Raw genomic sequence first — 144179 nt, 5'->3', positions numbered from 1 at the left:
TTGACTAGCTCTTGCAATGGCCAGTAAAAAAGGCAAAGGGAAGAAGTTTAAGCATGAACCGTGTCTTTGTCCAGTTTCCAGCACTCCAAGGTTTAAAGATTTCCTGATCCAGAAATTATGTTGATATCTTCGTGTAAAGAATTACCTTATTGTCGTAAGCAAAACAATTTTACTATGCTTTTTAAGAGGGGAAAAAAAAAAAAAAAAAGTTACTATCTTTTGTTTTACATTTGCTGCCTAGTAATTCCACTTAGTTGTCTTTTTTGTATTAATCAAGACAAACTGCCTGTATATAACCATATGCATGACTCATGTTTCAGACACAGAACATGGAGTGCTGAGAATGGCTTTCTCCTGTTATGAAAGAATAAAGAAATGATTTAAAACAACCCTATGGGTGTCTAAAAACCCACATCAGACAACTCAGATGCACATACTAGATACACACATATCAGATACACATACACACAGATACTTTGAGAGAGGAGGAAAACACTGCCAGACATATACCTGACCCCTCTGCTGCAAATATTAAAACAAAAATAAGCAGTAGAGGCCGGACAGTGGTTGGAAATAGATATCACAGCCCTGGGGCATGAAGGATGGTGTGCAGTTGTGCTGTGGCAAAGTGACAGAACATCTGCCCATCCCAGCTGGGACCTCATCTAGCCTCCATTTCAGCTGTCTTGAGGTCATAAAGGGGATCTGGTGGCATTGCTTGCTAGGTGTTACACCAGCTTCAGGTAGCTCTTGCTTTTGAGCACCTGAGCCCCCAGTCATACACTGCAGCTTCACCTACAGAAATAAGATCTCATCCACTTTACAATTATGTGTTTGTTTGTTTGTTTGTTTGTTTTTTCTCACTCCTTTGCCATCCAGATCTGCTTTCCTCTTCTTGAATCCAAAACTCTGCTTGGCACCATGAATTTTGCCCCTGAACTACTCTCCTCAAGCCCCAAGCCCTCCCATGAACCTTGCCACCATGGAAAGTGTCTGGATTTCAGGAAAAATTTCAAAGTTAACTCACTGGGACAAAATGATAGCAAAATCATGAATTAATATATGATTACAGGCTGCAGCCAGTAGGGCTGCAGGCTGGACCAGGAACCTTTAATCACTATGGATTTTAACACTGCTCTGAAAAATACTGGTTTTGATTGATTTTTTTTTTTTTTCCAAAAGAAAACATTTATCTCATAACCAACTAGCAGCATCACAAGTCTGCGGCTGTGAAGTAACACATAAATGGCTACACTGGAGTGACCAGCAACTTACTAGCCACCAGGAAACATGTAGTTCATCAATGATCAATGGGAAGTGAAGGAGGAGAGCAAGAATCGCCAGCTATCGTGAGAGGCCTCTCTAGTCCCAAACTCCAGGAAACATTAAATTGGGTTCTCATGTAAAAATATTCAGACTTGGCTCAAATAGGATGGACCCCTGACAGTTTATGCCTCTGTTATGCATGGACATTCAGGCTATCAGGGTTTCGGAGCAAGCAAATTAAGTCTTTGTATGCCTATGTCATCAGCTGAAACAACTCTCTAAAAGCATTGCTAAACTGACAGTGCAGGTACACTGTAGGATATTCAGAGTGAGGGATATGATTTCCTACTTCTAAGGCCTGTATCTCCAGCCAGCAATTCATAAACCTACAACAGCTGGAGCAGTCCAAGGCCTTTCGAGCTCCTGAGGAGAATGAAAGGATTAGTCTCCAAGGCAGTCACAATCCCTTCATGGTTTTACTTAACTGCTGTTTATATTTTAAAGCAAATAATAAAAGCTCTTTTATACAACCTAGTCAACACGGATAAACTCTGACGCAGAACAATGAACAAGCACTCCCTGACACACCACTGTTTTTCGTAATGAAGATGCCATTTACCATTTCCTGAATTGGAGACCTCCAGATCAACAAGGTGATTGCAACTGCTCAATACCATATTTAAAAACTATGGAAATAAAGGTCATGCAACAGTTTTATAACTGGTTTTCCTGTAACTGGTGATCTGTAGTCATCTAACACTATGTTGATAATATAATGTGTGACTTTATTTATAGTGTTTATCAGATGTTGGGAAGCTAGGGGGCAAATCTTCCTTACAAAATTGCGAACAGTTATAGGAGAAGGAAAGAGTATGAACATTTATTTCTGTATTACACTTTATAATAGTTTCTTCTCAGAAACACGAGTGTTTCATCCATGATGGGGGCCTATAAACTTTCCTGCTTGCTTTGTCCCTCTCAGCACCACAAGTGTCCTTTCTCTGAGTTCTTCTTGCTGCGTTTGTCAATGATGAAATAGAAATTGCCTCACACTTTCTGTTCTACTCAAGACCATTTGTTGCTCATAACCCCAATTAAAGAGAATGCTCTTATTCTGCCTTAGAAGTTTCTATAAATTTACTGATTTTCAGTGTACTGTTTAACATGTTCCTCTTGACATACACAGTCCTGAATGTCAGTGCCAAAGAGACATAGCCAAACATAGGAAGTCTCAAAGAAACACTGAGGATAATCAAGCTTGAAAATAAAACTTGATCATATGAATTGAGACTGCAAAAAATAGCCTTAAAAGGAGGTGAACAGTTGGTGTTGTGATGAAAACATACAACCTAACTGTTACGGAAATAACCAGTGCTCAAGAAATTGTAGACACGAAATGTCTGTGCTCCTTCCCTGTTAACATAGGAACAAAGTACACTTCAATAGCTGTTTCAGTCCATGTATGATTAACACATAGATAACATATTGCTGCAAAAAGCTGCCAGAAAATCTGCAAAGTTTGCTGAAAGAACAGTCATTTCTGTGGAGACGAGAACATCCACAGAATCATAATTGAATACAACTAATTCACTCAAGAGACATTAAATCCCAGTCCTTGGGAGTTAAGGCAATTTCAAATGAGTACAACTCAGCATAAGCCTATGAATGTATGTGGAGGAACAAAGGCCATGTAATCCCATTTTCTTCTGAAGTATATAACACTAATTGTTACTGAAGAATGTGAAAATGGTATGGGATTAGGTAGGTTTGGGATGTAAACCAGCATGGCATTGCCTATAGTCCTGCTCAGTGCTACTTTTAGCTTTTCTGTTAATCCAATTCCAGGTGGCCAGAAGAAAAGAAGAAAAAGCAACTTTTGCACACTGCCTGCATTTGAGTTCATAAGATGTTCATTAAAAACCTCCCAAAGTTCCAGTACCTCAGATAAGGGTCAGGAAATAAATCCTTCTCCCTGAGGAAGAACATGCTATTAAAACACCCCCAAATTTCCATAATTTTGAACAATGAAAAGGGAGAAGCCAACATTCAGGGAAAACTGTTGTTTCTATGCTGTCTAAACTATACTTTTTTCTCTAATCACTGTTTCTCAGCCCCATCTATTTCATGCTGGACTTGCAGGGGAAAGGCACAGAACCCTAGCCAACTCTGGCAGAGTCAGGAAGCTTAGCCCTGAAATACATCAGGATTTGAGAAACCTAGGGAGAACCACAACTGGCTACTCCTAGCATTTCAGTACTATGGGACAGATCTCAAAGCATCATATGATAGGCTTATATAAGAATAAATAAAAATAAAAATAAAAATAAATAATAATAATAAAATTAACTTTCTATCTATTTCTCTTCTTAAATTCAAAGATTTAGTCAAGCTGCTTTTTCAAATTTCTGCATACACATAAAGCTTTAAGTTCCATCATTCAAGGCTTAGGAAAAAAAAAAAAAGAAAATCACAAGATTAAAAAGGCCGGGAGTTCTCAGTTCTAAAGCCACTACAAAACATCCAGCATAGCAGGTTTTTGTTTTGTTTTGTTTTCCCCTTTTTTTCTCTGCTCTGATCAAGCTGTGAAAAAAATAATGAAAAACCAGGGTAAAGTCCTTATATCAAATAAAAAATTCCTATTTGATCTCCTGGAGACAGACTTTCATCTCATGAACTGCTATAATTCAGCCAAGAATTATACCCAGATATTGTCCAACTAATCCAACATCCACTTGATAGGAAACCTAAGAGATCCAGTATAAATCGGCATCTAGAGCTATGAAAAGATTCTTGGAACGCCCTTAAGTCATCAACTCCGTCAACTCTGTTATAAATAAAGAATGTGATTAAAGAGAACAAAAACATGAACACAGTATCGTACTTTTCTTCCTGGAGCTTTTTCTTTATTGTTCCAAATTAAACAATTCACATGATGTCTTTTTTTATTTTATTTTTTTTTTTCTTCTGTTCTGCACTCTCTGCAAGCACATATTGCATCTGTTGTCTCTTCCAATTTCTTTGCTGCCTCTGGAGCTGCTGAAGACTCATCTTTGATATTTCTTGACTACTAGTATACTTCACACATGATTTTTTTCAATAACAGATGCCACTGCTTGAGGAAAACAACGGTCTGCATGCTTAGGCTAGTAAGTGCAGGAAAAGTAGTTAGAGCTAGTTTTTGCTTTTTCTCAGTAGGTGCTTCAACAATATCAATTCCGTAAATAAAATATATTTTCAGTGCATATGTTCAAGGTTTACAAAGCATACAGAACTACAGTGGGTCTAGATCACTTTTGCTGCTCAAAAAGGCAAAAGGCAGCATCTTCATATATATATATATATGTGTATATATATATATATATATACACACACATATACAAAAGGCTTTAGCCCTCAAGTTGTTGTTAATTGCATTCAAATAACTTCACTATGACTACTTGATTTTGAACAAGATATTAATATGTGAAACATCAAATAATATCAAAAGAAGATATTAATATATGATGCAGTGTTTTTTGGGCTACAGACCCTGCATCAAAACAAGCGTGTCCAGCAGTATGAAGGAGGTGATACTCCCTCTCTACACTGCTCTTGCGAGACCCCATCTGTAGTGCTGTGTTCAGCTCTGGGGTCCCCAGCACAAGAAGGACATGTACTCAGAATGAATCCAGAGGAGGGCCATGAGGATGAATAGAGCAGTGGAGCACCCCTCCTGTGAAGACAGGCTGAGAGAGCTGGGGTTGTTCAGTCTGGAGAAGAGAAAGCTCCAGGGACACCTTTTAGTGGCCTTCCAGTACCTAAAGGGGGACATGACCAGGCTGGAAGCTGGCACACCCATTTCAGTCCAGTCAGGAAGTGAGAGTTCTGAGAGGGCCTGCAGTCTCCCTCACAAATTTAAAAACATGCATCTGATACATAACATGCCTGCAGACATGTCTGTCTTGAACCAGGGGACCCAGAAGAGGGCATGCTACACCAACTTCAGCTGTGCCAAGTAGGCAAAATACAAACTTTTTGCCATAAAAGTTCTCCTAAAGTAACTCAGGATAGGGTTTACCTTACTAGTGATGAGACCGCTGTTGTGTATTAAGTTTGGATTCTGCTGTAATGTCTGCTCTTTTTTAGCTGAGTTGCTTGAGTGTGTGCTCTGCCTCAGTACATAGGTCCATCACTTTCCCAGGAAAGGAGGTGAAGCAGCCTGTAATTCCCCTAATTCTCCTTTTACCCTTCCCATCCATGTTTCCTGGTGCATCACTGGATGGTTCTCAAACCTGTAAAATGTTTTCCTTATGCCCCTTACTACTCTTAGCTCCAGTGGGGGCTTTGGTCTTCCCAATTTCACACCTATGTGTCCAAGCAATGTTTTTATGCAACACCTCTGTAGCCTATTGTTGTTTCTCCTTTTTATTTCCTCTCCTTTTCCATTCTAGTTGATCAAAAAGCTCATTGCTTAGCCAAACAGACCTTTCACCAGAATTATCAGTCATCTTTTATAACTGGACAATGTACTCCCAAGCTTTCAGAGCATTTTCTTTGAAAATCAGCTGCTTGCCTTGGCTCTATAGCAGCTTCTCATTATTTTTGTCTGGCCATCCCCTACACAAGCCAAAGGTTGCTGAGGCTCATCTGGCTGTCATTCTAGCATCCCTTTAAGAGAGCAGAGAACTGCCCCTGCCTTTGCGGTATCACAAAGTATATTATGTGCCTTTTCATAACATTAGATTTCCTGAGTTTTATGTTGACACAAGAGAAGTTCCTCACATACCACTGTGCTCCATTTGCTGCTTTATGTTTGTATCTTTCCCTTTACATATCTTCTTTCCAAAATAGACATCCCATTATTCTTCTCCATTCTTGTTGTCCCTCCCCCCCCTCAAAAACACTAATACCTTCTCCTCCTGTAGCCTTGATCATTCCCACAATGCTACGTGGAACTGCCCTCAAATTCTACAGAAAAGTACAGTAAACTGCTCTTTATCCAACTATTTCCCCACTGACACCTTATATAGTGATTGTTGGCAAAATGCTAAGAAGTGTATTGCTGGGAGAGATGTGGCATTTCTTGTAGTGACCACCATGCAGCATTTCCTGATGTTCAGCCAGTGTGGATCAGAGGCAGAGCTGCCCATGCTACAATGCACTGCCCAGTGCAGTCGTACCATACCTGCTACCAAGGGTTCGCTCTGCAATGCAGCATGGGGAAGCACTGAATCCTTGCTCTCCCCAGGTATGCTTTTGGCTGTTGGAAGACATTGTTCAGTCTCCTGCTCCAGATACACTCTGGCTGCTTCTTGGACAGCTCTGCACATTAAACAGAAGATTTTATTACATGGCCCACAGACAAAGGCCAGCTGTCTCTTAAGTAGGGATGTTAAAATAATATAAACAATAGAAATGTAGTAAAATACTCTTTAAGACTTCCTTAGAAGTAAATGTCTGTAATCCTTTGGCTTTATTATCTCATTTTCTTAGAACTTTGCTGTTTGCCACTAGAGCTTGGGTGCACTTGGAAAAAAATAACTGTTTGCCCACTTGGGTTTATTCAACAGCTATAATAAGAACTTCCTGAATTTCTGTACTCCTTATGTGGAAAAGGTGTCACAGCACTCAGCTGAAAATAAAAATATTTTTAGATGCTTGTGATTTTTTTTTCCCTTTATAGAATCTTGCTGATTTTCTAATCTATCACATTTTGAAGACTGCAAGTTATTTCCCATAATACATTTTGCAAGATATTCCCCCATCCATGATTTCTCTAACTCATTGTGCTAACTATGCATTTTTAAGAACTTTGTTCCAACTTTATCCTCACTGTTCTCCTCCGTTTACTATTAAGCCTACTTTCTCCTGTGTTAATTCTTGCAGTTGTGCTGCAGCACTGTTTTTTTTATTATTACTTTTATTATTTTATTTTATTTTTTAATATTACCCACACTTGTGTAACAATACTTCCAATGCCATTTGCTTATCCCTTCAAATTTCAGGAAAAAATGATAAAAAATTTGGGAAAAATAGAAGAGAATGACTAAAGTCGTGCACACATTTCTTCTTGGCAGAAGGTAATTTATCTCCAAATTCTTGATACTACTATTTTAAAACTGCTCAGTGCATAATACATTTACACAATGCCTCAAAGTCAGATTATATTTATCTTGTATTCACTCCTAAGGTCTTTATTCTAGGAGAGAATTGTTTTTGAGTTCTTAAACAAGGCCAATAATTTTCATGATGAACATATTCAAAATGTATAATAAATATATATATATATCTTGCATCCACTTACTAATTACTCATTTGTAATTCAGCCTACTACATTTTTTGAACAATCCTGAATGTCAGACAGTGAATCCATAAAAATGCATTATGCCATCCTCTGAAAACACATCTCACTCTTGTAGTACTGGAAAAGATGCATCTTTCACCTGAAAATGGTAACACAATAGAAACACAAGACTGCTCTCAGTCACCAAACTCATTGCTCTCGGCAGAGCTCAGACCTGTTCTCTGTTACAATACTGCACAGATTTCTAATACAACAGAATCCTATATTAGTCAAATATTTTTATAAATACAGGTCACATCTGTGTTATGATGCACTTGTTTCTAATGCGATAAAACTATCAAAGCTGAAAGTTTCTTGCAGACAGTTTACATTTTGTGATGACGTTCTTTTGAATCTTAAGTGTGGCAGCCTCTCTTGTTTGTGGGCTTACAGCTCTCCTCTGGGAATGGAAACATTAGCTACTGATGAAAATATTCATGAACTCTTTGTCATGCTATTTTTATGGAAGGAAATTCCATCTATATCATGATCATGAACTGACAAGTAAACTAATCTTTGCTCTTACGTATTAGTCATATTTTCCCTTGTGTTCTTTGCAGAACAAGTGGCACGTGCGTATTTAATTTAATTGTGCATAAATATTCAGCAGGGCCTTTATCATATCACCTTGATAGCTCCTTTGGGCTAGTAGATTTTTAGCCTTGGAGTCAGAAAAAGAATCCATTTCTTACAATTAATACAAAAGCATGTGACACTTAACAGCATTCAGCCTCACAGAGGCGGGTGCTGAATTAAGAATAATAAATCCTAAATATGTCTTATTAAGGAACTGATCAGTAACAATTAAAAGCTCTACTTTATTGTTAACTTTCTGCTACGGTATTCGTTGATTTATTTGCAGATTTTCATCATTATTGAGTGAAAGCATTATTCAAAGAAGCTTTCAAGAGATGATACACAAATACATTGAATTCTCCACTTAGCATGGCAGTTGGTTTTCCTTACATTGTTGAATGGTTGACAGGGGAGAGTATACAGTATGGATATATCCTGCATATGATGGTGATAATTATTTAATATTCAGAACAACTTTTTTGTCACATGAGGCAAACTGAAGAAAACCTTTTAGGTACACGACCATATTGCCTTCAGACCAGTCTCTGCAACCTTCTTAAGAGAAAGCTCAGCAGGGACCTGTGGGAAATTTTCATAGTTGTTTTGCCTTTTATATATTGCAGAAGAAACTCCCCATACTTTTCATCAATGGAACATATTTATGCACCACCATGAACATAACATTTGCTGTTAACAGTGCAGGGCAAGCACCTTCGCTGCCTTCCTAGGAAGAGATGTGGGGGAAGCTTCCTACCTAGCTTGGCTCTTCTTTACAAGATATCTCATCTAATGCTCTGGCCCCGCAAAATGCAATAGCTAACAGGCCTGGGAGGGGATGTAGTCGTGACCATGCAGCTACACTAATTGTATGTTGGATGGGGCACAGAGAAACAGTCTAGGAGTGCATGAAGCTGAAATCCCTGGCTCTGCTCCTGCTTACCATTGCCAATATTACATCATCACACAAGGAAAGCCAAACCAGTATTCAGACTGCCATTGAACTGGAAGAAAATGGGATTTATCTTTCCCACCTGTGCTATTTATATTCAAGATTTTTAGTAAGAAGTATATTACACACCAAACTATTTCTGACCCGAGTATATACTGAAAGGAAGTCTACAGTTATGTGCAGATTAGATATACAGTGGGATGTAGGAAGAAAAATATTCTTACATAAGCTCCAGCATCACTTATGCTGTAATACCAACTGAATTTGCCCTACAAGCCAATGCTGGGGAGTTCAGAGTTATCAAAAGTGAGTTCAGCCATCTGAGGAATGCGCCTGGGCAGTTGATTTCTGTGATTCTGCTCTCTGATGCCTTTCTTACGTGGGAAGATGCTCTAGCTGTTTAACTTCATCTCACTGGAATGTGTTTTGCAAATGTTTTAATAAGTTATGACCCTACTTGTCTATGTAATGCAGTTCCTCAAATACTTCAGCTGTGCTCTTCTCCTCTCAGCTGTTTAAGCTGCAAATTCCTTAACGCCTGGGATGTTTAGGAAAAAGGGAAGTTTATACCTTGCTAAATAGGGTTGTTGTTGCCCCGATGATAAATTCTCTGGCAAGATGAATATCTAAGCCAACTTAAAAAAAAAATAAAAAATTAAATCCATATGTTTATTATCCTTTATGACTCCTGGGAACCCTTCAGGCTGTGTTGGATGTTTCCCACCTCCCACAGTGTGAATGTCTCAGGAGACATAACCTGCCTGTAGATCTCTCCACGTCTAGCAGCTAGCGCAGCTGCATAGATGCAGATGGAGAAGAGCACAGGATCTCCCCCTTAGCTGCTCCTTCCCAGCACTGGCTTTACACCCTGCTTAGGAACAAAATCCAAGGAAAAGGAAGCCCTGCCCTTTGTCAGCAATCAAGGTGCCTCTCCTTCTGCAGTAGCTGTCAGATGGGTACCAATTATGTTTGAGACCAGATGTTGACATATGTGGTAATTTTACTCGGGTGGGCAGCTGAGTTCCACCACGGCGGCCCTCTCACTCAAAGGGAAAGGGGGAGAAAATACAATGCAAAGGGCTCAACGGCTGAGATAAGGACAGGGAGATCGCTCAACAATTATCATGATGGGCAAAACAGACTCAGAGTAGGGAGACAGTAAGATTTATTGCCTATTACTAACAAGATAGAGAAGTGAGAAACAAAGGAGAGAAACCAAAATCAACTTCCCCTCATTCACCCTCTTCCACCTCCTCCGCCCAAGTGGAGCAGGGGAACAGGGAAAGGGGGTTGTGATCAGTCCCTGATGCTTCATCTCTGCTGCTCCCTCATGGTCACTCTTGTAGTGGGTTTACGTGGCAAGGTTTTGGTAGCAGGGGGCCATAGGGGTGGTTTCTGGTAGTTTCACAGGCAGCAGCTCTTCAAGAACTGCTCCCACATGGCTTCATATCACTGGCTCCATCCCCCAGGAGCAAACTGCTCCAGCACAGGCGGCAGCTCCCCCCAGACCCCCTGCTCCTGCGTGGGCTCCTCTCCACGGGCTGCAGCTCCGGCCCGGGGCCTGCTCCTGCGGGGGCTCTCCATGGGCCGCAGCCTCCTCCAGGCCACATCCACCTGCTCCACCGGGGGCTCCTCCACCCATGGGGGGCTGCAGCGTGGAGATCTGCTCCATGTGGGACCCATGGGCTGCAGGGGGACAGCCTGCTCCACCGGGGGCCTCTCCACAGGCCGCAGGGGGCGTCTGCTCTGGCACCTGGAGCACTTCTTCCCCTCCTTCTTCACCGACCTTGGTGCCTGCAAGGCCGTTTCTCACTCCTCTCTCCCAGCTGCTGTGTGGCCGCAGTTTTTTTCTTCTTCCTCTTTCTTAAATCTGCTCTCACAGAGGTGCAAACAACATCACTTATTGGCTGGGCTCTTCCCAGCGGCAGGGCCCATATCTAACATGGGGCAGCTTCTGGATTCTTCTTGCGGAGGCCACCGCTGCTACGAAAACCGTGCCATGTAAATCCACTACACCATACTATCAAAATGCTTGGGTAATTATTTTGTTTTAACAAATGCAGAGCAGATAAAGATCAAAAGGTAAAAGGGGCTTCATACCAACTTAAGGAAATACAAAATAATAATAATAAAAAAATAACACTTATGCTCATCTCATCTTGAGAAGACCGGCCTGAAGACAATACCAAATACTGTTTTGAAGGAGCCTGCAAAGAGGAAATCAAATCAGATTTTGGTTGCTGAGCCAACAATAACAAATGGCTTTGAAGACCTATTATGCTGACTTGAATACTAAGAGTATAAGTTGAGAAGTGATACTTTTCACTACCTATTACTGCTTTGATTGCTTTGATCCTGCAGTGTTTTACCCCTTGTTAAGGCAATGAGTATCTTCATGAACTGCTTTTTATATGATTTTAAAATTTATGTTGCTTTTTTCAACCAGAGTAAGCCAGAACCTCATGACCATAAAGAAAGGCCGAACTTTGGTCTTTGCAGGTTGAGGATAGCAGCAGTCGGTCCACCCAGTTGGTGGAGACCTGATCCTCACAGTGCTTCACTGCAATATAAACAATGGCACGGGACATGGAAGCAAGATTTGTCAGTAGGAGCTAGATTCTCAAAATTGTTTTGCTCATGCCAAGCATCTAGCAGTCTGAATAATACTAAGGACAGCCAAGGAAACAGGTATAAGATAAAAATAAATTAACTGAAGCCAGCTCATGGGGTTACAGTCCAAACTTATCCAGAAGGAGAAGTGGAGGAAAAGTATGAGTAGTCTCAGGGAACATGGTTTTCTTTAGGCAACACACAGCTGGGCAAACCTGGGGTCCCTCCTAATGACTCACATCAACCAACTAGTCATCCTGACACCCACAGAAATGGGACTAAAACGAACAACTATTCATAAAACAGCTGTGAAAGGAAATGCTAGTGACCCTTCTCTTTTATAGAGGTTTAAATCACAGGTCTGGGTAACAGGAGATGTGAAGTCAGCTCCTTCTGGGCCTGAGGAGACCTGAGCAACATTTTTGATAAAACACTGATTTACTGAAAATAATCTAGCATTTCTTTGAGAAGGAAGGCCATCACAGGCCAGCAGCTGACTGAATATAAAGGAGATTGTGGCCGTGAACAAGCCTGGAGGCAAATCAAACTGTTGGCCAATTTTGGTTATGAAAAACACAAATTAATATAAAAATCCAGATCCAAAATCCTGTTTTATAACAATTAGACTTCAAAAAAAAAAATGGGAAAAACTGAATTCCTATCCCTGCTTGAGGGACATGCACCTCTTCCACCATCTAGAGCATGTTTTACTATCACGTCTAACTGATGTTGAGGGAAATGTCTCCTGGGAGGTTTTTCAACCACCTTTGTATATCCCTGTATACTGACAACCACAGCACTTCATTTTGATGTAAAATATTACCTTTCTCATGGAAAGTATGAGGCAACAGCTCTCTGTGAAGTCTTGTCCCTCATACCAGGACCACAGATTACTGCAAAAAGACAAAGTCTACCTATTGCCTCTTATAAAGTACAGGTTTTTATGGAGAAGAGGAAACAGATTAAGTGTCAATTCAAACTTCAAGCTTACAGTCCTTGAGAGGAAATTTGTTCCATGGAGCAATAAAAGAGCTCTAATCTTGTTAGTTTGCAGTTGGCTGTTCTGCAGCTGTTTTCATAGCAATTTCTATAGTAACAAAGAGGACTCTGCAGAGATCGTAAGTGCCTAATAGCAGATATCAGGTTTAGGAAAGCAAGGCTTCCTCGCTCCCCCCCCACCCCCAAAAAAAAAACAAAACAAAACACAAAACAAACCAAACAAAACAAAACTGTCAAAGAGATGGGACTTTTATTTGGGACTATATTCTATATGAGCAATTCAAGTAAGATATATGACATACAATGTCTAGTTTATTGTCAAAACTTAGCTCAATGTATAACACATACAAAACAGCAAGGATACGTACTAAGAAAAGTGCAATTTAATTGTGAAATATGGGTGGGGAATATAATAAACAGAAGAAAACAAACTACTAAAAACAACAGCAAAAAAACTGAAAATGCATAGCTGATCTGAATATAGGTATAGGCAGTGGGTTTTTTTTGTTTTTTTTTTTTTTTTTTTTTTTTTAAGAGATCACAAGTGTCATTTCAGATCTAATAGTGCCATATTGAATAAGCTGCTGTACAACCTATATTAGTAAAGCTAGGAGAAAATAATTTATATAGGACAGGTGTTGTCACAGCCAGCAGAGCTGTCTTTCAGTCTTCTGAAATGTGTCCTCAAGCATTAATCTCAAATAGTTACTTTCTTATTTTTTCCAATAAGAGCATCAAATACGAGATGCAGACACTAACACACAGGGTGAGAATATCACCCATTCAAATTTTTTCAAAATGTCTCAAAAGCACCCCTAACAGCAGTTCACAGTTGATTTTACTGCTATTTAACTTGCACAACACACTGGCTTTGGTGGACACTTTTGTATGTATTAGTCCCTAATCCTAAACATTTGTTATACATGTATTTCTAAATACATACATGTATTGCAGTGTGTCACGTACACATCCAACACAAGAGAGCACCTTCAGCTATTTTCTCTCCTGGCACTTAGCCAATGCAAAGATATCCTACAGACAATGTGATACCCACCCTTGGGTTGGCAGTCTGCTCTGGGATTTCGAGTCACTGGGATTTCATCATCTAATGAGTTATGTAAAATAAATCCATACTTGTCCATGAACAAGATACTTTATCACCATGAGATTACCCTAAGAACATACATTGTAGCTAAAGTTTACAAGTTAAAAGAGCATCAAGCTATTTAGCTTGGAGTGGATGACCACTCTAAAGGAGTAACTTCCCAGAATACTTACCTAGGTGGATAAGCTTATTATAATTAACACACATTTCTTTAGTCTCATAGTACAATGCCAAGAGACTTACAACCCGTTCATTTGAGTTTTCCCAAGATAAAGTAAAAACAAACGAACAACAACAAACATGCTTTGTTCAAGAATACTTGTACTTTCCTCAGTCATCAGAGGTGTAGAGGAAACATTTGGCTTAAAACTGTGAAAAAAATGTTTCAGGTGAGATTTTTTTTAATTGCTGAAAAAAAAAAACAAAAAACATAAATTAGATAGAACAGATACTGACAGCTCTATCTCATACATGATTAAAAATATTCCTTTAAACTGGTATACCTCTAATAGAATCCCAGAAGGCAGCCTTTCTCATGAACTGTTTTTATTTTGGCACATGCATTTCCTTGCAGGTGGTTGTTGGCTACTTTATTATTTTTAAAGAAAAATGCTAGAGAGAGGCAACAACTATATTTTTCTGACCAAGCTAGCCAGTGCATGATCCTGCAACATCTTCCACAGCGTGCTTTCTATCGAGGACTCTCTGAATTCTTGCAGAACACTCTGTATCAGTTAACAGAATACCTTGTTCATGGTATTGCATGTGTTAGAGAAGTCAAATGTTCCTCTCAGCAAGATGCTAATAAAAAACATTCTTACTAAAGATAAGGCTTCTAATGAATAATGAAAAAAAAAAAAAATCAAAGGAGAATTCATCAGTTGTCTTTTGGTTCATATTTCCTGTCACAGATGACTTTTTCCTAGTATGGGAAAGAAAAAAAAAAAGAATACTTCAAAGTAACAGTAGGTTTTTGATTAGTTTGATAACTTCATAGGAATTTCCTACTCTTATAGCTGTGATATTCAAAGATTCGAAGCATTGAAAGATATCTGCTTTGCTCACTGAGACCCATCCAATTACCACTGTTTCCACCAGCAGAAAAATCTCTATCCCTTTCTTCTGCCAATGGAGAAGCTCAGTTACAAATTCCATTATGGCTTTCTGTTACAGGAAAAACAAACAAAACAAACCCTGCCTCCTAAAATTTGGCAAAAATAGTTTGAAATTCCAAATGGTTAGTGCCAGTCCAATGAATTAATTTTATAAGTGATTTGTTGTCTGGACTTGTGGCTCTTTCTTTAAGTAGCAGTTCTCTGCTATCAGGAGGCATTACATTCATTTGATCCAGCACCACATGGCCTCAGAGAGAAGAAAAAAAAAATATATATATATATAGTTGCTTTCCTCCACTAGGATAAAAGATCTGGCATTTTTAATTCACGGCTTTGTGTGTCTTGAAGTCACATAATCCTCCTACTTGCCTATCTCTGAAGGTAACTTTATTTTCTTAAAAGGTTATCTTGTTTGTAAATGCAGTTATCAGAAAGCACCACCTTTCTCCCTGCACTCACAAAGCATCATTCTTCTGCCACAGCATCAGATGCTGGCATCCTAAAGAACCATGGATTTTTTCCTGTTGATGTTTTTAATCATTGTCTGTTTTGATATTTGTACCTGTCTGTATTCCTTTAACATTGGTTTCTAACGTGGTTATTCTGGGTTGTCTATTAAACAAAAGTTAAAAAAAAAAAAAAAAAAAAAAAAAGTTAGCCTGTAACATTACAGCAAAGCCTTAACAAGAATGGTTTAACATATCAAGGCTAAAGGTGTAAGGCAAGTGCCTGTTTTTCCCCCGTGCAACACCAACTAGTCAGGCTAATTTTGATCTGCCTTTAGCCACCAGCTTGGGCTCTTTTACTTGTCTGTATTTTTAGCATATACAACAAAGCCTCGAGTGTTTCTTGATAGGAGTAGATCTAACCAAGTCAGTATGAAAACACCTTCTCAAATTTTTGAACTGGTCAGACACTTATGTATTTTTCATGAATATTTTAATGTAACATGAGGGATCATCATTCTGGTCTAAAATGAAATACACATGAAGGATGTGTCTTTCATTAAATACTTTATATATCTTCATATTTAACTGTGAGTATTATGAGAATGTTTTTTCATGCTTGAAAACTAGAGGTATTTGGAAAATCAGGATCCATAGACATATTTAGTGAAGCACACAGTAGCCTTCAGAAAAGATCCAGAAGCCAAGAAGCACAACAGAACCTGGAACTCAAGAGGCTCCATCTCAACATCAAGAAGCACTTCTTTACTCTGTAGGTGGCAGAGCACTGTCACAGGCTGCCCAGAGAGGCTGTAGATCTCTCCTTGGAGATCTTCAAAACTACCTGGACATGGTCCTGGGCATCCTGCTCTGGATGGCCCTGCCTGAGCAGGGGCTTGGACCAGATGACCTCCAGAGGTCCCTTCCCACCTCTGATAGTTATTCGTCGAACTTGCACTGAGCCATAATAAGGCTGTGTATATGGCTGATGGTACCAGCACATAATTCTCTCGCCAGGTTGGAACGACAAGTTAGCAGATCTCTCTGGCAATGTCTCACCAGCAGGACCTTGAGCTCAATGGCTTCCCTCAGGGTTGCAGTCCCTGTTCCACCGCTAAGCTTGCTCCTGCCAGAGGTCTGCAGCCAGCAGTCCTGTGTCCTTTTGGCTGAGGCAATAGCTAGAAATTTCCTTCCCCCATTCAAAGCCAACAGCTGTTTCTTTTATGAGACAGTGAACTTTTGGTATTATTCTAGGAACTATGTCGCATTGCTAGTTTCCACCTCAGAAATGAATTGCATCATTTCCACTCAGTTATTACTTACAGGCATTGAAGCTTTTTCAAGCAGCTAATACCACGAATAATCAGTTTTCACACTTACCCTGAGGACATCAGAATTTTACTCACCTCTTCATAGCTTTAATATCTTCCTGAAATGGAGCAGCCATTTCCTCCTTAAAATTGCCGTCAAAGAGACACTCAGAAGGTGTGAAATCTTCAGGTCAGAATCAAGCTATTGAGAGCTCAAATGAGAGTAGTCAGATGAGTTTCAGCTGTCTGGCACCACCCTGTTCTTCCATAGTTCAAGACATTTGGGAAGTAAATGATAAAATCTCAAGGGGAAAAAAAACCAACAACCTGTATATTCTCCCACAGTACCTAATAATGGAGATGAGAAATCAGGAGACAAGGAAATGAAGGAGGGATAGATGTACAATGGAAAGTGGAAAACCTCACAGATGGGACGAAAAGAATAAGATGTAGGACAACTAGAGGTTGTAAGGCTTAGTCTATGTGAAACATGGACCGGGAGAAGCAGCTCAGCCAAGATGCTTATTTCCATCTACTGAAGTGTTATACAGAGAAGTGGGTAGAATTAGGAGTAACCACTAATGCTAAGAATCAGTGGCACTACTATATGGTAACATTATTTATATTACTTATTTATTATTATTTATAAAATTACTTATTCTTAAGAAAATACCCCCCACCAAGTTACTTTTTAGTCCAATAGTCAGGAGGTTACTTTATCCATTAGCTCTAGCCCTTTTCTTTATGATTTTTCTAGATCTAAATTATTTATTTTTTTTTGTCTTCCAAAGCATAAGTGTAGTCTGTATAGTCCCATGCTTCTTTGATACAGATATAATTTTTTATTTTTTTTTTTAATGGGAGATACATTCATTCACAAATCAAAAGTGGAAGTTGGTGGAAAGACAGGAAACACAGGCTGTTTAGAATAATGATTTACAGGATTTTATTTTTTGATGTCTTTCTTCAAAATATGCGATTTTTTAAAAGCAGTCCTAGAGGACATTCTTCTAATAAAAAGTCTAATCTTGAATGAGGCAGAAACAGCCAGCAGGAACTTTACGTTACACCCATTCAGAAATGTCACACACATGCAGAGCTATGCACAAAGCAATGCTGCTTTCATGCTACCTCTACACAAACATAGGCTAGAAGCAGGGCATGAACACATCTCAGGTTTACTGCCTTAGTCACAACCATTTCCTAAAGGATGAAACACGGCAGGAAGAAAGCAATTTCATTGTAGCTGTTAGCATATTGCTTATTGCCTGCTTTTATTGTTCATGAAATAAACACACATGAAAGGGGTCAAAAACCAGAAAAGACCTGTTTAAATATCCTGCATACATAATGCCATGTGGTTCAATAAGAAAATCAGAATTTAACTCTGGTTTTAAAATATGAAAGCATCTAATTCTTTCTTTAAAAATAGATTTAAACATTACTTACATGTATGTCAAAAAATTGTACAAGACTAATAGTTTGCTTTCTTTCTCTTCATTGAAGTAACCCACGGATTTTGTGTTATAAAAAGGCTCCTGAATTACAGGGACATACTTGAAATAGTAACTTATTGAGAGCCATTTCATGACTTCAAAAACCTAATAATAGTCCTCTTCTGCACTGGAATTTCAGCAGGTATCGTTCTTTTATTTTTTTTTTTCCATTTTAAATCAATTCTTTATGTGAAAATGTGTATCAAATCAAGTAGTTTGCCTTTCATATTATAATCATACGCTTGTTTCAACAGAAACAACTATGCATGTAGAAATGGAAGTGCTACTATTGCTCTGTCATTTACCTAAATAACTGTGTTCATAGACTTAAAAATATTCCTTAAGAACCCAAAGGTTATGCAACAGAGACAACATCTCCCTGTAGAAAATATTCATTCATTTGTAAGAAGCTAAAAGTGTGGAGAGCAGTTTCTGAAGATGTATTAAGGATACATAAATGCCATAGCTACAAGTGTGAGTAGTAACAGATGAATTAAAATAAATAAATAAATACATTTCAGGTTAATGAATCACTACCTCTTGCAGCACTACACTGTGTAGGAAAGGACATAAGCTTCAAACACTGTCCTGTTTTTTTGGTGGTGGTGGTTTTGGTTGGTTGGTTTGTTTGGAGAACAACAGTACAAGATCTGCTTCACCACTGATTCTATAGACTGCAACCCAGGGCACAGATCTACCTGGAGCACTCAGTTGAAGGATGAAATTTAACTTCACAATAAGTTCCAGAAATTGTCTGCCATTCCTTGCACCTATGTTCAGAGGTCAACGCAACCACAGCAACCTGCCTCACAGCATCCTAAAGCCCTGGCCTGTTGATCATGCATCACGTGCATGGTCAGAGACCAATGACAGAGCTCTGGTCTCAGCACAGCCTGCTGCTCTGCAGCATATACTGAAATACCTGCTCCCTACTTTGCTCCTTTCAACTGGATCAGTCATCCGAAAGAGCTTATAATGACATGGATGGGACTCATAGTATAGAAACACAAAAAATTCCGGAAGCAACAAAGCAGGATTTGGTAAGCAGGTCAGAGGGCCAAAGAATCACATGGGAAGGAGCATTTCATTAGAAATAAATATTTAATTCATCACAATGCTAACAAAAGTGATAGGATAATTGCAGCATGAAGCAGGCAACCTTAACAATAAAACTTACAACCTTCTGTGAGAACACATCAAACAAGTTACTTGGGAAGCAGAACTGGCCATGAAAGGCACATGCATTGCTCCTGGGGATGTGTACAAGGTGCCTTTGATGAGGAAAAATAAAGCACTATAAAAGCAGTGCAGAGCAGCAAGAGATCTGAGAACATTCTGCTGGGGCTTTTCATTACAGCCCAGCCCAAAGCCACTGCACTTGGTCTGCAGCAAAACAGTGCTGCCATTAGCTTGCCATCTGTAAATTCAGCAAGAGGATTACAGTACATGTGAAGAGGCTGACACAATACTTACTGAAGATGAAAAGGTATGAGCATAAAAGAAAATAGCATACAACCTGTAGCAAAATGATTTCAGTTTCTTCAGCAGAAAACCTCTATGGTAAATGCAAAATCCCACCAACCCACAGAAATAATGAAAATAAGTTAATATAGCTAATATGGAGCAACTGAAAACATGGAGAATATTTATGGAGCCTGGTGGAAAGTCTGCAACAGGTAGAAAGGAAAAGGATTGCCATTTCCCCCCCAGTTTCCCTTTTGTTGTTGTTGTTGTAGTAGCACTGCATACACATGGATACAGAACAAAGTCATTTTAACTTCCTTCTCGTCGTTTCTTAATATAGCTATTGAAACAGTTGGTTGTAAAAATGCTTTCTAGGTAGGAGAGGAACTGGGGGCACTGATGAGGCTGGCTACAAAATAGCTATTCCATTTCCTTGATGGTTTTGCAGTTTTTGTGTTTAACTCTTGTAACCAGCTTAGGAAAAAAAAAGAAGTGTGGGCCCCCTGCAGAGGTCTATTTAACCAATGGCCTAGTAGATACACAATGAGGTGCTTCCCTTAACAGCAAACCCCTCCCACCATGCCACTGTGGCATATCTGCTTCAATGTTAATAAGTAAAGTTTCCTAAATGTTAGATGTACTTTTATGGGACATTTCACATTTGGAGAAGTTGGCATTTGACAAAAAAAAAAAAAAAAAGATTTCTGCTAAAAACTTACAACCAGCATCAGGGTACAAAAAGCTTATGCACTATTCTTTGTCACCATGGGATAGGTAAACTACATACATACAATGGAAATTATGATTCATCTACACGATGAGGCAAAAACATTTGCTTCATCCTGCCATGCAGGGATAAAGAGAACAAACTATGGAAAGAGAAACTTAATTGCCGGTAACCAATCTCATTGTAGAAGAAGAAAGAGTAAAGAGAGACTAAAGACAAAAAGAAAAATAATCATAAATACTCAAAAGGCACTATATAAAAATTCTGGCTTATCCTAAGTTTCCTGTGAAGTATGGGTTCAGAATTTCAACAAATTTTTGCAAGATTATTGCTAAAGAACTATATCCATAGAAAGACTAAAGGTTCAAAATTACTCTTGTAGATTAGGAAAGAAAGAACTAATTTGGCAGATGGAGAAGTACTGAAAAAGATGAAGGAAAAAACAAAAAGAAAAATGAACAAGATCCCAGTGGACAGAAATTGAAACCTATAAAACTCATCTGAAAATAAATTACAGGTCTTTAATCAATCATTCTAAAAGTGAATTTCCTCCTGTGTGCATAATCTCAGAGAAATTCTAAGAGCGAGAACTGGCTCGCAACATGCAGGCTTTCAACACAGCAGCTTGCAGGGGTTCCTGACAAACATCAGAGGGCACAGATTCACAGCTGGAGTTTTTTGTCCTGGTACTTTGTGCCTTCACACACATTGTTTTACTTTCTAATAGCATTCTCTCTCTTACAGAACAGAGCACAGACAGCAAGAACACAGTTTTTTGAAGCTATAAACTGCACTGAAACAGTCTAAAACAGTTCAAGTACCTCAATTTGGTCACCTTGGTTTTCAGGTACCAGAAATAAGTGGAAACTAAGAAATCTGGAAAATCTTATTTCTTACCTAAGAGGCACATAGCAAGTATTCTACTTGAAAACTGTCAACATAAAAAGGACAGGAATGTAATCATATATTTAATACAAGGTTTTAATGTAGAACTGTAAGAAAAGATGTGGAAGAGAAGAGCAGGAAAATAAGAACTAATTAAAATGTGCATCCTCATGCATACATGTATAAAAGAAGTTTAAAAGTTTGTCAAGCAGTCAAACTGAAATTTCCTAACTTTTCAGTGCTTTAAAACTAACATTGCAAAAATCTAAATGCATTCTATCAGACTACATACACACAAGGCAAACATACAGAGGTCTGAAGAGATCTGGCATTCTGGACTACAATCACAAATCAAGCATGCAACTATATGCACTTACATTTTAATGTCATTTAACAATTTTTACAAACTCTATAGTATGTTGTCAGAAGGTCAACAGAAGCATATTTAACTGCATGCATCATGTTTGGATAAGTATTTGTGCTTACAGAAGTTCACTTATATCCAAGAGCTACAAACAAAAATTAGAAATACAATGAGCATCACACGGTCTAAAATTAAAAAAAGGGCATTTTACTTCTTAGCCATTTTGTTAAATACTTTTACAGGTACAATCTCTGAAAAAGTTACTTTAGCTTATTCAAGAAAGTTTAGTATTAAACCAAGAAAGGTTATTGCCTCTTAGGCATGCTCAATTAAAACAATACTTTTTTTTTCCCCTATGTGTAGAATAATTACATAAAAAAGCTCTATCACAAAGTTTAAAACAAAACAGTCTTCTATAGCAACATCAGGAACTTTTTCTTGCCAAGTTTAGTATTCATCATAAGCTTTTTCTACAATTTCAATCTGAAAATACTCCTCCTCACAAGAGTCATGGCAGTCCATTTATGCTGACCAGTCCCTTGAGAGAGGCACCGCTCAGCAGTCTCCTGATTACCATTGTGATTACATTTGATGTTTTATATGCTTAAATTAATACAGGCTCAGATATGAAATGGTTATTCAAATACTTCAAATCAACTGCTTCTCCTTAAGTGTCCAGGATCTTTAGGTCAGCTTTGTTCTTCCTCCATATTTTCCCTGCAGCAACTGTTGAAAGGATGAGCTGCTAAGCAGCAAACTCCAACAGAACAGAAATCCCTTAGCAATAGAAACAAGTAGGTCCTACTTCTGTAGTTAATCTTTGCATAAAAATTGAGAGGATACTTTTCTAATTTTTTCTAGACCTCTGATACTCCCCACACAGGTAAACAGGACCAAAATATAGCAGGTTTGGCTGCAAGTAGGTCAGTATCACTCAATCATTTGTTGCACACATGTTTAGGTTAGGTAGATCTCATGCAGAGATGTGGGGCAGAAACAGGTTTTCTTACTTTATATGAATTTGTCAACATAGCTTCTAACACCCCCTTGGTGAACTTTACAAGTTCTTGATTATAAGGCACCTTCCTTCAAAGCTGCTCCCATTGTAGAAAGATCAGCTTCTTACCCAATATTTTTTCTAATTTCTCTTTTCAGTACAAAACTCAGTGAAAGTGGTGCCTTAACAACAGGACGGGTGCCTTAAGAAAAGGAAATTCAGCACATCAGTAGTAAGCCATATGTTTATGGCTTGAAATATTCTACAACTATACAATAGAATCAACATATAGGGCAAAAAAAATATTGCATTTGCTGGGAGCAGCCATAGAAATATTAATTTGGCAGCTAGGTTTCTTTTATTTAAAAACTTTTAAAAACTGTTGTAAAATAAAAACATACTGAAAGCCAGTATTTACCAATATATATATATTTTTTTGAGGGGAAAAGTAGAAAAAAATAAAATTACCCAAATTATACCACCAGTTTCAACCCAGCTTTCAAAACAAAGGAAATAAATTGAACATTTTGAGTTTGTTGAATTGAACAAATTAGTTTTAATCTCAAATCCTCTAGTGAAAATGTCCCTGCAATTCTGCCTGAGCAGGGGCTTGAACAGACTGACCTTGAGAGATCCCTTCCAACCTTAACTATCCTGTGATTCTGACACCACTTGAGCATGTTAACATTGAACCGAATTCTTTGCCAGTAGCTACTTGGAATCCAGGACTAGACACTCCTTTACTCCTCAGTATTATATATGGATGTTGTTAATACAAGTGATTTAATTACAGTGACTGCTAAAGGAAGTAACTGTTTAACATTTCTAATTTATCATCATTGCTTTAGGACCGTGGAATGGCTTGTAAAGTGATATTAAGACACTGTGACCTTAAAATGCAGCACCGAGATAGCTTACTGAAGTTTAATAGCCAAATGTAACTTGAAAAGGGAAGTGTTCTTGTGTGGTGAATGCTCCATTTCTAAAATTACTAAAATTAACCTTTTTACGCTATGAAAAAGTAGCTCCCTGTATTACAGCTTGTTGATGAAAAATCTACCGGAATGAGTAAGCGCTACAAGCTACTACTCAATTTTTGCTGTTTAAAGCCAATGCGGTTTCTAGCTGAAGCTCCACAGAAAAAGAAAGGCTGCAATATTGGGTACGGAGGAAATCTTGGACTACAAAACAGCACAATAATTTTGCAGCGTGAAAGGCATACTTTCCAGTCCTGCTATACAACATATGTAACGGCAGCTATATTTAGGGAAACACGTATACTTCTGTGTATGCTTAATCAGTCTTACTCATGCTTAATCAGTCTTACTCATTGGCCATCTTAAGATTCAAATGAACCACAACTGAATTCTTAACAGCACAAGCTCCTGACTGGAGACGTACGGCAGCAGAGGTGCAAAAGCCACGTAACGCTCAGAGCACTCAGATAGAGACTTCCAAGATTATTATTATTTTAAAGCCCTTTTAAATTATCACCTCCTTTCTGTTTAGGTCTGCAGGATAAGGTTTGCTCTGAATCAACTTTATCTGCTCTTCATGTTTCTTTTTGCACTTCAAAATATAGTTGCTCTTGTTAAAAGCCAGACTTACAGACTAAATATATATTAGCAGTAGCACAAGAGGGTTTGTTTTTAAATAAGTCAAATACATTTCCAACACACAGCCACACACAAAACAATGAAAGAAATCTCTCATGACCTAACTAATTCCCAGCCTTCCCCGACCTCTTCTGAATATGCTGTTGCTCCAAATTATATAGCCATATACAAAATTTTATTATGGAGCAAGACGAAACACATAGGTGGTGCATAACAAGCATAGTTTCAAGAACCAGTAAGGCTGTGACATACAAAAAATATGTAAACTAAATTTTTTTCAATGACTGTTCAGAATCATTACTGAATATGTTAGGAGTTTGTTTGACAGAATTTCCATTTCAAATATACATAAAGATTATAAAATGAAACACATGACAAATATTCCTAAAAACCAAAGCCATTGCTGGTTATTTATATTTTAGAAGTATGATGTCATATAAAAATAACAGCTATATCCTGGTATTCTTTTAAGTGGCAGATATCAGCTGGGAAGGACTTTCTGCATTCATGGTTTGCATTACAGTACTTTTTTTTAACCAAAGTATTTAGGCTTTTTCATGCTCAAATTGCTTGTGTGTTTCTTGGTTCTATAAGCATCAGTCATGTCTCTGTCTATGATAAGATAGAAATCAGAAGGAAATCAAACCAACTTTCATAGCACCATGCATCAATACTGCTATTGTCCACATAAAAGTTACATATAATTTCAATCTGCACAGCAAACAACTTTGACTAATTTAAAATGAAAGCACAGACTTTTCTTAAGACAAAGCTAAAGCTATTTTATATTGTTAAAAAATTCTCAGCATGGAGTTGTACGCTCAGGAAGATAATCTGAGAAGCTGCAACAACCTAATGTCATCTAAAGAGTAGCAAGACACACAGACCCCGGTGCAGTCTTAGAGGTTGGAGTACCAGAAACACATTTTTGAACGTCCTAAAAGGACTGTTGTTTGTAGGTGCGCAGTTCTGTAGGTCCATAATGAAGTCTACCATTTTATCCTATCTAGAACTTCACAAATAGATCCTTTTCTCCATGAGGAAAGATCCAGAGGACCTTCTACTTATCTTTGAAGTAGGCTATTCAATAATGGCAGAGTGATATTTTACACTGTAGTGCTGAACTACATGCATACTATTACGCAGATCCATTGCTACTCAAGGAGTAACCATTCTCCCAGAAATGGAAGGACTCTGTGCCTCTTAGCTAGGCCTGGTAGCTTCCAGGAGATGAGTCCCTAAAAGGCAAATAAGGCTCAAAGCAGTAGGAAGATTATCTAAGGATTGGAGAAGTTTTGTCAGTGGAGTAAAAGTATCAAGGCAACTGAACACACAGCTTATTAGAAGGAATGAATAGTGCTATGTGTGCACCTTTGTAAACCACTTGACTCAACCGATTACAGAACTTTAACCTTGCTTTATAGATAGATGTTATTTACATATTTGCCACTGGGTAATACTCAAGTATGGTAATATTGTTCCTGAAGAACAAGGCACTTTGTTTTTTAAACTAAGTAGCTTTAAAAAGTCCATCCACCAACTAGCAAATTTAAGAATCGTGTAAGAAAGAGGCTTGATGAAATGCCATCCTATTTTCCAGAGATCAACTGTCTTAGTTTTATTTTAATCGAAGGTGAGATACAATTCCAAGCCTACACATTTCACAATTTAAAAAAAAAAAAAAAATCTGACCTTAAGTTTTTGTTTGTTTGCTTTGAAGTAAAACACTGGATTTTCAGGGTATTGAAGTGAATTATTTAGTCTGGAGGAATAATATTTGCAACATATGGGGAGAAGCATTGACATTTTCATGTGATCATTTCTTTACCTTCTCTCTTCCTCCACTCTACACCTGCCGAAGATAAATCATCATTACATACATGTAATTGTATCAGTTAAGTCCTAGACATAAGCTTCTGTATCCAGAATTTCACTTTCAACTGGTTACTCATTTGTGGTGCATTTTCTTATAGAATTATTAAAAAATAAACCAGGATAAAGTAGACTATATTTTTAAACTGTAGCCAGTATAATTGTTTTTAAAAATGTCATGTATCAGTCTGATTTGTTAACAAAATTACTATTTATCTGGCTACCATACTGCCTATCTCCCAACTATTATTACAAGGCAATTACTGAATGTTGTTGAACACTAACTCCTTCTGGTGAAAATGTAGTTGCAATGAAACTTTGCTTGACCAATCAGATAAAAGCTGTAACAGATTAACACAAAATAAACATATTGGAAATTAATATTTAAAAGGCACACAAATGCTTCAAACACATACAGTTTCAAATCTTTATTGTTTTAAAATTCTACATGTCTTTTACAATTACAATAATTTGTTACTTAAATGACTCTTGTATGGGTTAATGTACAATGAGTTTTTTCCTGAAACTCAACCATGAAATACAATTTCATCAATATGATTTTTCTAAATAGATTAATACAAGATTTCTGGTTTGTTGGGAAGAACAAGTACTTCACTTTGAATAAACAGCACGTGAGTCTTCCCTTCAGAATCTGTGTGATCAATCCATCGAAAGTGCTTTTGAAGATTGCAGATCTAACTGTGACTGATTTCCAAAATCAGTCCATCAAATTACTTTTTTTAAACATTAAAGAGCATTTTCATGTAATGAAACAAGTTGCAGTAGTTATTTTTATTCATCTACTGAGGCAAACTCATGTTGAAGAAAAATTATATGATTATCTGCATGCAATGAACACTCCTCTTTAAATAGTTGATGAATTTTACACATATAAAGAATCTGTTAAAGAGTGCAAGTACTTTGATAATGATTTCACAAAAGGACATACGCTGGTAATAATGGTAACTAACATTTAACACCTAAATACAAGCTAATGTATATTTAACAGGCAATTAACATGGCTAACAAACCATGTTGCATGTGGTTGCCCTTTGAGAAAATGAACTCATTTGGTCCACACTCCTAAAGTTATCTGGGTAAAAAAATTGGAACAGGGTCAGAGATTCTGATGAAATTCTTGTTTCTAAAATGCGACCTGTTAAAAAGTAAAAGCAGTACATCAGTGAAGTATCTTGTCACATGACCTCAGTATAAAAACATGGCCTGGTATTCGGAGCGATGAACAAGCACTGAAGGACAAGTCAAAAAAGAATGGAGACAAAGTGAACTGAAATCCTGTTGTGTTATACTTTCTTGTTCCATGGTACTGCTTTCACTCTGTAGAATTTTGTACCCAAAGGAACTTTAAATCTGTTTTGTGCCTACAAAAAAAAAAAAAAAAGAAAGCATATTACAAATGTATTCAGAGAATTATACCTGTTTCTTTTTTTGTTTTGTTTTAAATAAAGACTGACTCCCATCCCTCTAAGTTTGCCAGACCCTGGCAAGGTTCCTCTTCATACTAAATTATTGCCTTATCTGGGTCTCCAAAGATACTTCATCATTTTCCCTGATTGCTGTTAAATTCTGATGGTTTTGAGGTACCAAAATCTTACTAGGAACTGAACTAAAGTTTAGGAATTGTAGCCTACAGGTCATTGAAATATTATTACAGAGGGTTGATGGAAATAGTCACTAGGATCCCAACAGAAAGTTTTATCACACAAGCAGGTTTTCCAGAGGCAAACCTATCCAAGCCACTTGCTCACTTACTCTTTTTTCTAGCTCCCCTTCTCTTACTATTCACTGACTCTGGACAACCTCTAATACTGAAGTACTCTCACATATTATGTGAAGAGTATACTTTAGGTAATTGTTACAAACATTTAATCTGTTCTTCTTCCTTATTAATGCAATCAGATGTTTCTATTCCAATATTCTTACCTTTTTTGCCTGGCAATATTCCTTTTCCATAACTTTTCCTAGCACCCAAGGTCTCCTAGATGCACCTGAAGCTAAAGAGACAAAGTGTTTACTATTTTGGATAGTCAACTACAGGCAACAGGACATTATATTAACTACAGTGAAATATTTGTTAACATTTTCCTCGAAAACATGAATTGTTCAAAAACCATTTTAAAGTTAAAGCCACAAAAAATAAAGAAATGATGTCAAAATGGAGTTACTGGCATTTTCAAATAAAAACAATGTTTCACTTCAAACTCTATTTGAAAAATAAAAATTAGCAAAGAGAAAAAGCAAATCAAAATTGAAATTAATTTAACGACTCGGAATTATTCTAGTCAACCATGTTTGACTGTTTAGTCAGATTTAGGATGATAATTTCTTGAAGTATTTCAAAGGATTGAAAGTCTTCCATATAAAACTTTCAGCATTTATAAATTCCAGTAAGAGTAAGGACATGTATTTGTCTATTATTCGAAGAAATTACATCTACTTTGTCAATGATTATGGCATGAATAAAACATCAAAAACAAACTGAAGGAATGTGCTCTGCATAATCAGTGCTCTTCTAAACACATCTACGAAAAACTGGATCCAGTGACTAGAACGTAAGTCACTCAAGAACCAGTGTTTGAAGTTTTAATCTAGCTCTTCAAAATTAGTTTGGCTATTAATAATAAAGCAGATTCCATTCTGCTCAAAGCTCCTACATATCAGTAAGAAGTATTCATACCTGACCTGAATGCTGTACAACAATATGTTATGATTTAAATACTAGATTATTTTTTTTTAATTTGCTTGGCTGGTGAACTTCATTAAATTCACAAAAATGAGAAAGATGCCATTCATTCCTGAAATTTGCAAATTTAAACTTCCATATTGAGACAATGTGTGACAAAATGAAACCTGCAGTCTTCAGCCAACTTCAGCATCATCCTAACATTCTAAGTTTTCTTAATGGAGGCACACACTATGACAGCCTAAGTCCCTGACACAAAATATTGTGGAGATCTATACAGATATATTAAAAATTTATACACGTTTGTACATAAGGTCAGATTTATGTTGGTTTTGGCAGACTTTGAAACAATTTGTAGTACCTAGGTCCACACCAATTCCGATCTGTCACAAATAATACTAAAGTAACCTTTATTTCATTTTCCCTACTTTTCTGATGCAGAAATAGAATCAAGACGCTATTTCTTGAAATACTGAGCTAGAAATAAATGTGTTCCAAAGGTAAGTCTTCATAGTTGTTTTATGTGCAGTTTTCTCAAACGTAACACTACCTCTGGTTAGCAAGTGATAAGGACAGAACAAAGTAAGTCCATTCAAAAACAGTGTTCAGTGAATTGCATACTCAGAATAATATACAAACAGTGGTTACCTTATGTACATAAACCAACAGTAAGAAAAAATCAGTTTTATATCACAGTTACGTATGCAACACTAATGCCATTGTTGTACTGTATTATGTCTGTAAGATAGGGATTCTGCCCAGACATAAGAGAAAACATACAGCACAGATTCTTCAGCAGTTTCTGAATTCAGTTAGAACTTGGTGGTCTTTTATTGTAACTGAAACCCATAATGAGGTCTGCTGCTTGAGTATAAATTAACAGCTTCTGACAAGCAACAGCAGATATACATTTTCACTTGTAAGTCAGAATTAATAAAGTTCCTTTTGATGCATACTTTTAAAATTTCTGGAACAAAGATCTGGAGCATGGTGAGATGGGGAGGTTTGTAAAACATACATTAGGTATGATAAATTAAAGACATTTACATTAATCTATTTAATTTAGCACAGTTCATTGTAATGCACTAAACATTGTTATTTTTCCTGATATCTGAAAGATTAATACTTCGATTTTTTAAGTTTACGTAGCTGCCAAAAATTACCAATGAATAATCTGAAGATTAAACAGGGGAAAAAAGCAAATGTGTCACCAACCTGAACATAAACAAAATGTACAGAAACTAGCAGGACTCATTATTCTTCAGAGAGTGGTTTCAATATATAAATACAGTGGGAAAACTTTATCAGCAAAAAAAATTGCTTGCAAATTCCCCTATACTATAGCTTACATTTTATTATTATAGACCCATATTTAGGGCCATAAATACATGAACCTAAATTCAAGTCACTTCACAGAAGATGAGCTAAAGAGAGAACACATTTTATCCAAAGAATCTTTAAAGAGCATCATAAAGCCAGGTATTAAAAATAAGAACCGAGTATGCACAGTTTTGACAGAAATGTTACAATGAGTTTTGCATTTGCTACTAAAAAAATAAAAAAAGACACTGAGAACAAATTCCACATAATAATAGGCCTGAGACCTACACAATTATACACTATTATTGCTGATACTGAATAGCAAGTGACCTGATAGAATGTTTTCCCTAAATGATCAGAAGATTGGCAAAGCTGCCCTATGAGGAAAGGCAGTAGGCAGGTCTTTCGACCTTGGAGAACACAAGGCTTGGGCAAACTTCACCACGGTATTCCGGTACTTAATGGACAGCTGCAAAGAGGACAGAGGATCTCTTCACTAACAGCTACATGGAGAATGCAAGAGGCAATTGGGTCCAAGATGCACTGGGAGAGGTTTGTCTCCCAGAAAAACCCAGGTTGTCTAAGAAAAACGTTTTACAGTGAGAAGAATCAATCACCGGAGTCCCCAGAGATATGCTAGAATTCCCCATCACTACAGGTTTTCAAGATGCAACTGGACAGAATGCTAGACAATCTCATCCAGGCTCCCTTTTCCTACAAAAGGTTGGATGTGATGTTCTTTTGAGGTCCCCTCTAACCTAGGCTGTTCTATGATTCTATGTTAATATACACTGGCTGTATATAAAATTGGCATTTATTACAGCTTGAAGATGCAGATATTCTTTCCTATTTTTCAGAGATATCAACACCTGCATGAAATTTTGATTTAAAGTGTTCTGTGTTGAAAAACATTTAGTATCAAATAGCAAAAGCTGCAGAGAAAGCTAATAGCTATTTACATTACACACTTGTTGTATTTACCACATAAGCATTTATATCACTTACTGTTAGAAATTTAAGCATTATTTGTAGAAAGACAAATATTGAAAATAATTTGACACTTACCACACTCACCTGGTTTGAGATCCAATGCAGCAAGAGATTCTGAGTGCAAGAAATACAAGGTTGGACTAACAGTAAATAATACGTAGTTGTCATGCCTTTCATCCAAGATTATTAGAACCAAATCGCCAACCTGAAAACTAGAGATATTAAGGAATTTAGCAACAGAAGCATGACAGTTTAAGACTACATAAGTTACAATAACTATTTTTCCATATACTGCACAGGCAGGATGAGACTTAAGCCACATAGCAACACAGAATTTTCTACTTATGTCAATTCATACGCATTTTATATTTTCTGAAGTCAACAAAAATACCTTTAAAAAATATTTTTGAATGTTTTTCTACATCCATCAGCTCGTTTTTTTTAAGAACTGACATCTTTGCTTTAAAATATAAACAGGAATACTTAAAATATTCTACTACGGTCTTTTTTTTTTTTTTTTTTTAACTGTTTTTTATTCACCCATACTTATGATGATCACTGTACCATAGTATTTACAAACGGCTTTTTGATGTTTTAAACTGTTGCTAATATGATCTCAAAAAATACATCAAAGCATTTATGTAGATATCCTAAGATTTTAAGCACACGGGAAAATGAGATGAAATGTTCATCTGACTCTGATGAAAAGGTTAGAAACGAAGAAATACTGTGGTTACTTCACATAAAAAGTTTCAGAAGTCTGCTTCTTCCTTTCAGCAGGTTAACACAAGCCATAAAGTTCCTCGGCCAAGTTTCAGCAACAGAAGTTAGAGAAATTCTGTCTCCAATTTGTTTCACGGTTCAAATGTGTTGGAAGTAATTTAATTACCCATGAATGAAATGAATTCTGAAATAGCTACAAATTAAGCATTAAACCATGAGAACACTAAGAATAAATGTTACTATAATACTGAATGTGGGGGATGAAGTGGCAAAGAAAGTGGGAAATACTTCTTTGTAAAAGGATGGGGGGCAGAAAGATACTCAGGTATAAACAAGTCTGGAGAGAAATCTCTCATATGCTTTAATGCACACTTTCAGATAAAATAACACAGCTTTTCCCCCGTACTGATATGATGACAGACTATGACTCAAAGATATTTCTCTTGGATGAGTAAAATCTTCTTTCATAATATTTTTCTCCCCAGATAATACCATGAGAGCTGCCATAATATTCAGATGCTCAAATGAAAGGTTGATTCTGTACATACTGCCCTTGTTACAATAAACATGCTATTTGGTGTAATTCAGAAAACATTAAAAACATTAACGGAATGTTTTGTTTTTCCCCCCCAAAAAAGCATTTTTGATGTTCCTCAATCTCAAATTGAAATATTATTTGAAAACAACTGACTGTAGCTTTCGTATTTTGCAACAATTGACACACACGCAACAACTTTACATGTTAAGAGTTCCAGAATACAAAAAAATATTTGAGTTAATTTCATTCTCTCAAGATAGGTCAAAATTTTAAGAAAGTAGAATTTCTACTGAAATACGCTATACAGCACTATACAGATTCAGGGTGAATAGCATTCCTTTGACTTTTTCTTAGCATTATTTCAGAAAGATAATAGCTAAAGAAAAAGTAAATCTGAAAGAAAATAATAGACGCATTCTATAAATCCCATGGAATATTAGCCTTATAAAGGAAAATTAAGAAATCAAGAAATCAGGGAAATCAAGAAATCAAAAATTCAATAATGAATTCAGAAAGGCCTTTCTTCAAAAGGAAAAAAAAAGTTTATAAAATTTGATATATTCTGAACTGGCATGGTTCAATAACTGATGTGTGAGCTATAAAGATGATCTACACACCTTTTCATCAGAGAAAAGACAGAAGAACTGTGACATTCTTTAACAACATTTATTACTGAAGGCACGTCCATCTGACTATAGGAAAATAAACATGTACTTACTCTCTAATTGCTATTTTTTCAGAATGTCTTGAGGATACTGAAGACATGCTCTGGGACATCTATAAAAAACAAAATAGATATAAAGAGTTGGCAAGCTATGATGAAATGTAAATGGCAGATAACAATATGGTTGAAATAAATCGTTCATTGCTGTTTTCAAACCTGCCTGCTCTTGTAGATCATTCACTCAAGAAAAGATTATCTTTCTGTCAGCTTGCTCTGTAGCAGCTTTTTTTTTAAAAAAAAAATATAAAAAAATTATGAAATAGCTGACATCTCCCTTGTTAATAGCAATGAGAAGTGCTCCAGCCCGGGGCCTGCTCCTGAAGGGGCTCTCCATGGGCAACAGCCTCCTCCAGGCCACATCCACCCACTCCTTTTTTCCTCCTTTCCTAAATCTGCTCTCAGAGGCAAAAAAATCGCTTATTGGCTTGGCTCTGGCCAGCTGCAGGTCCCTTTGGAGCAGGCTGAAACTGGCCCTTATCTAACATGGGGCAGCTGCTGGATCCTTCTCAGAGTGGCCACCCCTGAAGCTGCCCCACTAACAAAACCTTGCCATGTAAACCAAACACATAAATTAAAATAAATAAACAAATAGAAATAAAATAAATACAAGTTTTTTCAACAGCTCTTATAAAATAACGAATATCCTCTAACAACATTCCTGTCATTAAAAGATCCCTTTTAACTTGTATTGCTTAAAGAGGTAACCCACAAACTTTACTGCAAAATCCAGTGACCTGAAAAAGATTCCTTTATTATGCAGTACACCTTCTGGGTTACTTATCTGAGGTAGCTGGGTATAAATAAATATTGATATGTTAACACTGATGTGTATTTTAGTTTTAGAAGAGTATTGGGAAGGGGGTGAGAAAAAGGAGGAGGAAGAGATGACAAAATATTTTATTTTTGAAACAGCTGACCTACATGTAAGGTATTGAGAAGGTATGGTCTTATGCCCATTTAGAAATTAACTTTGAATAGATTTAGATACCAATAAACTGCTAACAAGCTGTGTAGGAGAAATTATTAAATGCACTAACAGAAATGATTTTGTATTTATCTTGTACAACACCAAACTTCCTTCAACTTAATTTTACTCTTAGATGACAAAAGATACAGAATTTAATTCAGGATACTACAGGGAAGTTTGGCAGACTGTCCAGTGTGTTTGTTATAAAGAAATGCCTTTTGTGCACTTTATAAGCATTCTGAATAAACAGGTATAAGGAAATATGCTTTAAAAGGTGTTGCAATCTTTTATGATCTGCAATAGCAAGATTTTTAAGGACAGATTTTAATGGGGAATGGAAAGCTTTTGAAAAAAAAGAGTCATTTAATACCCGAGTATGTAACAGGAGAACAGAAGTAAGTTCTAAACCAAATTTCAGTCCTATCCCAGGCAGAAAACTGACTGGTGTTATGTAACTGAAGCAATTTAAAGACTTCTTCTATGACATTTAACTTCATGCAACCACACAGATACCAGTTCTTATAAAATTCCTAGATATCTATCCATTCAAAGAAATAGCGATCTCCATCACCAGTCCAACCACTCAACTGCCAACAGAACTAACAATTTCCTGTATAAACATTATTTTGAATTCAGGTTAAGACCTACTAGCAATGCTACGCTCCAGCTAAATCAATCGAGAAGGATTCATAGCTCATGAATTAAAGGAACTCTGTCAGCATATTCTCTATCCTTCCTTAGGCATTGACTGATATTTCAGCATATAAGTTAAAAATTATGACAGTATTTTTAGTAGCCATGCAAAATTAAAGTTCCACACTTGATAAAAATACAAATGCAGGTGGAAGGGTCTCTGAGTATTCTGAATGCTTTATTAGGATAAGTAGACTTTTGGCTTATAACTTAAAAGCACTTTGTAACAGAAGTGTGACAGAGCCAACAGCACTGTTGTATTCTGATGTGCTGCATCCCTATTTTGAAAATTAAAACCAAAAAAAAACTCTAAAAATGCTAACATCAAAAAACAGTTTTCCAAAAACAATATCTAGGTTATTGCTAAATATGCTTAATGTGCAGGCATATATATAAACTTGTAAACTGGCTTTCAATCTACTGTTGCTGAAGAACCGAGCCTTGCTGACACTGAAATTTATTCCCTCCACACCAAGCCTGGAGAGTCTGTGCTCTTTGGGATGAAGTCTCTCCAATCATATTCATCCATTCTATGGGAAAACTGCTAAATTGAGGTAACTCAAAGGTTATCAGATCAGTGATTTGCCCCTTGCATTACAATTTAAAACACTTTTGTAGTTAATAAACCACATTTTCAGATTTAAAGAAATTTTAACAAATTTAAAATTTGTAATTTTTAAGGTACCTAAAAGATGTGCATTGCACAAATACTTACCAATCTTTGATTTAATCTCTTATTTTCCTCTTCTTTCAACTGCAAAGTCTGAAAGAAAATCTTATCTGATTAACTAATACAACTTGTACAGTATATACATCTTAAATAGTGTTGACACTACGAGTTCCAGAGTAGTTGCACAATAGAAATCTTTACTTGCTTCACTTTTAAAACAGTATCAAAAGATATTTTGAATGAAGACTTGCACAAAGTTCAAAGGCAAGCAATTACTACTGCTAAACTATGCTTATCTCCACACTCATTCTTCTCCTCAACTTGAAAATATGCCATCAATAAAACAGAAAAAAATATATTACTATTTTGTGGCTGCTAGCTACTAACTACGACAAATCCTTTGGAAGCAGAATACAGAATAAAATGTGCAAGTAGTGCTAATCAGAAACATCCAGTCACTTGCATTATGTGGTTCAACATTCAAGTTCTCCTGCTGATCACAGAATTCAGTCTAAGTGATCCTAAAGAAATGAAGACTAAATATTGAAACTCAGGTTTCAACTTTGAAGAGGGAAAAAAAGGCAACTAGAGAGGAATTAAATATGACTGAATTGTTAAAAATGACCAGAACATGAAAGATTTCAATTTAACCACTGAGGATTGATTTAACTGTTTACCAATAAGTAAAAAGCTTATTTCATCAAACAGGTTCCACAATTCAATTATGCTGAAAGCTACACTCAAAATAAAAGGAGTAACAGAAGTGAAAATTAAATTAACATATATTATTTGTGAGAGGCAGGGCAGTGACTCTAGCTTTAAACTTACAATCCTAACCTGCACATTAAATAAGTACTTAACGTAGGAGCATTACAGTAAAGTCAGAAAATTGTAATATGAACATTCAAAACAGGCGTTATCTCAATTTTTACTGAAGTAATACTGTCAAGATTATAATGTATCCCAGGTAGAACTAAGATCACCTAAGTAGTAACAGTCTAAGAGTAGAAGTAACCCATTTCCAAAGGAAGAGCATAAAATCAATCTTGACTCCTGTCCAACTGTTTTGGATGCCTTGATTTAAACATTCAAACTTTTTTTTTCATGGTAAAAAATTCCCTAGGTCAATGAACTGTTACTCCAAAGAAGAAATACTACACCCAACTCATTTATCCCAAAAATCTATATAAACAGAGCAAAGTATAAATGAGCATTAAGCTAGGCTCAGTATAAATACACTGTATTAATACTTATTTTGAATGACTTCGGTTATACCAACCCGAAAATCATTCAAATAGAAAACATTCCTCAAAATAGTATTTATAAGCTTTGCTAATGCTATATTGCACCAGAGTACTAACAGACATTTATAGTAATTAGCTGTAATGCTTAATCTCACAGATAATCTACTCACTCTTTCTAACAACATGATCCTCTGTTTTTCTTCAGACATATGGACATTTTCACTACAAGACAAAAAAATGGGTACATTAAAAGCAATTTTTTTCCCCACACACTCAAAAGTGCTTCCCCCCCCCCCCCCCTTCTCATTCACGCACAGATGAATGCTGTCATTCTGCTAGCATAAGGAGCTTACTTCAGAGTTTACAGAATACTTTGGTACTAGCATTCCTAGTACATAGGCAAGGTATATATTTAGGAAAGAAAGAATCAGGAAAGCAAAGAATCAGGAAAATAGCTGGGAAGCTGAGGGAGAAAAAACAAAACTACAGAACAGAAAGGCAATTTAAGAATCAGCATTGACATTTCTGGCAGAACCTTCGAAAAATTAAAAAAAAACCCTTACCCCCTTCTATAATCCAGTGAATTTTCAGTCACTGACAGATGATAAGTTTGCGGTCATTTAAGAAGAATGGGGCCATTTCTGCATATTTCACAAGATTCAGTCTAATTTCTACCACGGGCTAGTATCTCCACTTCCCACTCATACACGAAAATCGTTATGCAATCTACAACAGTCACACACTCAACCAACCAGAAAGTTTTCTGTGTTTGATCTGAAGTCAGCCACTGTTCAAAAGATATGCCAACAAAATGTAAACTCTACTAGCTCATCCTAGGTCGCTATTACAATTGCTCTTCTTCCACTTGATTTATATTTCATACGCTTAGATGTAATTTTTCACCTTATAATTGCAAAACCCTTAAGGCTGTCTACTTCAAAGCCATCAAAACCATCCATTTCTGATGACTGTGATGCCACAATTGTATATATACATTTAAAAGAACATTCTTAGTAAGAATATCAAAGGTGGAGGGAGTGTTAAACATGCTCATTTGTACTTTAGAACACCCAACAGCACACACACAAAGAACGTGAGCATGCTTTGTGCAATTCTACTACCATGCCCGATACTTACTGCACAGCCATCATACTGGTTTCCATTGTGGAGTCCATTCTCCCTTCAGCTGCAATGTCAGAAGCTAATCTATCTGTGTCAGCAGGAATATCAGCTGCACATGCTCCACAAGCTTCTGAAGCTGCTGCTAAGTAGGTTGATGGAGAAAGATTACTACTTCTCAGCTTATTAACTTGTTCTTCAAGCTTTTTCTTTTCTTCAAGTAAACGAGCTCGATCTTCAGAAAGCGTTTCAATCAAATCTACGACGCAAATAAATAAAAATTCCTTTAATAATAGCAGAACAAAGGAGCAAAACCAACCTGACGCAAATGGAATTGTCCTATTAGAAAAGAAATACTTTCACAGTATGCTTACCCTTATCTTTTTCTTGCTGTTGTGTTAGCACTTTTAATTTGTCACTAAGGTCATTAATTATATTTTCTTTCTTCATTTTTTCTCTTGCCAAAACAGTGTTAAAGTTGGTCTGAAAACAAAAAGAAGTATTACTGAAATAGGAAACGTAAGAGACTAGTAGAGCAAGAGAAGAGAGAAATAAAAGCCCAAGCAAGAACTAAGCTGTTTGTTTTCATGCCACACTGAGGAAATTTTAGGTATTGGAATGGGTTGCCCAGGGAGGTGTTAGAGTTGCTGTCCATGGGGGTGTTCAAGAAAAGGTTGGACGTGGTGCTTAGGGACATGGTTTGGTGGGTGATAATGGTGGTAGGGGGATGGTTGGACCAGAGGGTGGTCTTAGAGGTCTTTTCCAACCTTGCTGATTCTATGATATGAATCCCTCTAACCATTACACCCTCATACTTCCTACTTTCAAAGCTGTGGTGAAGGGAGACAAAAAAAAACTACGAACTATCTATTTAGAGGGTATTTTAAATCACAATTTCACTTTGGTGAATTATAGGAGCCAGTCATGACCTTGACTAGCTTTTGATTCTTTATTTCTGTATTTTATATTTTTTTCTATGCCTATTCATCTCTGTCTTAAATCAGAAGTTATTTGTCTGGCCATACAACTTTTATAGTTGTATCTTTTTCCTGTTGAGTCTGTCTAACAAAACTCACATAACACATCACAAGCATAAGCAAAAACTTAAGTAGCTTTGCTAAGGTGAAAATGACATCAAGTATGAGGTTAAATACCCAGAAAATTCAGCAATCGTTGGAGGCAGACATAAGTTTTCAGTACTGGCATATATGTTTATTTTTAATTAGGTTCTATATTTCATTGGAATTTGATGTTAACGCTTTCTCTACCATGCTTTGCTGCATGAATGAAGATTATTAGATAACAAGGAAAATGGTGTACTAAGGCAGATTCCAACACAAAAAGAGATCTTAAAATTATCAATCTGTAAGATATCCCTATTAGATTAACTATGTATGGCTCACTTCAGTATTAATGTGTGCAGTCCAGAAATTTTAAAAATACTCATTTCTTTATAGCTGTCTGATTTTCTGCTCTCTGTACGAAGTGATTCAAAGTTCATTCACTATGCTAGTGGATTACTACACTGTCTCTCTGACCTTATTTGATCCTATTACAACTAAAGTAGAGGTGCTTAAAACAGAAAAACCTTTCTTAGTGTTTAAATGCTAAGCTGTAGATAATAGCTGTTACTAAGAGAGATTTAATTTCAGAACTGAGCGTATCTACAAAATTGGAGATTCGTGACATTTTAAAAAGAAAAATAAACTAGTAAAGATATTTTAATAATTAAATCAGTGTAATGGGAGTTTGTATCAAGGTCAGGAATACATAGAGTTGTTTAATATAAGTTTAGAAAGAAGTAAAAGATCATATTTGCTTTGAACCTCAAAGGCCATCTGCCCAGGCTAACGACATATAAAAGCCATTAAGTAGCATTCCAAATCAATTAGTATTTCAAAGCTTTAATTATGTATTGCACAGAGTAACACTTAACTTAAACGGTACTTAAGTGACATCTTTCTGGAGTTCAGTATATCAACAGATAAAATTTACAGCACTAGCATAACAACACAAGTAAAAGTGAAGAAAGAACAGAAACTGAAACTGGATTGCACGTTCACAGATAGTTAAGCAATTAATAAATAAATCGTGGAGTGATGAATTTCATTAACACATTATACGACTCCACAGAACATAGCACAAATTCTGAGTGTGTTACACAGCAAAAAACAAGTCGTTATCTTCAGAACAGCAAAAGAACACATGCTCATAGGAGGAAAAGTAATAAAGAATCAACTTTACCTGCTGCTCTGCAGTTAGCGATGTTCTGATGTTCTGCATTTCTTCATTCTTTCTTCTCTCTTGTTCTTCAAGTTGCTCCAAGAATTTCATTTTTTCTTCCTGAAGCTTTTCTTGAAGTTCAGCAACCAAAGTTGATTCAGCAGATGATTCAGTGGGAGGACTTAAAAGAAAATGTTTAGGTTTTAAATTTATGTCATATAGAGAGTCCCAGAATATATGAAAGAAGCAAACATACAGAAATCACGTCAGTTTTGAGACAGTTTTCTCTGAAATATTTAACGAATACTGTATTCCAATTAAGTCATTATTAATATTCAATTCTATTTTCAGTCATGTATATCTCAGCACTCTTAAGCATTGTTTTCTAGTACGCTACAGTGACTATACTTTTGAAATTTTCTTGAGAGAGGGACTTTTGTTTTTACTTTTTGGACACAAGGTATGGAAAGTGGTGAAACAAGAAACAACGACAGATCAATTCCACTGAGATTTTTAGTATGTCAAAATGCAATGCCTACAGTACCCTTATAAAAATACACAATTCAGCAATAATTCAATGGAACGCAGATGTAAAAGACAACACGGGCTTGCAGAATCTGAAGAACAGCAGTAATTCAGTAATGATCATAAAGAAAAGAAAGCATTAGATGTCACTCAGGCAGGAAGGTTAATAACAACCTAACATGGCTCTTGAAACAGACAATGTAATACAGCTCAAATATTTTCCATCACCGAACCCAAAGCGTTAACCACAATTTCTGTGGTTTGGCTATACCACCACTGTGTACAGTACAGACAAACCCCTTTTGTTCAACAATTTTTGTGAAAACTTGTATTATGTTTCAATTGTTTCTCCACACTGGAGTTATTTTTTAAATAAATAACATTTCCCCAAACCTACCTACATACACATGTTTTTTGTTTTTGTTTTTTTCCCCTCTCTCCAGTCTCAGCAGCCTGAAGGGACAGTCTCCTGACATTAGGTAGGCTGTGCTGAAATCAAAACACTGTGTGCTAAAGTACCAAGCACAACTCTTAACCTGAAAATGCTTCAAGAATTCTTCACCACATCATCCAGCACAAACTCACCTGTATCTGCCACCAATTCTCCCTACTTAAGAGAGATAAGTAAAAGTTTGGCTGGGAAGTGTAATGAGTTATGCCTACATCTTACAATACAAAAAAAACCCACACTACTCACGTTATTCCAGGTTGCCTGAGTGCCAAACTAAGGCACCAGCCTAAACCTAAGACTGACAGCTGCACCAAACCAAAGGAGGTGTCATCTGCCTCGCAGATGGACTGAATGAACTCTCAGCTCTTTGGAGGAAGAGCTCAAGTATGTCGTTACTCTAAGGATGCTTAATACCTATGGCATTAGTTACAACACCTACTTAACCTTTTTTATTTTTCTTCCAGATACCAAAGGCACCTTTCTTCAAGGATTCCTCTTGCAAATAAACACTGTACTACTCTAAGATGACAAAGGACATATTTAGGAACACTGCCACTCCTCTAGACATAGGCATATACTGGAGATACAAACTATGGTGTAGTAGCTAAGCACTCTGAAAGCCTGTTAGAAGTTGTAAATACAAAGGCCCTGAAAGAACTGAGTGCACACAGTGGCAAAGCAACCTTTTGAGATTCCTTAAGTCAGAAGGAAAATGAGCAGGAAAACAAAGCAAGTTTAGAGGCACCCAGGCAAGTCTTTTTTTATGCCACAGAGAAAGCTTCTTTTGTGCTGGATTAAATTTCAACTTATTTAAAAATAAATTAAAACTATCTGTGAGATACAACATGCATGCTTTATGGAAAAGCTTCACCACTGAGCTGGAAAATCCCAAGGCTGGAAGATACCAAATCCATAATTGAGTTTTAAAACCAGTCAGAAGCCCTACTACGCTTTTAACATTTTTTCAAAGTTATAAATCTTTTAGCAAAACAAATTGCTTAATGACAGTAATTACAAAAATTGCATTGTTCAATTAATCTCTGTTAATCAAAATTGGGCACAGTACATACTACATACAAAAGAAAAATTAAACAGTTACAAATGCTTTGCGCATCTATTCTCTCTCCTAATCATGACGACTTGAACTCCAGGCACTTTATAAACAAAATACATCAGTTTTCATGTGTTAGTAATACATGGACCACAAATATTCCTTTCTAGCTTCTAAATATTTTTGTTAGATTTCATGAAAGTTCAAAAAATGAAGTTCCTGGTACCAGTGCAATGCTCAGATCAAATTCAACAACAGAAGTCCCTCTCAGTGACTTCTGGAATGCTAGCATAACATTGATCTTGCAGAAAAAGGCACTTATTTGACAAGCACGTGCCAAATAAAGGTTGTTTTCCACTGTTACAAATTAATGACTAAAGAACAACTGAGACAGGATAAAAAGTCAACTCAAGTTACTGACGTAGCTTGGGTTTTAGGAACTTGAAAACCAAACAGCTAGGCAGTGACTTTGAAATAGTAAGACATTCACATAACATATGTGCCCTCTGGAGACGAAACACGTTGTGTCTTTATTCCTAGAGAAAAAGCCTAGCAGCAGATTCAAGGCATAGAGCAACCGTATTTTAACATCACACTTTGAAAATTAAATTACTTGATAGAACTCATAACAAACTACTAGCATGTCTTCAGACTGAAGCAGATAATATTTCTTTGAAACATATTGCTCTCCATTTTATCCAGTTTGTATAGCAATGCACACAGCTGTGTTCAGTTCAAATTTAAATGTTGGTCTTTTTTTTTTTTAAAAGTCTGATGACATAGCTGTATCTTTTTCCTGTTGAGTCATATGCATCATATCATGTCTACATGCATTAATACAAACAAAAGGAAAAGAACACAGTGCTTGATTTATTCATTTTTTCCCTTCTAATTTCAGCACATTTCCTTAAATTTAGAGAATATTTAAAGACAGAAGTTTTAATTTAATTGCATCCCAATCACTGAATCTTAACTCAGGAAGCACACCTTCATTTTGACCTTCTTTTTTTTTTTGTACACAGACACACAAAAAGCAGACAGTGATAACACAATGACAGATATATTAGCATATCAAAATCCTTAGGTAATGGGGATGAAGTGAATACTTCAAGTGATGTGGATGTTTACATTTCTTTACACGACGGAAGTAAGCTGTGTACAGGATTCTCTGTATAAACTCTCCCCATTTTTATTTTAAAAAAACATTACATTGATATTTAAAAGGTGAATGCCAACTTAATAAGTTTGTGTTTGAGTTCTGCACTGTTCTTTTTATGTGCCCATTTTATCACTCTTCACATCTCACATACTTGATGTATAATACCCAGCCGAAGCTTTTTGTTCTTGGTATGATGATATAAATAAGAATTATCTTTGGAGCTCCAAAACTCTACAGGGAGATTAAAAACAAATTCTAGCATTTCAAATTAGAATATTGTATCTAAGCCATAGTTGCATAGAAAAAGTCTAGTATTTGCATTATATAATATACTCTGATGGGCATTATGAACTAGTAGGTAGATTAGAAATAGGAAGTCAGGAGAAGTAACTCTAGGTTTTTATGGCAAGGATTTTTTTCCCCCAATTGGAAAAATACTGCAAAAATGAACAAGGAAAAACAATTATGCTAGGATGTCCTTTAAAATGACATTGCCCAATAACGTTTCATTATAAAGCTCAAATGGAAGACCCTAGAAACAAGGCAGCTACAGTCCAGTTTTCAGTTGACCATGTATTGTCACACATTTTTTCATGGCAGCATTAGCACCACCATGAGCGTACAATTAACCAACATAAGAAAGTTACTAGCCTAAAAGCCATTCACTTCAACCTTATACAGTGCTAGTGCAAGAGCAAAGGACAGGAGAGAAGAGGCTGAGACCATTGAATCATGAATTTCAAGCAACTGTGGAAGTGCTCCTTCAACAGAGCATTACAAGACTGAAATAAAAATCTTCACTGCTGTCTGAAAATCATTACTGTATAAAGTATATTACGGTCTTTTAGACTAAATGCAGACACAGGAACGTCATTACTTATAAAACAGAAACAACTTGAAACCTGAATAAAAAACAAATCAGACAAACACTACTACAAACATGTAGAAATTTTACCTACTGCATACTGCATCATGAACAAAACAGATTAATTACTTTAGAATACTAAGACAACACAGCAACTTAATTCTTACAGTACCTCCGATTTACTTGCATCTCAAGTTGTTGTATTTTTTCCAAAAGCCCTTTTTCAGCAGCTTCTCTCTGTAATTCAAACTCTTTACAAGCAGTTTGCACTGCGTCCTCTTTTTCAGAATTGAGTTTCTGAATGAGCAACTGCCTGTCTTGCTCTTGGTTAGATACTAACAGTTCTTTCTCTTCCTTAAGCGTATGGATAATAGCTTCATATTTTTCCCGCTGCTCACAGAGTGCCATTTTTTCCGTTTTTTCCTTTTCTAAGGCATTCACTTCCAACTCTAACTTACTTTGTAGTTCTGTTATTTGCTCTGAAAGTCTTTTTTCTGCTTCACAAGTTTTTTGATGCAGAACTGTTACTTTGTTTAGTTCAGTTCTAAGCAAATTTGATTCTTCTTCATATCTGTCTACCAGCTCAGAAATGCACTGATCTTTTTCAATTGTCATTAGAGTTCTCAGTTCTGATAAGCCCACTTGATATTCATCACTGCTGTTTTGTATCTTACTGTTTAATTTATCAATCTCTTTTTTTAAGCTTTCAGTTTCCTTATCAATCTGAGATTTTAAGGTCTCTTGTTGCTGGTTCCTGCTTTCTTCCAAGAGAAGCTTCATTTCATCCGTTTCTGCTTCTTTCAGGGCAAGTTCAACTTCTAATTTGCACCTTATATCAGATAGATCTGAAACTTTGAGTTTTAACTCTTCTACCTGTTGTTGTTTCTCTTGTACAACTGCTGCATGAGATTCCTGCATTTGTTCAAGTCTGTGCTGGTTCTCTTTTTTTAATTTATCTAAACAGTCCTTGTGCTCAGCTAGCACTTTCTCAAATTCCTGTAAATGTCTAGCTTGTAGGTTGTTTTCCAGTTCTTTTAAATGGCTTTGTTCTAAACTCTGGAGTTCTGCCCTCAGGAGTTGTAGTCTTTCATCACTTTCAACATGAAGTTTTTTCAAGTCTTCCAGAACAGTCTCACGTGACTGTCTCAGTTTCTTAATTTCACAATTTTGTGTCTCCATTTGGCATTCTAATTCATGTAATTTCTGATCTTTTTCATTCTGAAGGCAAACTACAGCTTCTTTTTCATTTTTCACCATTGCGAATTCATCATTTTTATTCTGAAGTACTTCCTCTAGGCCTAACAAGTCACCTTTTAACTTTGTAATCTTTTTTTGGCTTTCTTCACTATCCTCCAGTAATTTATTAATTTTAGTTTCATATTCACTTTTCAAAGATTGCAGTTCTTTTTGATGTTTATCTTTTAGTGTTTTTTCAAGTGAAAGTTTTACCTTCTCAATAGTATTTAATATTTCTAATGAAGTGCATTTTAAAGAATTAGAAAAGTCACACTGTTCTCTTTGTACAAGTGTTCTAAAGTGGCAAAGATCTTCTTTTATACCTCTTAAATGTACCTTTGAATCTTGAGCAATAACCCTACACTTCTCCATGCAAACACTGAGCGATGCATTTTCTACTGAAACGTCCTTTACACAAGAATTTGTGTCTTGCATGCGTCTACTGTCTATTGCATTGATAACTGAAGAATAAAGAGATTCCACCATCATTTCAGGACTTTGTGGATCACTTATTACATTAGGAGATACTGGATTTTCTTCTATTACAAATTCATTTACTGCTGACATAAAGTCAGATTCTGGACTTTCTGCTAATGAATCCAAGTCTAATGATCCTTGTTTAAGAGCTTGCTCCAGGTTCGGATGGGCAATAGTTTCAAAATCAAATGTGTGAGCATCAATGCTGTCTGGTGACAATTCCTCTAATGGAGCTGGGGGACACACAGGAGGACACAGGGGACCCTGAAGACTGAGCGATGGAGGAGTTTTTGAAGAGGTAGCAATTGTGGTTCCTGTTGTACTTTCCATCCTTGGTGTAGTAGCAGATTGTGGCGATGCTTGACTATTGGAGGCCTAGAATTTAAAGAACACAAAAAAGTATTTAAAGAGATTGGCAGAAGTGTTGACAAATATTTTAAATTGATCAATAATTTCCAGGAAAAACTACAATGAAGTCAGCTTTACCTGTAGCAATCCAAAATAACTAAGACTGCAGTTTAACTAAAAATTGCAGAAATTGCAAGTGGTACTTTGTTTTAATTATTTTTAAAATTGTTCAAACAAATATTAAATGTCCAGCTATATAAAAATCCTACAGAAATCATATACAATTGTCTTTGAAAAGTCTGGAACAACTTTGGATGAAAAAATGAAGCTACCAGTCAGAAATAGACACCCTTTGTTTTCCAACAATCTGCTGAATTTGTTTTGCATTAATAATTTTGTTAAGATATTTCTAATTTATTCTCGTTAATACTGTTAAAATTTAGTTTAATTCAGATACTATTAATTAATATTAAATTAAAAAGATTTACAAAAAGCTATCATGACAAAACTGTTGTCTTCTAATGTAAGTATCAAAAACACGCAAAGCGAATTGTCCTGCTTCAGAGATCAGTAAGTCCAAGTGTAAAAGACTACTAATATAATAAAGTGTACATTCTTATTAAAAGCAAAAATTCTTACTTTTCAGAAGTCAGGACATTGCAGTTGGTGTGGATTTATTTTCCCATGTTACTACCAACATCAATTTTTGTCTTTTTGCCTAGAGACACCGGATAGCACTAAACCTGATTCTGTAACTCCAAACAACTCAGTCTTCAACTGAAAGGCTAAGGATTAGAATACCTCTCTACAGTCACCCCTGAGGCAGCTTGTAACCCAGCACAAATATTATGCAAGCTTCTTCATCTTTATGGAGTTATTTACAAAAAAAACTCTGATCACAGCGCTTTTGATATTTAAAAGGCTCAAGTTCACCTCTCATCAATTTTCCAATTAATTGGAATTAGATAACATGTTTAAATCTCATCACTATTACCTCTTGTTCAGTTACTATGAGAATTATAAAGAAAGAGTTCAAATTCTGCAAACTCTACTGTGAAGTGTATGTTCATGCACAGTGTTTGAAAACAAATCTTAAGCAATTTCAAAGATATCTTACAGATGTTACACTAAATTTCAGAACTGTAAATGCTTTTCTATATATACTGCCATGGAAAATATACTTTAAGTGAATTCAGTCGAAGGACATCTTTCAGAATGATGCTCAGTTGCAGAAAGCCAACAACCTCCTCCAGCTAATGATCCTGTGCATGCCTCTTTTCCAAAATCTACATGCTGCCTCCATGCATTTAAATAGTGACTAGTTTCCTCCAGTATATTAGTTTTTACTGAAGAAACTTCTGTTATCTAACTCAACTACTTAAATGACATGAGTTAGTAGAGCAGGGCAATAAATGGTCAGCAACAGAAACCAAAACCAGACAAAAGTGGCAGACACCAGACTGCTGTTGCATAAATACCTAATTTTTAATTTTCTCAATCTTTTTACAAATAGCTGCTATCCAAAAAGGTACCTTATCCTTCTCAGTATGAGGTAAACGTTTTCTTCATGGGAATGTAACATGACTAATGTGAGTAAGAAATGAATGCTAAACTAAGATTCAGGAATAACCTATTTCCAGTTGTGACACTCACCTAAACAGGCAAGCTGCATATATATCTTACTTCCATTTACCTTTTCATTTCTATGAAAGTAAACCATATAATGATTTTAAATTTGATGACCAAAACCCACTGCAAAAAGCTTTATGTTGTTATTCAAAATACTGTCTTCAGCCATCAAAAATGAATACAGGATACAAGAGAGAAAAAACATAAATGGAATCATTCCTTTTGTTAAAGATACTATCAGTTCAGATTTCAATATGTTTCCTCCCTTGTGATTAATTTCAGCTTGCTGTTTATCTAAGAAAATTGAGAAAAAGAAATGTTGAAAGATACTCTCTATGTTGATAAATGCCTGGACTCAAACCACATGCTTTAACTGACAAGCGTTTAATATCAATAAACCAAAGCTTTAACAGTAATAAAAGCTAGCATCACAGATGTAAGTAAGCATATAAAAAATGACTTTGAAGATCGAATATTAGAAAGTCCTACAGAAAGCCACATACAAAGGAAAGATGGTATTAACTTTTGGCACTTCTGGAGGATCATATTAGAAGGCGCAGAGTAAGAATACAGCATAAAGAAGAGGAAAATAAACCACAACTTTTCATTGTGTAGAGCAATATGCTGAAGTGAACTTGCTTTTTTTTTTTTTATACAGTTCTGAGGGAAACCCACGCTGTAATGAATCAGATGTCTCTGCAGTGGCTGCTGTGAACTGAGGTGGAACTCTAGCTGAATCATTAGATTTCCTAGTGAAGAGTAAAACCTCACATTTTGAAGAACTGAAACTAGATGGAAGATTTTGTTTACCACTGCTTATTTCCCTGAGAACTTGATGCCTGCTACACAGTCCATTTACAAAGTATACACAGTAATGCATGCATGTGTCATATGCTGTAATTTCTGTGACAACAAACAAAAAAAGTCCAGAGCAAACAAGGAAAACTAGAAAGCAGAAGTAATTTTAATGCTCTGAGGTGTTACTAGATTACATGCCTTGTTCTAGTTATATCAGTAGATAAAATCATAGGCAAGGAGTTGTGCAACTCTTCAAAGGATTACAAATGGCGATAGATTTTGAATTTAACTAGAACAAATGATATATACATAACCTCATTTGAAAAGCCTTCTCTTACATTAGGACCTCTTAACACCACAGGATTGCACATGTTAGTTACCTGCTAACCACAGAGAAGACACCTTAATCCTCTTACCTCACTGCTATGGGCACCTTAACTTTCTCCTAGGTATCTTTAACCCAATCATTAATCAGATTAAACTTTGTATTATAGAAATGAAAGGACACAGCCATCTTTGCGAGACCACTGAATGAAACAGAAAAAGCAGAAAGCAAAGAAAAACACGTTTCAAAATAGCAACAAATTAAAAACAAACAACATTGTTCTTTAAAAACTTTGATGTAATACTAAAAAAAAAAATAAACCTCAGATAAAAACGCATATTATCCACATTCATCAAAGCTGGATTGGTAAGAATTAAGGGGACACTTAGAATATGTTATTAGCATCCCCGATCAGTTACTGCATTCCCTCTGTTCTATGTCCCTCTTGTACTGGGAAGCCTAGAACTGGACATGATGCTCCAGGTGTGACCTCACCAGGGCTGAGCTGAGGGGGAGGATCACCTCCCTCGACCTGCTGGCAACACTCTTCTAAATGCACTCTTCTAAAAGGCCCAAGATACCATTGGCCTTCTTAGACACAAGGGCGCATTGCTGGCTCATGATTAGAAATTCCTAGCAGTACTGAGGATAAGAGGACACTTTGATATTATCTCAATCTTATTTTTAAACAAAAACAAAAGAGCATATGCAAAGAGGGATGTAGATCTGTTAGAGCAGGTTGAGAGGAGGGCCATGAGGATGATCAGAGGGCTGAAGCACCTCTGAAGAAAGGTTGAGAGAGCTGAGGATGTTCAGGGTACAGAAGTGAAGGCTCCGGGGTGACCTCACTCAGATCTTTCAGTACTTAAGGGGGGGGGGATCAGTACTTAAAGAAGGTTTATAAAAAAGATGGAGAACAACTTTTTGCTTGGGTAGGTAATGACTGGGCAAAGGGAAATGGTTTTAAACTAAAAGAGGGGAGATTTAGATTAGAGGTTAGGAGGAAATTCTTCATTCTGAGGGTGGTAAAGCACTGGCATGGGTTTCCAAGAGAAGCTGTGGATGCCCCCCGTCTGGAGATGTTCAAGACCAGGTTGGAACTAGGTGATCTTTAAAGTCCTTTCCAACCCAAGCCTTTCCTTGATTATGTCCTGTGACTTAAAACAAATAAAAAATACTTCTAGATCACTTGCAAAACAAAGTGACAGAGAAAGGGCCCAATCTTCTACCAAATGATAACAGAAACACTGACAAAGAAAAATCTCTTCAACAGACCTATTTGCTTCAGTTAAAAAGATGTTCAAATGAATCACTGAAATGACATACAGAGATGGGCATTTTCAAGATGACATCACGAGTTGCCCAACTCTGACTGTGTAATTTAATTTACTTGAAGGAAAGAGAGAATTATCCAAATTGTCTAGGCATTTGACATTTTTGAGTCAGCCAAGAATCCAAACTGATCACAGAATAGCAAAAAAATGTGGATAGAACAGATCCTGATTCGGCAAGCATTTTTTGTAAAGCCTGATACAGATGCAAATTTCTCAGATAAACAAGTCTGAACCAATATTTAGGTGGACTTTCAGAGCAATAGAAACTATCCCTTCTATGACCAAGTAACCCACCTGGTGGGTGAGGGAAAGCCTGTTGACGTAGTCTACCTAGACTTCAGCAAGGCCTTTGACATGGTCTCACAGCATGCTCTGGGAGGAGCTGGCAGCCCATGGCATAGACAGGTACACACATTGCTCAGTTAGAAACTGGCTGGACAGCCAGGCCCAGAGAGCGGTGGTGAACGGAATGAAATCCAGCTAGTGACCAATTGCAAGTGGTGTTCCCCAGGGGTCGGTGTTGGGGCCCATCCTCTTTATATTTATTGATGACTTGGATGAGGGAATTGAGGGCATCCTCAGTAAGTTTGCAGATGACACCAAGTTGTGGGTAAGTGTCAATCTGCCAGAGGGTAGGAAGGCCCTGCAGAGGGACCTGGACAGGACAGGTCGATGGGCAGAGGCCAATGGGATCAAGTTCAACATAGCTAAGTTCCGGGTCCTACACTTTGCCCGCAACAACACCATGCAGTGCTAGAGCTTGGGACAGAGTGGCTCAAAAGCTCTGCAGAGGAAAAGGATCTGGGGGTGCTGAATGATGCTTGCCTGAACATGAGCACGTTGGCCCAGGTGGCCAACAGCATCCTGGCTTGTATCAGGAATAGCATAACCAGCAGGACCAGGGAGGTGATCATCCCCTTGTACTCTGCTCTGGTGAGGCTGCATCTCTAGTATTGTGTTCAGTTTTGGGACCCTCAGTACAAGAAGGACATAGAGACCCTGGAATGTGTCCAGAGAAGGGCTACAAAACTGGTGAAGGGCCTGGAACACAAGTCCTATGAGGAGTGACTGAGGGAACTGAGGTTTTTTAGTCTGGAGAGGAGGCAGCTCAGGGCAGACCTCATTGCTCTCTACAGCTACCTGAAAAGAAGTTGTGAGTAGCAGGGGGTCGTCCTCTTCTCATACAGAACTAGTAATAGGACTAGAGGGAATGGCCTCAAGTTGTGCCAGGGGAGGTTCAGATTGGAAATGAGGAGACATTTCTCAGAAATAGTAGTCAAGCATTGGGATGGGTTGCCCAGGGAGGTGGTACAGTCACCATCCCTGGGGGTGTTTAAACAAAGGTTGGACGTGGTGCTTAGGGACATGGTTAAGTGGGCGATATTGGTCGTAGGGGGACAGTTGGGTCAGGTACCTTAGAGGTCTTTTCCAACTTTAATAATTCTATGATTCTATGATCAAGACTGAACAAGGCTCCTTTCCTGCTTCTTGTTCTACTGTTATGTACATCTTGGATTAAAAGTTACTCTTTTGATTTATTTTACGCTATCCTGACACTGCAAGCTTCAGTGATTAAGAATTCCCTAGAACCCCCATCACTGACTTGGTTTCTTAAGAGATAAATTTCAGTAAGCTCCAAGTTGGGGGTGGACTTCTACATACCATAGCATGGTGTGGTGGAAGAGTATATTCAGAAAACTCCAAGACTTCACAAAAGTTATACTACTCCTAGTCATTCCATTTTCTAATACAGCAATCAGGCCCTAACCCTCTTGTTCATAACAGCTGCTCATAGAGAAAGCAATCTTCATAAATAGAAAAGAGCTAAGCTGACAAATAGCACCCCGTTTTTTATATTTCAGAACGAAGAACAGCACAGATCTCAGACTTTATATAAATGGAAGACTTCTAGTAAATCTCTTGTTCAGATTTCAAAGGAGTAAAAAGAAGAGAACTTCATCCATATAGTTTAAGCAGGAATTTGCTAATTCAAAATGGAACATTCACATGATCTTGAAGATGAAATAGTAACAACCTATTTGAAGCATATACCTTAAATTTCAGTTGGACTAGAACAGGCTCAATACAAAAATTGCTTCTAGTCAGCATCACAATGTATCTGAACGCTTATACTGTAGATACCACGGAGTCCTGCAAAAATTCTATACTACAACTACTGGAGAAGCCCGATCTGAAGCAGTCAACTTTAAGCTATGTGTAAACTTTTGCTTGAAGTCAACAGGACAGGTTCCAGTCACAAGCAAAAAGGACTCCATTTAGCACACTATGAAAGTTAGAGGCAGAATGTGTAGAATCAAAAGTGATTGACAGGAAGAGTTTCTAGGGCAAAGTATCTGCTTAACAGTAGAGTGAAATGAGAAAGAAGTTTTTCCCATCTATTTCTTCTATACTCAAAGAACTGTACATATTACTTCCCTTCCCCAAGAAACAGGACTGCAACAAAAGAAGTAGATGACACATCAATATGCAGATTAATGGGGACAACCAATTAAGGTTCTGAATTCTACCTTACCTGTTTGTGCCAGAAGGACTTAAAAAGCAATGCAAGTATCTAGAGTAAGAACAAACTTAAATACAAGCTAAAGCAACATAGGCAAAATATGCACATTGCACACACAGAAGCTCACAAAAGGCAGAAAAATATTAACAGAATAATTCTATTAGACTCTTTAATTTATTCTCCTAATTTTAAAACTTCTGTAAAATATAAACATCTGATAAACGTTTAGTATCTTTAGACTGCTTTCTAAATAGGCTCATTTTACTCATCAGAAAGGAAACAATTACTATGCAGTTATGAGAAAAGCTAATCATGTCTGGAACAAAGTTTCTTTCAGCTAAAGCAATATTATGAAGATATACAACTATTTTCCAGTATTCTATTTTCTTGGTAAAAAGAAAAGCACATACCTTTTGTTCATTCAGCAGGTCTGTAATGGTTTGTGACATTTCATCCAAACTCTGTGCTGCTTTTACCAGGTTATGTAGAGCACGTACATGCTGGTGAAGAGGTTCGAAGTCGCATAGTATGGGAACCCTTAAAAACAGTACAGGATTACCTTTTCCCCTTTATTGTTACATCTAATATTCAAATATATTAACATATTATATAGATATTTCAATAAGACTGAATTTCCTTCTGTATAAAGTTTATATTTTCTTCGTTTCATCTATTTTACATGGAAAATCCACAGAAACACATGTATTTGTGCTTTAAAATAAGAACTCAATAGCTCTTAAGTACTAAATAACTATAAACACAGTAATGGGGAAGTAATATATCAGAGTTTTTCCTTCTGAGGAAAACATTTACCACTAGTACCTAGAGTTACAACAACACTAACAGAAGAGAATTGATGGTGATTAGATCTGTAATTGAAGCACTTATGACTCGATTATTCTCTTGGATTCTCTCCAATCCAGCTCTTCCTTTGAAGCAACAATTAATTCTCAATTATTCTTTGTCAACGATAGGTAGCCTAAATCAAAAGGCTGAATAATGTTTTGTGATCACATTGCATGTTTTGCACTGTAAGATTTCAATTGTAAGTTTCCTAAACCTCCGTAAAAGTAATATTTATTCCATTTTTCTTGAGAGCCTGTACTTCCACGCTATTTGTCTGGAATTACTCCACTGAAGTCACGAAGCAGAAGTTAATTTAGACTAGCAACATAATAAAAACAGATTTCACAGTATTTTGCATTTTCTATTCAAAATATTATATACTAGATAATAGTATATATACACTAGATAAAATATTATGTAGTAGATGCATGTAGCATCTAGTGAATTTTATAGAATTAAGATTTCAGTAATTGCTTAAATTTAGCAGTTGAGAAGACTGAAACATTAAGTAAATAGAAGCATTTAATTATGCAGCTCAGGGGACTGGTGATAATAGGAGAGCATTCCGTGCTAGGTTTCAGCCTGCTAGTTTGCCGATTGTTTTGCTTTTCGATATTAAATGAAAATACCAGACAAAGCACTGCTCTAAAGTTTGTTCTGAAGTTCAGAGTGTACCCAGGTGGGGTACTCAGCCCACTCAAGTTACAAGTCCTCCACTGTCATCAACATTGCTACCAAACATAAACACGAAACAGAGTGAACATGACATAATTCCACCTCTATTGCCATCAAGTGGAAAGCTCTATCATTACATCAGTAACCCACAACAGTTTCGTTACTGATGATTTCCTGACAACAGAAAAACAAAGTTATTCCTGAACTCAGTCTGGATTTACTAGGAAGGTTGTAAAATTCACAGCAAATATCAGCAATACATATTATAACAGTTTTCATTTTATCTCCACAGTGGCTCAGAAGCAAACTTAACAGTGTAACAAGAGGAAATTAGAATGGTTTATCAGTTGCATTGTTATTTATGGCAAATTCACTCTCAAGCACACTAAGCTCACTATACTTATTGTTTAACGTCAGCAGCCATAGCACCAGGAGGATTTCCAGGACTTCTGAATTAACAAGAATGCCAGTACAACATAAAAATGAAAAACACAGTCAATTCAGCTCCTGCACCGTGCACCAGTAACAGGTTGCAGGTTGGTACTGTTGGTGAACCTGACAAATGACACTGGAGCAACTCCTTTTTATATTACCATCCTTTGTGGGATTATGGCCTTGGAGCTAGAAAATGAAGTCTGAGAAAAATCTTTAACTACAGCCACGTTTGTTAGAACAGAGGATGATAGATACCCGTAGCATCTGATTATGGTGATATAGATAGACCCAGTCCTAGACAGGACCTTACACAGGACTTGCTCCTGCCTATTTTGTACATTTATTTATTTTTAACATGTTTAAGACATATAAATTAAAAGCTCACTAACTATTAGAGCAATGTCCAACATCCTCTACATCTCCATACGGAATACATAGGGCATACATGTGTTCAGGTCATCTGAGCTTGTGTATAAGCATGTAAGTAACATCCATCTGCAGTAAGCAGACAAAAGAGCATTGCTTAAGAATATCAGTTTAAAAAATATCCTTGTCTGTTCCTTACGTAAAATAACTTGTAGGTGGAAGCAGGACAGAAAGGGAAGCTACCCCCACATTGCACAAAGTTTAAAAAGGTGATTTACCTGAGTAACGGCTGTACTTCTGAAGGACAAAATGACTGCAAAAACTGCAAGTCACTCAATGAGATATCTGGAAGCTCACTGTCAAATCTGCGAGGTTTTCGTGTCTGTATTAAGAAGAAATTAATTATTTTTTGTTATGAAGGTGATATCAAGATGACTAAGGAATGACTCAAAAAAGGAGCCTAATTCATAATGGAGAAGTTTAACAAACTGATCTCACAAAAGAATTCAGTATCCTTTTAAGGGAACCACGTCCAGCCACACCCTCACCCAAACAACCCTAAAAAGTTAATTTACGTTTACAGTCATTATCCATAGTGCCTCTGTCATCAATACTTTCTCCCTATTACCAAGCTTTGTAAACATTACTGATTTAAGAATTTAAGGGACAAGAGATGGCACTGAAACTTTACTTATTGTGCTGCTAAACAGACATTTAAGTATCAATCCAGTTCAGTGTTTAAAATAATAAGACAAGTAGCATTTTTATTTCTTCCCAGCATCTTTTCAAAAAAAAAAAAAAGCTGCAAAATAGAAGCTGAAAAGAGTAAACAAGACAAAATAAGATGGCAACGTTAGAATCAGAGATAGATTTTACTTGAATTAACCAGTCTGCGTGAAACTAAATTTAATAGACAATGCTTGATTATAGCTACACTTTTTCACCATCATGTTATCAACCAATAAAGAGATGAAAACTCTGCTCCACTCGTCTAGTAATTACGGGAAAACACGAAAACCTTTTACTTGCTTTCGCAGTATGATTAATTTTATGGCCGTATTATTCAAAATATTGGATTAGATGGGTAAATTATCCCTCCTGGCTTCAGCTTTCCGATCAACAGCTTTTTTTTTTGTTTCAGTTTCAGAGACTCCTTGTTAAAAAGGAGTATCAAACTGACATTTCCTCTCCCACTGCAAAGCAAGTTAGGAACCAACATTAATATAGGTCACTTTAAATAGCAAAAAAGTGCTAGTTTCTAGCTCTTTCTTTTGTGTCAGAGCAATGTGACAGGCATATCACATGAATTAAGCCTAGTTTAATTTACAAAAGTACTGTTTACAAATATGAAAGAAACAAAGATGCTGAGTACATACACAAAATGAAGGAGGCCAGGAATCAAGTCCTCTAAACAAGCGATTCCTTAGAAAAGATTTCCCTGGGCAAAGAAAAAAAAGTGGTTATTTAAAATGCAAAATAAATAAATGCAACATACAAACAATGCCTCAAGAGAAACAGTTTAACAACTGAACTAAATTTGAAAGTATTACCAACCATGCTATTTCTTAACAAAAAGTGAAACTTTTTGCATGGAACTTCATGCAAAACCCACCATGAAAAATACAACTTTGCACTCCATTTGAGATAGTTCCTTTAGTGCTTACCTCTTAAAATCTTCAAGTTGTTTTTCAAGTTTTCTTCTTTGTAATCTTACAAATCTCCTTCCCAAAATTTTGATAACCTTTTACTCAATTTTCTTATTTTAGTAGTTCATTTAGAACACAGGATGCAGATTTAGTAGAAAAATCCAGTTTCTCTGATTTTTTTTAATCAAACTTCATACTTTTTTTTTTTTTTTAAGCCTCTGGTCAAGTGTTATACACGTGAAACTTTAGTTTTTGTCTTTCCTGAAGAACTACAGTGAAGCTGTACCAATACTCAAATATTCAGTAATGGTTTCACAAGTGCTATTTAAAGCTTGTACATGTTCAAGCAGAAACTGCATTCAAGTGTAGTAATCAGAATTTTTTTCTTTCGAAAGCTTTAAGCTAATTAGAACTTTCACAGTATTTTGGGTAATCTATACGGAATAGTTTGTTAAATCATAACATAACTTATGAACAAACTTTGCTACTAATAGCACCTCCTGGCACACCGTATGTTCCCTTTTTAAGCAACAAAAACCAACATGAAGATATTTAAATTACAACATAATGAAAATATTTTAGCTACTTTTAAAGACAACAGTACATACTAAACCATAGCTCTGATTTCACAGAAGAGAAAGTACTTACTGAACAGTTTACCAAAAGATTCTCTTTTTGCTCTTTCAGCTTCATATAGGTGTTTCCCATCTTTTATTAAAGCACCAGCCCACTACGGAAAGGAAAATACATGGTTAGTAGTTAGTTTATACATTGACAAACTGTCAAGACCAAACCTTTGTATTTACTTACCTCCCTGTAGTGTTTTATGAACATTTTTCTCCTTACAACCTCAACAACAGCTAGACAGTACATTTGAGGAACAGTGCTGAGAGCCTCTACAACCTTGACCCTTTCTAGCAGCTCTGTTACAAGACGAAGCAAAGCTTGCAGTTTCTCTCCATCTTGGTCAGCATGAAGCATTACAAAACAACACCACCTACAAAAGCAGGTTACACTTTAGAAGACAGCAACTTAGTCATCTCTTCTGCATTTGAATTTATCCAAAATTCGCAAAATCTCTGGATCAACGGAACAATTATTTTACACAGGTCAACAACAGGCTATCTGTAAGTACCAAGTCATTCAGAATTCAGTAGTTGTCTTCCCTATTAACTTCTCAGAGTAAAAAATCCACATAAACACTCAAATTAACGCTCACCAACACTTAAGGTATTGTTTTTGGTAAGTAATACTCTTAGCATACATAACCTTAAAATAATAATGTAATTTTCTCTAGAAGAATTTACAAAGAAGTCGGTACAGCCAGAGCAAATATGACAATAGTCTTTGTTTATAAATCTTAAAAACGTGGAAAAGCATTAGCCAGAAATAGCAGGGTTGGGGATACTGTCAAATGGAAGATCTAAAGACTGCCCAGAAGTTCACACTATCTACTCACTCACTACAAATAACCACCCTGCTAACACGCAAGTTCTCATTTTATGTAATCACACATACAATTACCTTATTGAAAATATACACATGTATTCCTTGATCAATATACTAATTTCAAACAGACACCATAATAATTAAACCACAGCTTAGCTACTGAAAAGGTGATAAACTGGTGTCTGAGTGGAAACGTTACAGCAACTTTTCCAAAGTCATAACATGGAGCTACACCCCTGCAGTAACAAAGAAATTTTCGTTGACAGAAGTGAAGTAAAAGCAACAAATACAACGAAGTCAACACTAGTAATAGTAACACTACTAAACAAGTACTTTTTCCACACAACAGTTATGCTGCTGAACTTACAAAAGCCAGGAGGATTTTGTGGATTCGAAAGAACTAGTTAAGCTAATTAGCCAGTAGTTAAACACAGAACTGCTTCTGTATGTAAATATCCTTAGAGGAAAACATTATGTATTTTCCTCATTCCTGTTTTAGTCATTTGCTACTAGCTGCTGATGAAGGCAATCTAGAAGAACCTTTGGTTTGACACAAAAAAAGTGTTGTGTTTTTTTTTTTTTAAAGTCTATGTTTTATTCTTCTCAAGATCTATCCTCCTCAGATTCATTCTCTGTGCCTCACTTTCTCCTTCCAAAGGGATTCAATTCTTTTCCTCTAGTAACTTATGAATTAGGTGCACAGCTACACCAATACTTCAGCATATAGGAAATCAAAGTGATGTTTATGATAAGCTAGCTTCTACATACTAACCCTTGATACTTGGGAAAAATGGTGAAAAAAAAACCAACATCTTTTCAGAAGGGTAAGAGTAGATGCATGGGCACTGAATACAGACAAATCCCTATTCTGTTTTCCCTAGCAATAATTCATCTTACAAACACAATCTTTGTCATTACTGCACTGCTGACTCTGCTTTACTTTTTCCCGAATCTTTAATTTTTTTCATACAAACTGTAATCTTTTCAAGAAGAAAAAAATGATGGATTGATGGATCCAGTGTGCAAGTTTAGCAGAGTCTTAACAGAATCAGTGTTTGTAGAGCCACAGAATACCCCAAGTTGGAAGGGAGCCACAAGGATCCTTAAGTTCAGCTCCTGGCTCCATGCAGGACAACCCAAAAAATCAAACCAAATGTCCGAGTGCATTGTCCAAATGCTCCTTGAAGTTTGACAGGCTCCGTGCCATGATCACTGCCCGGGGGAGCCTGTCCCAGTACCCGCCCACCCTCTGGGTGCAGACCCTTTCCCTAAACCCCAGCCTGACCCTCCCCTGTCCCAGCTCCATGCCGTTCCCTCGGGTCCTGTCACTGTCCCCAGAGAGCAGAGCTCAGCGCCTGCCCCTCCGCTCCCCTCGTGAGGGAGCTGCAGGCCGCCATGAGGCCTCCCCTCAGCCTGCTCTGCTCGGGGCTGAGCAAACCAAGGGGCCTCAGCTGCTCCTCATACATCTTGCCCTCTACACCCTTCACGAATGTTGCCTAATTGTTAACAGCTAGTATAAACAATCCTTTCTGAAGAAATGATATAAGCCTGTACACTTCCCCTATGTATCTGACATCACATTAAATAAAGCTTAAGGATTAGGTTTAACAGTGGAAAGAACTGTTTTTCCATTTAGCAATATAGACTACTTATTGCCTTCTATGGCATATGGCAATGATGCTTACTTGAAAAAAAATTACGTTCTCAATATCAATACATGTAATTGTTTTTCATTAACTGCAAGTAAATCACAAACTAATGTCATGCTTTCTTGCTTTGATACGATCACAAGCTACTGAAGAACGTTTTACTTATATTTATTACACTCTTATGAAAACATCAATTGCCAGTCAAATTTTAAATAAGAAATTGATGGCTTCCAAGGTTGACATGAGAGGGGATTGTAGGTTCAACAATATTGTTTTATTGATGTGAAGGTCATTAAGAGTTGTTTTTTTCTTGAGGCTTAAGTAATATTTTGTTTCATACTTACTGATGACTTGATATACAACCTCAACTAATCCAACTTTTATTTTTTCTTCCATTAAGAAAAGCCTCTGTGCATTACTGAAGATTTCTTTATGACACTTTAAGAGTATCAGTGCAAGTAGAATTTGCAATACCAAGTTGAGAAGTTGTAACGTACTTTAGTCTGACTTGTAGATTATTTGCAAGCTCCTGTTTGGCAGTGGTGCATTTCTGTTTAATATCTAACAGTTTTCTGTGATTAGTTAACATGATCATCAGCTGATTTGCATGACTCAAGCACAAGTCAGGCAGAACAGAAGGATCTTTCAAGTTCTCAGCTCTCTTCTGATTAGCCAAAAATCCCTAGAAGAGAAAAGACATTTGTTACACAAGTTTGTAATAATCAAAAAGCACTGAAGCAACCACCTTGCAAGCAACTATGCAGCAACCATGCAAGACTTAATAAACTTCCTGTAACTATTGAAGGGTATAACAGAATCCTACATAGCGGAATCAAGTGTCAAGCTCACGTTACTTCCATGTTATAGTACCAAATAAATCTCACCTAAGATTTAATCTCCAAATATTACCAACACAACCTTTTAAGAACTTCACACAACTAACCAGCACAAGTGAAAGATTATAAATTTAATACAGCAGAAAGAAGTAGATACTAGTAGTTGGGCAATCAACCATCATTCTAATTTCTTCAAACAGCTTTTTTAATTCTGGCATATCCAAGATTTAACATCATAGCATATCCAGTATTATTACTGCAGGCTAAAGAATCTACCTCTGGAACCACTAAATTCATATATGAAAACAATTCCCTTCTCCACACCCCCCCCGTCCCCAAATGAATGTAGTATGTACAAATTTAAACATCATCTTCATTCATTATCTGACAATTAGGAAGTATATCATGATTGTCACGAAATTTTCAGCCATGCAAGGATTATCTAAGACAAATTACTGAACTTCTTTATGCAGTATGGAATGTATAACCTTCAAAACACAAAGTAAATGCATGCAGTGACGATTAAGGATGCCTGATACTCTTTATTAGAGCATCCATTTTTACTTAGTCTTAATCATTCCAAAATATAATTGCCTGGCATTAGCTCTTCTGTATTCTACTTGGATAAGATTGTTCCTCACAAATTTCCTCTGAAAAGTCAAATACTGAAGCATTTTAAAAAAAATCTGAGGAATATTAAGTGCTTTTGCAAGATGTTAAAAATTCTTATAGTTGTTTTTACTCAGAGGTATTAACTTTCCTATTATGGGGCAGGAATTACAATTTCACCCTGGTTCTCTATGGTGTCAGAAAATGCAATGAAAGAGCGAAGGAAAAAAGAGCATTATGACCAGGATTTTCTGTGGAATCCAGACCACACCACAGACTCTCTGAAACAGTTGTCCATTTTACCAGTTGCAGAGCTGAGAATACAGCAAATGCTATCAGTAACACATTTTTCTTCTTTTATTCCTGTAAAGGGTGCTGGCTTTGCTTAACAACCAAGCAGAAAGTTTTGTTGGCAAACACCCTATCAGCACCATACTTGAGAGCGGAAGAAGTTTCATGTAAGGAAATTTTCCCCACTGACTTCTCTTCAATAATCCAGAAAGACAAAAAAAATATTTGAAAAGCTGAAGTAGTGAAGTCAAACAGTGCAGGGTTACAAAACACCTCCCATAAAGCAACAGGGTCTCCAGCAAAACCATACGCATCATGGTGGGGAGGGCTGTTAAGTCTCACCCGTTGTGAACATTTGCTCTAAACTCTTGTTTCTGGTGAACCAGTGGAACAAGAGGAAGCAGGGAAAGGAATAAGCTTCAGCAAGACAATGAGAATGGGAAAGTTCAGCCAGGCATTTATTTGCAAGTTGGAGTTTGGGCAGCGCAAGGAATTACTTGCTCTGTTGTGGGTAATAACAGGCAACCTCATAAAAGGCTCAGGGGGCAAAACAGGAAAACCAGACCATCTTAGACACGTCTTAGATTGGTGATCACAGAAGGTAGCATATGTAGACATACGCAGAAGAGGCAGCAAAGGCAGGGACAGGGAAGCATTCTGGCGTAAGAAGTGCTGTGCCAGGCGCCATTGCCTCCTTCATCACATTCCCCAGGTGTGACAATACTGCTGGAAGCAGCGTGGTTCTTCAGACATGATTTTGCCCATTGATTTTGTCCACTTTCACGTTGCATCTGACACATTGCTTGAACACAGTGGACGCTACATTTGTACTTCCATAAACTTATTAACCCTTTGTTTTCTTAAGAAATAAAAAACCTATTAGTTCTAAGTGTTTCTGATGTTGAAGTCAATGAGAACAGTAAGCCATATAGAATTACCAGGTGACAAATGAAGTTACTGTCACTGCTGGTTTGATATTAAAAGCGAAGAGGTCTTGACATAAAATACTGTAAAGCTTATTTACAAAGCCTGCAGTATGTATTTGCATCTTTACTAGAAAAACACAGAAATCAAAAGGTAAAATATCATAAAAGTTAAGCGTAACAAAAAGAAAGTGAAAGATGAACACTGAAGATGGAAGAGAATACGGAAGAGCTACGCAGTTACTGAACTATGTGCAACTTCCACACTGAACGGGGGAGGACCCTTTGGGAAACAAAAACAGGTTGCCAGCATTTTAACTGCCTGTCTTATTCAGCCCAAATGAATGGAGACTGGAAAAAGTTGGAAGAATTGTTAGAGACTATCAAGATGAGGAGTCTCACCAAAATAACTTGAATTGTTTAGCTACAGAAGACAAAGACATTGCACATACTCTGGTAACCATTAGGGAATCGCCAAGTACCAAAATCAAAGACAGGATTAGGCATGAAAAAATACAGATATGAACTAGACAAGAATACATATAGATCTGAGATGAAAGTATGTTTATACATATTAGAACAATCAGATCAGAAATAAAATTCTAATCATACTAGAAAAAAAGCCAATGTCATGGTTTTGGCTGGGACAGAGTTAGTACAGGCTTGCATAATGCTGTGGTTTGGATTTTTTTTTTTTTTTTTAATGAGACTAGTAGTGATAACACCTCAATGTTTTAGCTGTTGCAGAGCAGTGCCTACACAGAGCCAAGGCCTTTCCAGCTCCTCATGCTGTGAGGAGGCTGGGGGGGTACACAGCCAAGACAGGTGGCCCAGGCTGGCCAGAGATGTCCCATGCCGTAGGGCATCATGCTCACTAATAAAACCTGGGGTAAAGAAGGAGGAAGGGGGATGTTCAGTCTTTTGTCTCCCCAAGAAACCATTATGTGTGATGTGCCCAGATCTCCTGGGAGTGGCTGAAACCCTGCCTGCTGGGAAGCAGCAAATGAACTCCTGGTTTGGCTCTGCCTGTGCACGTATCTTTTGCTTTACCCAGTAAACTGCCTTTATCTCAACCCATGATTTCTCACACTTTTACCTCTCTGGTTCTCTCTGTTATCACACCTGGGGAGAGTGAGCAAGCAGCTGTGTGACACCGAGCCGCCTGCTGGGAATTAAACCACAACAGCTAGTTAAGAAAAACTACAGCGAATTTAGAAAAAGAAAAAGGAGAGGAAAACAAAGATTGGAGAAATCCAAGACGTGAGTAATCAATTGTACTAACAAGTTCCTGCCTTTCTAGTCCTGAGAAAATTAAAGAATTCATAACATGAGCTTCAAAGGTAAACTAAGGAGAGTCCTGAAAAACAGATATGATAGTGCTTTCATTGATTTTCCCAGTGCCTATTTCCAAATCAAAAAAGCGACAAGAAAGAATATTTAACACTTTAGACTTAAATTCAAATAGTTAATAGGGAAAGGTGGCAGTCAGTGCAGTACTTAACAGCTGAGAAGACCTAGAAGCACTATAAATCCCCCCCAAAACTAAACTAAATAAGATTTTCCCCCTGATGTCAAGATGTAGAAGGGATATAAAAGTACAGAATATGACACTGACAATATGGATAACTCTCCCCCTTTTAAATCAAAGTTCTTTTCTCATCAACTTCAAGAGAAGCAGAAGAATCCTAGAACCGAGAGAAAGCCAGCTGAAAATCTGTGTGTTGGCTATGGTTAGCAGAACTAACAGAAGACTAATACTTCTATGAATCTAGTTTCTGGAAGTGAATTTTGATGTTACAAGATGTTTTAAAGAGCTACACTATTAATTGAGAAAATTTAGAAAAAATCAAATACAATAAAATGCTGTGAAAGTCAAGCTACTGGACAGAATCATACTGAAAGATTAAAGAGGCTCCAAATTTTCTAGAGGAGTACTGTTATTACATAATGCCACCTACTGACCATAGTTATATATGCTTATGCTACAAATCCCAGCTTCCATAGAGAAAAGTAGTTTTTGAATTTAACAAAGCAGCTTTCCATTGCTCCAACACCTAGATATTTACTATTCAAGTACATAAATCAAAAAGCAATTTTCATATAAAAGGCTGCTTAAGGGTCAGGTCAGTTCACAGAAAAGGCTAACCAGAGACAAAATAACTCTTAAGACAGTCCAAGGGACAAACAAGTTATTTAAGTAATGAGGACTTCTAGCAGACTGTTCGCTGGGCTAAGTTTGTTTTGAATTTCAGTAATAGAACCTAAGTTGGAATAGAAAGTCAAGTCAAATTCTAGAAGGAACATAGCTTTCTCCAGCCTGGGGAAGACAACTATACAGCTTCTAATACATATACAGCCACTGGAATTGCCATTGACATGTTCCTTATTCTTGTTCCATAAAACGCGTCCACTTGCTATTTCTTTACGAACAGAAATAGTTCACTGCTGAAAAATGTGATGTAAGGGAAAATTTAGAGTTTTCTTCTACTAACACCAAATATCAACAGTTACCACAAAAATTTTGAGCACTCCCTTTAAAAATACCCAAGTCTTTGCCTATACGAATAAACTTAAACCCTTGAACCTAGCTGTTCTTTTTAATATTTCTATGCAGACTATCATTTGAGTAACATACTAGTTCTAATTGATTTCACATTAAGCATTTAAAAGCATCTAGTTTTTGTAAACATTATCTAAATAACTACATTAAATGTAGTAGATGAAGTAATACAAGTATACAAAATGAAAAACCATGTCGTCCTATATCTGATTAGAAAATGCTTCCTGAGGTTTTTCCATCATATATGCAGCATATACAGAAATGGTTCCATATAAAACCAAGGAATAAAGCTATCCAGTAGTACACTTCATACTTAATCACGAGCATTCAATTCACTGAAGAAACAAATAATGTTGTCCTATCTGTGGTATAAGACAAGGCATATTCTTCATGATGAGGGTGGTAAGGCACTGAAACTGGTTTCCCATAGAGGTTGTGGAATCCTGGAAGTGCTCAGGCTGGATATAGCTTTGGACAACCTGATTTAATGGAAGGTATCCTTGTCCATGGTAGAGGGATCAGAATAAGATAGTATTTAAGGTACCTGCCAATTCAAACCATTCTATGATTCTACCTCACTATTCTTAAAAACAAAACTCGTGTATTTTATGATACGCATAGAAAAGCCAATTTACAAAAAGACAAGATGAAGATTTGAAAGTTTTAAGTCTGATAAATCTTCAAAAGACACAAAATCAAAATGTACAGAAGTATTTAAAAAAAGTTACCAAGTATCTTTCCAATTGACTTTTAGGCATGTTACTCAAGTAGAATTGGTAAACTTGAGGTACGTTCCTCATTCAAGTGGAGAGGGAGAACACAGATAAGACCACAACAGCACTGGGCAACCAAGCAGAGAGATGCAAGAATAGCTTCTCCACCATGCTAAATTTCTCTTGGATTTAGCACCTGCCTACAATGTAACACATATGCAAGACTGAGATTTAACAAAAAAATATGCCTGGACTTCCTCATTGAAAGTATTGGAGAAGAGTCTACACTTTTAAACAATGTTGCTGGAAGCACTAGTAGCACCCACCTTTACCTACCAGCCAGAGGATGCAGCTGAACACCTGGGTCCTATATGACTGCCGGTCCAATTCTTCCCTAGGCCTTGAAAGGGGCCCCTAATTACCCAGCTGACCAGCAAGATAGGGAAGAACACTGCCCACTTAATCCCATTAATGATATACCACCATGCAAGCAGAAACGAGAAACTCATCTGTTTCCTTATGGTCCCTATTCTGATGCAATGGTGAAAATCTACACATCTATTACTCCAGGTAATGATCACATACAGGTATTAATGTATTTTGAGTTTCAAAAAGACAATTGGGTATAAAATTAACTGAAGCTCTTCACAGAAGAGCTTTTAATGAAAAATTTTATTTAATGAAGAAGCTTTACTACAGCACTATACTATTTAAAATGTACAGCTCGTGTGTTTGTGTATTTTAATATTTAGAGAAGCTTTACATCCAATTTCTTACCACTTCAAATGACACTAATACAGGCACACTACATTCTCTCCTCACTACAAGCTTGGTGATTAACCATTAAGCACATTTCCTCTTCTCAGGTACTTTTACAGAGGGACAATTACCAAGGACTAAGCATTTCCCTTCAAAAACAGAAATTAATCTGTCTCTCTTATTCTGTATTTCTCACTCAAGCTCTGATTTTCTAGTGTTTTCTTCCCTAGTTCTAGGCAAGGATAACAGTAAATCCCTCCATATCTGAAACTTGAAGGTAAAAAGACCTTCTCTAACTCCTGAAGTATACAACAGTGATGTCATAACTCTTTTCAGATCAAAAAAAGAACACTTTAAAATACTTAAAAGAATATGATAATCAGTTGTGCACTGAAAACATAAGATGTAAAAAATATTTAAATGTCAAATTATTTTAAATACAGCACTTTACTGTAACACATTGAAAACTATCTTGCATTAAGACATGCAACTGTTTCATTATAATCTTTAACAGCATACACATATCAAAAGTCTACCATCTTCCAATGTCACAGACAAATATACATTTGTATTACCTGAGCAAGTTCTTTTTGTTCATTCACCAGTCTGCTGCAACTTGCGATCATCTGATCCAACGCATAGAGCCTATCCTCAAGGCCTTTAATAGCCTTCATGTTCTGATTATCTAGTTTGGCAATAGTTTGTCGACATTCTGCCAAGAAGGGCTGGATGATCCTTGGATCGAGCTAGAAATAAAATAATGAAACAAGTTAGCACTTGATGTATTCAAAGGTAACACGAAATAGCTACATTAATTTTTATAACCTTAATATTTTTCCCCTGCTATTCTATCATTTCTAATACTATTTCCACTAGGCATTTTCTTTGAATCAAAGGCGTGCCTACATCTTTCACTTGTTTCAGAATACTGAATTAGACTAGATTTCTGATCAACGCATCAACTTCTTTTAAATTTTCCAACCAGATCATAATACAAATCAGGTCCTTGCAAGGGGAAGGGACAATGAGGATTAAAGCTAATGGACAGAGCGTACACTAGAATAGAGTCTATACAGCTATAATCAGAACAAATGACAAACGTGACTCCGTAGGAAGTGCAACAGGGAGGGTGGTAGGAAAGATCTGCAAGATGCATTAGCACTTTCCCACTAAATGAAAGCATTTAATTGATGGCTTCATGTATAAGCAGATCAGTACTAGTAACTGGAATACAAGCTACAGAAAAATAGTACATTTCTAATACTTTTCACTATCAGTTTTTATAACGCATTGCTAATAAAATTGTTTCACTTTACTCCTTTGTGATCCATTATCTAGGAAACAAAAAATAAACTGTGAAACATTAAAAGATTACAACACCCACAGACAGTAAGGGTAACTCTTCAAGTTTCACTAAAGAAGCAGCAAAACAAATTAGGAGTCTTTATTATGTGAGAAACGAATGATTCTGAAATATACAGGTATGTGGTCATACAAGCTGTCATAACACTAGTTTCTTCCACTAATATGCAGGTTTTACATCAACCCACAACACAAAGTGTACTTACACCTTTCTAAAGAAGCCACTTACATGTATCAATATTAACATGAATAAAAAAAAAAATACCTATTTTCCCCTAATCTAGTATTTGACTGTATAAAAGCTTTCCTATGCAATACTTTCACTCTGTTACAAATCTCATACTCTGACATGTTACACTTCAATGAAAATCTTACCCAAATTCAGAGTTTCAAATAAGAATTACAATAAGCCATTGGTATGGTTCATATTTCCAAGAAGGAAAGGGCAGGGGAAGAACAGCAAAGAACAGTAACAAAAAAAAAATTGGATTTTGTATTCTCACATTGAAGTGTTCTCTTAGTATTTACTTGAGATGACAACTGTGTTGTGAGATACTTATTTGGTTGATTTACCATTCCAGCTACACATTAATTCTATTTTCTAATTCTAAATCAATGGTAAATAAAGATTGAATCCTTTGTCTGTGCTGCATTAAAAAGAGTAAATTAATGTTTTCCTAGGAACTATCATATTGAAGTTTTTGAGTTTTTGCGAGAACGAAAAATCAAAATAGATCACTTATAGTTGGTCTGGTGGTAGCCAGAATAGATGGAGTATCTACCTGCCAAATTATAATAGGAAAACAAAAAGTTGAAGGGGCAATTTCCATTCCCCCCCGCCCCTACAAAAACAAACAAACAAAAAAACTAGATAAGAAAAGCAAGGACAGAAAAGTACACAGTTACAATATAGCCTATTTAAAACGTGGTAAAGGTCAAATAAGTCTACAAGCTGGTCTAAAAAAGGTACAACTATTTATCTAAAATGTCGTGTTTTTTTTTTTCTTCAGCATCACTAAGTGTATTTTGAAGCAACTCTTTAATTCCTGTCTCTTAAAATATTGATAGATATAGGGATATAACACGAGACAACTTTAACTAGTATGAACAAAATGAATTCCTTCTCTCTCAAACTGAGCTACAGGGTTTTGTTACTTGCTTAAAACTATCAGAAACCACCTTGTAGCATTACCAAAGAAACAAAAAAGAGGACTGTCTCAGACTTTGACGATTACAAAAGTTTTTCAGAGACAGCACTGAATATACTAGTTTTTGGCAAAGGAAAATAAAAGTGTCACAACTTGGGAAGTACAGTCATTCACTCAGCCTTTTCTGCACTACTAAAATGGAGACAGCTCAAAACCTTGGGCAGGTCCTTAATATTACTCCCAATTCTCCACTTACTTTTAAGTCAGAATTAAAGAAAGAAAGTATAAAATTGATCACACGGTAACAACTCCTTATAACAGATGACGCTTAGACATAATTGAGAGTCTTATAGTCTTACCTTAAGAATAAAGCGTCCAAGGCTATAGAAATTATTTTCTTTGTTCTAAGTACATTGAGTTATATTAAAATACATATGCAAACAAGGTTACACAACATAAGAAATATAAGCTACAGCAAAATGTACAAGGAAGCAAGATGGAAATCTCAGTGTAGAAGGGTACTATGCTATAATTGATTAAAGCAGTGATTCAGAAAGAACAAGAGCATGTACCAGTTAATAAAGACTGAAGAAATATTATGATTAACCACATGAATTTGATCTGTGTTTCAATAAATACATCAGTATTTTTAAAACACAGACTAACAGTGAGTTTGGTCCAGGAAAATTTTAGTTTCATTATGAGCACAAATCCACAATCAACTAAGAGTAGAAGCTGATTTGATACAAGGAACTATTGTTTTTCCAGGAGTGACTACTTTTGGGAAAAAAAAGCAGGGGAACACCAAAACAACAACAAAACCTCCAAGACAATTTTACAATAAATGTTCATTATAAATTTTCTCAAAGGTCAAGTTCTTAAAACTCACACACTCATTCACAAAGTATTTCCCCTGCCCCCACTCTGTTTTGGTCTCCCCTTCAGAAAGTTATTTGAGAAACAACAAGCTATAGAAAGTTGAATTATTTCAAAAGAACTGGCATCTGGAAAATAAAAATCATCCCATAGCAAATTTCCAATATAGTTTGAGTGAGGAAAAAAAAAGTTAACTTACCCTGCTCATAGAATCAAAACATTTTCTGACCAGCGATTCAACATCATTAGGTCTATCTTGAACGTTTATCCAGTCTAATAAAGACACATTGAATGAAGGCTGATCATCATCTTTCAATTCTACTGATGTTTCATTGTCCTGGACAGTAGCATTTTGACCCGACTCCTTATCATCTTTTACATTTTCAGGATTTGTGCCTTCCAAAGCTGAATGTTCAACTGACTTGCAAAATGATGCTAACATTGATTTATTGTTCACTTTAGATACATCAGAATAAAGCACCAGTTCAGGAGATTTCCCATCCTCAGTTTCTTCACTTTCTGCCCCTCCATGCTCAGCTGACGAATCCAGTCTTCCTAAACACTCCCTGTAACTATGTCTCGTTAGGCACTCCAGCAGTGGTATCTTGGCCATGATAGAAACAGCAGAACCCAAGCTTTTTTAAAAAGGGTGAAAACAAAAAGCCATCAGTATCCAGAAGCCAATTGCATAACAACTTTGACACAAGCCACTCATAACTGAAGTGCTATTTGTATATTTTAGAACTGAAACAGACTTCAAAATGAATTTGGTTATTACCCTTTCAAAGCACTGTGTTCAGTAACAACATTATGAGAGCACAGCTAAAGTAATTTTTGCTCTTCCACTGCTCAATATGAACTCTTCTAAACTTCAAGGTAAGCTTGTAGTTATAATGCAATGACAAAAACATGAAAAAAGACAACAGTTTGATAAACTGAGACATGTCCATATTTTAAACACACAACTAGGACTTGTATGTTTGCAGTCTGCATAGGTACACATCAATGCTTATTAGCAAAGACTAAGTGCCCTCTGGCTGACTGCTTTTGCAGAGATTGAATGCTCTCTACATATTTGGTAAAAGCTATGAAATTCAACTTATTTTTTGTTTTAGTAAAAAAGGTACACCATATTTCTGCTTGATTTCTCTAAGTACCTGAAATTCTATTAGGCACATCACTCACAGAAATACCACAATAATGTAACGTCTCCAGAAAGACGTCAAAAAATATTTTCCTTCAAGCAACATCCAGAGTTTGCAAGGCTCTAAGTATACATTTATATACATACACCCAAAGATGTATGTCTACACGCACCAAGATTGTGTTATAAGTAGCTTCAAATTTGCAACATAAATCATCATTCTTAATACGTGTATTCAGAATGAATTAATTCAGAAGTGCAAATATGTATTTAAAATACTATTTAATGACTAAATTTATTATTTAGATGTTTCTAGTGTACATTTGGAAGGACTCCAGCTGTTAAACAGCTCACATTAGTGAGCATAATTTTCCAGATAATTCAGTGCAGGTATCTGTGCTGATGAATGCAATGAAAAAAAGTCAATTAAAAAAAAAAAGACTAGCATAGAAGAGAAAGAATGTTTTCAGTGACATAAAAATCAAACAATACATGCCTGATTACTTAAAACACAAAAAACATAAATAAGCTCTGGAGATTGAGATTGAAGTTTAATGGCAAACCTACTGTGTGAGTTTCAACTTGATATCATCTATGGACTGCAAATAGCTTGAATATACATTTTCAAACTTGAAAAGTAGCTTTTGGTAAGAGTATGTACAATCTTCCAGGTTGGCCATTATGGCAGCCCAGCCTTGATGCTGAAGATGTTCATCATGTACAAGACCTTCACAGAATGAGCAAAGCTTCTTGGCAACTTCATACATTTCCTGGAAGAAAAAAAATCCAACAACAAAATGAAAGTCTCTTAGCCAGACTTGTGATGTTTTATATAGCTACCATAGAAAAGTGAGACACTTGGAAAATATTAAGATTAAAAAGTGTTAAACTGTGACAGCTAAAGCTGCACATCTTTTAAAACTTCAACCAAAAATAACAACTTTCTTTACTCTTAAAAGAAAAACAGTTAGAGGATGAAAAAACTGAGATATTTACTGAGTTATTTTTCTTCTAAATAGGCAGATGAAAAGTTTTATCAAAATAAAAACTCATAGAATTAAATTCTGCTAAAATAAAATACTGCATATGTGAATAATAATTCTTGTAATAATCTAACAGAAGGAGCTGGCAAACAAGGTAGATTAAAGAGGAAGAGCCAAGCAGAAACTCAGAACAAGACAAAGAATCGCAGTATCCATTGATAGAAACGCAGGTACATCAGATGCAGGGAGAGATTCATAATGTAAATGGGAGGGCAGATACTCCACTGAAGTCTAGCAATTAATAAACCAGAGGAGCAGCGCAGAGAGCATACAAAACTCTAGAACACCTGAAACTTGGTGCACGCAAACCAACACAGCAGCTTTTCTGTTAAATAACTGGATGACACAAACATTTAACCCCCATAAGAGGGTGAGAATTTAATTACCACCCAACTCAGTAGAGTTAAAACAGACCTAGATTTGGCAAGTACCGTATCCTATTAGAAGTGCACTAATAGCAATGCCTTATTGTATTCAATTCCAAAATTTTAACTATTAGTAGAAAATTTATTTAAAGTATACTAACTTAAGGAAGCAAACCGCATCCCCCCTACTACTCCCAAGGTGCTTACTTCCCAAACACTCAAGTAAGAAAATAATACAGAAGTCACACTTAATCCTTCATCTCAATCCTTCATAACACACTACATTGGAAATAGTCTCCTCAGAATACCTGGATGTTTGGTTTTAGTGTCTGCCTATCCACCAAGGAAGAAAATCCTACAACTTTTTGCATGTTGTTCATAGTGTTGAACTAAACAAAGCATCTTTCCTTTGTTAGAGTGCATGTGGGAAAAGCATACATGGAGAAACAAGTTTACATTATTTAAGTACGGTGAAAAAGCAGCGTTAAAACCCCAACATATTATGAAATACTTTCACTTCTGACCACATGGTTAACAGCACATATTTTCAAACCCAAAATTTTCTAAAGGTAACACTTATATTCTCAAAATAAATCACAAAACTGCAGAGCATTTTATCTGAACATTTCAGAATTAATCTTAGCAAAGCCTAAGTTATGAACCCCCTTTAAAAATAAACAAAAAAGTCCAAGCTCTGTCTCCAGCAGCATCACAAAATTCCATCATCCTTCAAATTACTAACTTATCTAAGTTATCAGCATGCAAACAATGGATATATAACTACTTATACATGAAACCCAAGGAAATCAAAAGCAATTACAGATTTCTACCATTTCATAGTACAGATACTGGTTTGTACAGACACTGGTTTAACTTCTTTACTGAAAGGGTTGTTAGGCACTGGAACAGGCTGCCCAGGGAGGAGTCACCATCCCTGGAAGTCTTTAAAAGATGTTTAGATGTAGAGCTTAGGGATATGGTTTAGTGGGGACTGTTAGCGTTAGGTCAGAGGTTGGACTTGATGACCTTGAGGTCTCTTCCAACCTAGAAATCCTGTGATTCTGTCTTTAGTATGTCTTTCCAGCTGTCTTGTTTTATGAACTTTGTTCACCTTCTGCGCACAGAACAATAGTTTCTACTTTGAGAACAACAGTTATTTTATTTGCAGTATGAGCTCTCACTTCCTAAATCAAAACTAGCAACACAATTTAGACAGCATCCAGGTTATGCTGACATCTTCAAGTCATTATCTTAATACTAGATCCAGACCCTCTCTGTACAATTTAAATATACACCTGCAAACTAAAGCAATACTGACAACTTGACGAATTTTTATTATTCATTCTTGAATACAAATTGCTCAAGCAAATTCTGTATCAGCTGAAAAAAAAGAACTACTGCTTTCTCAATTATCATACTGAAAACCAGAACAGACCTTTTTACCCTGAAGTATACTAGCAGATATATCTACAATATAAAGCTGAAAGGCAACTGGATGTCTGTTGTGTTCTAATGTATGCCCCGTGAAAGTAAGCGAGCATTCTACTTTCAACCGACAAACACTACTCCCTTCCCAAAGTCAACCTGCTCCCACGCTATTTTCAAGAACCCTATAAATATGGAAACCACACATTAGTCTAAAGACTAAAAAGATTTAAGCCATCTACAAAATCTAAATTGATCTCAAAGTCTTTTTATGCAGCACTGTCTTCAAGTATCATCACAGTGTACTGGGGAAAATAAAGACTGAATTCATCCCACCACCTAACTAAAATGTTCCTTTAAAAGCCCTGGGCAGAGAGGCCTTTGTTAGTTCTATTTTCCTTTGGACAAATTGACTTGGCATTGCACAGATCAACTGTGTAATGACAAGATGCATACACTAGGCATGATTAGACCAGATGATCTGCCCCAAAACATACTCCCAATTTAGGCCACTTAAAAAAAAAAAAAGCTAGATCTATTTACTGCATTCAATATAGGAGTCAGAAGCTACAAAATTAGCTTTGTTCTATTAAGTTTTGTGTGTCATTTTTGATACTCCCTGGAGAATTTAAATGTTGTCAACTTAAGACATCAATTCTGTCAAGGTTGTCACAACACTTTCAAGCTAAAAACAAAAATTGCAAGTTATCAAATTTTAATAGGAAAAAAAAAAAAACATTACAACTGAGATTGCTTGTGACACTACGGATGACCAGCACTGACACTTTTTATCTGACCTGCCATGATCCAAACTTACCCGAGTCAGAAACTTGTGTCCCAGAAAAGTGAAAGAGTAAAGAACAATATTTCCCACAGAGGCAAACTAATACTTTTTAGCAACCACATAACAGAAGGGCATTCTAGTAACTGTCAAGATCTGTCATGTAATAGAGGCAGACCCAAAGAAACTACTACATAAAAACACCCCAGCGCCATGTAAGTTTAACCAATTTCATCTTCAGTGTGAAGTGTACTACAGCTCTTTGGTGGACATACACACAGAAGACATAACCACTGAAACAAAAAACCTCATTATGAAATGAATTATAAATATGATACTGAAACAAAAAGATATTTTATATGTTGTTTAGAAGTGGTTCAATTAAAATCTGCACAAGTGCATCTTTCTTATAATTTCATCACTACTCAATGCAGCTTCAAGTGATTGGGCTTGTTTTTCCTGCCTTTTCTATAAACAATACTAAGGGGGAGGCATCAAGCTACTTCAGAAGATCAAGACCAATCTATTTTCCACAATCAGTATGCCTGCATGAAGAAAAGAATTAAGCGGTTCCCTTCCAAACGACTAACATCTAAAACTGCAGGCATATAAATAAAGACCTGCAGTTCAACATAAGTTTTAACACTTCTCAGTAAAGTTGCCAGCTCCAGCACAGAAAATGCAGCCTGCCTAACAGGTATGCTTTTGTCATTGATTCTTCCACAAATCAGTTCAGAGTAATTTCCAAACACCCAATGGTTCACAGAATATAAAAATGAAAAACTGGATGCCTTGCACAGCTACATTAATTTTACTCAAATATACCAATACACCTAGAACAGAGTTTCAAGATACCACTGGAATGTAGACCTCAAAAAGCACCTCTACAAGACTAGACAAACTCAACTTGCCCATTTACATTGAAGAGCAAATAAAGGCATCTTGACTTTTTAATTTGTCTAAAAATCCACAGGCTCACCAGAAAGATTTTCTTTATCTCTGTTTAGATGTTTTAACAAAATATTTACATGTATTACTTTATTCCATCAGCATGACTTAAACATAGGTTATTCTTATGATTATAGCTATTTCATTTTAGTCAGTTGCACCCAAAATCAGTAGAAACAACAAAATACATTTTATCTAAAACAAGAATTAATTGGCAAAGTGCTCCCCATTCCTTTCAAGACTTTGCCCTCACATCCTACCACCCTAACTTTGCTCATCTGAATGGGGGAAAAAAAATAAATCATGGGAAGGTCCATTTGTCTTCAGTGCTTTTTGGACTTACCTCTAAAGAACAAAAGTTTTCAGGAAATGCAGGGTTCTTTCCATTCTCTACAACCCTGTGGTAAAAGGAAACAAGGCATCAAAGTCCTCTATTGCCATGTGCCTGAAATTCTGTTAAAAGGACTCTTTATAGGTTTGAGTTATCCTCAACAGAAAAATAATCAACCTCAGGCCACCAAAGAGGATCCCTGAAAGTGAAGTTACACCATACACTACACTAGAGGATAACCACTTCCACAAAAGGTAACCAATATCTTAGTTACCAGTATCAGGAACTAAGACCAATATCCCTTTTTATACACCTCAACTGAAAACAACAGTAATGCTACTATATTAACCACTTCTCAAGATTTCAGCTTTTAAAACCTGAAGTTGAACAGTTAATTTCACTGTGAGGGAGACTTGAGATTTCATTATAATTTCTCTTCTTTCATTAGACAGAATATTATTCCACTCTCGTTTAACATTGATCAATTTTGGTGACTGTCCTTTGGACATTTGTCCACACAGTTCATGACTTATTACATATTCATTAAGTATTTATTTCATCAGCGTGATACAGAACCAAGCTATTCATAGCTTAGTGACTTTTTCTTCAGTCCTGTTTTCACTAGCTCTTGGCTGAGATCCTAAAAGCAAGCTGAGAGAAGTCAAGTGACAGAATTTACCACCAAAAAGGACACTGAGAAGCTGATATAAAACAACCTGCCAATGAATCAAAGCAGGGTATGAGGTAAGTGATAGTTTTCACTAGCTTGATTCCAAGCCATCCAAGTCTTTTTTTTTTTTTAAAAAAAAAAAAAAAAAACACTCCCAGTGAATTTTCCAAAACCTTAATCTAACGATTTTGGTCACAAAGGCCAACCAAAAACCATCTAATCATAAGAGCTTTTCTATTTTAACCTTTCACAGCTCAAAGACATTCAAAGATGAGATTCATCATTAATGCAAGTTAAAGAAGTCTGGACTTCTGTGGAAGAGCTAGAAGCGTTTCTCGCTATTAGAAGACTTAGTAAAAATGAACTAATAATAGCAATGTAATCACACACTTGCTACAATCATTATAGATGCTTTCAGAACACAACATTTTTAAATAATTGTTTTCCACTGGGTCTCAAAGCAGCTTTCTAGCCAAAGTGAAAGCGTACGTATTTAAATAGTAGTTACATAGCTTTCAGGAAGCATGATTATACATCTTCACTAGAGTTGAAAGCATTTGGAACTGAACCAAGAATGATGTTGGTACTATGACTACAGTTAGTTTTATCTAGCCATATGGAACAACCACACAATTTCTCATTGTCTTCCCTATCTCTAAAAGAAAAAATGACTGGAATTGACAGTTTGATGATGTCAGCAACAGTATCACTTGAAATGTGAAATGTATCCACTAACCAGAAGTCCAGGTCTCTAAGAACCTTCTTCTGGGACTTCAGTTGAAATGAGGGAATTTCATTTAAATTGCTTAAAAGTAACTAAATAAATCCTGTTCTAAAAGATAAATTATCAGTTATGCTTTTTTTTTTTAGCAGTAGCATTAAAAGACCAAAAGATTAGACAAGATTCATAGAACAGAGTTTATTGCGCAATGCATTGTGTAGAGAACAGCTTGTTTTCTCCTAAGCTGATGTGTACGCAACTTTTTGCAAACACACTGTGCACCTCATTGTCCACATTCTGCAGCTCAAGGCCAGAACTGCTGAACTGGAAGAGAAATAAGAAAGTAGGGTAGCTGTAGAAAAGCATGCTGTAACACTTCAGGCACTTACATCTCAACAGTAGATTTTTAGCCAGAGGGAAACCAGGATACTTGGACATCATAAAATGAAAATAGGCTTAGAAAGTTGCTTTAACTGCTATTTAAAAGCCAGACAGTAGATGAAAAACACTGAACAAGGAAGAGACGATTAAAAAAAAGTTTAAAACACTAAGACATCACCACATTTGACAAAAAGCTATGGAAAGAATTTCAGTTTAATCAGTGAAAGAGCAAGTTGTGGTAACAGATATAGCTTCTCTAAAGCTACAAAGTCTTTATACTGTGAATTTTACATAATGAGATCTCTAGTTTAAAAAAAAACACATCTTGAAGAAATCTGTTTAAGTTTTAAATTCAGGAAATCAAAAAGAATTTATCTTGATATGAATTGAATATGAGTTATACTACAGCAGAAAACCAAACAGGTGGTAATAAACTTGACATAGGAATGACTTTTGGTTAGGAGGTATTAAAACCTAAAGACTAAATGTAAATTAACGAAGTTAGCTCCAACCAGCAAGTAAGAAAATTAGTATCTGCTGCTTTTACACATCTCTATCATGTGGATAAAAAGTTACAAGAATGCAAACATCCCCATAGGGCTTTTAAAGGTCCCCGCTCAATAAAAAGAATGTATTTGTAAGTGAATTGACTCATTCAAGTCTCAAAAGCAGTTCAGCTATTCATGTGACAATGGCTCAGTAATGTAGGTGAGAGCAGTGTCTGAAAGGGAAAAAATGCAAGCCATGACAAACAGTCTTCCTGAAAAATGTTACAGTTCTGCATATTTTCCCCTCCCCATGATTCTAAATTACTGACCTGGAAGAAAAATAAAAAAAAGAGCCATGAAGTAGCAAAGCTTACACAGATTTCTTAAGAGTCTTTCTTCAACAATAATTCCAACTATAATTATGTTGCTATAACTATGTTCCTTAAGTAATGCACAGAATACAACTATTTACCTAACTCAGAAGATTTAAGCTACCTACAATGCAGGAAAAAAATGGCCTCCGCTGTGAACTAAAAGATAACTTTTGTTTTTACAAAAAAAAATTTGTATTTTCAGCTATAGCTGCTCATCTAACAAAGGGAAGATACAAAACAAGAATTTGGGGAGGAATATATATATATATACACAGACTAAGAAAAATCCTTGTTAAAGGAAAACGTAGAACTACTTGCTATTGAAAAGTAGTTTGTAAGAGACCGTATCAGAAAGTGAGTATCTGTCAACTTCCTCTACAGCACAAATAAACTTCAAAATAAGGTAAGATAAAAATACCCTTTCACGCTGTTCTACAGCATAATACAACCATGGAAAAACGGATCAAATTCAAAGGTTTTCAGGAAGACTTAAAATAAGGGAAAACTAAGATGACAACAAAAGCCATTACACCCTGAAGCATATATAATATTCCATACAAGAAAATACATTTACTTATTACCAAATTAGAAGCAGGCCACAAGCTACAAGAGACAACCAAGAATACTAATTGTCCTCTTGCACAGTAAATTCAAAGTCATCTTCTAAGCAGTGCTTACTATTTCATATACCGTGTTACTATGTCTTATAAAATCTGATTTTAAAATTGTACTGCATATCTTCTGGGCAGAAGAGATAGCAAATTAAATATAACCTGGCAGCTATCAGACATTCTCCTCTACTTTTAAGTAGTTGCACATCACTGTTTCTTATTACTGACAGTAACATTTTGCAATCATAAGCAACAACGTAGACTGAGACTTCTATTCTCCTAATACAAAACATCTTTAAATGTAATTAATACATGATAATTATTTAAGCTCCCTAAATAATTTCAACAGGCAAAACCACTATCCCACTATCAAGTACTGTAACTGTTTTTCTAGTAATACAAATCACTGCCTCTCTAAAATTAATTAAAAGATAAGCCTTCGATCTTTATACTGCAGATTTTTCATGACCATTTTGCATGAAATCTAGCATACAGTATAGTCAGTGTGGCTTTGGATGCATCATTCTCACAACTATAGAGGTTCAGAGCCTCTCTTCCTCTCCCCAGATCTTAATTTTGAGGACTAATGCTCCCAATGTTCCATCTTCCTCCCGGACCAGAGGCTTACAACGAACCTTGAAGAAGATTAACGTTTTAACCACATTTCTAGCCTCTCTCTAGTTTATTCTGAATTACTGCTCAATGTGCTTCAAATAGGCATCATGAAAAGCTGTAGTAACACTGCAATAGTCCTTTATAAAGTCTTCACACCCAGGCACATCTCAAGTCAGGTTAGACTATTTACTCATCTTCTATGATACAGAGCTGTTTTCTTAGCATTCAACTCTCAGAAAAGCACCCAAAGCATTTTCACAGCCAAATATAGAGCCCATGATTTTGAAATACTTAAAATATTGGGCAAAGCTAACTGATGGTATAAAGGCTCACCAGATTTAAGAACATAACTAGCTATTCAGTCTTTTTTTTTCCAGGAAAAAAACTTACTACCATTGTTACCCAGCAGCGAAGAGCTGGAAGAAGTGTAGCACATAGGACAATCTTTTACAAGATCAACGTGCAGGCTAAAACAACAACTCCATTCCACTTAAATAGATGTTTAAAGACTTTTAACATTCTAAATCCACCCTCCTTCAACAATAATAATAGATTCCATCAAGAATGGAAAGATTTCTTTACTTGGGAATCAGTTCAGGATCAATCTCTACGTAAACTTCACAGTCTTACGCTAAATGTTATTGCTCCAGTTGTCCACTAAATGCTATACTTCACACGGACTTTGAGAGTATTTCTGAAATATGGATTTCCCTGACAGAAGACTTGTCACCAGAACAAGTCATTTAAATATAAATAATTTAAAAGCAGAAATACTTGAATAAACTTACTTGCTCTGTGTAATAATACAGCCTTCAGAATTGAGGGGGAAGAGAAGGTAGCACTAACAATCCTTCTCAAGTAGAAATATACATTAAAAAACACTCCTAGAATACAAAAACTTACTCCACAGGAATTAAATCTGTTTATCTATCAATGTATAGTAACTTCACTGGGTCAAAACAAAAGTTGGGAATACCTGCTGTGTTAATTTTTCCCCTTCAGAGATGGGGAAAACAAAGAAAATATCAACAATTAGAAACAAGACACTTATTAACACCACCTTCTCAAGTGAAGTTCAAACACGAATACCAGAACTCCCATTCATGTTAAATCAATTAACATATTAAGCATTTAACAGATACTAGTCTTACTGACTTCTATAACATCCTTTTAACACCTCATAAAAATCAGTATTTCAGTCTCAGCTGCCGAAAAAACTATCTTCATACTCTTCAAGTACAGAGCACAAATGAAAACCTCCTACTCCTAGATGAATTCACATCTACATCTACTCTTTTCAGTCTGACAGTCATATGATTCACAGATCCCTAATTACTCAAGGTCTTATTTACTAAGTCAGCAATAACTGTCAACAGGTGGTAGAGGGAAGAAGAGTGTTTATTGGACTTGATCCTTGCCTTAAATTAGACAGTATGTCAATGTTAGATTATTCAAGCTAACCTCACTCCTGATAGGCCGGAGGGGGAAAAAAAGCAAAGCAAAAGTCTGTGTTATATGCATGACTTAGCACTTTTCTCCCAATTCTGCTGTAAAGTATTTAAAAAGTACATCACTTAAAACACTAAGTGTTCTTTTAGACTGCCTTAACGTTGTTACTGAAACTTGGAAACGATTACCAAGACAACATGCTAAAATCATGAATTACTATTCAGTCTGTGCTACGTGCTACACAACCATTAACCCACTCCTAACTCTTGGAAATTTAAATAATTAGAGAAGGAAATTTAATTATTAGAGACAGCAAAAACATTTAATGCATTTAGAACGTAAAATTTGAAAAGGACACCGAGGACAGTATTTTGTAACACGAAACGCAGTCAGTTCAGCTACTGCACACATTGTGTTACATTCTAGAGCACGCAGCCACTATTCATACCACATGCACACTTGATATTTTACCACCCTTGTTGCAGGGTAGCCCCCTCCTCAAAGCAATATGAAATAATCAAATAGGATTACAACATGCTTGCTTTTCAGGCAAGTAGAAGCCAACACTCAATAAGTACACAATAAGAAAAGACCTGAAAGAAATTTTCAGAAAATTAAACTTAGTTTTACACGTCTAAACAACTGGTGAGAAATTTATAAGAGGAAACAGGAGATTAGAAAGGTACTTAGAAAATTTGCAATGCAATTTGTTTCAATCTGGGTTAACACTGTTTCTGAACTAACAAACTTTTCTGTCTTCTGGTTGGGCTAGGAAGGCAGGAAATTGAGGCATGAGTCCAAAGAAACCAAATTGCTTTCATTTTGTCAATGCTATAAACGTATGCATCCATAAAGCCATATTGCATTTTGTTTTTGAAAGAAGCTTTGAAAATGCTACAGAAGCACATTTTAGTACCTACCTTGAAAATTAGGGACAAAGGCTTCAAGGAATAGATCATTAATAGTGTACCATTTTCACTGTCTTCTGACAAAACCACTTCAAAATTTACATCAAGTTACCTCTCTGACATAAAAAGGTTTTTGTCCTTTTGTGCGCAAGTACACTACAAATTTACTTACCACAGCAAGTTGTGTCCGTGATGCTACCGTATGAAAAACTGCAGGCATCATTAGAGATTCTTCTACTTTCAATTCCATCTCATTCTCCGCTGAAAATGTAGTTTTGGGGATAGCTGGGGGACGCTCACACAAGATCATTTCTTTGTTGAATAAGAAAATTGGGTTGGTGTCCTACACTCAAGAAGGAAGTGAAATCACACGTTTAGTAAAGGTACCATTCAATCACCAACTATTCCATCATATGGGTAATATGTCTTAAGACTATGTTAAAATCTACATGTACAAACTGAGTAGATAAGAAAAAATCTCAAATGAAAAAAATCAGCAAACATGGTATACTACAGAAAAATACTTAAAAATCTGTTACTGAAATATTTTTTTCTTCCCTTATCACAGCTTAGATGACAAATGCAGTATGCACTTACTGTTCCAGCACTGTAACTACACACTCTTCTGTCTGGTGCCATACACTCTCCTCCATTGACGACCAGTACCTGGTGCTGAATGGCAATCTTATACTTTGTTTGTATTGCATGTTTCAGATCAGCCACGCTGAAAAAAATGGGGGAGAAGATGACAATAACATGTGTAACACCTAATTTCACATATTCCTATAATATAGACAGGCAACTTGTCCGTTTCAAGGCAGCACTTGTCTCATTTGCATTCTGCACAATGAAATATTTAAGTCTGTAAAGGCTGCAACATGTTGTATTCTGGATATTCACCTAACGAGCTATCAGCTAACAGAGTAGAGCCTGTAGAATACTGATACATAATCAGTAATCTTTTTCCAATAACATCTGATAATGTGCTGAAATACTAGATCAAATCAAGCATTTAGGATAACTGTAAAAGTCATATTATTTTCTTTGAATGTTTACTTTACAATCATACAAATGACTTTATGAAATTCTATAATATAACAAGAATACTCAACACTTCATTAAGCCTAATTTAAACACATTTCCACTTAATCAACTCTGACTGATTTACAGTACATGAAGCGCAGTATAATGCTCAACTTACAGGAAATTTAATCAATGCATATGCAACAAACACATATAAATGTTGCAGACATGTTTAATGCAAGAACAGTAGACCAATAAGCCATCCCTACTTTCGTCCTCCATCCTAGCAGCTTCAATTTCAGGTGATGACATCTTTATGACACTGCTTACTTTAACAATTCTAGACTTTGTCTCAAAGAAACAAAACAATTAAGAATTCATTAATATGATACAGTAACTGACCAAAACTATAATACACTGTGGTGACATGTGTGCAAAGGCACTGAAAGGCTTCAGATTATCAGTGAATAATCAATATAAGCATCACTGTTTTTGATATAATTAGCAGGAAGCAAAGCAAAGTTACTGCCTATAAAGTACTTGAAAAAAGAGGTATTACCTAAAATAGCTGTGATGACAAAATTAATTCACTACAAAAGCCTCAAACACGGGCTCATACTCACTAGCTGTGTTGTAAGAACTCACCTATCATTCTCATGTTCATTGGGAAAATTGATTGGCCTGTTCACATACAAGGAGACCCAAAGAACCCAAGAAAAATGTCTTGTTAAAAAGAGCAAGTCTATACAGACTTTTAGAATACAAAGTTAAACTACTCAACTGAAATGTCTTGTGTTTTGTCTCATCCACCAGTTTATCCTCAAAAAATATCAGACAGAGCAAAAAGTTGATCCATACCATGCTATTAGATACCCTGTCTGGCAGTTCAGATGCTGCACCTCACCATGATTTAGGCCATTTTAAGATCTCAATGTGCTAGATGACACAAAGAGGTACTGACACACCTGCAAGTGACAGAATCGTGGAATAACTTCGGTTGGAAAATACACTTATGATCAAGTCCAACCATCAACCTAAAACTTCCAAGTCCACCTCTAAACCATGTTCTTAAGTACCACATCCACACATCTTTTAAATACCTCCAGGGATGGTGACACCTGCCTGGCCAGCCTGTTCCAACACTTAACCACCTTCTCTTGATTTCCAATCTAAAGCTTCCCCAGAGTAACCTGAGGCCATTTAATTGTGTCACCAACCCGAGGCCATTTTAATTGTGTTGCCACCTGAGAAAAGAGTCTCATCCTCCTTGCTGCAACCTCCTTTCAGGTAGTTGTAGAAAGCGATTAGGTCTCCCCTCAGCCTCTTCTTCTCCAGACTGAACAACGCCAGTTCCCCCAGTCACTCCTCATATCTTATTTTCTAGTCTCTTCACAAGCTTCATGACTCAGTAGATCCAAAATGACCATGGTATTTTATTTCATCCTCAATAATATCCTCAGTTAGCTTTGCAAGACAGCATGCAAAATCATTCAATGCACACAGTGTTAGGGCTCTTCCAGCTTAAAAGTTTCAAAATTTTGACTCAACAAGTGAATTTGGAAAATTACATACAGAAATTCAGGAGTATGGAAACAATGGACTTCATTACAAAATCCATGGAAGTCTTTTGATGAGCATTATCTAACACATGTAACAGCATGGACATGAATCACTTGCAACTCATTCACCACTGATCAAATATGAAGACAGCAGGTTAGGTTGGCTCTTGCTAGCTCCAATGCACATGGGCTATGATGATGTTATACAATAGATCTTGTATAACACAATTTTGAATTAGATCAGCATTCTACATGAGAACAAGGGTAGATGCTACAATACACTTAGTATATCTAGGTCTCTCTAAAGCATCATTAAGGTTGCAAGATGTATTTAATTTGCAGTGAAACAAAAAGTTGTGAAGTCGCTGGGATTTAACTGGGAATCTAAAACACTGCTCACATTTCAAGCAGTTCACAGTCTGGAAGTTTGTTTGATAGAGAGAATGCTATAAGATATGTTAGAGCCTTATAACACATGACAGAACCAAGTTTTTCCCATCCTGGACGTAAGACAAAAAACTATATTATGCCAGTTCTTCAGCATCTAGAACACATTTTCCTAAGGATGTGTAAATACTGCAAGTAGAAAAAGCAATCTGCAGAACTTATTTTATGATGTCAATAAGCAAAAATCAAAAATGCTGTTCAATAAAAGGTCACAGAACACCAGAAGTAAATCTGACGTTTTTTCCAAAACGCCATCCCAAGTATAACACCAGACTGCGCTAAGATCAAGTAAATAACACCTACATCCTATGTCACTGCTGCAGAAAGTAACCTCCCTGCTCTTTCATGGGATCTCAGAGAAGCACAACCACCTGCAAGGCATTGAAAATGCTAATAAAAAACATCCCCAATTCACTGAAATACATGAAAACCTAGGGGGAAACTATGTGGACATACTCAACAAACAGTTGAATATCAACATTCAAGAACTCATTAAAAAACATAGCATATACCACTTATTTATTAAGGAAATAAAACAGGATTAATTTACTTCCTTACTTTTGTACAGCAAGTTCTGTGTCAAAGGTTAGGGTAGTTCCAGTGTTGACTAGAAATACATATAGCTTCATGATGATTTATTTAGGTCTCCGAAGTTTATAACTTCCACTGTTAAAATCATCTAGAAACTGAAAAGAAAAAAGATTGAAGTGTTAGTTTCACATATGAGTTATGAAAAAGCACGTACATGCTTTTGAAAGAAATACTTTCAGACATACAGTGGGTTAATACATCAGCTTTCATATTCCGCAGTTCTTTAGCTGATACTAAACATACAGATGCTTCTCTTACGAGAAACATGGGCACAGGAGGCCTTCTCATATGCGAATGGGCTAGAACACATTTCTAGCCCATATAGAACACATACTATTTCCATAGTATACGCTGGGGAAAGACAGGAAGGAGAGGTGAAGACAACTTTCAGTTGCAGAAGCCATCATCTCAGATGATTACCTGACTTTTCTCAGATACGAAATACATTTTTAAATCCCCAGATACAGTCATTTCCAGTTATCTTTTCTACATTTTACAAATAGCAGCACGGTCTACGTTGTAAGCATTCATTCCCCAACCTACAACTCCCTACAAAGCTTACCTATCCCCATGCATAATTTTTTCCTCTCAGATATATAGAAACGGTATCAAACAAAAAAATTGCTGAAACTAGTTTTTAAAAACTATTAGGTAATTACAGACATAAAAAAAAAACCTACAGATTTTCATTTGTTTTCAGTAGCTAAATCTGTAGCTACCTTCTTAGTCACTACTAGCCACTATGGAGTGATCAAAGAAACATTGGACATTTTCAGTCATGTACCCTACAAGTTTCTGGATTAATGACTATAAGCACGCACATGTTTTTCCAGAGTACGTAATAGAAGAAAAACATTTAATTGCTTTGCAAGACATTCTGAGATCTAATCTGATATTCTACCCCTGAAATACTCCATACTTCCAGGCCTTTTTCACTACACTAACAGAGTGGCTGCAAAAGCACACTGTCACTGCAGCCAGTAATGCACTGCATTTATTTTTTTATTATTTTGATGTGGAAAGAGCAATGAAAAGTTAAACTGGGGATGGTTTAGCCTCAGCAATACCCCTACATCATTATTACAATGACTTTTTTGATTAAATTACTTCACAGGAAGAGTAAGTCATCCTTCTTTCCCTGAAGTAAGAGGAAAACGCACAAGATCTGCACAGCTACTTGCATTGTTTTAAAATGAGTTTGAAATTGCATTTATCTTTGTCTACACAGGCAAAAAACCTGACAGACCACAAAGAAAAATAACAAAACTGTTAAAGCGTGTGAGGGGTCAGAAGGCAGTTCTACCAGAACAATTCCAGAAAGTCATAACAGTTTTTCAAGAATGATTTTCTGCACACTTTCCAAGCATGAACATAAACTAGTCAAGAGGTGCATTTTAACAACAAGGCTTAGAAAGAGAACTGTCAAATAAAAAAAGCCTCAGTAAAGAATACACTTTATAAAGAAACATGCTAGACATAAAAACTCTTGAATCTCAAGAACATACTAGCAGTAATTCATTATTAAATTCTCTGGCCTAAGCTATAGAATTAATCAGTCTCACAAGCACAGAGAGAGTTCATCTGGTAAATGGTATTATTTGTGACCATGGTCCATATAAAATAAAAAATAGACATGTTAAATACAATGTTTAAAACAAGTACCACAGAGCACATAAAAGCTGCTGTTCTTGTCTTTCTCACCTAAACAAAGTAAAATAATTGTCTAGTATCTAGTTTTCACAGAAACATTACTTTGCAAGCCTGAGTGGTATTTAATAGACAATCTGTCTTGAAACCTGGTTTATTCATGTACAGAAAGTGAAATTTTAATTGATACACCCCATCTTTAACACTATGGCTAACCATTTAAACCTTCTAAAGAAAAAATAGCATCAAGATCAAAAATATTTATGACAGCATCCACGACGCATGCAACAGTCTCAAACTTTTCAACTTCAAGCAAAGAAAGAATTACCTTCAGGCACTATACAAAGCTATCACCTTCTTCAAATACACAGGGAGAATAGATGCCTGCTCGCTTTACTTGATTTTGGCAACAGAGTAGCATGACTGTTCAAAACCAGAGAAGATCTGTAAAGAAAAGATAAAGAACGTAATTACTAGTACCATGAAAACATCAGGATTTTATGGTTATCGCAGTGTTTAACACTGAAGCCAATGTATATGCCAATACTAGAAAGAATTATGTAGTGTTGTGTTTTTTTTTTTTTTAAAAAAAAAACATTGACATCAAGTTGTAAGTCTACACAAATCTATTACACACCTCAGTACTTTCCCCATAAGTTCCATTTAAAATCATCGTAACATTTTTCAGTATTTACAAGGAGGTAGAGCTAGTTCACTAAAAAGAATTGCTTGCATTTCCATTAACTAAAAGCATGTTTGTTTGTTTGTTTTTTAGAACTGGTGCAAAATGCTGATACGATGCTAAGAGCAACATAAGTCAGAATGTCGTGCAATTGATCTAAGAAAACCCAGAGTAAAAAGGCATTTCCCTAAACTGAAGATGTTACCAGATCCAGTTGCTCATCACTGGCATCTCTGCCAGGGGCTTCCTCTCTCTGAAACACTGTTAATAATACAACAATGAAAGTGAGCCAGATCAGCAAAAGTGGTCTTTTAAAGCCAGTTCAGTTCATTTTAACTGCTATTAGTTAGGTAGCACGCTGAAGGAGAAGGAGCCCTTGGCAAGGAGGCGGTGACAAGCAACTGGGCTCAGGAACCCGTTCAGTTCAACTGGTGCAACAGCAGTCAGGAAAGTGCACAATCAAACTGAAACAAACATTATTTCTGCCATGTTAATACCCTAGCAAGCTCTCTGAGAAGATGATCAGGCACTATAAAGGGTGATAATCCACTACTAAAAATAGGATTGCTGAAGCCCCAAAACCATTAGAACATGTAACTTGTTTTACGCAACTCATGCCTCTAACAGTAAATTGGAAACAAACTCTCTCCATCCTAAATTTGTAAACATTGTGATCGAGGGGAAGATTACACAACTGCATTTTACGTGCATGGAACAGATGGCAGTTTGTCAGGCAGTTCATTATTGAAGCTTTTATCTTCCTCCATTCCTGCACACTCCCTCTTTCCTCCCATTCAAAGGCACATACATCACCGAGTCAGAAGTAAAGGTGCAAGAAGATGAAAAAAGCAATGTGCTAAAGTATCACCACTGGGAAAAGTACTAACTGAGGCATCCTCCTTTGGCTATTAGCTGTTGTACTCACGCAAAATAAATTTAGGAATACTTGTTTTAGACTGAAGTAATGGGTGTTACCACAAATCATAAGAAACTACTTCTACCACAAAGAAGGACCCCAGTACCACAATCTTTATCCTTCTAATTCCTTTGTGACCATTCAGAAGACAGAAACCAAGTATTGTTTCTTCCACCCAACACTTCAACAGACAAGCTAACAAACAACCCTGAGGGAACAGAAGTATGTTCAGACAAGCAGGACAAATTTGTATGTTCACACTGTTAGGTTACTATTTAAAGGAAAAAAAAAAAAGTTTACCCACTCCCAAGGTTGCCAGAAAATTCAGTGAGTACTTCCACGAATAGAGGAGTCACGTGAAGTAAGGTTTTAGAAAATATATGCTTCGAATGCTGAGTTTCCCTGCAATATTTCGACAAAGGCAGGTTGCAGCCCTCCCTTCAGCAGGAGGGCATCAGCTGAAGACAAGACACCAAGAGTCTCCCCAGCTGCCTCTTTTCACAACACTTGAAGAAACTTAACATGGAGAGCTCTCACTATTCTTGCATCTCTGGATAATGCCTGCCTGAGTTTGCCCAACAATGTCCAAGATTAGTTAAAGGGTGATGAAATTCAGTCACAGGTGCCTAAATCTTTTTTCTTCAAAAAGGGTAAAAGTAGGCTAACACAAGTAAAGTCAGCTCCATACGACAAGTTAGCTTTTAGGTTTGTTCCTAGAATTTGAGAACATGATTCCAAGAATATGATTCAGCAGTAACACAGGTTTTTAACGCAAGCTTGGAGTGAAAAAACAGGAACCATCAATTGTCAACAGAATATACCCATAAACAAATACATTTTATTACTCTTCTGCTGGCATTACTTCAATAGGCTGTTAAGAGAATTTCACAATCTTCAGTGTTACACTTCTACATAGTGTTACAAGTGTTAGTTAGGCTTTTTAGCGTTACACTGCTAAATTATTTTCAGCCATTTTGGTAGAGGTTGAAAAATTACAGAGTTTGACAACTACTGAAGACAAAGCCTTTAACTATGTAATTAGAAGCTGTAACGAAATGACTCGTCCACCCAGATTTGTTGTCTGAACTGCATGACCTGCCTGCACCATTAGGTCAATGCTATCATAGAAATAAGATCTTTAGAGTCATGGGGTGGAAGCTTGTACGATCAGCACCCTGGAATTATTAACAACATCATTTTAAAAAGCCAGAAGCCTGAAAAGAGGAATTGCTGTCAGAGCAGTAACTGCCAGAGCAGACAGAAAATGGTAGAAATTAATATAAGAAAAAGATTAAGATGACAAAAAGTGAAGTGAAAATAGCACAAAGTAGAAAAACCTTCACAAAGTAACTCAGATGTGTATTTTGTAACATTAACTAACACCAAAACCAGCCGGGAATATGTTATGCTGACAATGTAACATTTATTTCACTGCTCTATGTTGTGTTTACATTGCAATACAATTACATCTGCTTCACTTCACAAAAATATTGCAAGCTTGTCCTATCCAATATAAACTCCGAAACACAACTGAGAACTTTTGAAGTCTGTGTTGATCAATACTTTCAATGTATGTTGTTTAAAAAATTTAAAATGTTGTTTATTTAGTTCAGAATATGCTTATTATTTCTACATCTGTAAAAGGAAATGACTGTTTACAGACCTTTCCTTTTTGTAACTACAGCACAGACATCATGGGTCTCACAGCACTCCACATATAATCTTATGGCTACATTAACCATCCACATCTCCCATTAAGTGCAGAATCTCTGCTCCACCTTCCCACCGACTGCTCCGCTGCTTTACAGTACAATTCTTTCCAACTTCACTAACCCAAACACTAAAATACAGCATGCAGGGTATGACAAAGTCAGCAACCAATGTTTACTTTTGCTCTTTGCGTTTAAAGGGGCATCATCAATTTCACTTTATTATAGAGGATACCCGATAAAATGTATTTTCATATTTCAGTTTGTGTATGTTTTTTTCTTTGTGTGTGGTTTTTGTTTATTTGTTTGTTGGCATCTCATTTTCCATGTCTCCTTTATAAACTGGGTTGTTCAAGTTTCACCTGTAATCCAAGTTATTAATAATTTTTTATTTAAGCATCTAGAACTGAAACTAAAGTATGCCAAAATCATGGCTTCCCTTAAAGCCCACGGGTTCAAGAGGGAACAGCAACGCGTCAGCAGTATAGGGTACCGTTCTTTTAGTGGGGAAGTGTTACTTCATATCTGCACAGTAAGTGCTGTACTCAACACTACTTCACCACCAAGGTCAGAGAGGACCAAGGAGACCGAACTCCTTGCCCCCATACTTATCTCCAGGTAGAAAGGAGCATGGCTCTAAAATCAGACAGAACTAGCTTAAGCAGGGCAATACCCTTGTTATTCACTCAAAAGCCTGAAATTTTCCACATTGCTAATTATTAGACATTGTAACAGCTCTTTATGAACATCATCTGTATAAGCTAATAAAGGATAGCTCCTTCGCTTACTGAGGCTGTTACAGGTAATAGATATTGCCTCCAATATGAGTCACAAATGTTACCTGTGATTACAAGGGTCTGGATTCTCACTGGGGATCACTGTTGAATTCCTACCTGCCAAAAGGACAATTCATCCGAGGCAGAGTCTGACAAGACTGTCACGTGCTAAAAAGACTCATGATGTATTCCTCATTCACTGAGCATCTTATTTGAAGTACTTCTCTCCTCTAGAAGAATATGCCTTTGTTACCTCTGGGGATGGAGAACCAACTCTGGAGCACATTATCATTTTGTTAAGCTGCCCTTCATGTCCATGCAGCAAAAATTTAAATTTTGCCTTTGAGCTGCTGCAATTCCTGTGATTTCACCTTGCTCTCCTCTGAGCAGGATTTCCTGTTTCTCTTCAACTTAGGCAAGTCTATAATAGACAAAGTAGTAGACTAGCACAGAATGTTCCTTCCGATTCAATTTGCTTTCTTCTACAAATCTGTGTTCTACCTCTATTTGCTTTCCTTTTTTCTGGTGCCCTTCTCAAAAAAAAAAAAATCTCTTGATCTTCCACACCTCACTTCAGAAGCAAAGGATTTAACATCACATTTCCTAATATCAAAGGAGAGTGGACATAGAGACTAAAGCTGAATTTAAGGAGAAAAACATCTTTCTTCATACTGTAAGATCATCTCTAAAAGCAGACGTCAAGGAGCTTTCCTCATTATTGCCACCAATGCAACCAAAAATCTCTTAATTTTGCAAAGACCACTGCAACCACCCAGAAAAACAGACAGGATGACCTCACAACATTCTTCCCTAATATTTTTAGCAACACAAACCGCTTCATTTCTGAAACACAATGCAAATGCATACCCTTATCTGGGCAACTGAAAGGAAACATGCTTTAAGAGGCACTTCAAAAAACAAATTCCAAACTTCTTCAATAAATCATAGAATGGTTTGGGTTGGAAGGGACCTTAAAAATCCCCTAGTGCCAACCTCCCTGCCATGGGCAAGGGCAATTCCCACTAGACCAGGTTGCTCAGAGTCCCAATCCAACCTGGCCTTGAACACCCCCAGGGATGGGGCACCCACAGCTTCTCTGGGCAGCCTGTGCCAGGGCCTCACCACCCTCTGAGTGAAGGATTTCTTCCTCATGTCTAGTCTAAACCTACCCTTGTTTAATTTAAATCCATTACCCCTTGTCCTGTCAGCACACTCCCTGACAAGGAGTCCCTCCAAAGCTTTCCTGTAAGCCCCCTATAGGTACTGGAAGGCCACTGTAAGGTCTCTCCAGACCCTTCTCTTCTCTAGACTGAAGACCCACAGCTCTCTCAGCCTGCCTTTATAGGAGAGGTGCTCCAGCCCTCTGATCATCCTCATGGCCCTCCTCTGGACCTGCTCTACCAGCCTTACATCCTTCTTATGCTGGAGGCCCCAGACCTGGATGCAGCACCCCAGGTGGGGCCTCACAAGAGCAGAGCTGAGGGGCACGATCTCAACCTCCACCTGCTGGCTATGCTGCTTTCGATGCCACCCAGCATACAGCTGGCTCTGCTGCCTGATGAATGGACAGCAGGGCCTCTCCTGACCCAGACGCGGAGAGAAACCTCATTGCCCACCCCTTCAAAAAGTTTTAAACAAGGCCACACCTGATGTCCAAGAAGCACGTTACTCCAGGTGGAGATCCTGTCTCCCACGGCCACTTTACAACAAGTCCTAAAAAACTCATGTTGAAGCCAGAGCATAGTAGTCTTCAGGAAAGGCTGTCAATCCCTGACATCTGCAAGGTGCCATCTGGAGCTCTATTTATACTGTGCTGAGATGTGCGTCAGGCACAGAAGCGGTTAGTTAATTAAAGCGCCTCCAACAGTCCCTGCCCTGTCAGCAGCCCTCACAGCCACAGGCTGGTCAGCAAAGCAAGTCCCTTCCTCTCTGAGCGCAGGAAAGGAGCCGCAGTCCTGCACAGGAAGCAGGAAACGTGCCCGAGTCCCTACTTCCCAATTCACTGAAGAGGAGTTTCAGAACTCGGTAACTCAGAGCGTAAGAGCCATTCCCACTTTTATTTCTGCTCTCCTAGCAAGGCAGGCAGAGAGAGACCCTCACAGGTCCCCAGCGCCACCGAGGGTGGAAGAGCACAAGACCTGAAGCAACTACAGCCGGGCAGGTAAGAACACACCACACCTCAAAGAGTAGCTTTAAAACTGAGTTGGCCCAAATAATGCAGCTTCTTTCAAGTTCAGACAGAACTTACACCAGGAACTGTAGGAAAAGAATAGTTTCAAGCACTTTTATGAGGCAAAATGTACATTATTAGACATTATGTCATGATTCTGTATGCATATAATTATAAAACTTCAGTTGTGAGGGGTTAGCATCTATTTACATTACTCTTTTCACTGTATCTGTGCCAAAACACGATCCACATAAGGAATCAGGCAAAAGTTTTTCTCCTCCAACAGTTTAAAAAAAAAGTTTACTGGCTTTTGCAAAACGCCACATCTCTTATCTGTCAGAAAGTGAAATTTCTGTGCCTTGGTTAACAAGTAGAAGTTGGAAAACAAACCAAGGTTTTCTGACATTCTTATTGCTAGGAAACAGCCCACAGCTTGTAAAAGTGCTTTTTCTTTCTTTTTTTTTTTTTTTTAATTGATGAAAACAGTCTTCGCACAGCTGCCTGCAACTTTGTCTTTAGCAAAGTTAACTGCAGGTTTAGTCAGCTTTTTTTTTTTTTTTAAGTGTAATTTTGCCAGACTACACATCTCCCTCCAATTATGGAGATTAATACTTTGCAAAGAATGGTGCTTTTGGGTATGTAGAGCTTCAGGTGGTTTTATTCAAGTTACTCACTGACTCCATACTGGTGGGGAGGTTTCCCCGTAACAAGCTATTTTAAAAATAATTAGCGTGAAAATTATGCAGTGTTTGCAAACAATTCTGTAAGAAACAGCCAACAAAAAATTCCTTTACTTCTTACATCAAAATCAGACAAGTCAGCACCAATGCCTCTCCTTCATTACCACTCTCCCTCTGGCTAACCAAGACCATAATCACAAAACACTGATTAGAGCACGAGCAGCAGCGTCCCTTCTCCTCAGCCAGTTGTCCTTCTGCTCCTCCTCTCCCTGCATCAGCTTTCAGTTGTGCAACTTTCCATAGATGCAGAAAACAGGATTACTTTGCTGTAGCAAGTTAGAAGGAATACTCCCATAGTCTTGGTAAACTCTTCAAATGATCAGCAACTTCCAAAATGTTTTCAAACTTTTTATTCTTCATATGGATAGTTATGAACATGCAGAGTTCATATCCTCCCTATGAACACATTTCAAAAAAAAATCACATCTAGATTTTTGGCAAACCAGCTTACTGCTCTATTTGCATATTACATAATTACAAATCTACTTCAGGTCTCCATTGGAATCAATCTGAAAGATAACATTAATGTATCAAAAAATGAGAAGTACAGGATGGGTATGAAGAATATTATTAAACAGCGTCTTGAAGTTAAATTTAACTTCAACTAGCCTCTTTACCTTTCTTGGCCTAATCTTTGGCAGTTTAAAACAACTAAAAAAGTGCATCAATAATTCCTTCTGTGGAATATCACCAACATGAAATAGACAACCTCTGACAAAAAAAAACACAGACAACAAAACCAACCCACAACCCTTTATGTATGACAACCACACCCCCACCTTATTAAACTCTGGTCGTGTTGTTGACAGACCATTAATGTGAAATTGTTTTGTTGTATCATATACCTATGAATTGAAAAAAAAAGTGTATTTTATCTCTGAGTCTTCCACATAAGTAAAGGAAAATTTACACACTCCACCCCCTCTTTCTGCTCAGACTGAGATCTGAGAAGTTTTGTAAGTGATATTTTAGTTTTTTTTTGTGTAAAGAAGCGTTCATTGGGTTTACATCAAGTCTCTTCCAATTAGTACATAACACAAGTATCTGGACAGAATATTTTTAATTACAATAGACAAATCATCTCAAGTTTACTAGTAACATACTTGCAATATAACAATGACATAAGCATAATATACTATAAAAGAGCTGCTAGTCCAGTTACACAATATATTCTTACATAACCACCTTCATTTCATCTGAATTTAATAGAAATACACACACTGGAAAATGGAAGGAAAACTGTAACAATACAAGCACCATTTTATCAGTGTAAACTGCCTAACCTAAGCACAACTACACTAAGTAAGAAACAAATACCCATACTTTTGACATACCATCACAGCTAGTAGGCAGCAACGAACCCAAAATAAAATTTGAGATAAAACACTGACATTTATAATCCCTGCAATATCAGGGAAACACTGCCATCCAAAAAGGAAAAAGAAGAAAAATTGCTGCAGCCATTTCTGCAACATATGCAATAGACAAAAGAGCATATTTTACAGAATGGAGCACAAACATATCTCCACTTTTTATATGGTTGAATAAGTTACAAGATAAGATCAGTTACGAAACAGAATGTGAACACAAAATTTGGGAATTTAGAAGCAGCTATCTCAAATGTTCATGGAAATCAGGTCTCAGCAAAGTGCCATCCTGAACAGATTTCATATTGCAGCTTTGCTAAGAGAGGCCTGATCTGTGAATTCGTGATGGAAGCCAAACTTGCCCTTTAATTACTTCTCCAGCGCCACTTTCTACCTCAAAAATACACATTGCTTTCAATCTGTTCAAACTGAAAACACCATGCTGGCCTTTCAAACACATCTTTAAGAGTAGTAATGAAGATTGCTGTACTGTGTTTCTATCATATAGACACTAGTTCCAACTCATCTGTCCAAATAAAAAACGGGCAATTCAAATAATGAACACACTACTCCCACACACACTGCCAAAGCTTTCCCAGTCTCCAGGAAAAAAAAAAAAAAAAAAGCAGAAAGTGTTTCAAAAATAATCCTCAGCAGGTAAGAAAAGCTATTCATAGCAAGAAAAGTTCTGAAGTCAGAGTGGCATAACACAGCAAGATATCTGGACCCCACCTAGCCAACAAGGCAGCTTTACATTTTATTTTCAATCAACAGGTAATCAATACATATTGGAGAAAAATTCATGTAACACTTCAAGTCACAGAGAGCAGGCTACCACTTTTTACAACAGCTGATTTTCTAGGTACACCAGCTACTAGAGACTTACATACAGCATTCTGTAATCATTTTACCTTGATATGATAAAGGCAGCAGGCCCAGCTGCAAAATCTCTTCCCAGAAGAAACTGTCAGCATCCTCGATGCACATAAAAAAAGCTCCACTAGCAACTGTCATTGCTTGAGCTCAGAACCCTGCTGGAGCAACACAAACCCCAACTGCAATCCCCAACAACAAAAAGGAAAATACACACCTGGAGACGGCCAGAAGACAAGCAAGAGTTTTCCTGATACCCCAGGGGCTTCTCCTAATCAGCCAAGAGCAACCAGCCCCACCTGAATCTCTGAGCGAAAGTTTTTATATCAATAAATTTGTTTTGATATTTCTGTCAACAACTGCCAACAATTTAATTTAGATAGTAACAATCCAGATACGTTGAAATCCCATTATCTTCAGGAAACATCAAAATACATCCACTGCCAACCCTGCTTACAAAGGGAAACAGCTGATACAGAGCTGGTGTCTTCCCACTGAGCTAAAAACTGAACTAAAAGCAAATCTGCGATATGAGTTAGCCCATAGACAAGTGACTTTCGCAATAACCACAGAATCCCTCACTAGTTCCCAGAACAAGTTACTGTTAGTGATTTCTCTATCACCATCAATTGCACCGCAAGCTTTTATGACACAGAATTCATAAAAACTTGTACACGGAAATCATTACTTTAAAAATTTGGCTACAAAACACACGCATGACCTCTAGCAACTAGCTTAGTAATTTACATGTTGTTTTGGTGATTTTTTTTTTTTTTGCCTGCTTGGTATTAGTACATTCAACCAGGCCTTGCAGTATCATGCAACATTATGTAAGCTTGCATCTTGTAATCAAGCTTTGCTTCTTCACAGATTACTACTTCTAAGGACCCCGCTAACCACTAATGCTCTGGTGCAAAGTTGGTAGGGTATTAGATTTTTTTTCTCCCCCCTTTTTGGAAACTCCTCGTGTAATACCATAGAGCTGCAGACCAACATCAGGAGCATAACTGTTCTTGGGCATGCACATGCAGAAGTAGAGGCACGGCAGCCTGGACACTGTCCAGATGACTCTGGAGCAGCCCATGAGACAGCCGGGTATGCAAGCTATAGTTTTCAGAGCACCCACCTCACCCAAAATGAACCACCTGGTTCATTTTACCGTAGTACATGAGCAAACCCAAACTTTGCAATACAAACCTCGAGATCCTCACAGAGCAGAGCCAGTTGTCGACTAAAATTATTACTTTAAAAACAAATGCTTAAGACCACACTGATAACACCCAACCCCACGGGATAACGTAAGGAGACCTCTCCAACGATCCCGCTCTGTCATTCATATCAAAAGGAGCAGAAGGACACGCACCATTCCTATCCTCTCACATCAACCTACCTCCAGTTTAACCAGAATAACTGAAATTCTAAGAAACTTGCAAATAGCTTAGAAACTATGCTTTTCGCTTCAAGTTTTGCAAAACTATGCATAACCTCAGCGATGTTTGGAGTACATGCAGGGACAAACCATGCTTTAAACAGACACCACAAAAGACCTCAAAATAACCACTGCCCTCTCCTCCAGTAGGCGCAAATCTGCTCCGTGCACTTCTAATTATAAATATGGTAACATGACATGGGGAGAGAGCCAGCCCCTTGAGGAAGATCTCAGGCACTACTAACCCAAATCTGCGCCGAGCAAAAGGCCAAATCAACAGATTACAGCACAACATATAGTGGGGTTGGTTGTTTTTGTGTGTGTCTTTTTTTTGTTTGTTTGTTTTTAACCTAGAAGGCACACAGCTATTTATACAAAGTGTACAATGATAACATACCTCCAAAGTGCAGTTATGTCTATCTTACACTAATCCATTATCCCAAAGGTTCCTGCTTCTATTTCTGGCTCTATAACTGGCACTCCTGAAGTCCCTTTCTCCATGCCCTCGGGTAAATTCTCCTCACTATTCCCAATAAAATAAAACCATTTGGAGCTTTAGATGGCATTTACAGTAAGTACAAACGTATCCTTTGCATGCTTGCTTTTAATATTAAATTCTATGATCGACACAACCAATTTCTTTCTTGTTAGTATTTGCTCTTTGGCACTAAAGTTTATGAGAAAGCATTAATCAACAGTAAAACCCCTTCTTGATGTGCTTCACCTTCTAAAAGCATCCCAAAGTACTAGATATTAATTTATTTTAGGTTCACAGCTCGGATGTATCACGGGAGTGCACAAGCTTGCTTAATTGTGATCAGGTGTTTCTAGTACCTAGTGCTCCTCGTAACACCACCCAGCTACACAAACTCTAAGATGCATCTCCTTCTACCTTTGGGGTTTCCCCAACACACTTGGGGTATCTCATACCGCACAATCAACCGATTGATTTCGGAAGCCTAGCTCTTCCAGGAAGCCTGCCACGCCAACCACCCCCCACGGTTAGGCAGGGGTAGGAAAGCCACCCAACCTCCCAAAATGAAACTTTGAACGCGAAGGCACGGCGTGGCTCAGCGACACAACGCCCCGCTCCATCACTCCGGGCACGAAACAGAGGGCAGAGTGAAAACAACCAGGGCTACCAGAGGGCTAAACCAACACGTCAAGGTTACTGCTGAGCACCTCGGCTTCGGGCACAAGTTGTTTTCCTTTAATCTCTAGATAAAGTCAGACAGACGGCGATGCCAGGCGCTGCCCCCCCAGCACCCAGGTGAGCAGCGGCACCTCCGACACAACTTTGGGGTCACCGCAGAAGCCCCGGCAGCGGGGGGGGGGGGAACCAGGGGACTGCTGGGCCCCAGGGGAGCAGAAAGAAGCCAAGAGGCGAGCCGATGGCCGGTCAGCCCTCACCAGCACGGCACTGCCCTGCCTGCTAAGCACAGGCCGGCTGAGTCATCCCTCGGAGCAACTTCGCTGCCAGGGCTCCTCCGCCGAGCCGCGGGCAGGGAGCGCCCCAACCCACCCGGGGGTGCCCCCCCCCCCCCCACTACCACCACCACCACCGCGCCGCACCCCGGCTCCTCGCCTCCCAGCCGAGCTCCCCTGCTGCAAGACGGGGCAGCCGGGCAGCCCCCCACCAGCCTCCCCGCGGCTCCCTACGAGCCCCATCCCCGTCCTCCCCCCCCCCCCCCCCCGCAGCGCCACTCACCCCGGGGGCCGGCGGCGGCAGCGGGCGGGCAGGAGGGAGGCGGCGGCGCCCCCCGGGCCCAGCGGCTGGGCGGGGACCCCCCGCCCCGGGCGCTGAAGGCAGGCGGGGAGCGGGCGGTGCGGGGCCGGGGGAGCCGGGGCGCAGCCGCCGCCGCTGTTTGTTATTGTCGGCAGCCGCTTCCGCAGCCGGGGGACGCCGGGAGGGGGCGGCCCCGGGGAGGGAGGGACCGGGCGGCGGAAGCGGCGGGGCCGGGCGGGGCCGGGCTGCGCCTCACCAAAGCGCCGCGGCAGCGACCGCCGGGGTCATTTCAACCCCCACCAACCTTAAAAAAGGCCCCATCTGCCCGCCCCGGGTCCCCCTGCCGCCTCCCCAAGTTGTCTCATGAGATTATTTATTTATTTATTTTGGTACGAGGCAGCCCCTGAGCTTCCCGGGGGCTGGCCTCTTGCTCCTGCGCCGAGAAAGCGAAAATAAAGTTTGCACGCCTCGCTTTCGGGTTTCCCTTTTATTTTTGGTTTCTCCGGTGGTGCGGTCACCTACAAAAGAGCGAGACAGAGGGCGGCGTGAGGGGGCTTCGGCCTCGGCTGCCTGTGGGGTTGAGGACATCCTCACAAGGAGCAAGGCTCCCTTGCATCATACCTTCTCCGTATCATGTTATTTGTGTTATATTTTCTGTGTATTGCTGGGTCATGTCTTCTGTGCTGCAGCACCGTGACCTCTCCTGTAACGTGTACCATAGGCAGCAGGTCAGGGAGTATCACACAGAATCACAGAGTTTCTAGGTTGGAAGAGACCTCAAGATCATCGAGTCCAACCTCTGACCTAACACTAACAGTCCCCACTAAACCATATCCCTAAGCTCTACATCTAAACGTCTTTTAAAGACCTCCAGGGATGGTGACTCCACCACCTCCCTGGGCAGCCTGTTCCAGTGTCTAACAACCCTTTCAGTAAAGAAGTTCTTCCTAACATCTAACCTAAAACTCCCCTGGCGCAACTTAGAAGAAATTCAAAGCACGATGCCCCGGTCAGAATAGGAAGAGAGCACATGAGAGGAGGAATGCAAAGCGAGAGCACAGGCAGCTCATTTTCAGCCTGCAGGACAGATGCAGTTAGTAAAATAACTAGGGCCATTATATAGTGTGTTTTCTTCCCCTCACCTGAGGTTTCTTAGGCCTGTTTCAATCTTATATGCACGGCCCTTCACCCAATTTTATTTTTTTTTCTTAGTTCATCAGCCAGAAAACACTTTCTCAAAAGCTAGATCAGGCTTATGGTTCTCGCAGTAAACTCTGAAGTAGTTCCTTCTGTCAGGTTGAAGAGCTTGCTGCCTGCCTGTCATGTTAAATAACACTGAACAGCCACAGCTTGTGCAGACAGGTATTTGTTCCTGGAAAACACCACTGCTATGGGATTCTGCAAGTAAATAAGGCCTTGCTACCCCCAGTTGCCACCTTGTGGCACCTGACACCCAGTGCTTTCTGACTGCTGTAGCTTGTTGGGATACATGGCCTAGTTACCCACATTCTGGAAGACAACTTCGGAGTACAACCGTGACTGGAGCGGAGAAGGCATTGCTACTGAAATGAGCACATGTAATTTTATGGGAAATATGATCAGGGCAATTGAGCAACTCAGGGCAGCTTTGGGTAATTTAACTTTGATTACATCAGTCAAGTGTTCTACAGAAGTTAACTTTATCTCCAAAAATGGTCTTTTCCTTCATAAATTAATTGAATGCGATGAAGGATTGATCTTCTGTACTGTGAGGGGAATGACATCCAGCTAGAACTTAACAAGTGCTATATACACTCTAAACAGGGAGGTAAGCCAAAGTTAAAAAACAACATTGAGGTTTAGTAAGCCTGAAGCACCAGAGAGCCTCATTGAACTCGTCTGGCCAAGTATCTTGAGGAGATACTGCTGGGAGTTACCTGTTGCAGTTTGAGGGTCAATGAGAGAAGCAACAGCAGATACTCAGACACTGAAGTGGCGGTGCCAACAGGCCTGGTAGTTTCCTAACAAAGAACCTCTGCCATTCAGGCTTTCAGCAATTGCATAAAGGCTCTAGGCACTGAAGAAGGGCTGTACAGTCTTTGCCAGCACGTGCAGGACACCTTGATTTCAGGGGCAGCTCAGGAAGGACTGAAGCAGGAACAGGAGTAAGCAAAGCACTGCTAGCAGAGCAGGTTGGTCTGGCTTGATCTTGTAACGTTTCATTATGTTGCTTCCTCTCAAAGTGATCCAGAGCCACTTCATGCCAAGCAACTAATTACAGTGTGTGTGTTTTGTTTTTTTTTTTCTTTTCCACGAACCTGTCTGAACAAAAACAAGCAAAAGTTTAGCATAATATCTAGCACATCTGCCCTGAAAAGCTGTATTTTATGAAGACTATTTTGCTCCAGGACATATATATAAAAGGCTTTAATTTGGGGTTGCTGATAATTCTTCACATTTCCAAAGCGCTGTATTTAAGTTATTATTCTTTCAACTTATTGTTCAGGATTCACCGGTACATTGTTTTCACGTTCTGTAAAACAGCCAAGGAGGTTGAAGGAGTTTTTCACTGTGTGCTTTTAATTTTGGAAGCTAAATTTGGCGTACCAAGGAATGTGTCTCTTAAGTTGTATGTTCATGCAGCTGTGGCTGGGGAGCAAAAAGAAAGCGGTGCTCTGTGAGGGCAGGAAAACTGGCAGCCGAGGCTGATGGCAAGGTTGGCAGGGGCACTGTCTGCGAATAAATAGTGCAGTCCCACTGTAACAGAAAGAGGTCTGGTGACAAAAACCTGGTTCAGCCACCAGGTCAATGGCTGGGAGGCAAATCCATGGTGACAAGGCAGGCCTGGGGTGGAGCCAGCACAACGCATCAGGATCCACAGGGCCACAGCTGCAGTGCAGCTCAAGAAAAGGCCGAGGCCAAGGGCTGAAATGTAAATGCAGCTCCAGAGCAGAGGGGAGCAGCCCCCCAGGGGCCAGCCACACAGTCCTTTCACAGCAGCCTGACCAGGTCCCCATGGCCACACCATGACACAAGGGGCCTCAAGCAGGACAGCCAGGCCCCTTGGAAGGGCTTGTACAGCCTGTTTGTGCTTTGAGGGCCGTGGCAGCTGCCATAAGTGGGTGTAGACCTATGTACGAAGTTGAAACACTGTGTAGATACAATAAATAAATAAATAAATAAATGAGGTAGTCCGTTTTACCTTAGCTGTTGCAGACAGCATTAGCCTTTTTAGCCCATTTAGCCTTCTGCAACGTCTGTTTAAGTACACACTTTGTAATAGATTGTGTATATTAAACTATGTACTGAAAACGTGATTTATGCTTACAAATTCCAGTTGCAAGCCAAAGCTATAGATAGAAAAAAATTGAAGCAAGGTTGGTTAGCTACTTACTACAAACTATAGGGGTTGTAATTTCACAAAGTCAGGAATGCTTTTTGAGTGAAAATACTTCAGAGAAATATATATATATTGATGTAATTAAATTCCAAAAGAAAACTAGGAGACATGACTGAGTCTGAGTACTCCCAAAACAAATGAGACAAGACTGTGAAAACTGTTTGATCAACAGTGTTTTAAGAAAAACATCCAGTGTTAATCTAAACTTTCAGTGATTACAGTGGTTAATTAGCATCATATTGTTACCTCGGATGGGCAGTTTCACTGTCAGCCATTTAATTTCTTACATATTTCTCTTCTGGAGATGTTTGTTCACACGTGATTCCTTAGCACCTCTGAATTGTCTCCATGACACCAAATAAGCTAAGTCCTCGAGTTCTGCTCCTAAGTGTTTATTCCCATAGTGTATCCCTAACACTTCTGTCAGGCATATGCTTTGAACTGATAGCACTAGGTCAGTATCAAATAGGGAAGTAGCATATCAATCTTTCTGTAACTTTTTCATCTGCAGTTGTAACCTGCCTTGCCAGTAATAGACCAATACTGTTGGTATTTATTGAGTTCCAAATGTACTTGAAAAACCACATCTTCCTGTTTTCTTTAGCTCTACTTGCCCATAACTGTCCCTGTGCACTTCTGCTTCCCTTACACTTGATATCTTTATAAACTTCCCTTCAATTTTGTCTTTTTGGGGGGCTAGGGGAATGGGGTGGATAATGGAGATAGCTGCTTTTCCTTTCCTGCTGAGCCAGGCTGACATTTTATACCTAAGTTCCTCGTCTCTCCATTCACACTCATTGAGTCCTTGTGGCATCTTTTAAAGAAATCTTGAACAAGTATTTGTTTTCAGTTTAAGTTTTCCTGCAACAAAATAAGTTAATCACTTTTTCAAATAGTGAGGGTTTTTAAAGCACAAAGTGTATTTCTGCTCTGAACTGGAGTGTACAAAGTAAATGCCAGCCTCCAACAACACAAGTTCTCCTCTACATTAGGCAGAGAGGCTTCAAGAACTTCGATTATCCCTTAATGGAGCCTGGCGCTCCAGAGCAAACACCAAATACTGTCCCATCTCTTGCTTCTTTCCACAGCACAGACTGGTCCATAAGCTCTCAGTAATTTGTTTTTGAATGGTCAATGACTCAGGAGCAGCTGATGCCATTTTTGAAAGCACACCACTCCCTCTGACCCTTTTATGGATCATTCCTAACCAGTGATTTTAACACCACGTGACTCTTCCCAATATATTTCTGTAATTCTGACTACACAGGTTCTGAATTCATAAGTGAGTAACTTGATTTTTTTGTGTTCATTGCCTGAGCTCTGTGCAGGAAGCTAATTATTTAGCTTCAATTTAACATTTAGGTCATGCGATCAGGTTTTGGTCCTGGGCAGAAACATGCAAATGACATTTAAACCTCGGATAAAATAGTCAGAATGGACATACCTTCAGAAGTGGTTAAGAGTAGGAGCTTTGAAAGGAACACAGGCCACCTGAATAATCATATAAAAATCCTCTTTGCTCATTTTGATTTAGAGACCTCGTTTGTATGTAATGTAACAACCAGACCTTCCTGCACCACCTCCTCTCCACAACACATGGAGGATACTGAACACAAGGCCAAACAAGTAATGTATTAAAGACTACACAGAGCAACAGTAATAATAATTACAATTATATAAAGGCATTGCTATATTAGTATTACTATTTCATGTTACTGGAAATAGAATTTACTTTTTAATGTGTAACAGCTTGTTGTTTGTTTGTTTTTTACAGCACTTAAGTCACATTCACATATACAATGGTAGTTTTAAATGTTAAACCTAATTCCCACAGACAAGAAAATTAATTATATAAGCAGATATTTGGGTTGAAGAAGTTATCCCAGGAACTCAGTTGGCCTAAGTTGCTAGAAAGCTGTGGAGACACCTCTTCATTTTAGAGTTATGGCATGGGATGCACTGTTCCCATTTGGAAAACATCATTCTAAATACCTGATAGTCTTTCTGTTCACAGATCACATATTCCCATCCTCTCGTGACTTGCATCAGTCCCTGTCCTGAATCAGTGACCATAAAGAAATAATTCACAAACCAAGGGGTGCAGACTTACCTGTGAGGCTGCGGCTCCTTTCAGCCCCAGCAGTGAACTTTGTATCTCACTGTAACCCTGGCACAGTACATGAAGCCATGTTCAAATGGCATTATTCATGAAAAATGGATTTGGGATGTACCCAGCTGAAAACCCAGGCCACAAGCTAACCAACCTCCCAGCACCCAGCCTGGAGATGCCCTTCAGCAGGTACTGCCCTGAGACAGCCTCATATGCTTCTAGATTATGTCCACTCCTATGTTTAGATTTTAATGGGCACTCTATTTTTTAAAGGCAAGAAAAAGTATGATTACATATAATCTAAGTCAGTAACTTGGGCATTTTTTTGTTTGTTTTCTTTTGCTGTTGTTAAAAAGGACTGCTTGGATTTTATATTAGTGTATAACTTCCCCCCACCCACAAGCTTTCTATTTACACAAACTGGAAATTCAAAGTGCAGAAACTCTTCATTTGATATAATTGATTATTTATATTTAAATAGATTATTAAGATCCTCAAACCAAATTTATAAAACCCACCTTGTGCTTAAATGAAGATGTTATGAAGAGAAAATACCACCTATTAACATATTGAATTATTTTTTCCTCCTTTGGTCTGGTAGCATTCAGTGCTTTTTGTTTCTTTTTTATTCATTTTTATTACTGAATGGAATGGAAACAAAACCATCATTTTCTTCTAGCTCCCAGATTCTTAATGCAAAGAATTAGTCATTGATCTCAATTAACTGAATAAACTGAAGTGGTGATTCTTTGTATCACCAGAAGAGGCTATACCTAAGTACCATCCCTAAGTACCTAGTTAAAGTATTTTTAAAAGATACTGTAGGAGTAGACTAATTTAAGCTAGATTTTAAATCATTTTCAAAAAATAAAAAAATAAAAATCTGACTTCTTAGTGTACTTGCATTCATTACTCATTCTTAGAAGCTTTTTTATATTCATTGATGAGATAAGCCGTGGGTGCTGGCAAAATCCTCTTTCAGGGCTTTGCAGCTTTGGAATTTGCTCTGCATTTGAGCTTTGCAATACAGCAACTCTGAAGTCTGCTGGTTTCATTGCATCATTTATGTTCCCTATGCATTTTAAAAACATGTATAGTTTGTTGAAGCAGTGCAGAGAGGGAATTATTTAAAGAGACAGAGATTGTGGAAGGCTGTTTTGCAGTTAAAAATTCTCAAATATCATAAAATGAATATTTTTCTAGAATGTATTTCTAAAATGATTGAATTTAGTATATTTATGCAGCAATGCATGAAGGACACCAAAATGGACAGTAACGGGTAAAAATCTCTACTAAGAACAAATTAATGTTTTCTGCTGAAATAAGAAAATTAGCGATAATGCAGATCACTATCTGCATAATCATTTGAGCATAGGAAAGTAAGAAACTGTAATCTCACCACCATCAAATTCTGAATAGGATTCTTTTCTTGAAGATTGGTTCAGGATCTGTGTTTTTTTTTTTTTTTTTTTTTTTTTTAATTATTATTTTTTCAGAATATATGCAAAATTAGGTATGTAAGAGTTTTTCTGTGTTCATGATTTAACTGTGAAGAAATGAGCTTCAGTGAGTCTATTGTTTCCTCTAATATATAACCTGAGTCAATGAAGTTTTACTGTTTTGGATCTTCCTGGATTCTGAGCAGTATTAACATTATTCTTAATCCTTTTAGCTGTTTTAACTGAATTAAACTGTTGACATCATGATGAAAAAAGTGTTCTTTAGATGTCACATCAACCTATAGATTTTAACTAGTTTTATCCATTTGCAACTTTCAAAAATTGCCTTGACCTTAGAACTCCGCATTTTAGTCTTCTGCAGTTTCCCTGCGTTTCACATTTTTATTGTATTATCTTTAATGGACCACAGTGTAGAACTCCAAATTACGTGGATTTACTCACTCAAATTATTAATCCCTAGCCAGGTTCTAGTAAATTCCTTGATTAGCACTAGACAATTTTTTTGTCATTAACATTTTCGACAGCTTGTTATGGGCTTAGTGTTAGTTCTAGGATTCGGGGAACAGAAGAATGATTGACCCATGCCTTGACAGGCTATGGACTTCAGCTTTCCAATTTTGCTTATTACCTTTCCCATTGGAAGACTAGGCAAAAGGAATTGCCAAGTTTACCTATGTCCCCTTACCTGACCAAAGTACACCCATTCTGAATGAGACAGACTATTGGTGGTCACTAAACAGCCACACATTCTACTTGATGAATAATGTAGGTTTATCTGCATAGGAATTGTTTTATTTCTGGCTGGTTTAAAAAAAAAAAGGTAATTTTAGAAAGACAGAGGTAGATAAACTGTCATAATTTTGTTCATTTACTATTTCTCCAAGTAGTAACTCCACTTTGCAGTTTCCTTAGTTCATAGGAGCACAGAAGCCCAATCTTTTCCAAATGCTTCTTATAGTCTGAGTGTGCTTACGATTGATTTTGCATCAAGCTCTCCAGAGGCATATAGAAATTCAAGCATTTCCTGTGGTTATCTTCAATTCAGAAATACTCCAGACAACCATCTCAAAAAGCCATTGCTTCTCACACCCTCCTAAGTTCATCGTCCCTTTTAATATTTTGTGAGGTACATTCTAGCACGTGCCAGGATGTTTTGTGATTTTGCTGCAGACAGCTCATCCCACAAATCGCACACAGTGTTGATGGTCTGTATTGGATTTCAGGTCGCAGATGTGGAGCAGAACTTGCATGAAATGTGTGTCTTTCATTGGTGATAGCACAGCCGAAGCATCACCTGCTCAGCCGTGGCTGCAAAACTGCTTTGTGAACTTGGGAAATTCACAACCGGCTACCCCAGCCTGAGTTCTGTGTTGCTGCAGCTATGACACCAGTAGTGCAGGGACCCATTGAGGGCTAGCAGAGTCAAACCTTTCCCTGTAGGCTTTATGGTCACTCTTTTCTCTAATGACAGGATTACATTTCTTAAACTGTGCAATAGAAATCATCTCAAGTTGCAGATGTAGATCGACTAGAGAATTGCATAGGTGTGCTCTGAAAAACAAACAAACAAACAAACAAAAAACAAATCCACAAGCCAAACCAAAAAACAAAACAAAACAAAACAAAACAAAAAAAAAACAAAAAACCCACATCTGTTTACACAGCAAGTAGCAATGAAATAGAGGCAATTAAAGAAAATATAGAATATGTATATATATACAATATTCTATATTTTATATTCTATATATATCATATAAATTTAATATAGTTATATAGTATATATTATATAGTATGTATTATATAGAATATTTTATATATTGTATGTATATAAATATGTATATATATGAATATATATATATCTTGCAGATACAAGCAGTAGCTCAGTGGTATGCTTAATATTGTTATTGTAAAGGAAGAAAGAAAGGTTAAGAAAGAGAAAAATGAGGAGCAAGTGAGAGCAAGCCAGATCCAAAAGTGGAATTAGACATAGAAACATTGCACTCTTCAGTGCCTGCTGACCAGAGCAAACTCTGAAAGAACCCTGGAAGATTATTTTGTGATTTCAGTTCAGCTGTGTTTATGAAGGTCTCTGGAGTCCTTCTGTAAGATGGGTTCCACAGATTTTGATTAATCTTTTTAACCATCCTGCTTTGGCAATTTGTCCCTAAAGACAATTTTTTTTTTTTTAATTTCTCTGAAGCAGTTGGTATTTTCAATAGAACTGAGTGGATCTCACTTCTCCAACAGATGCACCAGAGATCTGAAAGCAAGGTCTGGGCTGTGGGACTAAGGCCAAAGATTCTTGGCATATCTGTGATGTTACCAAAGAGAAGTATTGTGTTTCCTCTCAAGCCCAAACGAGCAATTAATTTACATACTAGTACTGTCTTTTTCTAACCATGTCTGTGTATCTAGGCTCTTTCTGTTCAGGCTCATGGCTATTGAAACCAATATGCAACAGGGGTATTTGTCTGCGTAGGGGACAGTAACAGCCTTATCCCTGCATGAAGGTTGTCTTAGCACTGCTTCTCTATCATTTCCCCACAAAAGCTCTGTAGGATGCATAATATAGCCAGCAACAGTATGAAATGTAATAGCCTTTCACTTGCTTTTGTTGTTGGGGTTTAATTCATTTTCTCCTACTCTTCCTGTCTTGCCTGTCCTGAGAATATGAGCCAGAGGGAGTAGCCTCTCAGCTGAGCCATTGTCCTTCTTCCCCATCCAGGGGCAAAGAAGAGCACAGAATTTTTTTCCCTACTATAGTCAGAAACAGGAGCTATCAATCCAAACAGGGCTCCATAAGTTTTTACTAGCTTTTAAGAGAAACGACAGAGTACTTCTGCTGGTGTAAGTATTTATTTAATAGAATAAGCATTTTTTCTTCTCTCAAAGATCTTCTTATGCATTACACCACATAGTTGAATACAGTCTAGAATTACCTATTTCATGGATGCTGTGGTTTATTGCTGGCAACACTATATTGCAGTGCTGAGAAAGCAACGCTAGAGGACATTGTTAGTCCTTACACGTTGGTTCTGCCTGAAAGCAAGCAGAGCTCTCAGAGTTGGAGTTACTGTTTTTCTCTTTAAACGTACATAATGAGGGGTATCTTTAGGAACCAAACCCGCTCGTGATGCATGGTTTCATAAGTTTTCACGCTTCATCTTTTTTTTTTTTTTTTTTTTTTTAATCAAATGAGTAGAGCATCAGTCCCAGAACAGACAAGTGAATATATGCATTAAAACCAACACAGTGGTCTAATAACCTGCATGTCAGTCCTACACAATTTATTTCTTTCTCTCTATTTGCTTCTTAATTATTTTCCAAATATCTAATTTAGCAAGCCTGAATGTGAATTTTAATATTTTTCATTAAAGACTTATATTAGGAATTACTGTTGAGCTGCCTCTGGCATGTAGAATGCTTGCTAAGGTTAGGCAGTGATTCAGAAAGGAAGTTAATATTTGTTCTGTTTCTTTTATAGTCTGATGAGTACAAAGTTGTCTGAATGTCATTTACTATATGCAAAAAGGCATGTCCTTGAATGTTTCTAATATTCTAGCAAAGAGCAGGTAGGCGTTTAGAGGTCCAATATAGCACAATATCAAAAGTTCAAGTACCAATACTTAGATACTTTACTAGACACACGGAGACTTCATTTCACAAAGGACTGAAGTTGTATTGTGCTGCTTAGTGGGTTTCAAGGTTATGTTTCAATTGAAGCTTACCATGTTCAAAAATAAATAAAGAATAATTTCATATAAAAAAAAAAACAAAAACAAAAACACACTTTTTGGAACATTTTTTCTTCTGTTTTCTTAAAGCAACATTGCAGATGGGACAGCCACCCTGGTATAGTATTTTCTATTGACTTCTAAAGCTACTGTTAGATTTTCTTTCTGCACACCATAATGCAAGGAAATCATAATTCAGATTTATAGAATTTTTTTTTTTTCTCTATAGAAAATGCATTAAAGCTCTTTCAGAACTCCAAGCTACCAAAATTTCGTTAGTTACTTGGTAAGGCAATAGACAGGATAATAAATAATGCACATACTTATTTCATTGGGTTCCAAGTGTCTTTTGCATTTTCCATATGGACCTCTCTAAAGGACATACTGGGACTTAATATGTAGCCTTTTTAACAGGCTATATAATAACCTAATAACCTTATTTTAACATTAGACAAAAATCACCTACTAAAAGAGAGTGACAGTAAGTTCTTTCTTTCTGACTAAAAACAGGTAAACATGGTAGGTTATTTACATATTTACTAAATACAGAAAGAGAACTTAAAGGTTAAGAAAAATCCCATTAAGCAGATGAAAACTTTTATTGCACTTACCTACTGAAATTCAGTACGTACTGAAATTCAGTACGTACTTTAACCAAGGATAGCAAGTTTTTTACTTTTTTTTTTTTAACAGCCTTTTATTAATATGTTATGTAATAATAAATGGACCTTATGTCACCTTGGGTTATTTAACTTCACTATTCTTCTATTTTTGCCCTTGGAATTATATTTATGAAGTAAACAGGTAATGCACATTTGGCAGCAACCTTGCATTCAAAAACAGATATTAATGCCCTGGGCTAAGTTTGTTGTTAGAGTCTGGTGCTGTGGTTCCTGGAAGCTAATTCTAGCAAGGCTAAATACATATATGACATCTCATGTTATCAAAGTTTATTTTAAATCCTATTTTCTCATCAATATGTGAGCACAGTCCCCCCCCCCCCTTTTCTGAGAATGTCTTGTGTGCTACATGAATGTTGTGCAAATGAAAACTGAATTTGGTCAGGTGGCTGTGGCAAATACACGTAAGGAGAAACAAGAGTTTCATATCATCTTTCACTTTGAAAATTAATTGGTATTTCTGTGAAATGGTTGTCAAATTTTCTCAGGGCAATACTTTAACAAGTTCTATTGAAATACTAATCAGAATGATAGACAGGGGTGTTTATGAAGAGGAAACTATTGGATATGGCTCAATTTTGCACCATACTGGCAGTGTGCTCACTGAAATACCATAAAAATGCATTGGGGAACGTCTCAAATCTGCCACGTCTGCTTTCTTGTTACTTTCTGTGGGAAAGAGGCAGATTCCATGGAAAAGCATGGAATATATTTAATGCATGTTCTTGTTTTGCCAGGGTTTTAGTTGTTATTTTGTTGTGGTTTTGTTTTGATTTTCAATAATATCTTAATATCTTTATTCACTAGATATGTTTATTTACTTCTTAATTGTGCTGAGACATTTTGACAGTGCCTTCTCCTAGCCCACATTCTTCTAGTTCCCTTCAAGCTCAGACACAAGGAGGACCTGCAGTCCCTGTTCCTTCAACTATCATTTGTAATGCTGTTGTTTTTCAAAGCTCTGTATTGCTTCTCCATTTCATATTTCTTTGCTGGACGTGCATATTCAGCTACAGAGAGTTTTTCAAGACCGAGTAACTACAGAGACAGAAGAAAATACTCAAGGTTTAGGAATAAATTTCTTTGATTAGTTTGTTAGTTGGTTTTGTTTGTTGTGGTCTGGTTTGCTTGTTTGTGGGTTGTTTTGTTTTGTTTTTTCATTTCAATTTAAGTTGGGAAAAAGCAGCATTTCATTTTTCTGTTTAATCACTAAGCACTTGCAGAAAGTTTATTTGGACACTAGATGACAGTGGAAGATAGTAATTGCAAACAAGATTTTGAAGGAGAACATCATTAGAAACATTTGCTAAGGTTATGTGTTATGACAGTTGATAAACCACTAATGTTATTGTTATTTCTAGAGTTAGATATTTTGCAGTATAGAATTTTGCATTATAGAACTTCAGCTGTAACATACAATGTAACGTTACCTTGATTTTACCATGTAAAAATTTGATTTACCACTTGATTTACCTTTTTTTTTTTTTTTTTACCATTTTTATTCTGAGACTAGACTATTTTTTGCTTATACTGGACACCATTTTTTTTTAGCCTAAGCTAGAAAAACAGATTTGTAAAGCCTGTTTTAGTAGATACAATTAATGCATTCACAATCAAATATGATATTAGATATTCAGGAAATAAGATTGACCATTCCAAATGAACATACTACATTTAAAAAAAAAAAAAAAAGAAGAAACAACAAAGAAGGAACATGGAGTTGCACGGTTTAAAGTAGAGATGACTAAATCTTTTAAGTGGTACAAAAATATTTGAATAGTTCTTGAGGACTTGCTGGTAACATGCAAATTCTTTATTTTCAAGCAGGCCGTTCTCTTAGCCAAAGTACTACCTTAGTGAAACAACACATGCATTTTTCATTACCAGTTAGTCTTTTCAAATAAATATAGTTTCCTGTAAATCTTTTCTATCAAGGATAGAAAATAGATAGAATCTTTTCTATCAAGGATATATCAAGGATATATTCACAAAATTTAAGAATTACACTGAAGGCAAACTTAAACTTATTATCACAAAAAAAAAAAAAAAAAAAAAAAAAAAGTTTTAAACAGGTGTTAGTATTCAAACTACATATTCTTTCCCAAATCCCATAATCATCAGTACCTGGCAATGCAAATCACTGAAGGCAGGAGCATTCTGGCTCCTGCATCATTTTGGAAAAGAAACCTACAGAGCTATGAAAGTTACCACTAAGATTGATCAAATTTATCCAGAAAGGGAGACTGAGGTTTCAAGGAGCACCAGCCCTGCAGTCGGTCAGAACAGGGCTCAGCTTTGTGTAAAACCCATTCTCACAGACCTCACTTTGATTACTTTTAAGTGCTCGGCACCGTCAGGTACAAGACTCCTGGTCTAATGGAGATGTGCAACAGAAATCTGCACGACAAAAAACGACATCTGCTCCGCCTGCCAGGATAGCCTTTCTGAAGTGTTACTTCTTCACTTTCTATATATTATGCCTTAATAATGTCAAGGGTAATTCCCAAGACTCTAAAGAAGTACTTTATCATCAGATAAATGTCTCTCCTGAAATGATTAAAATTTTCAATTTACACCAAAGGCTTCAAAGATGACTTCCCACAAATTCCAGGGATTTCTAATAATCCTTCACTGCAAAAGGCAAGGGAAAAGAGAGAGAGAGCGAGAGCGAGAGAGGTCTTATGATTGTCATTTTCTGTTACTTGTGTTACTTGTTCTTAAATCTCTTTCATTTCTGTTAGTTTTTTTTTTTTTTTTTTTTCTGATAGGCAGCCCAGACACTATCCAGCAAAGTGAGTGCTGTCAGCATCTTTGTAGTGCTCACTGCCTCTTCCAGCTGATGCCCAAATTTCATGCTCCTTAGATTTCATGTTAAACTTCCAGCAAATAGATACGTTATGAATTCCTAACCCCCCCCCCCCCCAACCAATATTGCTGTTTGTAAGAAATGAGTGGAGGATTCTCAAAGGAACAATTCACACATCTAAATTCAGAAGCAGTTTGATGCTGTGAATTTAATCTCAGTGGTGCAGGTAAATGTTTAGATCAAGAATAAGATAGGATTTCTGCCTGGCATTTCTTCTTGGCTGGTTTAGCAGTCCCTTCAGCTCAGTATCTTGCATTCTAGGACTTTCTTCTTGGTTTTTAGTCTATTTTAGTCTATTAGTCTTATTTTACTAATAAATAGTAAAGTTTAAAAATAAAGTTTTAATAAGAGACTATTAGTAAGTTTACTATTAGTAAACTACGTGGAGAATTTAGACCTCCTTTTCAATTAAGCAAATTCTTCTGTAAGAGCCAGCCTCCACAACTGAAACCATTCCTGTCACTACACTGATGTTTCTTTGTGGCCTTAAGTTCTAACTGTCATTCCCATTCTCTTGTTTTTATAATTCTGCAACTGGAAGAGGAAAAAGGAGATTTTTTTAATTGTATGTTTGACTCAATGAACATCTATTCTGCTGATAGCAGCAGAACGAAGACAATTTTATTTTTACCATTGCCTTTGTAAGGCTGGCAATTTAGAGGACATATGCTCAGCTTGCAAGTCATGATATTCAATATGAATTCATGTAGCGGCAAGAGACAGAAGGTGTCAAAAGCATCCTTAATATGCTTGTTTTTCACAGCAGTGGCAAACTACTTTGTTCATCATCAAACTGTAATGCTTTGTGGTCTTCACAGAAAGAAGAAGTATTTTGCCAGAATTTCTGGAATGCTCACATTTTACTGTAAACAAAATAACAACAACTCTGAATACTGCACAAGATTAATTCAAGTTAGTTTCACATGCTTCCAGTTGCTTTAATTTGAGCCCATCAACCATGACTGGTCTTATAGCTTTCTCTATGGTATGTTATGAACAAGTCTTTAGAAGATCAATAAAAAGAGTATCAGCAGAGACATGATTTCTGTCATCATCCCAGGATATTAGTTACTCCCCAATTAGCAGGAGTTCTTTATGATATTCTGATGTAAATATAGCAAATTTAAGACCCAATATTTATTGAGAATGCAACTGTGGTTAGCTGTCTACTCACTGCTCAGAGATTGTCTTAATACCAGGCAAAAAGCTTATTCTATATCATGCTTACAGATAGTGCTTATTCTATATGAAGCATGGTCTACAGCCAATGAAAATTAGCAGATTTACCTTAGATTTCTTCAATGAGTTTAAACCAAGAACATATGAATAAATGCATGCCTTTTTTAACATTATATGATTTCATTGGTTTCAGGGTAGTATAGAAGTATATTGAATACAAAAGAGCAGCATGAATTGTCTTGGTAGTACTTCATGTCTGACATATTCCTACTGTGGTACAACAAATACTTCCAAATTTATAAGTGAATTGCTTCATTAGTGTCATATTATGGTTAATAGTATACTGTCAAAAAATGACAATTTATAGATGTAGGTAGAGGAAAAACTGAAGACACAGCTGGTTCTTTTCAGTCAAATAAACTTTAAGACAGAATGAAATCTGTCAAACCAAGCCAGTGCTCCCACATGTTTCTCTCTGAAAAGCAACTGAAACTCCAAGAACACACAGATGTCTTTCCAAACCACCTGCTATTTCACAAGTTTGTGAGTCCGTAGAGAAGCCCTCCCCGGTCTAGCTTTATTCAGAGGCAAGCTGTGCACTAAGCCGCAGAAGGCAATGCAGTTTACACAGAGGGTTTGCACCTGTTTAAATAAAAGATGTTTTCTCCTTGTGACCTCTCAGCTGGACTTTTGCACCTGCAAGCAGCGTGTAGTTAGTCCGAGCAAAAAGCAGACCCAAAATGCAGGCGGTAATAAGTGCACCCTGCCACTATAGAAATAAAACTGCTTCCTATTGCAAATCCATAGGAAACAAGGAATGTCTTTAAGCTCCTTGTCAGTCCTCAGTCCCCTGTTCCTAGTAACCTAGAAGAAAACATCTCTGTTCAGTCGATTTCAGTCTCTGTTCACTTAATTTTAGGGTAAAGAGCTCATCCTGGGGAAGGAACATGTCACCAGTGCTTGTAACAGTGAGCACCTAAGCCTGCCCTCTTGGCAGCAAGGGCAGCTGAGGTGAAAGTATGGCTGTGTAAAGTCTCCAGTATTCACAAGCTGGACAGCAAATGATTTTTGTGAGTGATTTTTTGCTTGGGATTAATTACCTTTTACTCAAAACACTGCTTATCAGCATCAGCTCTGTACCACAGAAGTACAGAATGGTTGAGGTTGAAAGGGACTCCTGGAAGTCATCTGGTCTAACCCTGCTGCTTGAGTGGGGACCCAGAATCACGTCCCTGTGGCTTTTGAAGATCAACAAGTACCACAGACTTATGGAGGAAAACCTGTCCAACAGAGACAGGAAAAAAAAAAATCACTTTCTGTGGGAAATAAAAATACAGCCTGACAAGTTTGTGTCAGCATTTGGTAAGGACTCTGCTGAAGACATTGCTGACATAATGTTGTTGTAGGTGTAGGAGCAATTTAGATATGGAATAAGAAATGCTTTAAATAATGTATAACATAAAGCTAAGCTCAAAACCGTTTTTTATGCCTAATTTTTAAACCATTAATAATCTTCTGATGACAAAGCAGCAAACTTGCTACTGCACAGAATACATCCTTTCGTTTCCAGTTTTGTGGTTAGATAGCAAGAGCTATTTGACTTCTAATGTGTTATAGTAACCCTGTCTCTAGAGGCATTGTTTTCTCAAAAAAACATTTCTCATGCATTTTGAGAGATATTTCCATGGTCTGAATAATAAAACTGCATCAGCCATTACAATCAAACAAATGACTGGGGAAAGCATCATTTCTTCATTCATTTTGGATGTTGGAAATCATTGCTGATGTTTCTCTCCAGACTCTTCTCCCTCCAGCATTTCCATGAAAAGTGAATTGAAAGCTCCTATCCCATACGGAATATAAAAACTAAAATAAAAATATAAATTATTTTGTTAATTTAAACTTACCAATTTAAAACTTGAACTTTGCTTGCCCAGCAATGATAGCACTGTAAATATTTAGATTAAGCAGAATCAGCTTTCTCTTTTGTTCCTCTTGTTTCACCAGTCTCTGCCATTCCCACTGTCAGGCAGGTGTGCTTGAATGTCAGAATTAATAAAGGACCTGAACCAAACAGTACTGCTGAAAGCTTACAAAACAGAATTAATTTCACATAAATTTCAAGCCTCAAACAGCCACATTAGATTTCAATTCTGAGGTGACAAATCTGCCAACAACTTGTTTGAACTGTTAACATACAAAAAGAGCACAAGAGTAAAAGCTTACCTTAAAATTAGAATTTTGTTTTCAAAGAGGAAGGATTTTGCATTACAATCACGTTGATGTTAGAGTGTTTTGTTGAAGTTGATTCTGATTGTGATGAAAGGAAAGAAAAAGACTGAGGTTAACACATTGATGAAAAAGTTGAATTAGATAAAGAATGTTGCATATTTTGCTGTAATTACATAGGAATACAGTGGTGGTTGCAGAATCAGTTTTCTCTGCATTACCGCAAGTAGTTCAAACAATGAGTTGCGTGGTAAATATCTTTAAATTAAATCATTTGGTATGAAGTTTAACAGTGAGCTAATCTCTGGTAACGCTCCAGGCTTTTTCATGAACCACAGTTAAGAATGAGGGAATTATTAGTTCTAATCAACTTTACATTCAGTCAAAACAAACTCATTAAATGACAAAAAAAAAAAAGAAAAAAGAAAAAAAAACTAAAACAACCATCTTGAGCTAAATACGATCAGTATGGTTATTTTCTATGTGAGAATTAATAACCACAACAATATTTATTATTTGTGGTATAAAGAATTCAACACTGCTTTTTTTCAGACCATAGCTCTTATCATTACTGGTCCACAGCCAGCACCTCAGCACCCACTGCAGCACAGAGGCTGGCTGAGTTGTGCACCCTGGGCCTATTTTGGTAGCCTGCTCTGCCTGTCAAAAGCAAACTTAAATTTGAAGAAATACTTAATAAGTGAAGACATAAAAAATGCTGAAAACAAAACAGATTTACAGAGTTCTTCAACACTAATAATCTCAAAATAAAGAATACATCCCCAATATAATCCTTCAGCAGTGGTTTTGCCTTGGTCTGAAGAGGACCTATACATTTATAAGCACACTGGAGTCATATGGGGTCACATTACCTGCTCCAGTTCTCAGGACTGCTAAAAGAAAAGCATTGATGAGATCCTAAATATTCACAGTATTTACCTTTTCTCACAGAGGATGTCATGGCAGTTAAATGGTATGTTTAGCATATCTACGTAAAGAAAACAGTAGAAGATTAAAAATACTAAGAATGCTGAACTATCATCAGTACTGAACTGAATATTCTTGAAAAGAAGAAAAATCTAAAATCACTTAATTCGGTGTTTTTCTTATGATATATTTTGCACTGAATTTCTGACCATAAGCTTGAATCCTACTGGTCTCTGGTACTTGTTTTTTGTTTTTAATGTAGTCTCCTTAAATTGAGAGTCCAAATTATACCATCCAGGGAAAAGATAAAATACTGCTCAACAGTTGGACCCTGCTTTCAGTTCACCATTTGTGCCTGACCTCAGAAATCACAAAGTGTTATCAGTGCTAGCGCTAGGGTATGAGCGGCATGTATTGTCTTTCTAATGCGTGGATCTATCTGCTTTTTACTAGGGAATTGCCTTAGCCTAACTAATAGTTCCGTGGAGCCAGCTGCTTGAGTTGTAGCCTGTAAAACCTCTATTTGTACCAAGCCAGCTGCTCAGCATCACCATCAGCTGGGTTGGTATAGCAACATCAAGTGGTTGTTAACCCAAATAACCTTCCATTGAAACAGTGCAGGCTACAAAAATCTGCAATCCTGCAGGAGATGAGATCATGGTCATGGAAAAATAAAACATGTTGTGTGTATGTATGAAGGAAACGTGACAGTATGCTCCCACCCCCACTTTGGTCTGGCTGTTCCCTTGGTCTAAAAGTGTCCTGGCTGCACCAGAGGCCTTGCTCAGGCAGAGAGCAACCATGGTATTGGCTCAAGCTGGGCGCTGGAGGAGCTGACAGATAGACAGACAGACAGACATCTTGCTCAGAAGCTGAGGGTGAGTGGAGCATGTCCAAAAGAACACAACTATGAGTCAATTAAAAGGAATCTTTAATTTACTCAAACACTCTTGCCTATTTGTTCAGCCTAAACAAGAGAAGGCTCCGTGGTGACCTTATTGTAGCTTTTCAATACTTAACGGGGGTTTTCTTATAAAAAAGATGGGAAGAACTTTTTGCACAGTCAGACAGTGACAGGACAAGGGGGGATGGTTTTAAACTAAAAGAGGGAAGATTTAGATTAGAAATTAGGAGGAAATTCTTCACTCAGAGGGTGGTGAGGCACTGGCACAGGTGGCCCAGAGAAGCTGTGGTTGCCCCATCCCTGGAGATGTTCAACGCCAGGTTGGATGAGGCCCTGGGCTCTGATTAGGGCTTATTGCCATCATTTTAATTCCAGTTCCAAACTGCTGCTTTGAAAGGGAATGTTTGAAAAGCCAAATCACACAACAGAAATGTGCCAAATGGGAGAGCCACACTTCTAAGTAATAGAAATGATTGATTGTGCATATATAATCCTTCAGACATAAGTCTCTGACCAAGTGTGGTACTTGGATTGTATTTAGCTGCACCTGTGCTCCTTACCTCCTTGGTTCAAGGAGTTTAGAGAGCAAGGGGATGCACTATGAACTGTGGGACTCAATGGCAGGGCCTCCCTGATGATATTGTCTGTTCTTATCCTCTATGCAGTAAATAAACGAATTGACATCATCAAATCTTTAAAACACATAAGCTTTGTTAAATCACTACTTCACATCAACAAACTGTATGGCTGCTTCTCTCTTCCAGGTGACGTAAAAGGCATGTTCACTTCATTAGACCCAAAGTCTTGACTTAGCAAGCTAATAGGAGATACGTTTAAAAGTTGAAAAATTTGTTTGAGTTACTGGAATACCTAAAATCATGGCGAAGGAACAGCATTAGTTTTGGTGCTAGAGCAACTACGTAATGAAATCCCTCCTGTAAAAGTGGTATTGGGCAAGTGGGCCCACCAAAGCCCGTAACTTACTCTTCTCCAGATTGCTGCCTGCATGGAAGTGCCTCAATCTAGCCTGTAAATTCAAAAGCAGACACATCATGAAAAATTAAAATGTTGAACTGTAATTGTAGCAAGTGGTTGTCTTCATTTTTCACACACACCCCCTAAAATCCATTTAGAAGTATGTTTTATCTTCTCTCCAGATATTGACTCTGCCACTGCTAAAGGTGAACGAGTCTCAGCTCAGAATGAGTCTCAGCTTAACTTCTTTCTGTTGAAAACCATTCATAGTTGCCTAAAAAGGTTTTGATTGGATATAGACAAAGAAAAAAAATATTAAAAGTGGAAAATTATTTTCAAAACATGTTTCTTTCTCTGCTCTTTTTAACTCAGAGATAAAATAATTTTGATAGCTTCTTATTCCAAGCTCATAACTTGATCTATTGAAAGCCATAAATATTAAGCAAAACTGAAAACTATAATTGTACTTCTTTATCCTGGTTGCAGCTGGTATAATGTTCCTCCTAGTAGCTGGTAAGGTGCTGTGTTTTGGATTTAGGAAGAGAATAATGCAGACCGCACACCAATGTTTTAGTTGTTTCAGAGCAGTGCTCACACAGAGCCAAGGCCTTTCCAGCTCCTCGTGTTGTCTTGCCAGTGAGGATGCTGGGGGTGTGCCAGGAGTTGTTGGGGACACAGCCAGGGCAGCTGGCCCAAGCTGGCCAAAGGGATGTCCCATACCATAGAGTGTCATGAGGAATGATAAAAAGGGGTGAGTTGGCCGGGGCTGCTGCTGTTGCTCAGGGACCAGCTGTGTGTTGGTCAGCAGTTGATGAGCAATTGCATCGTGCATCACTTTTTTTTTTTTTTAATTATTATTATTATCATTATAATTATTATTATTAGTTCTTATTTTTTACCTGTCTGATTAAGCTGTCCTTATCTCAACCTGTTCCAATGCCTAACTGCTCTCTCTGAGAAGAAATTTCTCCTAATGAAATTTACAGAAAATCCGAGGAAACTAAACAAAAGAAAAAATATCATATTAAGCAACAGAAAACTAAGGTATTAAGAACTACTCATAAGGTTAGTATGTATTTCTGTAATGTCAGGATGGGACAATATCTAACCATAATCTTTGCATAAAAGTATGCTTAGGAGAGAAGCTGCAATGAGCAAATATTAATATGCTTAAGAGAGAAACCAATGGCAATTGATATTGATATCCATAGACCTGTGAATGTTTTGGTAATTACATGTATGTTGAACTTTTTATGTGAATTTGATTTCCAAATGCTTGAAGTGGAAGTGCAGGATTGTGAAGGAATCATGTTAGACGGCTGCTTTCTGCTAGGATAAGAAGTGATGAAGCAATTTGCACTTTGAATTTTCACTCTAACATCTTTAAATTTCAAACTTGGTGTCTCATTTAAACAAATTAACAGCTCACAGCTCCCACAAAGATTATTTCAGAAAGGTTAAGCAGACTTTCAAGCACTTGTACCCAGCTCATCATGACAAAGGGAAAAAAAATCATGCGTTTAGATTTACATTTCTTTAACAACCATGTCAACTACTGCTCCAGTATCATTGCTTGAGATACACCACTACAATTGATTGTGGAGTTGTGTGATAAAAAAGAAACAGAGATAGGTTAAAATAGATTCAAAAATCAATTTCGCCTTACAGTATAAATAAGAAGGTAGGACAGGAGCAAGGATCAGGTCTGGAAGCAGCTTTCTCTGGTCCCATAATTGAAAGAAACAAGCAAATAGCTGTACTTGGAGGTCAGAGCACAATTTGGTATATGAAATGTGCAAGGCATGGGAATTCCTGGATTCAAGAACTGACATAATTCCTGTATTTGGGAATCTAGTTACCATGCTTGCAATCTGCTAATTTTCACCACTTGAGATCCAGCTATGCAACTTGATAAATAAACCCTCTCAGAATGTGGGAGGGTAAATAAGCCCTCTCAGAATGTGACCAGGGAGAAGTGTGGAGGAGGCAATGACTGGGCTTGTAGGTGACTGACAAATGGAAATCCCATTTCCCAGAAAATTCCAAAATTTTATTTTCAATCCACATCACATCCTCCAAGAGCTCAACCAGAGTGAAATATTGGTAAAACCCAAGTTTGAAGCATATTTTGAGTCAATATTGAGTCAATGCTAGAAATTCCATTGAAATACTTCTTTTCTCATGACTTTTTTTTTGCAATGAAACTCCATTCCTATATATTAAGAGAAGGAACTAGCAGAGATCTTATGGCAGAGAAAAAAAATGGTCTTTCTTCTTGTTAGAAGGTCCGTATGGAGAAATACATTTGATTTGTTTTAAATGCCTTTCAAAATGTATAAACAAAATCTTCACACATAGTCTCCTCCATCTGCTTTAGTTATCTAAAGCATCACTAAAGCATTTTTGTTTTTAAACTAGTTGTGTGTTGTTGGTTTTTTTTTTTTTTTTTTTAAGCTAATACAAATTCTAGATGAAAGAAACAACATGTTGCATTAGATCCAAAAGTTGTTCAACATTTTCAGCATTTTCCCTCTTAGAATCTGGCAAAGAGCAAAGCAAGGACCCAGATAATACTGGGACAAAACATACTCTCTGGCATCCAACAGTGCCATCAAAGCCAAATGTGCTCCCACACAAGCTAAAGGCTGTTATTACTTGCTTGAGGTGCCAAAACTGGTGTTTGTAGAATGATGTTAGGAAACATAAAATTAGTCAATATTCATTAATTTTCTTCATAGCTCTCTTAGTAGAAACTGTGTGGTATTATACTGCAAACACCTGCGCTAAATATTTTGTTTTGCATAGGCCCTCTTAAGTAACATTTCTGTAAGCACAAAGTTAAGGCTCAGTTTCTCTCACAGAAGAGCAGTGATAAAGTGCTAAAGCTATGAAGCACATTTCCATGCCCTGCCTTCCTCCCATCCCCCCCCCCCACACACACACACATTAGCCAGTAGAATATCCAATATCTAATATTCTTACCGTCCTAAGTGCATGTCCTGTAACAGTACCCAAAATGACAAAGGCAGAGAAAAGTGTAAATCTCACAAGGAGCATCTCACAATACTTAAGGCAGATGCTTCAAAATCACACTGTGGCTGGCATATATCATTTATTGTTTGTCAGATCATCCTATCTTCTGGCATTGCCTATATCAGGTATAGAGTATTCCTTGATTTCTTGTTTTGTAACACAAAACATTAAGTTCTCTTACGTATTATAGGAAAAAAAAATGTCGTAGTATTCATTATAATAGAGAGAACAAAATCAAAGAAATCCACCTTGTTATTGAAAAGTGAGTGGTGAGATCTGTGGTAGTAACTAGCTGTAATTTATTTTCTTTCAGAATATTTCTTATAATAATCCAATTATAACTTAACCCTACCATGGTTAGTAGCAGCTGTCCTGAGATATTAGATGAAGCTTGTCAGAGCTATGATCAAGTAATATGGTTCAACCAGTCTGTCTCTGTTCATGTGATGAGCCGACCAGATATCTGTGCATAGCTGTCTTTAAGCAAACACACCCTCTGCATGCACCAAACTGTAGTTCCCCAGAAACTGGCAAGGGACTATCCACTGCAAGCTTTAATTAAAATGTTCCTGCTAATTTAGCATAGCTGGAAAACCTTTGTAAAATAAAATAAAAACCATTAACTTCAATGGTGGGTGTTTGTGTGTTGGAGCAAGGAAATTAGATGAACCTCAAAGCATGCTATTTAATTGAGTGTGGGTAGAGAGATAAATTATATGTACTAAACCACATTTGGACTGTTGTAGGCTTTGCTTCACTGTAATTTTTTTCTGTCACTGCAAACTGTGTGGATGAAAATGACTGCAATCAACTCTGATTTTTGTTTTCTGAACAGGCAGCATATTGGCAATTTTATTAACATTTATAGACAGGTGGGTTGAACCTTTAATTCTCCCTCTTAAATATATTTTGCATTTCCAGCAAATTATTTCTGTTGCATTTTCCTGCATATGTTCATGACAAAGATAATAATCACTTGTTAAATAATTACTCCAGTTCCCATATGTTGACATCCTGCTGCTGCATCTAGAGACTGAAAACTGGCTTCTAATATGTTCAGTAGAAAGTAAAGAATATGGCTTATTTTATGTTTAGAAAGATGAGACACAACTCAAAGTAAATAAAATAAAATAGAAAAGCCTTTACCATAAAAGAGAAGATCAAAATACTGAAGAGGAGAAAAAACACAGAATGGCTTGGGTTGGAAGGGATTTTTAGAGATCGTCTGGTCCAAAAAGTATAAATACGTAAATGTGAATGATAAAGGGTAATTATTTGAAAATGTTTTAACATGCAAGAGAAAGAATGCCCTGTTAATTTAAACTCTGTACTTGTTGAGTGTAAGTGCATACTGTAAGGAAACCAAACACTCCATCCTACCAACATATAATAAAAGGAAAATATACACAACAAATTGACAGCAATTAAAAGCAAGTGAAGATGACAGTTATAAAGAAGAATATATGAAAATTAAGCCCATAAAGATTAAGAATAAGGCATTTTTATATAAGTATTAGAAGAACTACAGTCCAACTGTAGCACAACAGTGCCAAGCACTGTAACTGCATTTAAGGAAGGAGCTTTACCGAGTGGAGAGGATTCAGAGAGAAATTGCAAAGTCAGAAAAATATCTCTTAAAGTTGTTTCCTAAAAGGCTGAATTTATTCCTGAAGCAGGTTAAAAAGATGATTTCACAATAGCCTAACAGCACCCATATCAGAGACCAGCTTTTGATATAGAAACACATAATCTGAATTAAATAAAATAAAATCCAATGGTAAGTCATTGAATCTACAATGTTTCTACGTAAATACACTAAAAAAAAAAAAAAAGTATGTCAGTGAGGCCACAGAGCTGAACCCTGTCAACATAGCTGAGAAGATGCATTCTAGTTTTCAGTAAAATGAAACAATCTTGATGCAGGGTGTATAGAGTAAGTCTCTTCAGCTTTGTGCTCCTTAAGACACTTCATTACATACACGAGACAATCAGTTGGTGTCTGCCCATGACTTTGACCAAGGAATCTGTTTATGTGATTATTATAAAAGGGACTGATTTCCAATGGGCTCACAGATTTGGATAGGATAAACAGCCTTGGAAAGCTGTTCATAAGAAATATCTAAGTCACTTTGGTACGCAGAAGTGGTTTGAGAAGTAGGCAAGCATAGACTGCCTTCATGATGCTGTCAATGTATTTCAAATGCTATCATCTCCCATGGGCTCTACATGCCACAGGGGTTTCTTATGTAACATTGGCCACTGAGAAGTAGATTCCTGCTGTTGACATAGGGCTGTTTAAGGAGCCCTCAATGTACTTGAGAAAACTGTTGAAGGCAGAACCATACATTACGGGTACTCTTGAGAATTCACGTAGTGTCCTTACTGCAAGAGCTTTCCTTGTAGCATGGCTTTAGGAATCTTATTAGCAGAAGCAGAATGACTTGATGCATTAGAGAACTCAGGTTCAATTTTATTCCTGTAGATCTTTTTAAAAGATAAAGCTGAGCACTTTTGAAAACACATGATTCCAACAGTGCAATAAAACTGAAAAAAAAAAAAAAAAAAAAAAAAAAGACTAATAAAATTCCACTCAACTTTACTTGGCATCTCTATCATCCCATTCATTTGTAAAGAAGGCTCTTCACCTTCTGCAGCTAAATCCAGTGTTGTCATCCTTTAGAGTTTCTTGTTGTTAAAGACTGCTTTGACACTTCAGTTTCTTCTATGCCTTAAAATGGAATCTCTGTATTTACTCCATCTGCAAGTTTCCTTATCTTTATGTCTAGTTTTAGGTTATAGTACACACTTTTATGAAAGAGTCCTTCCTACAGTTCACGCTGCTTTATGACATTTAAAACTTGGAAAAAAAAAAAAAAAAAAAAAAAAAACATAATATTTTTGCTTTCAATTTCTATTACCTATAAAATCTTATTGCTACACATGTGGATGGTGCAACATTTTTTAAATATATGTGTTGTGATCCTTGGACAGCTTTTACAAGGGACATGTTTTACAGGGCTCAGTGAAAGCTGAATTGATGATGATGTTGATCTGTCATTCACCACCCACCTCACACTTGCAAAGCTCAGAAGATACAGCCACAGACTGCTTGTTGCCTGTGCCAAAAAAAAAAAATAAAAATTAAAATTAAAAAAAAAAATCACACTTTTAAAATGGACCATTGAGATCTGGTCATCACATTTCAAAAGAGCCTTCATTTATAAGAGAGACTCATTCACAGTGCCACCCTTTCAAATCATAAAATCATAGAATGGTATGGGTTGAAAGGGACCTTAAATATCCTTTAGTGCCAACCCCCCTGCCATGGGCAGGGACACCTCCTACCGGACCAAGTTGCCCAAAGCCTCATCCAGCCTGTCTTTGAACACTTCCAGGGATGGGGCAACCACAGCTTCTCTGGGCAATCTGTGCCAGTGCCTCACCACCCTCTGAGTAAAGAATTTCCTCCTTACCTAAATCTACCACTCTTTAGACTAAAGTCATTACTCTTTGTCCTGTCACTACACTCCCTGAGACCGAGTCCCTCCCCAGCTTTCCTGTAGGCCCCCTTTAGGTACTGGAAGGCCGATGTAAGGTTTCCCCAGAGCCTTCTCTTCTCCAGACTGAACATCCCCAGCTCTCTCAGCCTGTCTTCATAGAAGAGGTGCTCCAGCCCTCTTATAATCCTCTTGGCCCTCCTCTGGACTTGTTCTAACAGCCCCACATCTTTCTTGTGCTGGGGGCCCCAGACCTAGACCCAGCACTTCAGGTGCAGAGCGGGACAATCACCCTGCTGGCCACACTGCTTCTGATGCAGCCCAGGACACAATTGGTTTTCTGGGCTGTAAGCAGACATTGCCAGCTCATTTTGAGCTTCTCATCAGCCAAAAGCCCCAGTCCTTCTCAATGCATTCTTAAGTTTTTCTGGCTATACTTTTTTTTTTTTCTTTTTCCTTTTTTTTTTTTTTTCTGGCTATACTTCCTACATTTTCTTTTGCAGTACTTCACTGCTTGTTGCAAACATGCTGCTCCAGAAAAACCTACATTTGCATTTGTCTTCAGCCTCTAGTAAAACAGTCTTTAGCTCACATAGTTTTTTTCTTAAGCAGACCTGACAGTGGCTCAGTTATCTTATTCCAAAAGAAGCTGTTTTTTTGTTGTTTTGTTTTGTCTTGTTTTGTTTTTGCCTCCAGAACATATACAAGAGGCTGTTTATGTCAACATGGTAACGCCCACCTTCCTGTATCTTTATCCTGGGCTTCTCTATACAAACCTCCTTAACTGTCTGGGGCAGAAAATCAGCCAAATCTGTTTCTGTTTGGAAGATGCTGCTTTCAGAAAAACAAGCAGCAGAGACATTTGAAACTCTACCTCATGTGAATAGCTTTTCACTAGTGTATGAAACGTCTTTGACGAAGAAGTTATTGATTTTGTCTTCCTCTCTATGAAGAATGAACACTTTGGAAGCTTTTCAGAGGCACAAACCTGAATAAATGGGCAACAAAAGTATAAGCTTTTACGCAGTTTGTACAACCAATTGTTTAAAAAGTATTGTTAAGCTGAATAAATATTAATTTCAATTTCTGAAATATATTGGTAATACTATAAACTGTAAATTTAAATAAAGTGTTTACGAAAAAAAAATATTGTTTTTGCATTTCAATTGTTCTCTACTGTTCAGTGAAATAAAATTCATCCTGTGTTGATTTTGGATTTTCTAGTTCAAATTATGTTTCAAAGACAGAAATTTTCAGGCACAAATTACTAATTATGGATACAGAGTTACTTTATGAAAGACTTTTTTTTTCCCTGCATACAGAACTACAGGCAGTTCACTAGATGCAAAAAAATTTACCCTTACTTAGAGACTAAGAAGGAAAAAAACAAAAACAAACAAACAAAAACAACAAAGGAAGAAGAGAGAAAGCTAGCCCATCTGCTTTAATCTTTTAGATAGATAAAGTACTATAAAACATGTGAAAAAGTTTAATGGCAGCACTATGAGTACAAGGAGAGAGATAACAGTAAGAAATAGGGAATGGCAAGATGTCTTTTCAGATCTACAGAAGAGAGAAGAAAGGAAACTGAACAAAATGTCATTTGGATTTACATGAACTGAAATGAAAAGAAAATATAATTTCAAAATGAGAAATGAAATTACATTTCTGTGTAACTGAAATTTTTATAGAATTACCTCTATGTAGTTACAGAAATGCAACAAAAAATCATTGTGATAATTATCTTTGTATGACTATAGTTAAACTATTGGCTTGTTTAACGATCCTTGCCCACTAGTACTGCCCAATGATGCAATAAATGTTTCTGAACTAAGCCTTCTATAGAGTCCAGTAACACCAAAGAAAAAAGTCAGAAATTCTGACTTATCTTCAGGGAAGTCTGACATTTTGGATGGTTGTTTAAACCAATCATTTTAAGATATAAACATCACTGCCTAACACATATTTAGAGGTTTAATAGCTTATGATGCATAAGCATATATTATTAGAAACAATAGCAAATGCATATATGCACCTTTTTGAGCCTCATATAAGCCTGCATATCTGAAATCATCTCTTATATTGCACTTAACAGTGACCTAAACACACACACACACAAAAATAAATCCCTTGACCCTAAGGATTTCAAAATAAAGAAAAGAGAGGGAAAAAAATACTGCATAAAGGCATTACTTAACTTGAACAAAAGTGTTTGTTTGTTAAAAAAAAAAAAAAAAAAACGTTCTTATACCTTTGTTCACAGTTTGTTAGCCATGGTATCACTAGCCATGTGACTCAGCATTCCACCTTCACATTTCTGTATTAGTGATATCTCAGCCTCAAAACAGTTGAATGCACAAAGCACTCCCACAAACATCAAAGATCTAATTATCTTCAAAAACTTTAAACAATAGTTTATGTAACATCTCTTTTAGTGATCACAACATCCAGAAAAGAAAGATTTTCATCTTACTTCTGAAAGTTTTGTTTTGCTCATGCCATCTTAGCCACCTGAGAAAAAAAGGAATCAAGCAGTTCAATTGAACCAGCTGTGGTGGTTTCACACTGATAGACCTCTAAAAGCAAAAGCTGAATGGAAGTAAAAGGAGAAAACAATTATTCTATACTTCCCATCAGCTAGCAATGTTCAGCCATATCTTGGGAAGCAAAGCTTCGAGGCTCATAGTGGTTGCTTGGGAAGACCACACTTTCATAACAAGACCTTCTCAGGTACTGGATAACTCCTTCCATGTCAGTCTACTTGCTTTGGAAATTTACAGTATCTTCCTTGAAGGGATTCCTTTCCTTCGGACAAGAAAGGAGTCACCTCCAGAGGCTGAGGATTTGTGCCCATTTTCCAATCACTTTGCCAGTTCCCCTTTCCCTACAAAGGGGTCCCAAAGGTGCTTGTCTTCCTTGCCCTCCAGTTCCTAACTACTGACTCCAGTATCCCAACATCAGAGCAGTCAGCTGACCATGTGCTCACCTGGATGACAGCTGAAATCCTCTCACATAACTACTGGCTCACTCAGGGACAGAGATCAAGTGGTTTCTGATTCACTTATGATTTATATCTTTCTCCCCTCCTGTTCTCACGGTGGCCCTGCTGCACAGCAGCTTGCCTCTTCCAATTCTTTCTTCTGCTCCCTCCTAGAAGTTTCCTCTAAGCAAGTTGACATCACCTTTCATTGTTTCTTCTTGACTATGGCAGTAGCTGAGATCTAAAGCTTTCTAACACCATTTTATCAGTAAATGGCTCTTTTTTTAAGTGATTGGCTGTTATATGTCTTTTTTTTTTTTTTTCCTCCCTCAGTCCCCATATAAAGCCCAAACGCATGTCCTAGGTATATGTAACTGTCCTAGCTTTAATTAAGTTACACAGGACATCCTGGTAGTACCTCTTACTCCATAACTCCATAACTGCAACTATAGGGTTTTGTTTTGCAGATTCTTGTTCTCCATCTGCATCAATAACACTTTTTAGAGTTTTTGTCTTTTTCTGCTCTAACTCTTCGCATCTCATTAAAATGTGTCATTTTGTTGCTCTTTAAATATCACAGCAAAGTCCTTGCTTCCCAAGCTGATCCAAACTGCTGTTTCAAGGCCTTTGATGATTATAACCACATCTTCCGATTATCTTTGATTTTCACTCTACTAAAACCTGCCTTCTAATTTCACTTCATAGCTCAATTTCCACAACACATATTCTCACTTTTTTAACTTTCTGTGCTATCTCAAGTGTCTCATTTAGCTCTTTGAATAAGCTGTAAGCTGATTCAGCATACATATCAGCAAATCACTTTTGGAGGTCTCTTTTTTTTTGTTTGTTTGTTTTTGGAGATCACCAACATCTCCTATAGATAACGACATTGATTTAACCAGAGGGGCTAAGATCACAATATTTACATCCTTTAACTTATTTGATGAAAAACACTCCATAAAATTAAAAGTTTTGAAACAATCAACCCATGCATATGATTAAACTTCACTTCCAAATACAATCTTTTGATAATACATATGTGATATATGGCCTTGTAGTAAAGGGAAAAGAATTGTATTTGGATATGAAGCATCAATACACAAAATTTGATATATAAATCTCAGGAGTTGTACTTCACAATTTCTAATATAGTGTCTCAATTTTCACTAATACCTGTGCAACACAGCCATTAAGCATATGTGAGTACAAACATACTTCAGTGTGAGGATTTATACTAGAAAATACGCAGCAGCCTTAGACTGGAATACTAATTTCCAAGTTCAAAGAACAATTAGGAAGAGATACTGGACTTTTTTTTTTTTTTTTTTTTTTTTTCTAACAATGGCAGATACTTTGTCCTGTGTCATACAACACTCATAACATTAGTCTTATAAAAAGCCCCTTTTTCATGCAGCTTCAATTACTGTACTAAAGACTTGTATTACCTCAAACTCCAGCATCTGGGATAAGCTAAAGGGCCTTGAAAAAGGCCAGCATTCATTCTATGTTATAAAAATTGATTTAATCTTCCTTTTTCTGGGAAAATATGTGATGTACAGACTAAAAATATGCTGGAAACAGTGAGTAGTTTTAGCCAGACAAGTGGTTTTGCAACTTAATACATCAAAGAATATACCATACATTGTTGGTAATTAGGCAATTTTCATGAATAAATTTTTATTGTCTGCAACCTGTTACTAACAAATTTTGTTCTTGGCACAATTACTGGATATATATATATATATATATATATATATATATATATATATTTCTACCATGGTTAAAAAAAAAAACAACTTAGAAAACAAATAGGTTTTGCAGTATTTTCATTTTAGCAGTCTTCATTTGAATTAATAACTAATATATGCACTAAGTATTTAAATTTTAATTTTTTGTTAATATTACATATAATACCAATGTAATATAAATAATGGATATAATATTACATACTATGTTTAAGGTTTCACAAAATGGAGAAATGTTAAAAGAAGCTTCTGTCTTGGTTAATGTGTCAAGGTTTTGGTAGCAGGGAGGGCTGAAGGAGTGGCCTCTGTGAGCAGAGCTCAGCAGCTGCTCCATATCAGATCAGAGGCAGCTCCAGCCAGCTCCAAAATGGCCCTGCTGCTGTCCAGAGCTGAGCCAGTGAGCGATGCTGGTTGAGCCTCTGGGAGAGCAGATTTAAGAAAGGGAAAAAAACTGCTGCACATGGCAGCTGGGAGGGCGAGGAGTGAGAACCAGAAGGAGGGCAGGAGGTGCTGCTGCAGGCATCAGCAGTTCCCCTGCAGCCTGTGGAGAGGCCCCTGGTGGAGCAGGCGGTCCCCCTGCAGCCCATGGAGCAGATCTCCATGCTGCAGAGCGTGGAGGTGCCCCCAGTGGAGCAGGTGGATGTGGCCTGGAGGAGGCTGCGGCCCATGGAGAGCCCCTGCAGGAGCAGGCCCCGGGCCGGAGCTGCAGCCCGTGGAGAGGAGCCCACGCAGGAGCAGGGGGTCTGGGGGGAGCTGCTGCCCAGCCGTGGGGGACCCGTGCTGGAGCAGTTTGCTCCTGGGGGATGGATGGATGGACCCCGTGGTACGGAGCCGTGTGGGAGCAGTGCTTGGAGAGCTGCTGCCTGTGATCAGTCCTCACAGCTCAGTTTGGGAAGGACTGCATCCTGTGGGAGGGACCCCACGAGGAGAAGGGGCAGAGAGGGACTGTGAGGGAGCAGGAGATGAACCACAGCCCCCATTCCCCATTCCCCTGCACTGTTCAGGGGGAGAAGGTAGAAGAGAGTGGATGGCAGGGAATGGAGTTTTAAGTTTGTTTTTCACTTCTCTAGATTGTTAGTAATAGGTAATAAATTTATATATTTTCCCAATGCTGAGTCTGTGTTGCCAGTGATAATTGTTGAGTGATCTCCCTGTCCTTATCTCAACCCTTGAGCCCTTTCCATTGTATTTTCTCCTTTCCTTTTGAGGAGAAGCAAGAGAGTGGTTGTGGTGGAGCTCAGATGCCCATCAGGGTAAAACCACAACAGCTTCAGGAAGGCTTCTGTTCTCAAAAGTCATCAGATGGGACATGCTTTTCTGACTAATAGGAGACATTTGTAAATATTCAGAAGATGTTTATGGCCGATGTAGCTTGCAGATTCCAGATTAAAACAGGCAGCAATACCTTGTGATACATTAAAAAGCCATTTATCAGCTGCATTTGGCACTGCTTAAATGTGACTCAAAATCTATATGCCTTTAAACTGGAATCATGAAATGCTTTTCAGAAGCTAGGCTTGCTGAATCAGCAAGTTTGGCTAACCTCTTATTATATTATGCACATTCTAGATATCAAAGCAATTAGGATACTAAAAATACATGGATCAGTTTGATACATGTGCAATTGATTCAAAATTACAAAAAATGAAACTTTCAAGATTACTTTTGGATGGAGGGGTACAATTCTTTCTGCTAGAATTTTGCAACCTAGTCTTGATAAATTTTTCTATCACTTAATGGAAAAACAAAAACAAAAACAAACAAAGAGACAAAAACAACAGTCATTTCCCAAGCAGAATGAAGTAAATAACAAATAATCTTGAGTATTGTGTTTAAATATGATTTGTAGTCTTATCCAGTTGAACAGAGTGTGAGGAATATTTCTGTGTGCAGGAATAATTTACTCTGAATGTACCAATAAATTTAAAAGGGTAATGAAATTAATTGATGTAAGATGAGTAATATGAGCACCAAAGAGTGGATTATGCTCCACACACTAACAGGTATGAAGATTTAACTGTGGAAAAGACACAACCATCAAAGAGACTATCACAGGTTTATTGGACACAGCTCACAGGTGTCCAGCAGCATAGGGTTGGGCATCCATGCTTGTTCTGTGCTGTGGTCACTCTGCTGAATGTCAAATGGAGGCAGATGAACCAACAGAACAACTTCCAGTAACCAAATATTTAAGACAAAATGCACTTGAAGTCTTCCAGCTTCAAAAATTTCTGTGAAATCCAAGAAGGAGAACAGCTAGGGTCAAATAACATAAATTCTCCCTCTGCGTAATACCTGACTACAGGAATTCTCCAGCAATACATGTAGATGTGCGCACACAGGCACTTCAGTAGATGTCATCTCCACAGGGAAAAAAAGTGTGTTTTCTTGCAAAAGTGCAGACAATATTTAAGAGGCTCTGGTTATAACCTCCCCAGTAAGCAAGCAAGCAATTATGGTTAATTTCTTTCTAGTTTTCAGAAGTTTAATGCTCCTTAGTGGGTTTTTTGATGCTTTGTTTACATGATTTTGTCCCTTCTCAAGAAAGCCTGCTGTTTTATTCTGGTATTTCTGTAAGAACCGATAGCACACTATGCATAATCCAATTAATTTCATTTTCACTAATGATAGCCTTTAATATTAGCCAGTACCCAGCCCTTTTATTTTGTGCAGTCCTGCTGTTCTCTGAAATATGGTATATACATGTGAAAGAAAAAGCCCAATAAAACAGACAATGGACTTTACATAAGTGTCATTCATTATTCTAGGAAGAACTTCTTTACCAAAAGGGTTGTTAGACATTGGAACAGGCTGCCCAGGGAAGTGGTGGAGTCACCATCCCTGGAAGTCTTTAAAAGACGTTTAGATGTAGAGCTTAGGGATATGGTTTAGTGGGGACTGTTAGCGTTAGGTCAGAGGTTGGACTCGATGATCTTGAGGTCTCTTCCAACCTAGAAATTCTGTGATTCTGTGATTATGAAAATTCATTTTCATTTTAATTCAATTGTGGAAGAAAACCAAGAGCTGGAACATCACTTTTGTTTTGTTTTGTTTGTTTTTCAGCTATTATTCTTGCTTTCTGAAGTGCCTACTTGAAAAAAAGTGTCTGCTTCTGAAGCGCCTACTTGTTTGGGGAAATTCTTTTCCAAATTGGAAAATATTTTCTAAATTTATTTCACATTAACAGGTTTGAAAGAGGGTAAGTTTGGATATACCTTATCCAAAACAAAACAAAAGCCTTTTATTTATTTATTTATTTATTGTAAAATAAAATATCCAAAATTAATGCTTTTCTTTTTCCTCTTTTCTGTTCCAATCTCATTTAAAATTATCTTCTGTTCAGCCCCAACCAAAATATTTCTCTATCTTCCATTTGATTGCTTTTCATTAATTTCCATTCCATTCATCCTATAACAGTGTCAAAGTGGAAATGAGGCCCTGAGCAACCTGATCTAGTGGGTGGCATCCCTGCATATGGCAGTGGGATTGTAACTAGATGATCTATGGGGTCCCTTCCAACCTGAGACATTCTGTGATTCTATATATTCAGTTTCAATTAGATACTCTTCTACTTTGAGTAAAGGGGAATATGTGATAAGAGAAATTTCTTATGCATTTCCTTACCCAAAAAAAAAAAAAAAAAAATCCTGACAAACACATCAGTCAGCTCTTTATCTTACCTCACTTACAGTCCATTGTCTAATTGAATAAAGCATGAAGTAAGGCACCACTCATTCTCACTGCACTATCATGCCAAGTGTTTTATAGTTTAATCACAACGTCCTGAGATGGAATGTTTTGCCAGGATAAAAATTATAGTGTAAAAAGCAAGTAGACCTAGCTAGTCCCAAGGAATACTTTGGGAGGTAGAACATAACTGTTGCCCTAAACAGAGCAGGATACCCCTACTCCTCAGTTGGCTAATAAAAGTTTGTAGTGAAGAGGAAGAACACATTATCAGGAAATAAAATGTTTTCCAGAGAAATTGGGGGATACTCGGATATGAGGCTTGTGGAGAAATTGAAGGGATGCTACATCAGACGTGGAATATGATACAATAAATACATTATCTTTCAGATTTTCCACAGAAATTGCCAACTAAAGATGGCAATTAGCATGGCCACTTAGATCTTTCAGGATTCACAAATGCTGAAAAACTGAGTCATTTTTGCCCTAATCTGACCCTGACCCTTCAGTTCCTCTCCCTTCTGTGACTTCCCTGACATGGTCACATTTAACTATCCACAGGTCATCAAATCCTCTTCTGTAACTGTATTTTTTCTGACAGCCGATAGGAGGAGCTAAACAAACAAACAAACAAACTTCTGAACCTTTTACAGTAGTGTTTTAGACATGATACAATAACAGGAAGGACTACGAGCCTACACTCTCCTCTGTCCCTCTATCCCTTCACTAAAGGAATGTCTTTGTAGACAGACAAGGAAGAGGAGCATACATTTCCAGACAAGGAAGAGAAGCACACATTTCCACCATGCTCCCCCATCCGACAGTTCAGCAGTTTCATTTCACCCACTTCCACCAGCAGTGGAAGTAGTGAATCCAACTGAGCAGGCATTTAAATGCTGTGGTGAGACGCGGGCTCACAAGGCACTCAGGCAGCCTGCAGTTTGTACACTGCAGCAGGGAGGCCAGCTCAATGTTCAGCTACTGCCACTGGTTATGTCAGACATCTCCAGGGGCCCTTAGAAAATGTCAGAAGATAATCGCTGAATACCCCATCAGCACATCAGCTGGAGTGGCAACCCGCACTGAGGCAATTAAGAAGCCATTGTAATTACTTATGAACTAAATTGGTTTGCTATTTTCAGTTTAATTTTAAAGGGCTGAAAAGAACAATTTTACAGCTGATTATGTTGCCTGCTATACAACCTTATTCGAACAACCAGCTTAAAGAATGCACTTAAAGTAAGATTGAAGGACCTAACTTTCTCCCTAAACACCAAATAACCTCAGAAACCTCTGTCCAGCTGCTATCTTCCCCTGGGGGTCTCTGATTCCATAGAGATATGCCTGGAGGGTTTTCTGACTCAAAGTTCAACAGATACTTCTCTGGTACATGTGTAGAACTACCCAGCTTTAACATGGCTGAACAAATATCTCTCATATTTAAACAAGTCAGAGAGCCACAGAGTGAGCTTTGCCCTCCCGGAAGGGATCAGCCTGGTAGGCTCTCTTGGACTATGGGTAAACACAGTGCCTGAATTGGAGTCTGAGCCTGACAGTTCAAACAAAAAGCAGTCATAACATCTGCTTTTTTATAAAAGACAGCAGGAGGAAGAGCTACGGTTAAGCCTGCCTGCCTGAAGCAACAGCATATTTGTTGGAACACTAATCCAGAATGTGTTTCTTTACCTCTTCTGCTTGATTCATGGTTACAGCTCCCATGGTCCCAGCACACACCTAAACACTGTGATTATATGATCATAAAATCATGTTATCATAGAATGATTTGGGCTGGTAGGTACCGTTAAAGGTCATCTAGTGCCAACCCCCCTGCCATGGGCAGGAACACCTCACACCACACCAGGTTGCCCAAAGCCCCATCCAGCCTGGCCTTGAACACTTCCAGGGATGGGGCATCCACAGTTTCTCCAGGCAATCTGTGCCAGTGCCTCACCACCCTCAGAGTAAAGAATTTCTTCCTCATATCTAGTCTAAACCTACCCTCTAGTTTAAAGCCATTACCTCTTATCCTATCACTACAATCCCTGACACAGAGTTCCTCCCCAGCTTTCTTGTAGGCCCCCTTTAGATACTGGAGGGCTGCAATAGGCAGCCAGGAGCCTTCTCTTCTCCAGGCTGAACATCCCCAACTCCCTCATCTTGTCTTCATAAGAAAGGTGATATAGCCCTTTGATCATTTTTGTGGACCTTCCCTGGACTCACTCAAATAAGTCCACGTCTTTCTTGTCCTGAGAGCCCCAGACCTGGATGCAGTAGGGCCTCACAAGGGCAGAGGGGAAGAATCACCTCCCTCCATCTGCTGGTCACTCCTCCTTTATCAACTGTTGGGACCAGATATTCAAACTAGCTTCCAGTATATTTTTAACCTGGGTTAAGGATGACTCTGTTAGGCAGGAGCACATACATTTGTTAAACTGCTTCACTGTTGAACTTAATGAATCTGTTTAAGAATAAGCAAAGGATAACAATATTAGATATGCCAGATTGACTATTTGTTCACCTCAAAGTTCTCAGGTAAGGGCAATTCAACGTTAATTATACTACATTCAACTTCATCAAAGGGTGATGTTGACAGCTGATTTCAGCTCCTGATTTGCAAGAGAGGTAAAGCTGTGTAAGGGGCATGGGTGTAACTAATTCTTCATCTACAATGGTTGTGTTGCTTTCTCCAGATTAAAAAGGGAGGTCTGAAATATTTCTTCCATATCCTGATATGTAAAACATCACCAGAAACTTCAGAAATCCCTGCAATGACTGTCAAATGAATCTCCCTGCCAAAAGCAATAGTTTGTATCATTGTTGACTAGGATTTAGTGTTGACAGTACTCATGTAGTATTGTGTGTATTCCAAACGTTGCGTTGTATTGTGCTTTTATAGTGTGCATGATGAATCATGCCTAGGAGCAGGAAACATATTTTAGAACAAAAATAATTTGGTTTCTTCTCTAAAATTCACAGCAGGTCTGCTGAGCACTCCAATTCCCCCAGTCCCAGTCTCCTGTCATGCATTATACTAACAAGACAAAGCAAGGTGTTTGTATCTCTGCTTTTATTTCTCAATTAAAAAGTAAAAGTAAAGTATGAGAAAAACAGTATTTTCAGACTGCATTTTCTCTCTCTCTTTTTTTTTTTTTTTTTAAGCAGAAAGTCAGCAAATGTATCATACAAAATATGAGCAGTGGCTCTCACACGTCATCCTATGATTTTGACTATATAAACGTAGTCAAGCTGGAATTCCTTTTCCATTTAGTAATATGATTAAGGTGAGGAAGCTTTCATTCATTAGAAACTCTCTAGGGTTACTAATTCACAAAGGTTTGTGATCATATAAGCATCAGTCTTCATTCAAGAGTAATCCAGCTGTTTTAGATTTTTCCCCTCCTGTATTTTACGTCTGGTAGGACTTCTCTACAAATTTGTGCACAAGCATGTTATTCACAGTTATTGATCACCTTAACCCATTTGTTAGAAGAAGTCAAACAGAACTGCACCAAGTCAATTTGTGGGGGAAGAAGGAGGGAGAGAGAGAGACAGAGAAACAACAGAGACAATTTGCTAACCCTTATTCTGAAGATGAGAAGGAAAAAAGGCTTTAAGTCTGTTACAATCTTAAAAGATACTCTTATGTCACAGCAGCTAACATATGCAATGATTAAAATACACTGCTCAGTTATTTCATACAAAAACAAAGTCTCTTCAGAGCTAGTGACCTGTCTCCACTGCTTTTTGATGAACTGTCTCCCCTGTCCAGGAAAGCTCCTGTGGTCCAACAGGGAAAGAATTCAGTCTGCTAAATCTTTGTTTCTATAACCAGTCATTAAAGTTCTCCACATTTAAATTTACAAAATAAATACAAACAAAAATACAAAAGCCAGCCTTGTGAAGGCTCTTGGGATGTGGCACAGGAACTTCTACTTGATCTTTTTTCTTTTTTCATTTTTCTTTTTTTTTTTTTTTTCAGAACATGGTAATGAGCAATGGTGCTGAAAAATATTTTATTTTAATATATGCTCTTTACTTGCCTTTCTTACAGATCCTTTTCTATCACATCTTGAAGAAAACATGATAGAAATACAAAAGAATAAAAAGCTACCACAGCAACATTTTGTTCTTTCAGTGAGTAAATACATGCAAAATAAATGTTGCTAGTATCTATCCATAGTAAATAAATAAATAAATAAATAAATAAAGTCTTGATCATCTGCTACTTTTCCTATGTTCAAAGACCTTTCGGTGCTAACGAATTATGCTTTCCAGTATCATAGGAAGTGTATATCTTATATGAGCATGTTTACAGTGTTTCCAAGTACTCCTACACCTGCTTTTTAATGATATATAATACCTCCTGTTATTCAGACTCTCAGCATTTATTCATTGCCTTCTTTGTTATTGATTTATTTATACTCATGCTGGTGCAGTTTCTTCTTTTTAGGATATATCACCGTGATACATTTATTGATTCCTTCTTTGATTAATATTAACAAATCATTTCTTTCTTCACTTCAGCATTTCTTCTTTTTTTTGTTTTTCCCTGATAAGTCTTTAATTATGGCTAATCCTTCAATTTCCTTACTGTTTCATTATCTTTTTTCCTCTTTCTTGTTCTGTGTTTATTTTCTCCCCAAATTCAAAATGTTGATAACCTCTAAGGTATGATATCGGTTTTATTCATCACACTTTCCACCTTTCCCTTCCAGACAAGTTTTATCCTATTAGATACTTGTGCCTTTTTTTTTTTTTTTTTTCTTTTTTATGATCCTGATAACTTTTTTCATTGTGGTGGCTATTAAGCTACTGTTAAGCAAACTTCACTTAAGGGGAATGAAATAATTATTCCCCTAATTCCTGAGCAATTATTATTCCCCTAATTCCTGTTCAGAATGCAAAACTTTTCCTGAAACATAACAATTAATGTCAGGATCTACTAAGGTAAACAAGGACTGATTTTCAATTTCAGTAGCTCTCCTAGATCTTTCCAGCTCTGAAAGCACAGCAGACCTATGACAAACTTGTAAACCCTTGAGTTTCAAGCAGCTTTTCCCATCCCCAGGGAGTCACTGTAGTCTCATCACAAGATATACTCACTATAGAGAAGTAGCATTACCAGATCTGTTTAGCTCCTCTAGGCAAGGACTTCTGTGTTTTTTTCCCACTTAAAGATTATACTGAGCAGAGTTATCTATGGGCTTTATTGTTTGCCAAGAACTCAAGATAAGTAAATATTCATTTACTTATTCATTTACTTATTTAAGAATTCATTTTCATACTTTGCACGTAGGCAATACAGCTAAAAGTCTTTTATGGGTAGGTTGCCAGAAATAAACAAACCTGCAAGTTTTCATCAGTATCAGTGTAAAATCTTTCTGTGTCATCTAACTGCAAATTCAGCTGTCTGTCTGGTCTTAAATAAACCTTACATCTGACACACAAGAAAAGGACTGCAATCTCAGGGTGCAGGAAAATCATAAACCAAAAGCTCTCCCTCAGTTTCTCTCAGATTTATCCCTTTTCCCTTACTTCAAGATTTCTGAGAACAGGAATCATTCAGGACTTTGAACATAGCTTTTTCCTGAGGGAAATTTCCTCACATACCCACAAATTTAGCAAACATTACTGGCTAAGCAAAGCAATCTTTACCCAAAGTAAACTGCTTATCAACTTCTGAGAGAAGTGTTCCTTTTCTCCTGGCAGACAGAGATGGAGATCTCAGGGCACAAACCTGAGATTATGCACAAGTCAATCTATAAATTATAAATCGATGCTATGTACAAATATAAATATGAAATTGTGTGCTGTTTTTAGTTGAAGCTACAATACCAAAACACATTTTTGGATATATGACTTCCTGTCCTTGGTTTGAAGTCCACTATGCCAGACACCTTACATGTTCCTGTGAACAGTTATCTGTTCTGCTTCATTCCATTGCCTGTTGTCAGAGCACCAGGACTTCCATTATCTTCTTGTCAGATAATCTGCTGCTGCAGAAGGAGGTTTTCTCTGTCTTCCTTACTAGCTTAGTATAGGCATGTTTATTCATTCCTGCCTGCTTCTGTCCATTTTCAGGGCCCCAAAACCTCTAATGTGTATTCAGAAACCTGCCTTTTTTTCTGGTGCCAAGTGCGAATCATTCATAAGCAGTTAGAGAGGAAAATATTTCTTAGCATTTGCTTAGAGATTTAAACACTAAATATTGGCCATGCCAAGAAAACTTGCCAACCAGAGATGAGTGAAGCAATTTATATGTAAAATAACTGGTAGCAGCAACCCATGGCAACAGGAAAATTTTCTGATACTCCAGCTGTCATGCCAAATGGGAACTTCATTTATTACCCGCCTATCCTCCTTATTTTGTAACTTTTCTACTACAATAATAGTCTATATAACATGATAACCAAAGGTATTAACAAGTGGTTAACACTTTACTTCGTTCTGAAATTTTGCTCATACTTGCCAGTTTAATCTGAGTATAAACTGATGGCCTGGCAAAATTGGCATTTCAAAAAAAACATATGGTAGAGTTAATCACTGTGAAATCCTTAAGGCTTTGCAGATCATTGGAAAGGCATCCAAGCAAGCTCTTCAGCAACATTAAATCTTTGCAACTATATGTTAGCTACAAGAGATCAAAGTCAGGCTGCAATATTTTATATCATCATAAGCTAAAAATTATCTGCCACTGATATGGAAAAAAATTACTTTGTTAAATCTACATTTGACTTATCTGCAAGTGTTATTATTTGTTATGAATGATAAATTACCAACATAGTTGTTCATAAATATTTATAAATAAGTACAGATCTAGGCATTATGTATAAAACTATTACTATTACATTATTGCTTATTGCACTCCTCAAGATACCTCTCTGGCACCTCATTTTTCTGTTATTATGATAAAGACAACAGACACATAAGGCCTCTCACCATACATGAACACAAGCAGGACTATGGAAAGACTGGAATAAATTGCTACTTCTGAATTTTCTGCAAAAGCACTCATAAAAATTCAATGCAAGCTCTTGTCAGGTTTGTATTAATAATGGTCATGTGAAAGTTTCTTCTAGCAGCCTGCTATTTTGTTAAGAATCTTGGTAAAACCATTTTAAGTTGGATCCCAAGTAGCAGATTCTTCAGTTCAGCCCCTTTTTATCACAAAATAAGAATGCAATGGAAAATGCTCTCAATTTAAACACCTATGAAATCAGAAAGTACAGTTTCCCTTTTATTTATTTGTTTGTTTTAGGTGGGATACATTGTATTTTACAACTTGAAGAGAGTTATAAATGATCAAATGGCTCAGACTTCAGTCCTAGAAGATCAGTTTTTTCAATTATCCTTCTCAAGATCAATTTCATCACCTCACAAAGATGAGATATGAAATCTGTGGGCCATCTAAATTTTCCCATGTTCTCACAAATCAAGTGATCAGATTTTGAAAGGACAGCTACAAAGTCAATGTCCCCTTCCTTGGGAGTTGCCTTCTGGCAATTGAAATTGAGATTAAATAAACTTTAAAACAAACAAACAAAAAACTGCAGGGTTTGGCCATTTTATTAAACAGTATCCAAAAGCCAAAAGTTTACATGGCAATAAGATACTCTGAAGTTTTTCAATGAGTTTTATATTATTTTCAGTGAAGGGAAACAAATATACTTAATTTGACTGACTACCTCACACATGGACAGCAAGATATAAACTTTTTTTCATGTAAAATAGTGAAAATATTTCAGTTTCCAGCCCTCCAGCCATCCCAAACTATGTTTTTCCCTGACTAAAGAAAATGAGACTGGTGCCCTGACTATCAAAGGATTTTAATGACTTTCCAAAGCACAGGCAGGACATACAAAACATTTCCTGTAACGTTCCAGCCAGCTTGAATAAAGTTACTTACTAATTACTGCATAATATTATTATAATTGTTTTTTTTCAAAGCCTGTTTCCAACCTTCCCATTCCAGGCCCAGATCAGCATGTCCAAAGAGACAGGCAGATTATCAAAGTGCTCCTGCTGCGGGTTGCATGGCAACAGCACACCACTGCATCCTTCTCAACAGGTGCCTCCATGTGATTCTTCTCCATCATTCAAGCATTATTTAACGATTGATATCAAAGCAAAATAACCTATTCTAAATTAAAAAGCCTTGAGAAAGTGAAACAAGTCCACCCCATTCAGCTCCCTGTGAACGGACAAACACACACCTGTCTTTTCCATGTTTTTCCTACCCCACAATGAACTTTGCATTTACCAAAGAATAGATTCAAAGAAGAGATTTAGTCCTTTTGTAGCAGCACCTCAGCTGCACCAGAGTGGGCTTCAGTCACATAGTGTATGTTTTTAATAAGCTCAAGGGCTCTTATTTTTCTAAAAAGGAAATATTAATCTCGTATCCAAAACATCCCTTTTACTTACCATGTAGAATAGATCATGAATCAACATTATTTAAGCCACTGGGATTAAGTCAAGACATGTTTCACAGAATATACTATTGGCCATCTATTTTCCCCAATACACGTAATATATATCAGTAGCAATTCATGACTTTACACAGGCATCTGTTTTACATTTCTTTTCTCCAACATATCAACCATTTTGCTGATATTGTCACTCTTGAAAGTCATTATCATACAGATTTTGAGCTCTTCAGAGCTCACCTTGTTGTACTGTGATAACACAATCAAAATCACATTCAGATCCACATTTCAAACATCTCCAAATCTATCAAGACTTGCACAACTTTTGCAGAACAACTGGTTCCCACTCTACATTCAGCCATGAACTATTCTTCACTGACCTGCACTGTGGTGTTGTGGTTCCTCTGCCAGAGCTGACCTTGTCCATCTCTGGTCAGGTTGCTTCTGACCTGAGTAGTTGCGCAGTGCTGCAGCTGGGGCCATTCTACCTCAGGAGGCTCTCGTGGTAGCTGTGGCTGCCATGCATTGAAAAATTTGATGTGGTCAGTAATGTAACCTGCCAC

At 37.3% G+C, this 144179-nt stretch overlaps 1 protein-coding gene and 1 long non-coding RNA gene across 4 annotated transcripts; both read right to left on the bottom strand.

Moving 5' to 3' along the window:
* Positions 1 to 26532: 26532 nt before the first annotated feature.
* RB1CC1 (RB1 inducible coiled-coil 1) lies at positions 26533 to 100001 on the bottom strand. Of its 3 annotated transcripts, none has more exons than XM_068671692.1 (24): positions 99788 to 100001; positions 87746 to 87861; positions 85738 to 85865; positions 82748 to 82874; positions 82323 to 82493; positions 71608 to 71810; positions 70096 to 70531; positions 67086 to 67256; positions 60317 to 60501; positions 57532 to 57718; positions 57370 to 57451; positions 56452 to 56513; positions 55354 to 55457; positions 53164 to 53290; positions 44258 to 46173; positions 40056 to 40215; positions 38186 to 38294; positions 37830 to 38070; positions 36863 to 36914; positions 35494 to 35541; positions 33113 to 33171; positions 31209 to 31345; positions 28064 to 28134; positions 26533 to 27501 (listed from the first exon to the last, which is right to left on the bottom strand). In XM_068671692.1, exons 3-24 carry the CDS (start codon positions 85806 to 85808, stop codon positions 27424 to 27426), a joined length of 4797 nt encoding a protein of 1598 aa, XP_068527793.1. In that variant the 5' UTR covers positions 85809 to 85865; positions 87746 to 87861; positions 99788 to 100001; the 3' UTR covers positions 26533 to 27423. The 3 variants fall into 3 exon arrangements, with proteins under 3 accessions (XP_068527793.1, XP_068527794.1, XP_068527795.1); XM_068671693.1 differs by having other exon boundaries at positions 31218 to 31345; XM_068671694.1 differs by lacking the exons at positions 82748 to 82874; positions 85738 to 85865; positions 87746 to 87861; positions 99788 to 100001 and adding an exon at positions 75946 to 76000 and having other exon boundaries at positions 82323 to 82451.
* A 15321-nt stretch (positions 100002 to 115322) lies between these two features.
* On the bottom strand, positions 115323 to 118862 carry LOC137851800 (uncharacterized). The gene is made up of 4 exons (XR_011093484.1): positions 118730 to 118862; positions 118382 to 118430; positions 117440 to 117523; positions 115323 to 117056 (listed from the first exon to the last, which is right to left on the bottom strand). It is a non-coding gene; the product is annotated as an uncharacterized lncRNA (long non-coding RNA).
* Between the last annotated feature and the right edge of the window lie 25317 nt (positions 118863 to 144179).

The sequence above is a fragment of the Anas acuta genome, chromosome 2 (genome assembly GCF_963932015.1).
Source record: "Anas acuta chromosome 2, bAnaAcu1.1, whole genome shotgun sequence".
Lineage (NCBI taxonomy): Eukaryota > Metazoa > Chordata > Aves > Anseriformes > Anatidae > Anas > Anas acuta.
This window is presented reverse-complemented; position numbering and strand designations above follow the sequence as displayed.

Bases quoted from the DNA above. Each gene is read 5' to 3' on its own strand.
- RB1CC1 (XM_068671692.1), bottom strand. From the start codon at position 85,808: ATGAAGCTATATGTATTTCTAGTCAACACTGGAACTACCCTAACCTTT. The intron at 33,172-35,493 runs GTAAGTATTTGT...TGTTTTTTATAG, and splicing joins AGAGATTAAATCAAAGATTG to ATGTCCCAGAGCATGTCTTC. The intron at 31,346-33,112 runs GTAAGTACATGT...TAATATCTCTAG, and splicing joins GAAAAAATAGCAATTAGAGA to TTTTCAGGTTGGCGATTTGG.